At 41.1% G+C, this 136,487-nt stretch overlaps 1 non-coding gene, 2 pseudogenes and 16 gene segments (V, D, J or C); 4 read left to right on the top strand and 15 right to left on the bottom strand.

Annotated features, from left to right (window-relative positions):
* Window positions 1–30,756: 30,756 nt before the first annotated feature.
* LOC121189069 lies at window positions 30,757–30,871 on the bottom strand. Its single transcript, XR_005894785.1, has one exon. It is a non-coding gene; the product is annotated as a U5 spliceosomal RNA (small nuclear RNA).
* Window positions 30,872–31,251: 380 nt separating this feature from the next.
* Window positions 31,252–31,403, bottom strand: LOC121189050 (annotated as a pseudogene).
* Window positions 31,404–31,465: 62 nt separating this feature from the next.
* Window positions 31,466–31,584, bottom strand: LOC121189115 (annotated as a pseudogene).
* Window positions 31,585–46,185: 14,601 nt separating this feature from the next.
* On the bottom strand, window positions 46,186–46,676 carry LOC121188912. The segment is given in 2 exon segments: window positions 46,186–46,517; window positions 46,625–46,676. Coding segments are annotated over 2 exon segments (384 nt in total).
* A 212-nt stretch (window positions 46,677–46,888) lies between these two features.
* On the top strand, window positions 46,889–48,564 carry LOC121188910. The segment is given in 3 exon segments: window positions 46,889–46,921; window positions 47,156–47,231; window positions 48,077–48,564. Coding segments are annotated over 3 exon segments (432 nt in total).
* Window positions 48,565–49,313: 749 nt separating this feature from the next.
* Window positions 49,314–50,560, bottom strand: LOC121188723. The segment is given in 2 exon segments: window positions 49,314–50,148; window positions 50,313–50,560. Coding segments are annotated over 2 exon segments (360 nt in total).
* Window positions 50,561–51,186: 626 nt separating this feature from the next.
* LOC121188909 lies at window positions 51,187–51,671 on the bottom strand. The segment is given in 2 exon segments: window positions 51,187–51,512; window positions 51,620–51,671. Coding segments are annotated over 2 exon segments (378 nt in total).
* A 3,416-nt stretch (window positions 51,672–55,087) lies between these two features.
* LOC121188908 lies at window positions 55,088–55,578 on the bottom strand. The segment is given in 2 exon segments: window positions 55,088–55,419; window positions 55,527–55,578. Coding segments are annotated over 2 exon segments (384 nt in total).
* A 4,682-nt stretch (window positions 55,579–60,260) lies between these two features.
* On the bottom strand, window positions 60,261–61,074 carry LOC121188720. The segment is given in 2 exon segments: window positions 60,261–60,920; window positions 61,023–61,074. Coding segments are annotated over 2 exon segments (384 nt in total).
* A 487-nt stretch (window positions 61,075–61,561) lies between these two features.
* On the top strand, window positions 61,562–63,341 carry LOC121188730 (the record flags this gene model as incomplete). The annotated part of the segment is given in 2 exon segments: window positions 61,562–61,634; window positions 62,857–63,341. Coding segments are annotated over 2 exon segments (396 nt in total), but the record flags the coding sequence as incomplete, so codon positions are not given.
* LOC121188726 lies at window positions 61,988–73,486 on the top strand. The segment is given in 2 exon segments: window positions 61,988–62,011; window positions 73,009–73,486. A coding segment is annotated over 1 exon segment (252 nt).
* Window positions 64,054–64,821, bottom strand: LOC121188722. The segment is given in 2 exon segments: window positions 64,054–64,398; window positions 64,563–64,821. Coding segments are annotated over 2 exon segments (360 nt in total).
* Window positions 65,772–66,482, bottom strand: LOC121188719. The segment is given in 2 exon segments: window positions 65,772–66,328; window positions 66,431–66,482. Coding segments are annotated over 2 exon segments (384 nt in total).
* On the bottom strand, window positions 67,529–68,015 carry LOC121188718. The segment is given in 2 exon segments: window positions 67,529–67,861; window positions 67,964–68,015. Coding segments are annotated over 2 exon segments (384 nt in total).
* On the bottom strand, window positions 69,186–69,886 carry LOC121188724. The segment is given in 2 exon segments: window positions 69,186–69,655; window positions 69,820–69,886. Coding segments are annotated over 2 exon segments (360 nt in total).
* A 15,750-nt stretch (window positions 73,487–89,236) lies between the features above and the next one.
* Window positions 89,237–90,254, bottom strand: LOC121188725. The segment is given in 3 exon segments: window positions 89,237–89,489; window positions 89,920–90,026; window positions 90,203–90,254. Coding segments are annotated over 3 exon segments (360 nt in total).
* Window positions 90,255–96,128: 5,874 nt separating this feature from the next.
* LOC121188731 lies at window positions 96,129–97,857 on the top strand (the record flags this gene model as incomplete). The annotated part of the segment is given in 2 exon segments: window positions 96,129–96,201; window positions 97,356–97,857. Coding segments are annotated over 2 exon segments (396 nt in total), but the record flags the coding sequence as incomplete, so codon positions are not given.
* An 801-nt stretch (window positions 97,858–98,658) lies between these two features.
* LOC121188721 lies at window positions 98,659–99,342 on the bottom strand. The segment is given in 2 exon segments: window positions 98,659–98,986; window positions 99,151–99,342. Coding segments are annotated over 2 exon segments (360 nt in total).
* A 712-nt stretch (window positions 99,343–100,054) lies between these two features.
* LOC121188905 lies at window positions 100,055–102,539 on the bottom strand. The segment is given in 2 exon segments: window positions 100,055–100,386; window positions 102,483–102,539. Coding segments are annotated over 2 exon segments (384 nt in total).
* Between the last annotated feature and the right edge of the window lie 33,948 nt (window positions 102,540–136,487).

Raw genomic sequence — 136,487 nt, 5'->3', positions numbered from 1 at the left:
CTGTGTAGATCTGATTCAGAAGGGTTGGGTTTCCTGCTTTAGAGATCCCCTCAAACACACACTGGAACTTCTTCTTCAGAGCAGATTTAAGTTTACGTTGACAAACTGCAGCATCGTGTCCTGAATGAACAAACAAGAAAGAACATCAATGACTGATTCATAAAGAAAACATGACATGTTCATCCCCCTAAAGAACACACATGAACATATTTCCCTCCATGTCTTGAGACGTTAGTAAATGTCCCATTTGTCCATCATGTTGAATCTTTAGAGAAATCCTCTTACTGCTGTGCAGACAGTCAGCCAGCTCCTCCTGCTTCATTCTTCTCAGGAAGTTCACTGTGATCTTCACAAAAGCCTCTCTGCTGCTCCTCCTCTGCTCTTCATCCTCACCGTCCAACACCTCCTCATCCTCCCTCTGACTCTCTGAGCATTCTGGGTAATCTGGACTCACAGCCTTCTGGATCTTCTTCAGCTCCTTCTTCACAAAAGTGACAATGTTCTCCTCCAGCAGCTGGAACAGAAAACTATATGAATGACACAATCAAAGTAAAACCATGGAGCCAAACATCAGATCCATGTTGGACACACTGACAATCCACTGCTCTAAAAAGTGCAGCATGGAGATTATTGTCAACACAACAGATGTCAAAGTAGTAGTTGTCCATGTACAGACCATAAATATGGAGTCCAGGTGTGTTTGATGCTGCTGGGCAGACTGAGCACTGGGAACCTCTGAGCTCTCCTGGTCCACTCTGTGGAGGAATCATGAAGAATTAGCTCACATTATGTTTGCAGCATCTGTGAGTGTTTTATGCTTTGTACACAAACAACAGCTGCTTTTATGTTCTGTGGTGACTGTCCTGATTAAAGCAAACACTACTGTGCTGTGACATTCTCAATGAGAGGAAACAAGCAATCAATTCTGTACCTCATGACCTAGAGTCATCACAACAAGTCCACCTTTTAAATGATGAGTTTTAAGGACTCACACTGGGTTTGACAGAAGTCTCACCTCTGCTACAGGACACTAACACAAACACTGGAACTGGATAGGTGCTGAGTTACAGGGAGTTTTAGTTCTGATCTGAATGACACATATAAGAACATAAGAAGTGCTTTTCTTGAAAAGAGAAAAATGCCTGTGTTTCAGCCTGATCATGTTCATATACTGTGTCATTCATGAAGCCTGGAGACAAAACACAATCACTTCATCTTTTATAGAAGACCAATTATACAGGGCAGCTGTCTTATACATTTTAAACTCAGCTGCAGCTCACTTCTTTGCAGCAGAGGGAGGCTGTCCTTTGAAACCAATGAGGCGACCCATTGACCAGTCACTCTTCATGGACACACAGCTGGGCTCAGGTCCATGTTCAGGTCCAGGTCCAGCAGAGTCTGGTGTGTGCTGCTGCTCTGACCTACAACACAACAAAACACACAGAGAGCTTTGAGTGTGAATAATGATGGTGCAGTGATGTGAGTGCTGAGCTCTGACATGGAGAAGAGTCATGGACAGTTAGAGATCCTCATCTCACCTCTGAGCTTTGGTCTGGATCTCATGGTCCCCACACAGACTGGTTTTAGGGGGAGGGACTCCCTCCTCTCTGTCCTCACACTGATTCATGATGCTGAATTCACATCCACATCAGCTCACACACACTTTCTACCTTCATCTGGAGAGAAAACACAAATCATTCATCTGCACATCAACTGAAATCATCCTCTCCATCATTTGTCCTGTAGAAATATCAGCTGCTCCTCCACTGATTGGCTCTTCTTTCCTCTTTCATATCAGTGTCAGTTGAATGCAGTCAGACAGCAGTGTGAGGCAGAGGAAGCTGCCATCAGCTGCTGTACTTCCACTGTCAGTCCACTAGATGGGGTCATGAAGCTGCAATAAAGTGCAGAGCAGCACACACAGGATCCAGGGACGAGCATTTCCATTCACTGACACACAGACAGACTGAGATCCACTGGTTTTATCTGACACAATCTAAAAATCCTGCTTTCTAATTTCACTTCAGTAAAAGTACATGAGTGTAATCAGTAAAACATGCTTCAACTGTCAAAAGTCAAAGTGCTGATCATGCAGAACAGACTCATTTGGTTTTTATTTCAAATCTTAATCTGAAAAGTAACTGTAGCTGTGAAATAAATGTAGTAAAACAGTGAAATATTTCCCTCTGAAAAGTTGTGAAGTAAAAGTACAAAGAAGCAGAAAATGGAAACACTGGAGTTTCAGTGCAGCACTGCAATAAAAGTACTGAGTTACTTTTCACTACAAAAGTATTAGATTCCAAACAACTTGTACATACTTTTCAAAATAAAAGACTGACAATTTCAATAAAATTTTTACACTAATACTAGACAATTTCCCTTTGGGAAATCGCGAGAGTGGTGCATTGCGCTGCTAGTAATATTGTGTGTCTGTAAGAGTATGTGTGAGTGTGTGTCTTTGAGAGTCTGTGTGAGTGTGTGTCTGTGTCTGAGTGTGTGTTTGTGTGCCTCTGTCCTGTGTGTGTCTGTGTGCCTACCGCACCGCACAATATTGACTGTGTGTTTGTGTCTTGTGTTGATATTGTGCGGTGCGCTGCGGGTCAACCTACCTTTTGACCCCTATAGTTCTGCTATAGTTTTAATTACAAAGACAGAGAGACATAGAGTTATTACAGGGAGAGAGAGAGCCACAGCTCTTGCAGTCATGGTTGCCATGGGGATGAGCTTTCCCTCCGCTGAGGCAGCTCACAGGTGCTCTGACGAACTTATTTTCGGCCGAATCAGGCCTGCCGAACAACTGCTCTTCATGGAAAAACAAAACATGGTATTGCTAAACAAACGGCACCATCAAAGAGAGAAGACTTTAAGGAAGACCTTAATCTATTTTTTATGATCCTACTGTCTAAAATGTGGATTTTACAGTGAGTTTTAAAAAAGGGGATTTTCTGCTTTTCTCCAAAATTCCTCTGCTCGATTAACATTGGAGTCAATGGAGCAGTTGAGAGCTCCTCTTGTCGCTAAAAGGCCCGCCAAAGAAAAGCCGTAAATCCTACAGAAAAAATGAACACTTTGTGAGAAAGAGGACAAGTGTGGCTACAACTTTGGAGAATTTCACTGCTCTAGAGTAAAATTTGTGGCCGTAGTCATCGTGTATTCAATTCAATTCAATTCAATTTTATTTATATAGCTCCTTCCACAATCAAAATTGTCTCAAAGCGCTTTACAGAGACCCAGAGCCTGACCCCAGAGCAAGCACTTAAGGCGACAGTGGCAAGGAAAACTCCCTTTTAACAGGAAGAAACCTTGAGCAGAACCTGGCTCAGATGGGGGACCCTCCTGCTGATGGCCGGGCTGGGTGAAAGGAGGAAAAGGAGGAAGATAGGACAGCTAGGAATGGAGGAGAGGGGGAGAAGGACATGCAGCATAATACAGACAATGTGGGTCACTATTTGCATTACAGTTAGTGAACAGTTATTGGATAATGTGTGCTCAGCAGATTAGAATTATGAAACAGAGCACGGAGGCAAAAAGCTGTCATGACTGATAATTATTTACATTGCAGTTTGCAAAGAATATTAATCAAATATTTATCTGTAGTAGAATGGAACATTAAAACATGTTAGAAATAGATCATTGTAAACAATAAACAGCAGCAGGTGGGTGGAGCCAGGACCATAGGACATGCAGCTCCGGAGCCAGAGGTACCTGCAGAAAGGTAGAGAAAGAGAGACCAGAGAGAAACAAACACAGGACTACGGGACAGAGAGGACACAGAGTTAATGACATGTAATAAAGGCTAATAAATTTGAGAGTGGGTCTGAGGAGAGAAAGAGAAAGAAGAAGAAGTGCGCAGTACATCAAGGGATGTCCCCCAGCAGCCTAGGCCTATAGCAGCATAACTAGGGGATGATTCAGTTGCCTGAGCCAGCCCTACTAAGGGCTATATCCTTAACTGTAACATTGTCTATAGAGATAATTGTGACTAACTATAAGTTTAATAAATAACTAGGACTGTAACTACAACTAATTATAAGCTTTATCAAACAAGAAGGTTTTAAGCTTCGTTTTAAAATTAGAGAGGGTGTCTGCTTCCCGAACCCAAACTGGCAGTTGGTTCCATAGGAGAGGGGCCTGATAGCTAAAGGCTCGGCCCCCCATTCTACTTTTAGAGATTTTGGGAACCATAAGCAAACCTGCATTCTGGGAATGAAGCAGTCTATTAGGATGATATGGTACTATCAGCTCTTTGAGATATGAAGGAGCCTGGCCATTGAGGGCCTTATATGTGAGGAGAAGGATTTTAAAATCAATTCTGGATTTTACAGGAAGCCAATGAAGAGAAGTTAGTACAGGAGTAATATGATCTCTCTTGCTAATTCCAGTCAGTACTCTCGCTGCAGCATTTTGGATCAGCTGGAGGCTTTTTACAGAGTTAACTGGACATCCTGATAATAGGGAATTACAGTAGTCCAGTCTAGAAGTAACAAAAGCATGGACTAATTTTTCAGCATCACTCTGTGACAGAATGTTCCTAATCTTACTGATATTGCGCAGGTGAAAGAAGGCGGTCCTAGAGACTTGTTTTATATGTGAGTTAAAGGACAGATCCTGATCAAAAATAACTCCAAGGTTTCTCACAGTCGTACTGGAGGCTAAATTAATGCCATCCAGAGTAACTATATGATTAGATAAACTGTTTCTGAGGTGTTTGGGACCAAACAAAATAACCTCAGTTTTGTCTGAATTCAGAAGAAGAAAGTTACAGGTCATCCAGGCCTTTATGTCTTTAAGACATGCCTGAAGTATGGCTAACTGATCTGTTTCGTCTGGTTTCATAGATAAATATAGCTGGGTATCATCCGCATAGCAATGGAAATTTATTCCATGCTTCCTGATAATATTGCCTAGGGGAAGCATGTATAAGGTGAACAGTATCGGTCCAAGCACAGAACCCTGTGGAACTCCATGACTTACTCTGGTATATATGGAGGGATCATCATTAACATGAACAAACTGGTATCTATCTGATAGATATGATTTAAACCAGTCTAGTGCTCTTCCTTTAATCCCAATAACATGTTCCAATCTTTCCAATAGGATATTATGATCAATGGTGTCAATGGGGGAGAGGGAAGTCTGGGCGTCCCTGCTTAGACTGCTGCCCCTGCGACCCGGCCCCGGATAAGCGGCAGATAATGATGATGATGATGATGGTGTCAAATGTAGCACTAAGATCTAGCAGGACAAGTATAGAGACGAGTCCATTATCTGATGCTATAAGAAGGTCGTTGGTAACTTTCACCAGTGCTGTTTCTGTGCTATGATGAACTCTAAATCCTGACTGAAAAACTTCAAACAAACCGTTCCTATGTAGATGGTCACACAACTGAGATGCAACAGCCTTTTCAAGAATTTTAGAATTAAAGGGGAGATTGGATATAGGTCTATAGTTTGCCAAAATGTCAGAGTCCAGAGAAGGCTTTTTAAGTAAAGGTTTGATAACTGCAACCTTAAAAGCCTGTGGAACATATCCTGTAACCAAAGAGAGATTTATCTGATCTAATATGTGAGTGCCAATCAAAGGCAACACATCTTTAAGAAGTCTGGTCGGGATAGGATCCAAAAGACATGTTGATGATTTAGATTTAGAAACTATTGAAGTCAATTCAGCTAGATCTATGGGAGAGAAACGGTCGAACAACAAATCAGGACTGGCAGACATTTCTAAAGATGCTGTTCTAGACATACCTACATCATTAACAGTTGTAGGCAGGATAAGATGGATTCTGTCTCTAATGTCTACTATTTTGTTGCTAAAGAAGCTCATAAAGTCATTACTAGTGAGAGCTAGAGGGATGGATGGTACAACAGAGCTATGGCTCTTTGTCAGCCTGGCTACAGTGCTGAAAAGAAACCTAGGGTTGTTCTTGTTTTCCTCTATTAATGATGAGTAATAGGCAGTTCTTGCCTTACGGAGGGCTTTTTTATACATTATAAAGCTGTCTTTCCAGGCTAGGCGGAATTCCTCTAAATTAGTGGATAACCATTTCCTTTCCAGCTTTCGTGATATCTGCTTTAAAGTACGTATTTGTGAATTGTACCATGGAGCTAGCTTCCTCTGATTACTGACCTTCTTTTTCAAAGGGGCAACAGAGTCAAGGGTTGAACGTAATGAAGCAGCAGTACTATCAACTAGATAGTCTATATCTGCTGGAGTAACGTTTAGGCCATTGCCCTCTGTAAAACTGGCACATGGCAACGGAGATAATAAAGATGGAATAGCTTCCTTATATTTGATAACAGCATTATCAGACAGAAATCTACAGTAGTTAATTTTTTCCCAGATGCTGTGCAGTTCATTATTGTAAATTCAAATGTTACTAAAGAATGATCAGATAAAACAGGGTTCTGAGGGAATACTGTCAAATATTCAGCTTCTATGCCATAGGTCAGTACAAGATCAAGGGTGTGATTAAAACAGTGAGTTGGTTTGTTAACATTTTGTAAAAAGCCAATTGAGTCTAATACTGAATAGAAAGCAGTGTTAAGGCTGTCATTGTGGGTATTGACATGAATATTAAAGTCAAGAAGTAAAGTAAAGAAAAAATTTCAGAGAGTTTTTTTTTAAAGCCTCTCCACTCTAACCTCCCACTCTAGCCTGGAACATTCCGCAATACACACTCATTGAAAACCCTGATTTTTTCCGGAATCACTCATGATCAGTTAGGACTCACAGTTCAAAAACTACACAACTTAGGAAAAAGTTGAATACACTCCGAATACACAAGACTTGTGTCACATTTTACAGTTTGAATGGTGTTTCTAGGTGAAAGTATGCCAGAGCAGTAGACGTTTGAAAAAGGGGGGAAATTTGCAACTTTTTTGAAAATTTCCCAGCCATTCTCTACGTGAAAAATTTGCTCCGTTTTTCGCGAATAGCTTTGCGAAACGTGAATATTCTGTAGAACAAAATACAAGCACACCGAGTCCGATCAAGTCGCTTGTTGGTGTGCGCTCAACGGTGTGGGAGGAGTAGCGAACCGAAAGTCGACACGGAAGAAGAAGAAGAACGGGAAGAACAATAGTGTGCATGCAAAGCAATGCACCACTAATTTAAACTTTTTTATAAAGGAAATCTATAGAGAGTATAGAGCTGGTCCAGTGTTTGTGGTCTGAGTTTTTGCCTCTACAACCACCCAGGCTGCAGCACTCTTGGCCTGCCGGCCGTTCCTCCCAATCACTCCCAATCCTCTCCAGGTGTCACTGTCACTGCCCACGTGAGCGTTGAAGTGCCCCAGTAGAATGACAGAGTCCCTGGTCGGAGCACCGTCCAGTACCCCTCCCAGGGACCCCAGGAAGGCCTGGTACCCTATACTGCTGTTCGGCCCATAGGCCGAAACAACAGTGAGAGACCTCTCCCTGACCCGAAGGCGCAGGGAGGCAACCCTCTCATTCACCAGGGAAAACTCCAACACATGGCAGCTGAGCTGGGGAGCTATAAGCAAGCCCATACCAGCCGGCCGCCTCTCACTGCGGGCAACTCCAGAGTAGAAGAGAGTCCAGCCTCTATCAAGAAGTTGGGTTCCAGAGCCCAGACTGTGTGTGGAGGTGAGCCCGACTATTTCTAATCAGTACCTCTCAACCTCCCGCACAAGCTCAGGCTCCTTCCCCCCCAGCGAGGTGACATTCCATGTCCCAAGAGCCAGTTTCTGTGTCCCGAGATCAGGTTGCCGAGGCCCTCTACAATTCCTCCTGCAGGTGGTGGGTCCATGGGAGGACGGCCCCATGTCTTTCCTTCAGGCTCTGCCTGGCCGGGCCCCGTAGGGAAAGGTCCGGCCACCAGGCACTCGCATGCGTGCCCCAACCCCAGGCCTGGCTCCAGGGTTAGGCCCCGGCTGCACCATACCGGGCCACAAAACTGACCTTGTTGTAATTGTAGTCATAGGCTTCTGAACCACTCTTGATCTGACCTGTCCCCTAGGACCTGTTTGCTTTGGGAGACCCTACCAGGGCACTTAGCCCTGACAACATAGCTCCTAGGATCATTCGGGTACTCAAACCCCTCCACCACGATAAGGTGGCAGTTATTAGGTGGTTATTTCACCATGGTTCAATATCATCTGTAAAGTTCATCAGGACTTTTTCAGAACATTTTCACTGATCTGCCTTTTAGACTCGTATTAGTTTCTTTTCGTGCTCACACACATACCACACCACACACACTCACACAAACACACACACAGTGTGTGCATGAGTGTGAGCGCCATGAACAGAGAGCCATCTTTACTTATCTAAAGTTTCCAAGCTGATATTTCAGTTTGAGACGATGACTGTTTCAAACCTCCTCACACTCATAATAAAGAGCTCCACTTACTGATTTTTTTCCCATGAACTTCATCCGTCTGCAGCTCTCTCCTGTCAGTGTAGGAAAGGCTCTTAGTTCTTCAGTTCAAGCTTCTTTTTCTTCAAATCTGCTTAATTGATGGTGCTTCATGAGTGTGTGTGCGTGTTTGTGTGCACTTTAACTGAAAAACTAAACCTGCAAACAACGCCACAATAACTCAAAGGTCAGGTAACAACAGGGAGTGTTGATGAGTAAATCATTAAAAGAAGCAAAGTGGACACACACAGTCCAACTGTGAATTACTCAGTTGTGTTCAAAATTAGCTTCATTTGGAAATTTAAGGAAAAAAGAAATAAAAACCCAGTGCCTCCAATAAATTCTATTTCACAGGTTAAAGGGACTTGTGTGCTTAAAATGACTGCATGTGAATGTCTATTGAAGAGCTGAGGATTTAATGTAATCTTCATAGAACACATTTTTTTTTCTTCAGCTTAGAAATTTTATTCGATCAAATCAAAACAATGCCCTTATTAGACCTGCTTATTCATCTTTGGAAAAAAATTTGATAAAGGACAGTCTGAGAAAGGGCATCATTTCAGAGTTTTATCATTTTTTTGACACTTTCCTCACCTGAAAACTCACAGAAAGAAGACCTGGAGACTGAAATGACTGGTGGGAAATGGCTTGTGCAGGAGTTCAAACCAAATCAATAAATGTATGTCTTAAACTGATACATTATAAATGGTTAATGCAGATGTATGTTACACTAGTGGAAATAAATGGATATAATAAAAACATACCAGATATTTACACAATATGTATAGAAAGTAAAGGAACCCTATTCCATTGTTTATGGCAATGTAGAAAAATTTGAATGTTTTAGGAAGAGGTGAGAGTAACAATTGAAAAAAAAAAATCTCAAAATAAATCACATTGGACACTAAACTGTTTTTGTTGGGTCTGTATCCAGAAAAGAATAAATTCAACAGAAGTGAAAGAACACTCATAGACCTCAGTTTGTTCAATGCCAATAAATGCAATGACTATTATGGAAAAAGACCAAATGTGACACAGTGGTTGAGACAGATGTTAACAACCCTCCCTCTTGAAAAAAATAACATATATACTGAAATAGAAAAAACGTGTTTGAGAAGATACAGCGCCCTTTCATTGACTATGTAAAGAATTTAAACATAACTTCTGAAGGAGAAGGTGGATGATGGATCCAGATGAATCTCTATGCTTGTGATTTCCTTTTCTTTTATCAAGATCATTTTCTCAAATCTCAGAAATTTGATATTTTATTTTAATGTACATAATGTATCATTTGAAGATTACCTAGAACAAACAGAAGAGCATTGTTGTAGGTTTTGTTTTGTTTGTGTTTGTTATAACTGTCTGTATCTCATTTGTAAAATTTCAATAAAAATATTGTGGGGAATAAAATGACTGCATGTGCAAACATGCACACACTGATGTTTTACTTGAACACCAGCAATGAACATTAACAGTTGAAATACTGGATATACACCTCTGATAAACTGGAAACTGACACTTCCACTAATCATATAAAAATATTGTTTGACAAGGAAATGTAGCCCGTAACAATAAAAGTTACTCATTATAACAAACCAAGCTGATGCTGCTGTAGCATCTATAGTTACACACAAATACATCAATCAAGTCAAAACAGGTTACGAACATCAAGGTGATGAACTGGGCCTGTGTCAGGGTTCGCCCAGGCACTCTGGACAGTCTTATTTTGTTTATTTGGTATTTCCTGTTTTATTTTGCTAAAGCTTCAGTTTTTGGTTGTTCACTGTTTTTCCTCTCGTTCCAGGTGTCTTGACTTCCCTCTCCCCGTGTGCTCCCTCCATCTCCTGATTACCCTTCCTCCCGTAATGGGTTTCACCTGTGTGTGATTGTCTTCCCTCCCCCTGATGTATTTAGTCCCCGTCCTCCCTGCACTCGTCGCCAGATTGTCTTGTGTGTTTTTGCCAAGCTTTCCAGCGTTCCTTATCGTTTCGAGTTTGAGTGAGTTGAGTGTTTTGTGTATGACCCCTGCCTGGACTATTGGTTTTTGAGTTAGCCTTCTCCCTGTGATACTTCTGCTTTCTTGGACGCACAGTGTAACGAACTTGGACTGATTAAACCGTTTTCTGATTCCCTATACTCTGTCTCTGCGCCTGTGTCCTCCTCACTATTTCCATGTTCCCGACAGCCTGCTGGGCCTTAATCATTTCAAATTAAAACAAAGAATTCAAGAATAAAGCAAAACAAAATTCCAGTGCTTCTTGTGAATTGGCATCTCACAATTCCAAACATTTTAGTTTCACAGCAAAACACAAACTCTTACACATTTTACTGGAGCTCTAATAAGGATATACAGCTCTATACAACTCATCAACACTCCCTGTTGTTACCTGGGATTTCTGACCCTTGAGTTATTGTGGCACACACATGAATGTCATGAACAGACGGCCATCTTTACTTGTCTAAAGTTTCCAAGCTGATATTTCAGTTTGAGACAACGACTGTTTCAAACCTCCTCCTGATTTAAACAAACTCCATCCAACTGTAAAACACTGGTAATAAACCAGTTTCTCCAGCTAAAATAACCAGAAGAACTAATGACGTGACTGTCATTTTCCACAAACTACAGAAACCATGTCCCTTTAATGAAGACAAATCAAACCAATCAAGAGCTCCACTTACTCCTCACACTCATAATAAAGAGCTCCACTTACTGATTTTTTTCCCATGAACTTCATCCCTCTGCAGCTCTCTCCTGTCAGTGTAGGAAAGACTCTTAGTTCTTCAGTTCAAGCTTCTTTTTCCTCAGCTTCTTGTGTGAGTGTGTGTGTGCACTTTTACTGACAAACAAAACCTGGAAACAACGCCACAATAACTCAAAGGTCAGAAGATAAGAACAGGGAGTGTTGACGAGTAAATCATTAAACTGCTGACATTTACCTTCAGATGGAGAAAATCAAAATTTGGTCAAAGCAAAAGTAAACCCAGAGGTGTGTGTGTGTGTGTGTGTGTGTGTGTGTATGTGTATGTGTGTGTGTGTGTGTGTGTGTGTGAAGAATGTGTATTAGCATATGATGATATGGAAATAATACTATGTAGACGTAATCCTCAGTGTTTGCTGCAGGGACCCAGAAAACTCCTCCAGCTTTTACACTGACATGGAAAGTTACCAACCACATCAAGAATAATAACACAGTTAATCCAGTGGACATTGTACTGTTCATGAAAGCAATGACTGTAGGTCAACTGAGACTGAATGAGGCAGATCACTTGATAAGTGGACATGAAGCAACTCATGGATCCACAAAGCAACTTTTCCATTTTCATTCTTTCACTCACTTTTCCTTTAATACTTTTATTGATTGATAAATGAGGTGGATATGATGACAGACTTAAACTGTCTGAGGCTGGAGATAATGTTTGTCTTCACAACACTGTAGACTTATTTAAATAGAAATGATTTGTGGCTGAGACAGAATGAAATGTCCTGTAACACTTTATAAACATACATCAGAGAAGGAGGAAGGAAGGTTTGTGCTTTTACCTTCAGGCATACAAAAGTTTAGGTCGACTCTTTTCTCTCTTTCAGTTTTTCTCTGTGTTTTTCTCTCTCTTTCACTGTGCATGCCCATTGATTGTCTCTCCCTTTCTCATTAAATGTGGAAGTAAATGAAATGATTAGGACAGAGCCTGTTGCTGGTCACAGACCAATATCACCTGTAGATGGAGGAAACCATTTCCCTGCAGCAGATCAGCAATTTCTCTTGAAACAGGCAGAAAATGAGGAAAGACAGAAAACAGCATTTCCTTTCTCTTTCTGTGAGACTTGAAGTACCAGGTGATCTTTTCATTTTCAACTCAATACAAACTGCAAACATTTACCAGGAAGGGAGCAACTTTGAGGAGGATCTCAAGGAAAATCAAGAAAGAGAAAGAAACATTCCCACAAAAGAGGGATAGACACTTTAGATTACTGCACATAAGCCTCAGTGAGGTAGTTGGTGTGAACAGTCCATTATTTTCCTAAAACGTTTGCCATCAGCCTGACTGTGGCAGGAAAGAAGCTGCTGTGGAATCTACTTGTGTGAGTTTTGATACTGTCTGCTCTGCAGTGTCTCAGGTTGTATATGTGTGTTTGTGCCTTCTTTCTGCAGCATGTTGTGTAAATGGTGTCCATGGATGGAAGATCAGTTCTGATGATCTTCTCTTCTGTTTGGTGGTAGGTGGTGTTCCCGTACCCAGCCTTCCTGAGCAGTTGGATGAAATATAGTCTTTTCTGAGCCTTTTTCACTGTGGCAACAGTGTTTTCTGACCAGCTCAGGTTGGATGTGACATGGAGGCCCAGGAACTTGTGGCCGTCAGTTTTCTCTACCTCAGTCCCCCTAATGATGAGGGGTTGCAGAGGGGGAGCTTTTGGATCTGGATCAGCACCTTGGACAGAGACAGTGCAGCACCAGAGCACAGACATGGTTCGACTCTGATGGTTTCACTAAAGACACTGTTTTAATCACACGAGTGAAACCACAAGAACAAAGTGGTTGTATCTCCAAACACAGCTGATATTTTGGTTCATGTATGTGCAGCAGAAAAAGCGCAGAGTAAACAGCTAAAGACAGAGTTAGAACTGAGCAGGCTGATGTGTGTAGAGTTGTGTGTTCAACTTACTGCAACATTCACATTTCTACATTCAAGTCTCATAAAAACTATTTGCTAAAAGTACAAAGTAAAGCAATCCATTATTAGGAAACTGAAAAACACTGACACCATTCCGGGACTGAAAGTTCAGTCGCTGTTTTATCAGCCTCTGCAAACAATCTGGAAAAGGTTTGGACAGACGTACAGATCAGGGTCTGAAGTTCTATGTCTCACAGCTGTCATACAGACTGTACTGGTGTCGCTGCCTGTCAGGACCTGGAGGCAGGCATGAGTTGGTGAGTGTAAAGTCGTCTGAAGCGTGAGCTGGAAGTGGAGACTGAGTGAGAGGAGCGAGTCAGCAGGTTTGCAAAGCTGAGGACATGAATCAGAGCAAGTGACTGATTGATGGCTGTGAATCAAACACTTTAAAAGTGTCACTAAGTGTTGAGCATTGTTTTAGTGTCCTTTTGTTTTATCTGCACCAACGTTACAAAATGAATGATGAGACTAAAGCAGCCAATAGAATTTACAGCACAGAGTAACAACAGGACACAGGCCTATAAAAAGACAATAGAAGTTTAAACGAGTGAATAAATAAAACAATATATTTCTACTACTACTACTTCTACTACTACTACTAATAATAATAATAACAATCAAAACACTGTTGCTGTTATTACATCTCCAGCTCCAGGAGCTTTAAATCCACATCTGCCTGAAGGTGGTGATTTAACTCAAACATTATTCTGTAAAAACACCAAACAGTTCTTCACTTCAAGAAAACAATGGAATCAAATCAAAAGAGTGAACAACATGAATGTGAGAAAGTGAACACGTCATGTCTAATTTCTTTAGAATGAGCCATGGATGGTTTCACTTCACCTCTCTAACATCTACTCCGTAGTGTTCTCTGGACCCTTGCCCGATTTGACCAGTGATGACATGTTTAGCCGTATGTCTTCATTCCGTCGCTGGCTGTCTAGGTGGTGTCCAGCAAACGACGTGGCCTTCATTGATAACTGGAAAACTTTTTGGGGAAAACCTGGTCTGATTAGGAGAGACGGCATCCATCCCACTTTGGATGGTGCAGCTCTCATATCTAGAAATATGACAGATTTCATTAGAAAACCTAAGTCATGACAACCCAGAGTTGAGACCAGGAGGCAGAGTTGCAGTCCTACACGCTTCTCTGCAGTTTCTCTAGAGCTGTCACCCACCCATGATTCTCATGATTCTTATTATTCCTACCATTCTAACGATTCCCTTTACCCTATAGAGACTGTGTCTGCTCCCCGTCGACAAAAAGTGCATAAATTAAAAAATGCAAGAGGTGTTATTCATAAAAACCTCAAAAAAATTTGTACTACAAAAGCATCTGAACCTAAAAACACCACAATCAGATGTGGGCTATTAAACATTAGATCTCTCTTGTCTAAGTCTCTGTTAGTGAATGATTTGATAATGGATCAGCAGATTGATTTATTCTGTCTTACTGAGACCTGGCTGCAGGAGGAAGAGTATGTCAGTCTAAATGAGTCAACCCCTGCTAGTCATATTAATTATCACATTCCTCGAGGCACAGGCCGAGGAGGAGGAGTGGCAGCAATCTACCACTCAAGTTTATTAATTAATCCTAGACCTAAGCCGAAATATAGTACATTTGAAAGCCTTATCCTCAGCCTCTCACATCCAAATTGGAAGACAGAAAAACCAGTACTATTTGCTGTGGTGTATCGTCCACCTGCTGCTTACTCTGAGTTTTTGTCTGAATTCACTGAATTTTTATCTGATTTAGTGCTTAGTACGGATAGAGTAATTATAGTGGGCGACTTTAATATTCATGTCGATACCCACAATGACAGCCTTAAGACTGCTTTCTATTCAGTATTAGACTCAATTGGCTTTTTGCAAAATGTTAACAAACCAACTCACTGTTTCAATCACACCCTTGATCTTGTACTAACCTATGGCATAGAAGCTGAATATTTGACAGTATTCCCTCAGAACCCTGTTTTATCTGATCATTCTTTAGTAACATTTGAATTTACAATAATGAACTGCACAGCATCTGAGAAAAAAATTAACTACTGTAGATTTCTGTCTGATAATGCTGTTATTAAATATAAGGAAGCTATTCCATCTTTATTATCTCCACTGCCATGTGCCAGTTTTACAGAGGGCAATGACCTAAACGTTACTCCAGCAGATATAGACTATCTAGTTGATAATACTGCTGCTTCATTGCGTTCAACCCTCGACTCTGTTGCCCCTTTGAAAAAGAAGGTCAGTAATCAGAGGAAGCTAGCTCCATGGTACAATTCACAAATACGTACTTTAAAGCAGATATCACGAAAGCTGGAAAGGAAATGGTTATCCACTAACTTAGAGGAATTCCGCCTAGCCTGGAAAGATAGCTTTATAATGTATAAAAAAGCCCTCCGTAAGGCAAGAACTGCCTATTACTCATCATTAATAGAGGAAAACAAGAACAACCCCAGGTTTCTTTTCAGCACTGTAGCCAGGCTGACAAAGAGCCATAGCTCTGTTGTACCATCCATCCCTCTAGCTCTCACTAGTAATGACTTTATGAGCTTCTTTAGCAACAAAATAGTAGACATTAGAGACAGAATCCATCTCATCCTGCCTACAACTGTTAATGATGTAGGTATGTCCAGAACAGCATCTTTAGAAACATCTTCCAGTCCTGATTTGCCGTTAGACTGTTTCTCTCCCATAGATCTAGCTGAATTGACTTCAATAGTTTCTAAATCTAAATCATCAACATGTCTTTTGGATCCTATCCCGACCAGGCTTCTTAAAGAGGTGATGCCTTTGATTGGCACTCACATATTAGATCAAATAAATCTCTCGTTGGTTACAGGATATGTTCCACAGGCTTTTAAGGTTGCAGTTATCAAACCTTTACTTAAAAAGCCTTCTCTGGACTCTGACATTCTGGCAAACTACAGACCTATATCCAATCTCCCCTTTAATTCTAAAATTCTTGAAAAGGCTGTTGCATCTCAGTTGTGTGATCATCTACATAGGAACGGTTTGTTTGAAGTTTTTCAGTCAGGATTTAGAGTTCATCATAGCACAGAGACAGCACTGGTGAAAGTTACCAACGACCTTCTTATAGCATCAGATAATGGACTCGTCTCTATACTTGTCCTGCTAGATCTTAGTGCTGCATTTGACACCATTGATCATGGTATCCTATTGGAAAGATTGGAACATGTTATTGGGATTAAAGGAACAGCACTAGGCTGGTTTAAATCATATCTATCAGATAGATACCAGTTTGTTCATGTTAATGATGATCCCTCCATATATACCAGAGTAAGTCATGGAGTTCCACAGGGTTCTGTGCTTGGACCGATACTGTTCACCTTATACATGCTTCCCCTAGGCAATATTATCAGGAAGCATGGAATAAATTTCCATTGTTATGCGGATGATACCCAGCTATATTTATCTATGAAACCAGACGAAACAGATCAGTTAGCCATACTTCAGGCATGTCTTAAAGACATAAAGGCCTGGATGACCTGTAACTTTCTTCTTCTGAATTCAGACAAAACTGAGGTTATTTTGCTTGGTCCCAAACACCTCAGAAACAGTTTATCTAATCATATAGTTACTCTGGATGGCATTAATTTAGCCTCCAGTACAACTGTGAGGAACCTTGGAGTTATTTTTGATCAGGATCTATCCTTTAACTCACATATAAAACAAGCCTCCAGGACCGCCTTCTTTCACCTGCGCAATATCAGTAAGATTAGGAACATTCTGTCGCAGAGTGATGCTGAAAAACTAGTCCATGCTTTTGTTACTTCTAGGCTGGACTACTGTAATTCCCTATTATCAGGATGTCCAGTTAACTCTCTAAAGAGCATCCAGCTGATCCAAAATGCTGCAGCAAGAGTACTGACTGGAATTAGCAAGAGAGATCATATTACTCCTGTACTAACTTCTCTTCATTGGCTTCCTGTAAAATCCAGAATTGATTTTAAAATCCTTCTCCTTACATATAAGGCCCTCAATGGCCAGGCTCCTTCATATCTCAAAGAGCTGATAGTACCATATCATCCTAACAGACTGCTTCGTTCCCAGAATGCAGGTTTGCTTATGGTTCCCAAAATCTCTAAAAGTAGAATGGGAGGCCGAGCCTTTAGCTATCAGGCCCCTCTCCTATGGAACCAACTGCCAGTTTGGGTTCGGGAAGCAGACACCCTCTCTAATTTTAAAACGAAGCTTAAAACCTTCTTGTTTGATAAAGCTTATAATTAGTTGTAGTTACAGTCCTAGTTATTTATTAAACTTATAGTTAGTCACAATTATCTCTATAGACAATGTTACAGTTAAGGATATAGCCCTTAGTAGGGCTGGCTCAGGCAACTGAATTCATCCCCTAGTTATGCTGCTATAGGCCTAGGCTGCTGGGGGACATCCCATGATTTACTGCGCACTTCTTCTTCTTTCTCTTTCTCTCTTCAGATCCACTCTCAAATTTATTAGCCTTTATTACATGTCATTAACTCTGTGTCCTCTCTGTCCCGTAGTCCTGTGTTTGTTTCTCTCTGGTCTCTCTTTCTCTGTACCTTTCTGCAGGTACCTCTGGCTCCGGAGCTGCATGTCCTATGGTCCTGGCTCCACCCACCTGCTGCTGTTTATTGTTTACAATGATCTATTTCTAACATGTTTTAATGTTCCATTCTGCTACAGATAAATATTTGATTAATATTCTTTGCAAACTGCAATGTAAATAATTACCAGTCATGACAGCTTTTTGCCTCCGTGCTCTGTTTCATAATTCTAATCTGCTGAGCACACATTATCAAATAACTGTTTACTAACTGTAATGCAAATACTGACCCACATTGTCTGTATTATGCTGCATGTCTTTCTCCCCCTCTCCTCCATTCCTAGCTGTCCTGTCTTCCTCCTTTTCCTCCTTTCACCCAGCCCGGCCATCGGCAGGAGGGTCCCCCATCTGAGCCAGGTTCTGCTCAAGGTTTCTTCCTGTTAAAAGGGAGTTTTCCTTGCCACTGTCGCCTTAAGTGCTTGCTCTGGGGTCAGGCTCTGGGTCTTTGTAAAGCGCTTTGAGACAATTTTGATTGTGGAAGGCGCTATATAAATAAAATTGAATTGAATTGAATTGAATTGAATCTGATCTGGTAGAAGGAGCAGAAAGCAGCAGCCTTGTGGTCTTCAGCCTGCTCTAATGTTTGAGATGCTCATTACTACACTTTATCCATGTAAAAGCAACAACACACTGATTAACAGCTAAGAACATGTCTGTCACTTTTTACTTAGAGAAAAGGAGCAAGAAATGAAAGAGCAGGTGTTAGAAGAAGAGAAACATACGAGGGAGACGATGAACAATCACTGTTACTGACATTAACGTAAGTGCAAAGAAAAAAAACTGCTCTCACTGCTTTAACAGAAATGCAGTCTTTATAGTTACTCCACTAATTATTGTATCTCATCTGTGCACAGAAAACAATTCGTTAATGATGAATATCTTTGAAGATTTATTATTGAATTTTTAAATGACAGTTTACCATCTGTTTTCTGTTTTAGCTCAATATAAATGAGACATTTATGATTACAAATCAATTCAGGATCAGCTTTAGGAGAACATGGGGAGATATGAGAGGACAGGACCAAGGTCTGGACACTGAGGGGACACACATTGTCCCTCTGACTGACCTAGAGAACAAACACTGATCTCACAGTGTCACAAAGTTCACATCATATGAGGATGTGGTCTTCATTTAAACTGCAGGATACTGGTCTGCGTTTGATTCAGTTCATTTTTTAGGCCCATTCTGCAAAACTCAGAAGAAAACTTGTGAGTCCAAACAGCAAACACACTCCCCCAGGGACAGAGTGAGAGGTAAACATCAATCTCATTTCTATTATCAGGTGATTTAATGATCATTTTCTCCATTATGAGCAGTCATCAGCTCAACATCTGCTGCTTCAACAGCACAGTGTCAGGTGTTTTACCTGTCACGGGTGAAGCAGCTGCTGTGACATCAACAACAAATGTTTGACAAAGAGGATGTTTGTGTTTCCCAACTTTAAGGCTGCAACAACACACTCACACAACCTAACATGTCTTGAAATGCAGTTCCCAACATTTCTGAATTATTCTGTGAAGTTCCACATGAATATCTGTTCTTGAAGAACTTGTATTTGGAGGTTTTAGTGAGGGAAATGTCTCATTGTGGACTGAGGGGAACAATCATTTCTACCAGCAGCGAGCAGACAAACACTCACTCCTTCATCCCTACAGCTCTGAAGAATCCATCAGTACCATGACTCACGACCTTTACTCACCTAAAAATGACATTTTCACTGTGAGTCTCTGAGCTCAATATTCAGCTGCTGAATATTGTTGTGTCAGGTTTTGTGCAGTGTGAATCCATCTATGCTTCACCCCTCCTCACCCTTCTGTGCTTCACCCATCTGTGTGTACTTCAATGAGAGAAATTCCATTGGTGGTTGCCCTTGCAGCACTTGTTGCTGCCTTGTGTGCCTCTGCCTGCTATTGCTGCATCACAAGTGATAATCACTCATGCTTTGCATGCATGTGTCGGAGCTTTAGAGGCACTGGAAAGTTTGTTTAAAAACCCAATGGAAAGAAACCCAGATTCCATTAAAAAACAAAGTGTGGTTAGAGCGTGGTTGTTAGGAGGGTGTTGTGGTACACGTGAGAAAAAACTTTATTAGACATCAGGCCTGCAAAATACCAGGAAAAAAAAGATAGATGCACACCAATCAAATGGAGGGAATTAGAAAGGGATATGTCCAGTTACGCACAGACCTGTCCTTGAACCTGATCAACAATCTGCCACTGGTCATGTGTAAAGGTCACGTGCTGTACTTTTTTGATGTAAGATGGGAAGGGTTAAATTTTAGACATGAGTAGAATCATGCAAAAAATAACTAATGAAAGGGAAAAAGGGATGTGGTCAGACATGTCCCTTGGTCTGTAACACACCTACAATTTACAATATAAAAAGTGATGCACAGATGGTAAAACTCATCAGTCATTTTCTGCAGGGAGGCTCAAGCTTTTGAATTGTGTATTGAAGAATAAAGCTCTATGGATTCAACTTCTCTGGTCTCCAGTGCTTAAGATGTGCCTCTTTGAAAAGAAGAGTTGAACACTTGAATGAAGAGTAAAAGAGTAAGGTGTGGGGACTCGGCCAGACTTGGACTCAGCTTCAACTGGCCCTTAGCTGGGTCTACAGCCTGGCCTGAAAAATCCACATCAAAAGGAAACAGCAAAGGACGACAAAGGACTGAGCTTTATTCACCTGCTCACATCAAACATTATCATTAACAGGAGTCTTAACACTGGAAGCAATAGCAGAAAATATTTGGTTTGCACTGGCAGTAACATCACGAATTTCCCCACGGGGATTAATAAAGTATCTATCTATCTATCTATCTATCTATCTATCTATCACACACCTCTTATACAGATTGGAAATGATCAGTAAACCATGAGATCAGGCTGAGATCTCAAAGTACAAACTATAAACACAAACCATAATGTAACCTAGATGAATTTAGCAATACATTCATAGGAGCCTTAAAAAAACAGTTAAAAAAATGTTAATTCATTCATTATTTTTGTGTGAAATGCTCCTTTAGCAAGCACAAACACAAACAGCCAATCAGGTAGCTTTAGCGTCACTTGTTGGAGGAAGGGATAAGTGTTACAGAAAAGAGAAAAAAAAGATTTGACACGAGAGAGGGAAAAGTAGTCGAAAAGCGAGAAAACAAGGAAATTGAAGAAACTATATTTTAAAGGATACATTTTGGTTTGTTTTCTTTTAAGCTTTGGACATATATTTTATGCACCTCCAGTACGGTGTGTGCTTCTCCGACTGACTGACTGCGTTCAGAGGGTTTCCGCTTGTTTTCGACGAAAACATGGTGACAACTGAGCTCGACACGGCAGTCGCTGGTATTTTCGTTGAAGGAGTATTTTGCTGATTTTGTCGGCATCGCCGAACTTGTCAGCTGTCGGACTGGGTTGACCCATTTCACGCCTGTACGTTGCTGGACTCTTTTTATTTTTGGTTGTTTCGAGTTTGAAGGATTTGGCAGTTTTTTTTTTGGAGATCGATCGTGAGTACAACTGGCGTTGTCAACACAAGATGGCGAGCCACCCATAGGAGAAACACTGGAAGAATCGTCTTCGCTGTGGGATTCACCCGCGCACTGTGGATAGAGACAAATCCAGCACCTGAAGATTGCGGTAGGACAGAACTGTGTTGCAGAGACTCGCTGTGAACTTTATTTGGACAGAGAAAAGGACTTAACTAAAGAACTGATATGTCCACCTGTGGGAATTTATGTAATTTCTAACATATTTCTCTGTGAGATCTGATTTGAGTTATGAGTCATTGATATTTTGTGTTTTATTTTATTTGTTCATTGTTTAACTCATTGTGTGCCAATTTGGTATCACTCTGGTGTGTATTGAGTAGAGCTGGTTAAGCAACTACAAGGAGATAGAAAATTAGAACTAAACTGATAAATAGGCCTAACTGAGATAAATTGAGAACTTAAATTGAAATTAATTCAAACAAAATACCCGGGACTAAACCACCAATCTATGAAATATAGATATTAAATTATACCTCAACTCAAATAGGGTACGGTAAAACCTAAACAGATAAATAGGGGTCAGTAATTTTACTTTTATTTTGGTTTTCCATATCTTTGATCCATATTGGAAATTGAGGCATTGTGTTATTTGTGTTGCATGGTTTACAGTGTTATTGTTCTTTTCCTTAATCAGTTATATAAACAAGCCGGCAGTAAATACCTATTAATACTACTAATCTGTGGTCTGTTATTCCCTATTCAATCACTCACCTGAACCTAGAGTCTAAACTAAATTTCAGTAGTCATACATTTACAGTGGCTACATAATTGGCGAGCCAGCCAGGAGTGGTTGCTAGTTAAACAGAATAACAATAAAATCTTCTGATTTGACCCAGTTATCAGACCACATAGATCTAAACTATTCAAAGTCTGACGATATGGAGGTTGTGGAAAGTGAGAATATTAAAGTATCTAACTCAGTCATTGTTAGTGGACTCACTGATACTGAGTCAGATGAGGAATTAACTGATTTTTTGAACAAATATGGGCGTGTAGCCAGAATAGTAAGAGTAGATAACCCCCAGTCTCCATACCACAGAAATGTCATAGTAGAGTATGAGAGTGGGAATGCAGTGGATGCTCTTACACCTGTACTCCCATACAACTATGAAAGCCCCAGTCAAGTCATTTACCAGGTAAAAGCCCTTTCAAGTGAATATGTACCCATTGTGACTGGTAGCGCCACCCAGTGCTTTTTAAGCGAACTGCAGAAGATTGCTAAGCTTAGTGGCAGATCCTTTGAGAAGCTTTTGCAAGAGCAACTGCTTGAATGCAGTAAATCTGTGGCTGCTGAGACAGAGCCCGCAAGTAAACCTCCAAGTGAGCTTTCCATTGCAGTGCCCCAAAGCCCACCAGCACAATTGCCTACTTCCGAGCCCAAAGTAACTTCTTTGAGCAACACACCAAGCTGCGCTAAAGGAGGTGAAATTCCTGAGGGAGCTACAAGTTATGTTAACCCTCCAGAAGTTCAACGAATGGTTGTGGAACACATTGTGAGAAGTGAAGCCCCTGTCTCGCAGATGAATGTCTCATTTAGGCTCAGAAGTTTTTCTGGCAAAACTCCTTGCCCCAGTCATGAGGCTGATTTTGATACTTGGCGCAACAGTGTTGAACTCATTCTTCAAGATACTTCTCTTTCGGAATTGCAGCGTTCACGGAAAATTTTAGACAGCCTTGTATCACCAGCTGTTGATGTGGTAAAGCATCTTGGTCCACAAGCTCTGCCTTCAACTTACCTTGAACTACTTGATTCAGCTTTCGGAACTGTCGAAGATGGTGATGAGCTTTTTGCTAAATTTCTTAACACCATGCAAGATGCAGGAGAGAAGCCATCCCATTACCTATACAGGTTACAGACAGGTCTTGCCAAAGCATTGAAGAGGGGCGGTGTGTCTGCCAGTGATGCTGATAAACATCTGTTGCGACAATTTTGCAGAGGATGCTGGGATAATGTATTAATAGCTGACCTGCAGCTTGAACGTAAAAAGGATGCTCCACCCGCTTTCTCTGAGCTTCTGTTACAACTGCGTGTGGAGGAGGATAAACACTCTGCAAAAGAAAATCGAATGAGGAAGCACCTTGGTTCATCAAAACAAAAGGTTGGTGCTCATTTCTTGACTGCGAGCCCCTTCGCTACTGCCACACCAGTAGATAATGACCTCACTGATGTAAGGAAGCAAATCACTGAACTGCAAAGTCAACTTACCCGGCTTAAGACATCAAAAGCAGAGCCCCATCTGCCTACTCAAGACAGCACTGTGATTGAGTTAAAGAGACAGGTTACTGAGCTTCAGAGCCAGATTACAAGCCTAAGAGCACAGCAACCCTCAAAGACTAAGACAAGTACAACAAAATTGAATACAAAACAGTCTACAAAGACCAAAGGATCTCCTACCACTGTTGAACAAAAGCCAAGCAGCAGACCGAAGCCATGGTACTGTTTTCAGTGTGGTGAAGATGGCCACATTGCATCCTCCTGTCCTAATGATCCAAATCCAGCATTGGTGGCTGCGAAAAGGAAGCAATTAAAGGAAAGACAGGTTCAGTGGGAAAATCAGAATGGCTCGGTTGCTACTCCGCCTTTAAACTAGACCCAGCCCTCATCACGGGACAGATGGGAGCTGAAGCCAGTGATAACAGTCCCACTTCTGATGCTGGGCACAAAGCCAAGAAACCCAAGAAGTCGTTTCCTCATACAAGATTCGCCTCTGCAAAGATACCCAAGGGGTTGATTGGAGCTAAATACACTGCTAGTGTACTCATTGATGGACAACCCTCCACCTGCCTTCTTGATACAGGGTCACAGGTGACAACAGTCTCACAGCTGTTCTATGAGAGCCATCTTTCAGGATTTGACATCCATCCCTTGGATGAGCTGTTAGAGATAGAGGCTGCAAATGGCCAGCCGGTGCCATATTCAGGTTTCATAGAAGTAGACATCACCTTTCCTAAAGATTGTTTTGGTTCTGAGATCACCGTGTCTACCCTTGCATTAGTCATACCAGACATGCAGTCTAATGCACTTTTGATTGGTACCAACACATTGGATCTAGTGTATGAGGCTTATTCCATGACCAACACAGTTTCTCAAGCTCTCCCCTATGGTTATAGGGTCGTTCTGAAGATAATGCAGCAGAGAAACAAACAAAAGGAGAATAGCCGCTTGGGGCTTGTGAGACTAGCAGGGAGAGACCCCGAAGTTGTCCCAGCAGGCCAGAGCTGTGTCTTGGAAGGGTTCGTTCATGTTGACAGCCAGACATCAGAGAAGTGGGTTGTAATTGAACCCCCTTCATCTTCAACCTTGCCAGGAGGCGTGATGGTTAGAAGCTGTTTAATCAGTCTCCCAAACAGTCCCTCCAGAAGGTTGCCAGTTGTACTGCAAAACGAAAGTAAGCATGACCTCATTATTCCAGCAAAGAGTGTCATAGCTGATATCCATGCCGTGCAAGAAGTGATCTCCACTAAACAGACCCAGAAGGACGCAGCGTCAACAACTAAGGTCCCTACGTCACCTGAAAATAAAGGGTTAATCTTCAACTTTGAGGACTCTCCGCTTCCTCCTGAGTGGCGGACGCGAGTAGAGCAGAAGCTGAGCGCTATGCCAGAGGTGTTCGCTCAACATGATTCTGATTTTGGTAGAACAGATAAAGTTAAGCACCAAATCCGATTAAGTGATGAAACCCCCTTTAAACACAGGCCTCGTCCCATACACCCACAAGATCTTGACGCTGTTCGGAGGCATCTGCGAGAGCTGAGTGAGGCAGGAGTAATCCGCGAGTCTGAATCCTGTTTCTCTTCACCCATAGTGGTGGTTAAGAAGAAAAACGGAGACATAAGGCTCTGTGTTGATTATCGAAGGTTAAACCTACAGACAATCAAGGATGCCTATGCTCTGCCAAACCTGGAGGAGACCTTCTCGGCACTCTCGGGTTCAAAGTGGTTTTCGGTTTTGGACCTCAAATCTGGTTATTATCAGATTGAGGTAGATGAGGCTGACAAACACAAAACTGCCTTTGTATGCCCTCTAGGTTTCTGGGAGTTTAATAGAATGCCCCAGGGCGTAACTAATGCTCCCAGTACTTTTCAAAGGTTGATGGAGAAGTGTATGGGTGACATCAACTTGAAAGAAGTCCTTGTGTTTTTAGACGACCTGATTGTGTTCTCAGACACTCTTGAGGAGCATGAAACCCGTCTTCTCCATGTGCTCAATCGTCTTAAAGAATATGGATTGAAGCTATCCTTGGAAAAATGTAAATTTTTCCAAACATCCGTGAGGTACTTAGGACACATTGTGTCTCGAGATGGTGTCGAAACAGACCCCCAGAAAATTGAGGCCCTTAAAACCTGGCCAAGTCCGAGAAATCTCAAAGAGTTGCGTTCATTTTTGGGGTTTGCTGGTTATTACAGAAGGTTCATTCAGGATTACTCTAAAATAGTGAAGCCATTGAATAACCTTACTGTTGGGTACCCACCCCTGAGGAAGGGCAGTAGGTTAAAAGAAGACAGTAGTCAGTACTTTCAACCTAACAAACCCTTTGGTGAGAGGTGGACTGACAACTGTCAGCAAGCCTTTGAGACTATCATCAAGAGACTCACCACGGCCCCTGTGTTGGGTTTTGCCAATCCAAAACTGCCATATGTCTTGCATACAGATGCAAGTACAGTTGGGTTGGGAGCAGCACTCTATCAGGAGCAGGACGGGGTGATGCGTGTCATTGCATTTGCCAGCCGTGGGCTGTCCAAGAGTGAATCTCGGTATCCAGCCCATAAACTTGAGTTTCTGGCGCTTAAGTGGGCTGTGACTGACAAATTCTGTGATTATTTGTATGGAAGCTCATTTACAGTGGTCACAGACAGCAATCCACTTACTTACCTTCTCACCACGGCCAAGTTAGATGCAACTAGCTATCGCTGGCTATCCGCCCTCTCCACCTTCAATTTCCAGCTCCAGTATCGAGCAGGGAGACGCAATCTTGACGCTGATGGTCTCTCACGGCGCCCTCATTCCGCACTTACCAATGATCTTGTCTCTCAGAAGGAGGAGGAGCGAATTCATCAGTTTTTAAAGCATCACTTACCTGAGTCTGATGATGTAGCTCATGTGTCTTGTAACATTGTTAGTGCCGTGTGTGAGAAACATCTTGTCTCCCCATTAGTGGAACCTGATGGAAGCAGGTCCACTGTTCCTCTTGTGACCTCTCTTGCTATGTCAGCTGGGGCTGTCCCAGACAGCTTTGAGCAATGTGATGGGTTCCCGATCATTCCCAGTATATCGCTGGAGGAATTGAAACAGAAACAGAGGGCTGATCCTACAATAGGTGAAATCATTCGCCAGTTGGAAACAGGGGATACCCCCTCTCCAACCGTGAGACGGGAGCTTCCAGAACTTTCCATCCTTCTCCGAGAGATAGGAAAACTGGAGCTCCAAAATGGAATTCTCTATAGGAAGAGACAAATTAGTGAAGAAACTAATTACCAGCTAGTCCTTCCAGAAGAGCTGCGAGAAATGGTTATGAAAAGCCTTCATGATGACATGGGTCATTTCGGTATTGATAGAACCCTTGATCTTACACGAACCAGATTCTTTTGGCCCAAAATGGCTAATGACATTGAGAAGAAGATTAAAAGCTGCAGTCGCTGTGTCTGCCGCAAGGCACTGCCTGAGAAGGCAGCACCCCTTGTAAACATTCAAGCTACCAGACCGCTTGAATTAGTATGTATGGATTTTCTGTCGATAGAACCAGATCGCAACAACACAAAAGATGTCCTGGTAATCACCGATTTCTTTACAAAATATGCTGTAGCGATACCGACTCCAAACCAAAAAGCTAGAACTGTAGCTAAACATTTATGGGAGAACTTTATTGTTCATTATGGTTTCCCGGAGAAATTGCATAGTGATCAAGGGCCAGATTTTGAATCAAAAACAATCAAAGAGCTCTGTGATCTTGCAGGGATCCATAAAGTGCGAACTACACCTTACCACCCGAGGGGAAACCCTGTGGAAAGGTTTAACAGGACTCTTTTGAACATGCTTGGTACACTTGGAACTGATGAAAAACAGCACTGGCGGGATTTTGTGAAACCGTTAGTACATGCTTATAATTGTACGAAGCATGACACAACTGGGTTCACACCCTACGAGCTAATGTTTGGACGGCAACCCCGTTTGCCCATTGATCTTGTCTTTAATGTCCCATTGAACCATGACTGTCACAAATCTCATTCACAATACGTTCAGAACCTGAGGACTCATCTCCAAGAGAGTTATCAACTTGCAACCAAAAATGCAGCCAAAACTGCTGAAAGAAACAAAATCAGGTTTGATAAACATGTCATTGAATCAACCTTGGATGTTGGTGACCGTGTGTTGGTACGAAATGTGCGCTTGAAGGGAAAACATAAGCTGGCGGACAAGTGGGAGGGCACTGTGTATGTTGTTGTTAATCGCAAGGCTGACCTTCCTGTATACACAGTCAAACCAGAAAACCAAGATGGTCCCTTAAGAACCCTGCACAGAGATCTCTTATTACCTTGTGGGTTCATATCTTTTGAAGCTGATCCACCTGCAGTGACAAACAAACCTTCCACACGACCAAGAACACGTCGACATCCAGGTGTTGATCCTCATGAGCAAGAGGCTGAGTTTAACTCTGATGATGAGGTGGACCATCCAACACACTTCTTTCGAGATCCACCCTTGACGACCACCAGATTCAGTCACGAATATGAAATAGTTATGTCTCCAAAGCAGCACTTACCTTCTTCTGTTGAGCCGAACTGTTCAGACATTGAAGCTGTTCTTGACAGTACTCCAGAAGAACCAGCTGAACCCTTACCAGAAAATGACACATTACTGGACAGAAACTACTTACCTGAACTGGAACCGCCACCTGGAAGTGACAAACCTGAAAAGGAAAAACTGTCTGGACTAACTTTGGACAAAGTTGTAGATGAAACAGAACTGGTCACAGCCAATGCTAAAGATACACCAGAACTCCTTGAGGGTGATGATAACCAGAGATGTAGTGACTCTGAACATGTGGAAAATGAAGACACACATCAACCTGAAATGGATGTCAACCAAGTAGAAAATGACGAAAGTGGAAGTGAAATGATGAGTGCTTTGAGAAGATCATCAAGGCAAAGACAACAGCCGAAGAGGTTGACATACCCAGAGTTAGGAAATCCGTTAGTGACTATTGTCCAATCCCTATTTCAAAGCTTAAGCACAGTTATTACAGATTCACTCATGGAACCTGCTCTCACGCCACTACCTGAACCAGAAATAGTTTAGCTTATTTATACCATGCAAAGGGACTTGCATGAAGTCAAGGGGGGAGGGTGTAACCTAGATGAATTTAGCAATACATTCATAGGAGCCTTAAAAAAACAGTTAAAAAAATGTTAATTCATTCATTATTTTTGTGTGAAATGCTCCTTTAGCAAGCACAAACACAAACAGCCAATCAGGTAGCTTTAGCGTCACTTGTTGGAGGAAGGGATAAGTGTTACAGAAAAGAGAAAAAAAAGATTTGACACGAGAGAGGGAAAAGTAGTCGAAAAGCGAGAAAACAAGGAAATTGAAGAAACTATATTTTAAAGGATACATTTTGGTTTGTTTTCTTTTAAGCTTTGGACATATATTTTATGCACCTCCAGTACGGTGTGTGCTTCTCCGACTGACTGACTGCGTTCAGAGGGTTTCCGCTTGTTTTCGACGAAAACATGGTGACAACTGAGCTCGACACGGCAGTCGCTGGTATTTTCGTTGAAGGAGTATTTTGCTGATTTTGTCGGCATCGCCGAACTTGTCAGCTGTCGGACTGGGTTGACCCATTTCACGCCTGTACGTTGCTGGACTCTTTTTATTTTTGGTTGTTTCGAGTTTGAAGGATTTGGCAGTTTTTTTTTTGGAGATCGATCGTGAGTACAACTGGCGTTGTCAACACAAGATGGCGAGCCACCCATAGGAGAAACACTGGAAGAATCGTCTTCGCTGTGGGATTCACCCGCGCACTGTGGATAGAGACAAATCCAGCACCTGAAGATTGCGGTAGGACAGAACTGTGTTGCAGAGACTCGCTGTGAACTTTATTTGGACAGAGAAAAGGACTTAACTAAAGAACTGATATGTCCACCTGTGGGAATTTATGTAATTTCTAACATATTTCTCTGTGAGATCTGATTTGAGTTATGAGTCATTGATATTTTGTGTTTTATTTTATTTGTTCATTGTTTAACTCATTGTGTGCCAATTTGGTATCACTCTGGTGTGTATTGAGTAGAGCTGGTTAAGCAACTACAAGGAGATAGAAAATTAGAACTAAACTGATAAATAGGCCTAACTGAGATAAATTGAGAACTTAAATTGAAATTAATTCAAACAAAATACCCGGGACTAAACCACCAATCTATGAAATATAGATATTAAATTATACCTCAACTCAAATAGGGTACGGTAAAACCTAAACAGATAAATAGGGGTCAGTAATTTTACTTTTATTTTGGTTTTCCATATCTTTGATCCATATTGGAAATTGAGGCATTGTGTTATTTGTGTTGCATGGTTTACAGTGTTATTGTTCTTTTCCTTAATCAGTTATATAAACAAGCCGGCAGTAAATACCTATTAATACTACTAATCTGTGGTCTGTTATTCCCTATTCAATCACTCACCTGAACCTAGAGTCTAAACTAAATTTCAGTAGTCATACATTTACAGTGGCTACAATAATGTCTGGTAGACAAGTAGAGCAACCAAAAGAAGTGATGTGGACTTTCCTGTAGTTTCCTCTTGTCCTTGTAACAGCAGTAGCTCCTCCCTTCCTTGTCAATAATTGTGCAGAAACATCTGAGTGCTTCTTTCTTCCTAAATCATGAGCAAGTCCTGTCCAGTCCAACTGTTTCTGCTCCTGTTTGACTTCTGAACTTGTCTCTGGCTGTGTGTCCACTTACTGCAGCCTGTGACATCAGACTGTAGAATGTTGATACATCAAAGGCATCAAAGGACAAACACACACACACACTCACACATACTGGTACTTATATCTTGGTGAGGACACTCTCTGGCATAATGCATTCCCTCGCCCTAACCTCTCTCTCTCTTAGCATCTCAGACCTATGTCAGTACCTGTGCCTCTGTCAAAGAATACAAAAAAAAAAACACTAGACCTGTACACACATAAAGTCATGTATTCATCTGTGAATGTGTGTTTGATGAGTGCAAAGTGAAAATGCTGCATGAACCTTGTTTTTGTAAAAGCTTCTCTTGTTTCCTTTGCTTCTTACAACTGTATATTTTTCAAGCATCATCTGTCATATTGAAGAAATAGGTTCATTCAGTAGCGTTATTTCTTTTTTTATTGTCATCATGTACACTTTTCCTGTCTCAAAGACGCCAGCATCCCCACCAAATCCTAAAAATAAAGTATACCAACGAAATGACAACATCTAGCACGCATTTCTTCCGCAAAGGAAGAGCAAAGTCGGACAGGGGAGCTCCCACTTATAGCGCTCTGCAAAGACGTTTGACTTTTCACCAACTCAAAAGGCTCAGCCATAAGGCCAAGCCAGCCAAAAATAACTTCAACTCATTGGTGTTCCTCTCCACGGAAGTCTTTAGTAAAAGGCGAAAGACTTGTGCGTTATGAAGAGAAACAAGAGTCAGAACAGGCCTGTCTCAGAGAGCAGCTGAGGACCCTAGTCGTCCCGGCTACCACCGTCGCGGTGCGCCTCCCTTGGCTTGCCGCGTGCTAAATCCCAGCCTCCCCACCACCTCCAGCCTGAAAAATCCAGGCCTGGCTTTTACATGGAGACTACAAAGTCTGGGAAACGATCTGGCGTCTTCAGGGAGTCCGCGACCAATCATCGTAGCTGAGGTGCACTGTGTTGTTGAGCTGGGTTCCCTGGGTGATATCAGTAAATCAACTGACTGGTTGTGCACAATTCACTTGATAAAAACTTAGCCGCATGTTCCTTCAGCCACAGTAAAAGTTTGACTCCTAACTAAACATGTGTGTCAGAACTTGATTTTCTACAAAGCAAGAGAAAGGTGCACCGTTCCCGGCGGCAATGCAATGCCAGGTTGATGCGTGGAGTGAGCGGAGCAAGCTCCCTTTTCAGCTCCCTCTCCTAAAAATGGGTTTAATAAGTTGACATATAACTCTAAATCAACAAAGCCACGTCACAAGATGGAGATGAACCACACTAGTTTAGGGATGATATTTTTTTGTTTATTGTGAATCAAAACTGGAGATAAAAGGCTTATAGCACCTAGTATTCCCAGGTGGTGTCCCATCCAAGTTCTAACCAGGCCCTACTCTACTTATCTTTCGAGATCAGGCGAGATCGGGCGTGCCAAGGGTGGTATGGCCGTGAGCAACACCAACACATAAAAAGTCTCTTTATACATGCTAAAACGCCACTAACAAATCCAATGTTTAATAGAGACAATAATCATCTGGATTTCTCTACAAATCCAAGCACAAGAAGCAATCAAAAATCACCTTATCCACCTGACGAGAATTCTCTGACTATCCATCATCTGATAAAGGCTGTTACTGAGTCTGATCACTTATAGGTCCATTCCTGTCCAACATTGAGTAAGATGTAAGATGTAAGATGGAAATATTTAAAACAGCTACTTTTTGTGTGTGTGCCCAAACACTTTTTGGCTGAACATCGTGTTCTTGTGTCCTTAAATATCACATCAGGTTAACAAACAAATCACCTGAACAAAACATTTCACTAAATGAACTAAACACTAACATGAACTACTAACATGTACTGACTTACTGAAAACCTTGGAGCTGATCTGCACTTTCCTGTGGTTTCCTCTTGTCCTTGTAACAGCAGTAGCTCCTCCCTTCCTTGTCAATAATTGTGCAGAAATATCTGAGTGCTTCTTTCTTCCTAAATCATGAGCAAGTCCTGTCCAGTCCAACTGTTTCTGCTCCTGTTTGACTTCTGAACTTGTCTCTGGCTGTGTGTCCACTTACTGCAGCCTGTGACATCAGACTGTAGAATGTTGATACATCAAAGGCATCAAAGGACAAACACTCTCTCTCTCTCTCACGCACACACACACACACATTGTTGTCTTAATATAGTTATGAGGACACATCATAACTGAAAGCCTAACATTAACCAAAACATAACCCATACTAATGATATTGAACCTCCTCAAAAATACCCAATGAATTACAACAATAATCACTCAGGACCATTCAGCTGGGTTGGTGAATTCAGCACCAAGGACAGCAGCAGCTGAACTGTACACAACTACATGTACTAACACACAGCAAATTCACAAAGTACTAAAATCTGGAGTCAGGCAAAAAAGTGTGAAAGAGTTACATTTCTGGAGTTTATTTTATAACTCTGACTACAGTTTGTGTTAAGGTGTACACCCAGGCCGAGTTGAATTTTGGAGTTTATTCCCTGGTGTTCAGGATCTGGTTTTAACTCTGCCCCTGGAATTCACGACACATTTTATCGCGGCATGAGCAGCACAAGGAACGTCGTCACAAGGCTGGTAAGAGCATGATTTTTATCAAAAAGTACTTTAAATGTGTGATATTTTGTCATTGTTCTCACTTTATCTACTGTCATTTAAACATTCATATTTTGCTGCACTTATATTTTGAGAGATTTGTATGTGATTGTATTGTGAGAATTGGATGATAAGAATTCCAAAGTACAGTATTTAATCAGTTCATATTAAGCTGTATGTGTTGTCTGCATTTCAGACCTCCCATCTACTGAAGCATCTATGAACCTGGCTGATCGTTCAGACCTGACAGAATATGTGACCCTCACTACTTGTGGTAAGCAGAGTTATAGGTAATGGTAATGTTTTGTCTTGAGACAGGTAATATCCAGCCAGGTCTGTGATATAGTTTTAATGTGCTGGTCTTTAGATTTTATTTGCCTTATACTTGTGTGTGTGTGATCTTCAGATCTAAGTGTCCTGCAGCAAGGGTGTGAAGGCTCCTCCTCTCCAAGTCTGACAGATACACTGTCAGTCTCAAGCACTTTAAGCAGAGACACAAGTGATTCTGGATGCCAGCCTTTGATGGACAGTGTGCTTGCAGAAAATGTAATTGTTTTCCAGCTTGTTTACAACAAGATTTTAATCCTTATTTGACATAATTCCTAAAAAATGCAAGTAATATGTACATGTATGAGATGAATGTATTTGCTTACAACATAGATCTAAGAGTAGTTGTAAATAGTTTATAATGTTTTCTTTTTTAGAAATTGGAGAAAATTCTTACTTCAAAACCAGCAGAGATGACTGTGATTAAAGAGTATGAAGAGACTGGAAGTTTGAAAGATTCCACCACACGGTTACTCTTTCAGGAACACTGAAACATGATATTCAAAGCAACAAAGGCTCTAACCCTTTCTTGAGTGGCGCATGAAGACAAATCCAAAAGCACCGCTTCATCCCAGAGTAGAGTGGAGCTAAAAGCAGGTCCCACATCATCCAGAACATATGATGATCAGCCAATCAGAGATGAATGCATGGAAGCCATATCTCTCCTTCACCACACAGCTGATCCTGACTTAGAGTCCCAGAAGATGAGAGAAACCTTCTACTACCGTCAGCAGATTCTTCCTGACCCACAGCGGTCATTTTTTAGTAAAAATATTGGTTTATTTTAAACATTTGAAAATGTTTTTCTCTTTTTATTTAGATTTTGCAAGACTTCTCACTGATGTTTGGAGCAGAGGTTGCTTCAAGGTTCCTTGAAAAATGGAACAGCAGTTTTAAAGATAAAGTTATCAAGGAGGCAGGAACCTGAAAGAGACGTCTCTCTTAAAACAACAACTGAAAGCTGCTCTGAATGAAGGATCTGACACTGCTGATGAAGCAGGTACAGTTATCATCAGAATAGTAATGCAGTTATGTGAGTCGTCCAACAGTCGTCAGTTTATTGTGTTTTTATTGATTTATTTTACAAAAGCATCTCTGAGTCTAAATAGGCCACTTAAGTCTGCAGTTAAGATACAGTGTGAGGGCTGAACATTGCTTTGCTCTGCAGCACAGATTTATAATGACTGGGCCATTAATAGTTGTTATTTGTGTAAATGTTTAAAACTCCAAGCCCTGTACACTCTTAGCAACCCTAAACACCAACTTCAACTTTACAAAAAGTACCACAGAAAGGGGGGTCCAAACAACTCCTTAAACTCTGAAACGTGCTCCTAAACACTTTCTGGGGGATCACTTTTGGACTCTCACAGGCACATTTTCACGCTCCCAGTTCACTTATATGGAGGAATTCAAATGCTCATAACTCTGGAACCCTAAGTCCTAGAGACTCAAGGGTGGTACCGTTGGACTCGGGGTACACACAAATGGGGGGGTAGGACAAGGTCCCATGTCTCTATCTTACTCCCCTGAGAATCGGTCAAAACAGACCCTGGTTAAGATCATAGTAAAACCATTAGAACAATGCACAGAGTAATATCATAAACACACTACTTAATATATATAATGAGTGTAAAAGTACTTTTCACTCTGTCCCCAGAGTAGGACAGCAACATGGCTTCTCTTCTGGTGCTGCTTCATCTTCTCACTCCACAACCAGCTGGAAGAAAGCGTCCCACAAAGATCAGCGTCGGAGAGACAACGGATCATCTGGTAAAATTTCAGAAGGTTTGTCAAAACTTCCAAATACTGTAGATGTTGCTGAGTTTTAGAAACACATTTTTGTAAACATATTTCTCTTGTTTCAGTCATCCCAAAGCCTTGAGGATCATCTCCTGACCACTGAAGGAACCCATCAGCCATATCTTCTTACCACAGAAACTTCAAAGACCCAGGTTTTCACCTTTTATATTGTCTTGGACAAAAAGCTTCTGTTATATCAGTCATGTACATCCTTTGGTGCTTTTGATGAGCTGTTCAAGTCACATTTTGTTTTCGGTGTGAAGTATGATGACGCTCTCTCCAGCCTGTTCACATTTTTGCAGACAGAGTAAAAGAGCTCAGAGCAAAGCTGTTAAACAAACCATAAGTAGCTTATTTAGCCAAAATGTTGAGATGTTTCCTCTGTAATTCATCCTTTGGCTCAGTGTTGCTTTTGTTCAGGAACCTCAAATGAATTCATGCCATGTATCCAGGTAAAAGTCTCTCTAGTTATTGTGGATTCAGGAGACATCTCATTAAGATACACAGCTCCATTGATAACACAAGTGTGTCTAACCAGATCCCTTTCAACAACGACACAGAGACAGTAAACAATTCTCAGTCTGTAACTGATGAAATACTTCATCTCATTTCCAAAATACTGAAGCAGCTCCTTCAGGTTCTACTCACAACAAAGACGTGTGTGCTTCAGTTATAGCCAAGCTTTTGGGGAGTGGTGAACCAAATACTGTAGTTCTTTATACAACTGAATCTCTTTACCTTGATTCTGAAGCCATCGTCTGTCACACAGTGGGTGAAATGCTGTGGAGCTGAGTATCGTGTTGGACTCTTTGTGTGCACTGGTACTGATGAAAACATGAACCATTGTTCAGCAAAATAACATCAAAGTGTTTTTTGTTTTGATTGAGCATGAAACTTGTTTCCATGATCACTTCCATGCTTTCCAAGTGAGTGACACTACACAGAGTGAACTGATTCTAGAAAGGGAGAGATTAAGATATTTCAAATGGTTTGATGCTCAGATGTCATATGGTTGTGATTCATAATGTTATGTTGTATCAGAGAGTTGTATAATCTGATTTCTAATCTGAATTGAATGAGTTCTCTTACTGTTTTATACTTGAACTGTAAAGTGAGTAGTCGTCTACCTCAAGTTACACAATGCACCACAGAGAAATGTGTCAGTTTTTTATACATTTGCAGACATTTTATTATGCAGTAATGTGTTGTTTACAGTGTTTTATACAACTTCACAAATGTTTTTCATTGGCATTATTTGCTGCCTGTGTGCTGTTAAATTTTACAGTTTTAAGACAGGAATTAATTCAAAGTGTCATGTGTTGAATTTTTAAATGTATTTGCACAAATAAAAGCAAAAAAATCAACAGGATGGTGTTTGGTGGCCATTTTCCCATAAAACTAAATAATATGATAATGAATAAATTTGAACTCTAAAAAGTGTAAATAAAACTCATTTTGAGTGTTTGGTGTCAACACTGGAGAAGAGTTTATATTGAAGTTAAGTAAATTTTAGAGTTGCACTCTGTGAGGGATGAGTATTTTAACACCAGGAGGAGTTCAAGTTAACTCTGTTTCAGAGTTAAACATTCAGCTCCAGGAACAGAGTTATTTTAACTCTGCCACAGAGTCTATTCAATGGTCACACATCACTCAGACTGAGTTGATTTTAACTCACACAGAGTTTATTCCAGAGGCTAAAATTAGCTGTGTGTGCAGTATTTCCAGCTTTACACATAAACTTGTACAAAAATAAACACTTCTGTAGTGATGAAGAAAAGTGTCCATGTAACATTTAGGGCTTGACCATGGTTCCTGGCCCCTAAACAGAGGAGGAGCAGAGAAAATGTGGGCCAATAGGAGCTGTTTTAGGGTACTGAGTAAAGTTGATCATTTTGAATGTGATTTCCAGAAATGTCATCTCTATATTGTTTCCAAACCTCTTTGCACTCACCCCACCAGGGATGGCAGCTGAGATGTTCAGATAAACAGAAGTGAACCATGAAGCACGTGCTGGGTTAAACATCATCACTGGCTGACAGATGAAGTCCAGGGTAAGAAAGCTGAGAGCAGAAGAGGAACACATTCACAAAGTGTGATATTAAAGAGAGTCAACAATGAAATCTGCTCTTCACCTGAGCTTCTTTCCACTAACTGCCTCTAGAAGGTGCCAAAGCTCCTGAAGTGTTGATTTGGAAATGTTTCATATTATCTCAGGAATAATATGATGGAAACTTGAAATGATTGTGATGATTGTTTACTGTATAAGTCCATGTAAGAGCTCCTTATTTGTTATTATTTACTAGAGGAAGTCAGGCTGCTTCCTGAACGGAGACAACTATTCACAAATGTACTCAGTGGTTTCACTGTGTTAGGTAATAACTAAGATTTCATGTTACTCTTGTTTTGGTCTCTTGAGTTTTGGTTTTGCTTTTCCCGTTTTATTTTGAAGCCCTAGCCCTTCTGTATCTGTCCTCTGACTACTTCTTGTCTTTTTCCTGTTTCCTTCCTTTGCTGATTGTCTGTCCTGCCCTAATGTGTGTCACCTGTTGTTAATTAGCCCTAGTGTATTTAAGTCGCATTCTTCACTTGTCTCTGAGACTGTGTTCATCAGTGTTTTGTCCAAGTCTGTTCCTGCTGTGTTCCTGCTGTGTTCCTGCTGTGTTCCTGCTGTGTTCTTGCTGTGTTCTTGCTGTGTTCTTGCTGTGTTCTTGCTGTGTTCTTGCTGTGTTCTTGCTGTGTTCTTGCTGTGGTTGTACCTGCGGTTGTACCTGTGGTTGTACCTGCTTTTCTCATCCTGCAATCTGTGTTCACCTGGTGTCCTGTCGTTAGTGTTACCTGTTTCTCTGTCTTTGTCACCTCCAGGATTTGTCCTCTGTTCCCTTTGGATTCACTTTCATTTGTTCACCTCAAGTAAGGACTTCAGAGTTTTAAGCTTTGAACTTGAGCTTCTTAAGTTTTTCTCCTTCTTGGATGATTTAGTTGTATAAGTTTTGTTTCCTGGTCTTGGACTTTGATCCAGTGATTTTGAGTTTAATAAAGAGAACTTTAACTGACTCATCCATCTGTCTTGGGGTTTCTACACCTGTGCCCTCCCCCTTAGTGTTCTTGGCCACAGCAGTGACTGTAACAGGTCCCTCTGACCTCTCATTTCATATTTTTACAGTGTTTAAATATACGACACCATGTGGACACAATATCATCTGAAAGGATTTTAAACCTCAGGATGAGTCCACTTGAAAGTTTACTGATCCCTGGAACAACATCTGATGCTGTAGCTGATTTTCTCACCTGATCATCTGCATCTCCAGAGCACATGTCCATCTGACCACTGCTCTCAGTATCTCTCTCCTCTTCCTGTCTCTCAGTTCTTCCTGCATTGTGACCAGGCCCTTTGAAACCCTAGCCCTTGTGTATCTGTCCTCTGTCTACTTCTTGTCTTTTTCCTTGTTCCCTGTGAGACGAAGACCACGTCACTGCTCACTGGTAGCACATGGTAGGACAGACACTCAGCCCTGTACCCATTCATGGTTCAACACAAATGATTCCCACTGTTTTCCTGGTGAGTGCACGCACCACATTGGACACATGTTCATACACCATATATCCAACCCTCACAGTAAAACATAAGAAACACACTACACACCAGTTCTGTTATTTCAAGATGGTTTATTCACTCATATGCTTTTACCAGTGCTGCTGCCATCTTGGTCCTCTCCTTCTCTGTGCCTGGGGGCTGAACCAGAGCAGCTGAAGAAGGCTGCCTTATATAGTGGTAGGAGGTACCTGTACAGCTGCTTCATTGCAGGAGGGGGAATTTTGGTTTGGCATTAATATAATGGATGATATGATGAAGCAGGTTCATGTATGTGTGAATTATTGAAATGATGATTTGTGTTTTGTTGTGGGTTTAATGTGGGACCTGATTATGAAGATGTGGTGACCAGAGATCTCATTTAATGCACTGATTGTAAATTGGTTGGTCTTGGGAGGAGCTTAGGGTTTATAATGCTCCGGCCAACAAAGCACTCGAGGAGAGAGTGAGGGATGTAATACCCAGTAAATTATGGATTTAATTTTTGTTAATTTTGCCTTGTTTTTTGACAGCACTTCTTTTTTTGGCTGTAAATAAACGCACCGTTCAAATGCTATTTGTGACTCCGGCCATCATTTTTTAAAATTTCCTAAATTAAGAAGTAGTGGTGGGCAAGTGAAGCCTCATGAGACACTGAAGCTTTCCTAACAATTGTGCCAAAAAAGATTCAAAGCTTCAAGACTTCAGTCACGGTGACATCTGGTGGACAACTGAAGCCATAGCACCTTCTAAAGAGAACGACTGAAGCACTGGCACTGTTTCAATCCCATGACAGCAATAAAAGTTCAGAAAAGTCTGTGTGTTTTGTTCATTCATACCAAATAATGATTATATCATCATTACAATAAAATATGCAGATGTTCTCCCCCATACTCTAAAACACATTCCAGATTGACCCAAAGAATAAATGCAAATTATATTAAGGGTTAAATGTTGGTTAAGGGTTTATTTAAAGCTTTGAGCTTTATTTCTTTATGTCAAAAAAAGTCCCTAACAGGATTAGAGATCCTTCTTACTTTGAAAATGATCATTGTGTTTGTCTTTGTCTTCACGGGTTTTTATTGAGAAATATATTTTAATAATAAATAAATAGAAATAATAATTTTTTCTACTGTTGCAGGCTTCAGTCAGCTCCTCTTCTGGCTGACCAGCTCCCCAGCTTTGGAAAATATCCTTTCACAGAGAACAGATGATGCTGGGATGCACAGATACTTCCATGCAAGTTTCCACAGCGTAGGATATAAAGTCTTTCGTGCCACTCAGTACTTCAGGGGATCCTCTGCTCTGTTCAGAATCTGCTCTTTGAAATATCTATGACACAGACAGTAAGACAATGAATGAGTGAATAAAACAACTAATGTTTCAACAGTAATCAACATGCATACCTCTGGATCTCCACTGCAGCGCTGACAGATGCACTGCTGGTGCTGAGACTCTACATAGTTGTCCAGTAAAGCCCACAAGTTGTAATTTTCTTCACCAGCACTGGCAGATGTTGTTGCAGTCTCCAGTGGCACATCTTCTGCCGACCCATCAATAAGACTGGCACACTCTCTGTCAGCCTTTCTACAGCAGCCTGAGCATTGCTTTGATTAGTAAAGCCAGCCTGTTTAAACCGTGGATCCAAGATGGTGGCCACAGACAGGGAGTTCACCTTTTCCAAGCCACTGAATTTTTCATTCAAATTAGTTTTCAAATGGTTGGCAAGCGTGGCACCAATACAAGGAGCCATTTGGGCACATTCGGCAGAAATGACATGACTCAGCATTTTGGCGTATAGGAATTGCCTTTGACCCCAACACTCTCCTTTCCTCAGAAAGCTCAACAGTTGCCTGACAGAATGGCCTTAAAACTGTCAGGCACTGGTTGATTGCTGCATAGTTATCAGCAGTGAAAGGCACTATATCAGTGCTAAGTGATGCCAGGGCTGCCCCTAAAGGTTCTCTCTGCTCATAAAGCCTATGGAGCCTATGGAGCATGGCATAAGTGCTGTTACATCTGGTTTCAACCTCTTGAACAAGCTTTTTTGGGGGCATGCCCATGTTAGCTTGAATAGAGCACAACTTTTCCTTTGCTTTTGAACTGGACTTGAAGTGTGCCACTATTTTGCAGGCCCTACTGCGCATGTTTTCCAGCTCAGAAGTCTGACAGTGATTACTCAGTTAAACGTCTAACGTTTAACTGAGTAACAGTTGCCACAATATTGTGAGCTCCATCAGTAACCATCCCACAGACCTTTTCAGTGATTCCCCACTCAAATCAAATTTGCAACTGCATCTGAAATATTAGCTGCTGTGTGGGTCAAAGGAACATACTGCACACCTAAAAGCACAGTAGCCAGATCTAGGCTGTCTGACACATAATGGCAAGTGACACCAAGGTACGCATCCATGTTGACTGATGTCCACATGTCAGCAGTCTAACAGCTGAAGTCTGGAGGAGAAGTTCTGCCAAGGCCTTGCTTCCACCATTGCCTTTACAGTTTTGCGGCTTGGAATGGAGCATGATGGGTCCAGGATTTTTAATGAAATTTTGGAACCCTTCATCCTCAATGACAGAAAAAGGCTGACCATCTTTAACTATCATGTCCTCCAAGGCCTCATCCAGCTGCTGTTTTCTGGACACTGTGTGGGAGAAAGGTTGCTATATGAATATGATACACATCATCTACAATAAATAGATGCACATACATATATGCACTATATATATGTATGTATTTAGCTTACTGTCAGGATTTCCAGTGTTGACAGGGTCACTGGTTTGCTGGGTATGATTGTCATCATGCCTGGTACGTAAGTGTCTCAGCATAGATGATGTGTTGTTGCTGTAAGACAACTCTTGTGTGCAGAGCAAACACCGCACCTACAAGCAATTGTAATTTTGAGACTCATTTAAAGATTAAAAATACAATTCAATTATGGAAACATAAAATCTATGCCATAAACTGCATTATACCTTATTTGGTGGTATGAGATCAAAATGATCCCAAACTTTAGAACGTCGCTTTTTGGTGGTACTCACCATGAAACTTGCCAAAATACTCTCTCTCTCACTCTCCAAATCTCTGTCTCCTCACAACCCCATTTTGAAGCATAATGATGCATCTTATATAGCTGGTGTGGCACCAAACCACTCAAATCTGTCAAACCTGTCAAACTGTCATTGGCTCAGAATGCATTGAAACGCCATGAGCCAATGACATACATGGAAAGACTATGAGCCAATGAAAAGCTTCGTTTTGATCATTTTGAAGCAATGAAGCGCGAAGTGAAACATCGGTCATGTGACACTGGTGTTTTGATACAAGCTCCGACACAGCGTTTCGAATCACTCCGCTTCAGGAAGAGTGACACAAGCTCTAAAGCCTCGGTATCATTTGCCCATCACTAGGTACTGTGCAAAACCTGTCGCGTTAAAGTTGCAACATCCAGCGGAAACACAACCAGTTTATACCGACACCTGAAAAATCCCCACAGGTATTTGTATGAGGAAAAAGTTCCGGTGAAAAGTCTGAGAATGATGCTCAGGCCCAAAGAAGCAAACAGACAATTACATCATGTTTCGCCAGCATAACTTGATAAGAGCAGCTGAAGACACCGGGAGATGACGTGGTGACTGTTCACACGGTCACCAAAGATTTAAAAACCTCCTTCACACGCTGGACAGAAGATATGTGATTCCCTCCTGCACCTACTTCAGCCAGGTTGCCATCCCACAGCTGTACACAGAGTGTAAAGAAAACGTGCTAACAGATCTGAAAAATGTGGATATATCTGCCAGAAAAATCGCAATTAGACCTTTTCCTAAAATCGTCCAGCCCTACTTCACACCCTTGCTGCAGGACACTTAGATCTGAAGATCACACACACACAAGTATAAGGCAAATGAAATCTAAAGTTCAACACATTAAAACTATATCACATACCTGGCTGGATATTACCTGTCTCAAGACAAAACATTACCATTACCTATAACTCTGCTTACCACAAGTAGTGAGGGTCACATATTCTGTCAGGTCTGAACGATCAGCCAGGTTCATAGATGCTTCAGTAGATGGGAGGTCTGAAATGCAGACAACACATACAGCTTAATATGAACTGATTAAATACTGTACTTTGGAATTCTTATCATCCACTTCTCACAATCACATATTTTTGTTTGTGTCAAGATACAAATCTCTCAAAATATAAGTGCAGCAAAATAGGAATTTTTAAATGTCCTACCATCATCACTGTAGATGAAAAAACACAGATCTTTGAAACATCCTCATCCACCTCTACAAGTTAAAGTTTATCCCAACTACACACTGTTAAAATACACGTTTCTCACCGCTGTTCAAAACAGCAAGGTTACAGTTTATAAGCTCAACTGTTAGCATGCTAGCCAAAACTGACTTTTCAGCTGCGTCTGCGCCGTTGAGCCGGAAATTATCCTCTTAAAACACCGACATGCGGTTGCATTGTTGGATGGTTATTTCCAAAACAGTATTAATTACCTTCATTAATTTGTGAAGCTTATCAAACAGTTTGTCATTACCGTCATACAGACACATCACACGCCACAGACAGTATGGCCGACATTAACGTTTGAGTGAAAGCTAACAGCTCCACAATGGCAGCTAAGGACAGTTAGCTAACTAATGCTGCGGGAGCTACTTGCTCTAAATAATGGAGTAAAAGCAATTGGGTTACGTTCAACATCAAGTTCACAGTCATTAGCGGTACTATGTAAGTAGATAAAGTGAGAACAATGACAAAATATCACACGTTTAAAGTACTTTCTGATAAAAATCATGCTCTTACCAGCCTTGTGACGACGTTCCTTGTGCTGCTCATGCCGCGATAAAATGTGTCGTGAACTCCAGGGACAGAGTTAAAACCAGATCCTGAACACCAGGGAATAAACTCCAAAATTCAACTGGGCCTGGGTGTACACCTTAACACAAACTGTAGTCAGAGTTATAAAATAAACTCCAGAAATGTAACTCTTTCACACTTTTTTGCCTGACTCCAGATTTTAGTACTTTGTGAATTTGCTGTGTGTTAGTACATGTAGTTGTGTACAGTTCAGCTGCTGCTGTCCTTGGTGCTGAATTCACCAACCCAGCTGAATGGTCCTGAGTGATTATTGTTGTAATTCATTTGGTATTTTTGAGAAGATTGAATATCATTAGTATGGGTTATGTTTTGGTTAGAGTTAGGCTTTCAGTTATGATGGTTAAGGTTAGGTTAGGTTAAGGGGCAAGGGAATGACTTATGGCAACATGTATCCTCACAACTATACTAAGACGAGAATGTGTGTGTGTGTGTGCGCGCGCGTGCACACACACACAAGGACAAGACAAGGACAAGAGGAAACTACAGGAAAGTCCAGATCACCTCCAAGGTTTTCAGTAAGTGAGTACATGTTAGATTTTATTTTAATGCTGATCATGATTGTGAGATATTCTCATGGTTGCTCAGCTTCTTAACTTTGTTTTGGTGTGATGCTCTGTAGTTTGTGTTAAAGGAAAGGATTTGTAGGAAGTCTGTACTGTCTGCAACAAGATCCTTTCTAAAGAAATTCTAATGGAAATGATGGAGCATAAAATCCACAGTCCCTGTCCTGTGGAAAAGTTGACTTCCAGAGTTGAAAAGAAGCAAACATGAGGCTTCAACAGTCTGAGTAGATCAAGTTTCTGTCTTCCAGGTATTTTTAGTCCAAAATTCTCCTCTTTGTGTTTCTACACCTAATGTTTCCTTGCAAAGCTGTGGTGGAGAGATGGAAACACAGAGAGGAAATTCTGCACTAAAAGACAAACATTTGAAGATTCCCACTTGATTTTGTTTAACAATGCTGATGAATTGTGGAATTACTATTTGCACAGAAATAGGACTGTGGATTTTGTGGCCTATCATTTCCACAGAAATTGTTTAAAGAAGGGATCTCCTGGCAGCCAGTATGGACAGCAGGAAGAATTAGATCAAACACCAGTGCTTTGAATGTGGAAATGGGAATGTGAGTGTATCTTGTGTGATTTGGGTTTTTTATGCCTTTATTATGGACAGTAGAGAGATGACAGGAAATCAGGTGGAGGCAGAGGCATCAATGTTTCCAGTGGAAAGTGAATTAGGGATGTTGTGGTAGATGTTCAGAAGCTTAAGGTTGTTACAGAGGTGCCCTGAAAAGTAGCATATTATGGGCTTTTTCCATTAGCACATAAGCTGTGATGGCATGCATTTCCATTACAGCCTCACAGAAGTTAGCAGGGTAGCTGTGCCAAATTGCACTGTGTTGGTCCTGCTTGGTAGCAGAGCTGACCATTGCCAACCTATGACATTCTCCTCCCTTTAGCTGTGTCTGCAGTCGCTACACTCCTGTGTGTCTATGCTGTAGACTAGAGAGAAAGCTCTGTTCTTAATTCTCTCTGTTTTCAGCTCTCAAGACTTTTGCAGCTTCTACCTGAACCTCTGTGATCTGGGGTTTACTTTCACTCCTCTGTTCCAGTTTGGACTTTCAGATATCAGCCTTATTTCACTGTGTACTGATCATTGTCAGCCACATCACAGCTGTTATGTTACTACTAATGCAAAGCAAACTTTTTGCTGTTTCTTTTAAACTAGGAAAAGGTTGTAAGAAAATGAAATGTGTTTCTCAGTGAGTTAGCATCACTTTATTAGTGGTTCAGATGAACAAATCAGTTTGCTGTGCAGTAAAGTGGAAGAAACACTTGTAGCGTTCCAGCTCAGCTTTAGTGATAGTGGCTGTTCACAGCATGGCTTAATGTGAGTACACCTCCACAATGGAAGACGCTATCCTTTAGAAAGAGGAGTATATTGATTTTAGATGTCACATTTCCAGCCCACTCACCTTCCCAGTTTAGTATAAGGAAGCTGGTGTATTTGTTTGGAAAGCTTGCTCTGTGGTTTTGAAGCCACGCCTCCTTGTCTCTTGTGGCCCCAGTCAAATTCACTACATCCCAAACAATATGTTCCCTTTTGAAAGCAAAACGAAAGTTTTGCGTTCATGGTGATATATACATTGATAACTGGAAGTTATTACCAATCATCGTAACTTATTTTCATAGGGTCATTGGTAAATCTTTGGTCTAAGGTAGAAGGAGTCAGTTTTAGAAAACCTCGGACATTTACTTTCAACAGAGTCCCTTCCTACAACTGCTCGCTTAGTCCGGTGGTTGTGGAGTATAAAGATCATTTCTTTGTAGAAGACGGCGTCTTGGACCTCCTGAAAGTCCATAGCAGTACTGACATCATCATCACTATTAATGGCGACCACTGACCTTCTTCATACTGAGCAAGAGGTAGAAGTCTGAGGCCAAATCAGGTCAAATCAGGCCAAGGACCAACTTGGCAGCTTGTGTGATACATTATGTTTCTGTTTCTTTTCTATGAAACTGTGAATATTATTAGCTGACTGGATGAATAGAACACAAGAGAGATTTGTTTGTGCAGATAGATGAGACCTTAATGTGTCGACTAACCCTTATTTTAAGATGCACACACACTTTGTTCTGCAAGTAGTTATAGTTTGTTATGTCTATTTGTATTGACTGATCAATAAGTAAGTACTATATTCTCCATGATGGTGTGTGTGTGTGTGTGTGTGTGTGTGTGTCCTCAGTGAAGTGTATCAGTCTCTGCAGTAGCTTCCAGCTGCAGCAGTCACTTCAGTTTCTGTTCAGTCTGAGGGAGGTTTTTGTACGACGCCTTTTCACTGTGTGAACAACCACTGACTGTTGATAGAGAATTCACCCATACAGTAGTAAACTGCTGCATCTTCAGCCTGGACTCCACTGATGGTCAGAGTGAAGTCAGAGTTTGATCCACTGCCTGTAAAACGATCTGGAATCCCTGATACTCGATTGGAAGCACCAAAAAAAAGCTGTTTGGGTTTGTCTCCATCTCTCTGTTGGTACCAGGCTAAAAGGTGGTTTGGGTTGCTATAATAAACGTTCTGACTGGTTCTGCAGCTGATGGTGACGGAGCCACCCAGAGCAGAGCTCACTGCTCCAGGCTGAGTCACTGTGACCTGTCCTCTGGACTCTGAGGACACAGAGACACAAACATAAAGCAGCGTCAGCGTTTAGTCGGCTTCATGTCAGAGGGACGGATGTTGATAGAGGAGAGGAGTTTGATTCTCTGGACTTTACCTGTGAAGCAGCAGCAGAGGACAGTCCAGATGAGGACGGAGATCAAAGTCATGTTTTGGATCAGGAGGATTTCTGTGGCTTGTGTTGTCATGAAGGACAGCTGTCAGTCATCCAGTCTTCAAGTCTCAGGACTATAAACTCTCCCAGAGCACTGGAGCATGGTGCTGCTGATGCAAAGTGGCTCTATGGAAATGCTCTGACTTCATCATATTGACAGATATCAATATGATGAAGCTTCTGATTAATTGAAAAATATATAAAAATATGTTTTATGAACATTTCAGTGTCTCTTTTGATGTGAACTTATGCATCTGGAAATTTTCTTTTAATATTTAATTTATTGAATTATTATTTAGATTATTTTATCTCATCAAATCTTTATTTTTTCAGTGTAAAATTGAAAAAAGTTGTAATAGAAAATATTAATTCTAAGATTTTTGGTTCATTTCTTATATCAGATGCCAAAATCTAAAATTGATTTAGTTGATGTTTGTTTCACAGTCACAGAGCCGTGTCTCTCTACACTGAGAGGTTTCTGTACGACGGCTCAATGACTTTGTATCACTGTGGTGGACTTTTGGTGGAGGAACCAGACTGGATGTTGGAAGTAAGTTTCTGCAAAAATACTAAATATAATATTGTAAAGTCATGTATTAAATTCAGATGTTGAATGTTACAGCAGATGAAATGATCTGGTTTGATTTCAAACACTTTTAGTATTGATGATTTTATTTGTCCTCCTTCATCACGGAGCTGAACTCAGAGCAGCTTTACTAAACTTTGCTTTACACATTCCTGTCATATTGAAATTTATGTTGAACTGTAGAAAAGATCAAACTTCAGTCTGTTTGAAATATGTTTTCTAAGATTCATTTTTCATTTTAAATAATTCATCTTTTAAAAGCTAAACTTTTGAAAATATGAAATAAGATTCACTTTGTTTAAATCTAATTGAACAGAGTGAAAACAAAGATGTGGAATTGAAGATGTTAGAAAATCTGTAATCTCTTCATTTTGATATATATTGTTTCCAATGCTGTTTGAAATCATTTAAAAAGTTCATCAGACGATGATTGACGATGATCCACATGAAGAACATTTGATTGTTGTCAGATTATTTGATGTATTTGTTTATGTTTCTGCTGAAATGTACAGTTTAGATTTTGGATCGTTTTCAGAAAAGGTTTGAAATTTTGGACCAAATGTGCTTCTTCTATTTCCAGTGTAGTTTGATATATTTCAGCTCAAACTGTGTGATGATTCTCTCTGTGCTGATTTGCATGAGAGGCTTCTTAAAGGGAAGTGAAACCATGTGTGAGTGAGTGACTGGTGGAGCAGAAAAACCATCTGGCAAAAACTCCTTAAAGGACAAGATCTACTCTCACACAGTAAAGGTGTTTGATTGACAGCTGTGCTCGGTCCCTGTCCTCTAATCTGATTGCTGTCTCCTAGGTGATGTCCGTCCCACTCTGACGGTGCTGCCCCCCTCCCATGAGGAGCTGCAGCAGGGGAAGGCCACACTCATGTGCCTGGCCAACAAGGGCTTCCCCTCAGGCTGGAGTCTGGCCTGGAAGGTGGACGGCAGCAGCAGCAGCTTGGATCAGATCAGGAGCCCCGGGGTGCTGGGGAAGGACGGCACCTACAGCTGGAGCAGCACCCTGAGGCTCACTGCAGACCAGTGGACGAAGGTGGGCTCTGTGACCTGTGAGGCCACCCAGGGCTCCCAGACTCCGGTCTCAGAGACACTGAGGACAGAGCAGTGTTCCCAGTCCTGACCTGACTCTCTGAGACTCTGCTGCTGGTTTTACTCTGCTCCTGCTCTCACTCTGCTCTCTGTAACTGTCTCTCTCTCTCTTTATGAGTCTCTCAGATGTGTTTGCTCGTTCTTTGTCATTTGTCATTTCAATATTTCCAGATAATAAAGATCAGTTCATCCAATACTTTTTGCTTCCTTTTTTAGATTTTTAACATTAAGACATGATCATGATACTTTCTTTATTTTTCTATAAATATATTTGAGCCAGTTCACAACTTTTTCAGCCACATTCAAAAGCAGAGCTCTTGAACTGATTGTTATTTGCTGTTAGTGGGTCAGACATCTTCTGAATCTTGAAGATAAATATAATATCAATTCATATATCATCAGCATAAAGAGAGATCCAGTAACTCTGAGCTCTTTCTCTCTCTCTCTCTTCTTATTGTAGCTATAATACATTTCAATAGTCCTGTTTGTTTCTATTGATTCTGACATGTTCAGTGTTTAGTGACAATAAAGAAACTTTGACCAAATCAGTTGATTCTGACTGTATTTTAATATTGACGTCCTAATACTAACAGCTGATCCATCACATCCACATTGACTCATCACATTTCTGAATAAGGTCACAGGGACATTGTCATTGATTGGTGATGATTTTACAAAGAAATGACTGGTTGAAGTGATTCCTTCAGATTTTCTCAGTTCAAGCAGAAAGTGTCTCTGTGCAGCAGACACATCTTAAAGCTAATCAAAGCCTCGCTGAAGGTTGTCTTTGTTGTTGTTACCTTTTCCTGTAGACAGTAGAAAAATCAAACTCCTTAGTGAAAACTGGGATGATGTGTTACACGACACAGCAGAACAAGTGAAGTGTGTGTTTGAGTTTGGATTGAAACAAACTCCACAGTTCAGAAACATAAACAACAGCATTTATTCATACTTGATCAAAAATGTTGAATCACTGACGTATTATTCACATTGTGGTCAGAAAACTGTTTCACTAAATACAAACTGTATGTTTGACCAGAAAATACAGAGTTTCTTTCAGTTAAATATCCCACTAATTAAACTTATAAAATAATTAAATTTGATTTAATTAAACTGATTGATTTTCTTTTTAGAACATTTGATGGAACGTTAGTATCTTGGACATTCTCAGGATTTGAATTTTGACTATAACACTGGCTTTATTATCAAATTCAGTTGAAGTATCTTTGATTTTGAGCGTTGAGTTTGTAATAACACTTAAGTTTCTGTTTCTGTCAAAAAGTACATTTTGGTTAAATGTCCATCCTGACTCTGTGTAGTTTGAACCAGTAAAATATTTGTTTTCTCAATTAAAAAAAAAAAAGTAAAGTTGCTGCACAGGGAAGTTTGACTTCTAGTGTTTTAGTTTGAGAGCAGCTGTTGATTCAGATCAGTTCCTCTGCAGCTGAGGGAGGTTTTTGTACGACGTTGTATCACTGTGTGAACGGGAGGCTGTTACTCTGCTGACAGTAATAAACTCCTGAATCTTCAGTCTGGACTCTACTGATGGTCAGAGTGAAGTCAGTTCCAGAATAACTGCCACTGAAACGATCTGAAACTCCAGACTCACGAGTTGTTGCCCAGTAAATCAGGCGTTTAGGAGCTTCTCCAGGTTTCAGAAGGTACCAGTGAATGTGATTGCTAACACCTGAACTGGCTTTACATCTGATAGAGACAGTCTGACCTGGAACGACAGACTGAGATTCAGGAGACTGAGACACAGTGATATCTGCTGATGAACCTGGAAAACATGAAAAAGAGGAGAAGGGTTATTGAGACAAATCCAGTTTGGAGAAAGACGATCAACATCCAAACACAAGAGGATCATTTCTTTAAGATGGACAATAGATGTAAGAAGGTCAGTGCTGCTCGTTTCATGATTGTGTTTTCAGCAGAGAGTCTCACCCTGAACAAGGAGCCCCAGGGTGGCCAGCAGTAGAGTCAGAGACATCATCATTGTGCTGCTGGCGTGTCAGTGGCTCTGAAAGGCCTGGACACACACTGATCAACACTGGCCTCTTAACGGCTGGGAGCAGAGAGGCAGGACACATATGCAAACACACAGAGTCAGTCAGCTGTAGCTGTCCTCAACATTTCATGCTGTTTCCCCCTCAGCACTGAGACAGTTGACTCTTTAAATTCTCTGTGTCATAAAGGCCTATGAATGGTAAAGATGTACGACAGAAAACTTCATCTGTTTTCCACCAAGCAGCTGGAGAGGCTGATGTGAATTCTGTGAAGGAAGAAATTAGAGGCTTTTTACACAGAATCATTTTCATTGTTTTACCGAGGTTGTTTCTTCAGTCAGTGCAGAATGTGAAGTGACTGATGTGAAAAACCCAAATCCACCAAATGTTGATCAACAAATTCAGATGTTTTTCATTAGAATCTAATGAGCTCACAGTGAAAAGATCTACTCTGATGGTGAAATGAGGCTGTAATAACAAATAATGAAGAAGAAACTGATTCTATCTATGATCCAGTGTGAAGCTGAGGTCAAAGGTCATGAAGTCTTTTCTCAGTAACTGTCCCAGGTTGAACTTGATTTTTCTTCTTTTTTGATCTTGTTTGATTTGTTGGAGAAAATCATTTGATTTCAGCCATGATCAGTTTGTAGGTAATGGTCTAGTTTTAATACATGAGTGTGTACTGTGTGTGTGTGTGTGTGTGTGTGTGTGTCCTCAGTGAAGTGTATCAGTCTCTGCAGTAGCTTCCAGCTGCAGCAGTCACTTCAGTTTCTGTTCAGTCTGACTGAGGGAGGTTTTTGTATGACGCTTTTTCACTGTGTGAACACACGCTGACTGTTGATAGAGTGAAAACTCTGACAGTAGTAAACTGCTGCATCTTCAGCCTGGACTCCACTGATGGTCAGAGTGAAGTCAGAGTTTGATCCACTGCCTGTAAAACGATCTGGAATCCCTGATACTCGAGTGGAAGCAACGTAAATGAGCAGTTTGTCTCCATCTCTCTGTTGGTACCAGGCTAAAAAGTGATAGTTGCTCCAAACATAAACGTTCTGACTGGTTCTACAGCTGATGGTGACGGAGCCTCCCAGAGCAGAGCTCACTGCTCCAGGCTGAGTCACTGTGACCTGTCCTCTGGACTCTGAGGACACAGAGACACAAACATAAAGCAGCATCAGCGTTTAGTCGGCTTCATTTCAGAGGGACAGATGTTGATAGAGGTGAGGAGTTTGATTCTCTGGATTTTACCTGTGAAGCAGCAGCAGAGGACAGTCCAGATGAGGACGGAGATCAAAGTCATGTTTTGGATCAGGAGGATTTCTGTGGCTTGTGTTGTCATGAAGGACAGCTGTCAGTCATCCAGTCTTCAAGTCTCAGGACTATAAACTCTCCCAGAGCACTGGAGCATGGTGCTGCTGATGCAAAGTGGCTCTATGGAAATAAGGTGAAAAACTGAAAACTGGAGTTTAGTTTACCTCAAATAAACTGTGTTAATCTCTGTCTCCTCCTCCAGTGGGTGGAGTTGCCCCCACCCTGACGGTGCTGTCACTTCTCCACTGACTCTTTGAGTCTAACCTGACAGTGTCTGTGTTTAGCAGTGGTTTCCTAAAGCAGGTAGAAACTGTGTGAGTGGAAGATTGACAAGACGCCATTTTTATTCAATCATCTCAAAGTTTTATTTACATTAAACACTGAATAATGTTTCATGGATTAGAAAGAAATTGTTGAGCATCAGCAGCACATGATGATATCACATGTTTATTGTCAATATTTCTTATTTGTTTAAAAACAAAAACAACAGGATTAATGAGTTATTATTATTTAAGTCTGTTTCTCAGATATGAAAATGGTCTGATATGTTATTGTATCTTAAAGTGTGTTACGTTCAGAAAAGACTATATTTTATTTGTCACCTCTGTTTTTAACAGATGTAAAGTTTTGTTTGCTTATATTTTAAATGTTCTAACACGTGGTCTGAACATTTCATGGAAAATCACCTAGATATTCTCGACCTGAGGTAAATAAGTAATCCTATTTCATGGAGCTTTTATTTGCATTAAGCTAATGTGCATAATCCTGTCAACGTAACTACACTCCCTCCGCAGGATGAAGAGATCACACCTCCCCCCTCCCATCCTCACCACCTTCTACAGAAGCACCATAGAGAGTGTACTCACAAACTGTATCTCTGTGTGGTGCGGCAGCTGCACAGCTGCAGACTGGAAAAACCTCCAGAGGGTGGTGAGGACAGCGGAGAAAATCATCGAGACCTCTCTGCCTGCGGTCCAGGACACTGGACACAAACGCTGCCTGTCTCGGGCTCACAACATCATCAGAGACAACTCACACCCACATCACAGACTGTTTTCTCTTCTGGCCTCTGGAAAGAGGTACTGCAGCATCAGAAGCAGAACTACTAGATTCCACAACTCCTTCATACCACAGGCTATCAGACTCCTGAATGCTCTGTAGCCTTCCAACAGGACACTGACCCACACTTTTTCACTTTTTCGTATTGAAATTCCTTTTTTTTTCTGGTACAGCAGCCACATTACATGTGCAATTACTATAATAATCACTATAATATGTATATGTGTGTGTATATATATATATATTTAATAGCTGTATGTATATATAAATATAATAAATATATATATATATATATTTTTTTTTTTAAAAGTATATATTTGGAAAGATATAGATATATCTGTGTATATATAAATGTGTATACTCTTACCATCCTCAACCTCCACTATGCACAATCTCGCTGAAAATACTTACTTTGTTATTTGTAAATACTTTGTGTCTCTTTTTATGTTATTCTTATCCTTATTTTTATGGTAACTTATTTTTCTGTAACTTTTTTCTCTACTGCGATCTCCTGAGCTGGTGCAACGAAATCTCGTTCCTAATATGTACCTGACGTAGAAGGAATGACAATAAAGTTCTCTGAATCTGAATCTGAATCTGAAGTGTGGTTTTAAAAAATAAAATCACATTTAAATATATGTACATTTGATTGCATTGACTTTCCATCACATTCTGATCCTCACATTAAATAAAACTCATGGCAGCACTAATGTGTTACTGTATTACATTCTTTTAATGTATTATTGTTATGAGTGTTAGTTTGTTGGAAATCTTTGTGTCTGAAACATGACTTTAAAACTTTTAACTGGGGTTTATTTCTAATTAGCATAGTCATGTTTTAACTTGTAATTTCTTCACTTGATTCAACACTTAGTGTGACTGCTGAATTACTATGAAAATCATTTTCTACATCCTGAGAAATTTCTCTGATTATTCTAGCAAATCTATAAATTATTTTACTTTAGTTTACTCTATAATCCAGCAGCTGTATCAGCCTGTCTTGTTCTTGGCAAATTGATGTCATAACATAAAACAGTCATTAAAACTGACTTTAAATGCAAAGTTTCAAAACCTGTCTGAATCAAACTATTGATAAAAATACTTTCCAAAATGTTTTCCTCTGTGACTGTGTTATGTTTTTAATGTACTTTGTTGTAAAATGTACTTTTGTGCAAACGTCTGTGGGTTTAGTTTTGTGCAGCTGTTGATTCAGATCAGTTCCTCTGCAGCTGAGGGAGGTTTTTATATGACGTTGTATCACTGTGTGAACGGGAGGCTGTTATCCTGCTGACAGTAATAAACTCCTGCATCTTCAGTCTGGACTCTGCTGATGGTCAGAGAGAAGTCAGTTGACGGGACCAGCAGTGCTGCTTGTTTCATGACTGTGTTTTCAGCAGAGAGTCTCACCCTGAACAAGGAGCCCCAGGGTGGCCAGCAGTAGAGTCAGAGACATCATCATTGTGCTGTCGGCGTGTCAGTGGCTCTGAAAGGCCTGGACACACACTGATCAACACTGGCCTCTTAACGGCTGGGAGCAGAGAGGCAGGACACATATGCAAACACACAGAGTCAGTCAGCTGTAGCTGTCCTCAACATTTCATGCTGTTTCCCCCTCAGCACTGAGACAGTTGACTCTTTAAATTCTCTGTGTCATAAAGGCCTATGAATGGTAAAGATGTACAACAGAAAACTTCATCTGTTTTCCACCAAGCAGCTGGAGAGGCTGATGTGAATTCTGTGAAGGAAGAAATTTGAGGCTTTTTACACAGAATCATTTTCATTATTTTTTTTAGTAAGGTTGTTTCTTCAGTCAGTGCAGAATGTGAAGTGACTGATGTGAAAAACCCAAATCCACCAAATGTTGATCAATACATTCAGATGTTTTTTCATTAGAATCTAATGAGCTCACAGTGAAAAGATCTACTCTGATGGTGAAATGAGGCTGTAATAACAAATAATGAAGAAGAAACTGATTCTATCTACGATCCAGTGTGAAGCTGAGGTCAAAGGTCATGACCAAGTCTTTTCTCAGTAACTGTCCCTGGTTGAACTTGATTTTTCTTCTTTTTTGATCTTGTTTGATTTGTTGGTGAATCAGATCAGAACATGAGATTATAATTGGATATGAATGATGGAGAGAAACTGTGATGGAGAAAATCATTTGATTTCAACCATGATCAGTTTGTAGGCAATGGTCTAGTTTTAATACATGAGTGTGTACTGTGTGTGTGTGTGTGTGTGTGTGTCCTCAGTGAAGTGTATCAGTCTCTGCAGTAGCTTCCAGCTGCAGCAGTCACTTCAGTTTCTGTTCAGTCTGACTGAGGGAGGTTTTTGTACGACTCCGTTTCACTGTGTGAACACAGCTTTATTATTCAACCAGTGATAACTCTGACAGTAGTAAACTGCTGCATCTTCAGCCTGGACTCCACTGATGGTCAGAGTGAAGTCAGAGTTTGATCCACTGCCTGTAAAACGAGCTGGAATCCCTGATACCCGAGTGGAAGAAGTGTAAATAAGCTGTTTAGGTTTGTCTCCATCTCTCTGTTGGTACCAGGCTAAATAGTGGTTTGGGCTGCTGTAATGAACATTCTGACTGGTTCTACAGCTGATGGTGACGGTGCCTCCCAGAGCAGAGCTCACTGCTCCAGGCTGAGTCACTGTGACCTGTCCTCTGGACTCTGAGGACACAGAGACACAAACATAAAGCAGCGTCAGCATTTAATCTGCTTCATTTCAGAGGGACGGATGTTGATAGAGGAGAGGAGTTTGATTCTCTGGACTTTACCTGTGAAGCAGCAGCAGAGGACAGTCCAGATGAGGACGGAGATCAAAGTCATGTTTTGGATCAGGAGGATTTCTGTGGCTTGTGTTGTCATGAAGGACAGCTGTCAGTTATCCAGTCTTCAAGTCTCAGGACTATAAACTCTCCCAGAGCACTGGAGCATGGTGCTGCTGATGCAAAGTGGCTCTCTATGGAAATGAGGTGAAAAACTGAAAACTGGAGTTTAGTTTACCTCAAATAAACTGTGTTAATCTCTGTCTCCTCCTCCAGTGGGTGGAGTTGCCCCCACCCTGACGGTGCTGTCACTTCTCCACTGACTCTTTGAGTCTAACCTGACAGTGTCTGTGTTTAGCAGTGGTTTCCTAAAGCAGGTAGAAACTCGGTGTGAGTGGAAGATTGACAAGACGCCATTTTTATTCAATCATCTCAAAGTTTTATTTACATTAAACACTGAATAATGTTTCATGGATTAGAAAGAAATTGTTGAGCATCATCAGCATAAGATGATATCACATGTTTACTGTCAATATTTCTTATTTGTTTAAAAACAAAACCAACAGGATAAATGAGTTATTATTATTTAAGTCTGTTTCTCAGATATGAAAATGGTCTGATATGTTATTGTATCTTAAAGTGTGTTACGTTCAGAAAAGACTATATTTTATTTGTCACCTCTGTTTTTAACAGATGTAAAGTTTTGTTTGCTTATATTTTAAATGTTCTAACACGTGGTCTGAACATTTCATGGAAAATCACCTAGATATTCTCGACCTGAGGTAAATAAGTAATCCTATTTCATGAAGCTTTTATTTGCATTAAGCTAATGTGCATAATCCTGTCAACTGAACTACAGAAGTACATTTAAATATATGTACATTTGATTGCATTGACTTTCCATCACATTCTGATCCTCACATTAAATAAATCTCATGGCAGCACTAATGTGTTACTGTATTACATTCTTTTAATGTATTATTGTTATGAGTGTTAGTTTGTTGGAAATCTCTGTCTGAAACATGACTTTAAAACTTTTAACTGGGGTTTATTTCTAATTAGCATAGTCATGTTTTAACTTGTAATTTCTTCACTTGATTCAACACTTAGTGTGACTGCTGAATTACTATGAAAATCATTTTCTACATCCTGAGAAATTTCTCTGATTATTCTAGCAAATCTATAAATTATTTTACTTTGTTTTACTCTATAATTCAGCAGCTGTATCAGCCTGTCTTGTTCTTGGCAAATTGATGTCATAACATAAAACAATCATTAAAACTGACTTTAAATGCAAAGTTTCAAAACCTGTCTGAATCAAACTATTGATAAAAATACTTACTGACTTTTCAAAATGTTTTCCTCTGTGACTGTGTTATGTTTTAATGTACTTTGTTGTAAAATGTACTTTTGTGCAAACGTCTGTGGGTTTAGTTTTGTGCAGCTGTTGATTCAGATCAGTTCCTCTGCAGCTGAGGGAGGTTTTTGTACGATGTTGTATCACTGTGTGAACGGGCGGCTGTTATCCTGCTGACAGTAATAAACTCCTGCATCTTCAGTCTGGACTCTGCTGATGGTCAGAGAGAAGTCAGTTCCAGATCCACTTCCACTGAAATGATCTGAAACTCCAGACTGACGATTTGTAGCATGATAAATCAGGAGTTTAGGAGCTTCTCCAGGTTTCTGAAGGTACCAGTCCACCTCTCTGCCAGCATATGAACTGCCTCTCTGCTCCCAGCTGTTAGGAGGCAAGTGTTGAACTGATGAAACTGATAAGAATTCTATGAAAGACAGTTGACTCTTTAAATTTTCTGTGTCATAAAGGCCTATGAATGGTAAAGATGTACGACAGAAAACTTCATCTGTTTTCCACCAAGCAGCTGGAGAGGCTGATGTGAATTCTGTGAAGGAAGAAATTTGAGGCTTTTTACACAGAATCATTTTCATTGTTTTACCAAGGTTGTTTCTTCAGTCAGTGCAGAATGTGAAGTGACTGATGTGAAAAACCCAAATCCACCAAATGTTGATCAATAAATTCACGTTTTTCATTAAAGTCTAATGAGCTCACAGTGAAAAGATCTACTCTGATGGTGAAATGATGCTGTAAGAACAAATAATGAAGAAGAAACTGATTCTATCTACGATCCAGTGTGAAGCTGAGGTCAAAGGTCATGACCAAGTCTTTTCTCAGTAACTGTCCCAGGTTGAACTTGATTTTTCTTCTTTTTTGATCTTGTTTGATTTGTTGGTGAATCAGATCAGAACATGAGATTATAATTGGATATGAATGATGGAGAGAAGCTGTGATGGAGAAAATCGTTTGATTTCAGCCATGATCAGATTTTTGTTATTGATCTTGTTTTGATACGCGCGTGTGTGTGTGTCCTCAGTGAAGTGTATCAGTCTCTGCAGTAGCTTCCAGCTGCAGCAGTCACTTCAGTTTCTGTTCAGTCTGACTGAGGGAGGTTTTTGTACGACGCTTTTTCACTGTGTGAACACACGCTGACTGTTGATAGAGTGAAAACTCTGACAGTAGTAAACTGCTGCATCTTCAGCCTGGACTCCACTGATGGTCAGAGTGAAGTCAGAGTTTGATCCACTGCCTGTAAAACGAGCTGGAATCCCTGATTGTCGAGAGGAAGCAGCGTAAATGAGCAGTTTAGATTTGTCTCCATCTCTCTGTTGGTACCATTGTAAATTGCTCCCAGCGCTCTGACTGGTTCTACAGCTGATGGTGACGGAGCCTCCCAGAGCAGAGCTCACTGCTCCAGGCTGAGTCACTGTGACCTGTCCTCATGACTCTGAGGACACAGAGACACAAACATAAAGCAGCGTCAGTGTTTAGTCAGCTTCATTTCAGAGGGACAGATGTTGATAGAGGAGAGGAGTTTGATTCTCTGGACTTTACCTGTGAAGCAGCAGAGGACAGTCCACATGAGATCAAAGTCATGTTTTGGATCAGGAGGATTTCTGTCAGGAGACAAAGTTTGTTTGAGCAGCAGAAATGATAAAAACTCATTGTCATGAATATTCTGTCCTGACCTGACTCTCTGAGACTCTGCTACTGGTTTTACTCTGCTCCTGCTCTCAGTCTCCACTCTCACTGTGTCTTTCTGTCTCTTTCTCTCACTCAGTCTCTGATTCTACATTTCATCAATGAGGTTTTGTTGCTTGTTGTAATCTTTCATTTTTTCAGTACTTTATTCAGTAATAAAGTCATCAACTGTTCATCACATCAGCTGTTTTCCTGTATGTTCTTGTAAAACAATCAATCTTTCTGTCTTAATATTTCCATTAGATCCAGAGAGACTGAACTCAGCTGAGTGTCAGATTGTGAAATAGCTTAGAAATGACTTAAGAAAGAAAGTCTGACTTTTAGAAGAGTCCAGAAAGTTTCATGAATCTGAGTAAATGTGTAAAGTCTGAGACCAATGTGCTGCATCAGAATCATGAAGCAGGATTATCATCATAGCTTCTGTATCAGCAGTGTGGAGTCAACATTTAACTCAAGCTTTGTATTTTGTTGTGAACACAAACTTGTTAAAACATATAAAGTGTTGAGGTCCATTGAAAAGTAAAGTGTAACTGAATTAAATAAAAACCAAATGAATTTCAAGTTAAAGTTGAATAACTTGAAAAATCAGCTGTGAAGAAAACATGGAAGTGAATCTTCCTTTTCAAAGCCAAACAAAAAAGTGTTCATGTGTTGTAACCTGCTTCATTTAACTATGTTTCAGTTCATCTACAAGTGATGTAGTTTGCTCACACTTTAAATATATTGTTTAATACCCTGTTAAACACAGTGATCATTATACTGTAGCTTACTATACTATTAATTTTTTTCAATTCAATTCAATTTTTTTATTTAGAGTCAGTCAGCTGTAGCTGTCCTCATGCTGTTTCCCCCTCAGCACTGAGACAGGTGTCCTAAAACTGATAAGAATTCTATGAGAGAATTAATTCGAGGCCAATTACACCAAATCATTTTCATTTTCTGACCCAGCTTGTTTTTTCAGTGCAGTGATGTGAAATGTTTATCAATAAACACAGATCCTTTATCCATGAATATCATATGATTATGAAATGACAGATAAGAAAATGATTCTGCTAAAGACAGAAAGAATTTAGTTTATCAATTCATATATGAGAAAAATGATTCCACCCTCCCAATGATTTCTAATTTTGTTAACATAGAGGAAGAACTTGAGTTTCAACTAGATTTTCCTCCCTGAAAAACTCACCTCATAGTTCGTCCATGCAAGCAGCTTATTATGACCATGGTTACATTTTATTGATCGGTGACCTGTTGCTGTAAATGTAATCATCAAAGGAGCAACAGAGAAAGTCGGGTGATGCTGTGTAAAGAGGAACAAAATCTGCATATGGAGGAGGTCATGACGGATGGATGGTCAACAACACACAGGACCTTCATGTGGGAGACTGCTGCTCGTTTTATGTATTAAAACCAACAGTCATCATTGTTTCTTTGGTTCATGTGTCTTTATTATTGTAACCATGGTGACGGAGGTTCAAGTTTTTGTGCCTAAACTAAACCAAACAGAGACCACTACATAAGCAAGTTTATATTTTAACTGTGACTGTGAAGGCTCTGTACACCTGCTGCTGTAGGGAAACTATTTCATGAGACATTCCTGGGTCGCCTCAGAGGGGGTTTGTTATTATTGGTTTTAACAAATTTATCTCTGTTTGGTAAAATGTGGATTCCAAACACTGTAAAACATTTAATGGACATCAGAAATTAGAGAATGCAGCCATAAAGCCTGCTTTAAAGTCTGGTCTGATTAGTAAATGAAAGAAGGAAAAATGAGAATTTTTGGGATGTATAACAAGAAGTCATCAGCATAGAGACTGATTTATTGATGGCGTGAACGAAAATATAACACATTATTTGTATGTTAAAGTCTTTGTATATGGATATATATTCACATTTGTGTGTGTGTGTGTGTGTGTCCTCAGTGAAGTGTATCAGTCTCTGCAGTAGTTTCCAGCTGCAGCAGTCACTTCAGTTTCTGTTCAGTCTGACTGAGGGAGGTTTTTGTATGATGCTTTTTCACTGTGTGAGCACCCACTGACTGTTGATATAGTGTTGACTCTGACAGTAGTAAACTGCTGCATCTTCAGCCTGGACTCCACTGATGGTCAGAGTGAAGTCAGAGTTTGATCCACTGCCTGTAAAACGAGCTGGAATCCCTGATACTCGAGTGGAAGAATCATAAATAATCAATTTAGGTTTGTCTCCATGTCTCTGTTGGTACCAGGCTAAATAGTGGTTGTTGTTCCAAACAAAGACATCCTGACTGGTTCTACAGCTGATGGTGACGGAGCCTCCCAGAGCAGAGCTCACTGCTTCAGGCTGAGTCACTGTGACCTGGCCTCTGGACTCTGAAGACACAGAGACACAAACATAAAGCAGCGTCAGCGTTTAGTCGGCTTCATGTCAGAGGGACAGATGTTGATAGAGGAGTTTGATTCTCTGGACTTTACCTGTGAAGCAGCAGCAGAGGACAGTCCAGATGAGGATGGAGATCAAAGTCATGTTTTGGATCAGGAGGATTTCTGTGGCTTGTGTTGTCATGAAGGACAGCTGTCAGTCATCCAGTCTTCAAGTCTCAGGACTATAAACTCTCCCAGAGCACTGGAGCATGGTGCTGCTGATGCAAAGTGGCTCTATGGAAATGCTCTGACTGACTCCAACAGAATTCAATATGATGAAGCTTCTGATTAATTGAAAAATATATAAAAATATGTTTTATGAACATTTCAGTGTAACTTTTGATGTGAACTTATGCATCTGGAAATTTTCTTTTTATATTTCATTTATTGAATTATTATTTAGATTATTTTATCTCATCAAATCTTTATTTTTTCATTGTGAAATTGAAAAAAGTTGTAATAGAAAAATATTAATTCTGGGATTTTTGGCTCTTGGGCTCATTTCTTATATCTGATGCCAAAATCTAAAATTGATTTAGTTGATGTTTGTTTCACAGTCACAGAGCCGTGTCTCTCTACACTGAAAGGTTTTTGTACGACGGCTCAATGACTTTGTATCACTGTGGTACACGTTCGGTGGAGGAACCAGACTGGATATTGGAAGTAAGTCAAATGTTTGTAAATTGTTTTATCTCAGAGGCTTTTTCTCTTTTTATTTCCTTTATAATCAACGTGTCAGGAAAATTCCTCACTTTTACATGTTGATGATTAATTGTTGAACAAAAAATTTGCACCAGTTTGTTTTAGTAGCAGAAATGATAAAAACTCATTGTGATGAATATTAAACATGAAGCCAGAGGATGAATCGTTTGTCTCCAATTTAATGGTGAAGCTGCATCTGGAGGGTTTGTAGGTTTAGTTCAGTCTGACAAAGTCACAGAGCCGTGTCTCTCTACACTGAGAGGTTTCTGTACGACGGCTCAATGACTTTGTATCACTGTGGTGGACTTTTGGTGGAGGAACCAGACTGGATGTTGGAAGTAAGTTTCTGCAAAAATACTAAATACAATATTGTAAAGTCATGTATTAAATTCAGATGTTGAATGTTACAGCAGATGAAATGATCTGGTTTGATTTCAAACACTTTTAGTATTGATGTTTTTATTTGTCCTCCTTCATCACGGAGCTGAACTCAGAGCAGCTTTACTAAACTTTGCTTTACACATGCCTGTCATATTGAAATTTATGTTGAACTGTAGAAAAGATCAAACTTCAGTCTGTTTGAAATATGTTTTCTAAGATTCATTTTTCATTTTAAATAATTCATCTTTTAAAAGCTAAACTTTTGAAAATATGAATTAAGATTCACTTTGTTTAAATCTAATTGAACAGAATGGAAACAAAGATGTGGAATTGAAGATGTTAGAAAATCTGTAATCTCTTCATTGTGATATATATTGTTTCCAATGCTGTTTGAAATCATTTATAAAGTTCATCAGACGATGATTGACGATGATCCACATGAAGAACATTTGATTGTTGTCAGATTATTTGATGTATTTGTTTATGTTTCTGCTGAAATGTACAGTTTAGATTTTGGATCGTTTTCAGAAAAGGTTTGAAATTTTGGACCAAATGTGCTTCTTCTATTTCCAGTGTAGTTTGATATATTTCAGCTCAAACTGTGTGATGATTCTCTCTGTGCTGATTTGCATGAGAGGCTTCTTAAAGGGAAGTGAAACCATGTGTGAGTGAGTGACTGGTGGAGCAGAAAAACCATCTGGCAGAAACTCCTTAAAGGACAAAATCTACTCTCACACAGTAAAGGTGTTTGATTGACAGCTGTGCTCGGTCCCTGTCCTCTAATCTGATTGCTGTCTCCTAGGTGATGTCCGTCCCACCCTGACGGTGCTTCCCCCCTCCAGCGAGGAGCTGCAGCAGGGGAAGTCCACGCTCATGTGCCTGGCCAACAAGGGCTTCCCCTCAGGCTGGAGTCTGGCCTGGAAGGTGGACGGCAGCAGCAGCAGCTTGGATCAGAGCAGGAGCCCCGGGGTGCTGGGGAAGGACGGCACCTACAGCTGGAGCAGCACCCTGAGGCTCACTGCAGACCAGTGGATGAAGGCGGGCTCTGTGACCTGTGAGGCCACCCAGGGCTCCCAGACTCCGGTCTCAGAGACACTGACGACAGACCAGTGTTCCCAGTCCTGACCTGACTCTCTGAGACTCTGCTACTGCTCTCAGTCTCCACTCTCACTGTGTCTTTCTGTCTCTTTCTCTCACTCAGTTTCTGATTCTATGTTTCATCAATGAGGTTTTGTTGCTTGTTGTAATCTTTCATTTTTTCAGTACAATAAAGTCCTGTTCATCACATCAGTTGTTTTCCTGTATGTTCTTGTAAAACAATCAATCTTTCTGTCTTAATATTTCCATTAGATCCAGAGAGATTGAACTCAGCTGAGTGTCAGATTGTGAAATAGCTTAGAAATGACTTAAGAAAGAAAGTCTGACTTTTAGAAGAGTCCAGAAAGTGTCATGAATCTGAGTAAATGTGTAAAGTCTGAGACCAATGTGCTGCATCAGAATCATGAAGCAGGATTTCATCAGCTTTTTATATCATCATAGCTTCTGTATCAGCAGTGTGGAGTCAACATTTAACTCAAGCTTTGTGTTTTGTTGTGAACACAAACTTGTTAAAACACGTAAAGAGTTGAGGTCCATTGAAAAGTAAAGTGTAACTGAATTAAATAAAAACCAAATGAATTTCAAGTTAAAGTTGAATAACTTGAAAAATCAGCTGTGAAGAAAACATGGAAGTGAATCTTTCTTTTCAAAGCCAAACAAAAAAGTGTTCATGTGTTGTTACCTGCTTCATTTAACTATGTTTCAGTTCATCTACAAATGATGTAGTTTGCTCACACTTTAAATATATTGTTTAATACCCTGTTAAACACAGTGATCATTATACTGTAGCTCACTATACTATAAACAGTATTTACTGACAGTGATCTGTTGTGTGGACTTCACTGTCAGTCAGTCGTCTAAACTGTGTCTGTGTCTGTGCAGCTGTTGATTCAGATCAGTTCCTCTGCAGCTGAGGGAGGTTTTTGTACGACGTTGTATCACTGTGTGAACGGGAGGCTGTTATCCTGCTGACAGTAATAAACTCCTGAATCTTCAGTCTGGACTCTACTGATGGTCAGAGTGAAGTCAGTTCCAGACTGACTGCCACTGAAACGATCTGAAACTCCAGACTGACGGGATTCAGCATTATAAATCAGGAGTTTAGGAGCTTCTCCAGGTTTCTGAAGGTACCACTGCAAATCATAACTAACACCTGAACTGGCTTTACATCTGATAGAGACAGTCTGACCTGGAACAACAGACTGAGATTCAGGAGACTGAGTCAGGATGATATCTCCTGATGAACCTGGAAAACATGAAAAAGAGGAGAAGGGTTATTGAGACAAATCCAGTTTGGAGAAAGACGATCAACATCCAAACACAAGAGGATCATTTCTTTAAGATGGACAATAGATGAAAGAAGGTCAGTGCTGCTTGTTTCATGATTGTGTTTTCAGCAGAGAGTCTCACCCTGAACAAGGAGCCCCAGGGTGGCCAGCAGTAGAGTCAGAGACATCATCATTGTGCTGTCGGCGTGTCAGTGGCTCTGAAAGGCCTGGACACACACTGATCAACACTGGCCTCTTAACGGCTGGGAGCAGAGAGGCAGGACACATATGCAAACACACAGAGTCAGTCAGCTGTAGCTGTCCTCAACATTCCATGCTGTTTCTGTCAATAATGAAAAATAATGTTCATTTCTAAAGAAGACCCAGGAGTAATTGGAATATATTCTGGTGTTTGACATGTTCCATGTTGTGCTATATCTCATGTTTATAATGTTAGCATCAGTTACAGTCCGTTGAACCACAGTATTTTTACGTGCTCTTGTGTCTTGTGCTTAATATGATCCTCACGTCAGTGGTGCTCATAGCAGAAGCAGTAGCCGGAGGCCTCCAGCAGGGGGAGCGTTGAGCTGTCGAGCTCTGTAAAGGGGCACATCGCTTCCTCGTCTCAGTCTCCGTTCTACTTTCATATAAATATTCCCTTTTCGGGTATGAGTGTCCTCATACCAACAATGTATATCGATGAATGTGTTAGATCAAAGTGTGTTCCTGCCCGGGAAAGCGTTTGTGACCGACTGTGTTTGTATATTGTCGAGTAATGAGGTAAAGTGTGTAAGGACGATGAAGCTATTCACCGTAAGTTCATGTCATGTCATCATCTGCCACTTATCTTGGTCGAGGCCCAGGTCGCCCAGTCCACAATGCACCGAAGTCGGCACCTCCCACATGGGAGGTGGTGCCGTCCGGAGTGGGGAAGTGGAGGTGGAGCTCACCCTTGGAAATGTTAACGCTGTGTAGTAACCATGTGGAAACGTGCTGTGTGTTGAATCATTTAGCCTGTTTTATTTATTTTACAATGATATACTGGAGTATCTGTACCACTGAGTGAGTATGTTTGAGTTGATTGGAGATGAAAGCTGTGCAATGATTAGCACTGTCACCTCACAGCAAGAAGGTTCCAAGTTCGAACCCCGGTCTCGGCTCTTCCATGTGGAGTTTGCGTGTTCTCTCTGTGTCTACGTGGCACTCTCCGGGTACTCTAGTTTCCTCCCCCTCTCTCTAAATCTCCTGTGTGGTTGTCTGTCTTTGTGTGTCAGCCCTACGATTGGCTGGCGACCAGTCCAGAGTGTACCCCGCCCCTCACCCATAGTCGGCTGGGATAGGCTCCAGCTCCCCGCGACCCTCACGAGTTAAGCGGTACAGAAGCTGTGATGGACAAAATCATTTGATCAGTATTTTGTTAATGATCTTGTTTTGATACATGACTCTGTCTGTGTGTGTGTGTGTGTGTGTGTGTGTCCTCAGTGAAGTGTATCAGTCTCTGCAGTAGCTTCCAGCTGCAGCAGTCACTTCAGTTTCTGTTCAGTCTGACTGAGGGAGGTTTTTGTACGATGCTTTTTCACTGTGTGAGCACAAGTTTGCCACTAAGCCAGTGTTCACTCTGACAGTAGTAAACTGCTGCATCTTCAGCCTGGACTCCACTGATGGTCAGAGTGAAGTCAGAGTTTGATCCACTGCCTCTAAAACGAGCTGGAATCCCTGATGCTCTATTGGAAGCAGCGTAAATGAGCAGTTTAGGTTTGTCTCCATCTCTCTGTTGGTACCAGGCTAAATACTGGTAGTTGCTCCAAACATAAACGTTCTGACTGGTTCTACAGCTGATGGTGACGGAGCCTCCCAGAGCAGAGCTCACTGCTCCAGGCTGAGTCACTGTGACCTGTCCTCTGGACTCTGAGGACATAGAGACACAAACATAAAGCAGCATCAGCGTTTAGTCGGCTTCATGTCAGAGGGACGGATGTTGATAGAGGAGTTTGATTCTCTGGACTTTACCTGTGAAGCAGCAGCAGAGGACAGTCCAGATGAGGACGGAGATCAAAGTCATGTTTTGGATCAGGAGGATTTCTGTGGCTTGTGTTGTCATGAAGGACAGCTGTCAGTCATCCAGTCTTCAAGTCTCAGGACTATAAACTCTCCCAGAGCACTGGAGCATGGTGCTGCTGATGCAAAGTGGCTCTATGGAAATGCTCTGACTGACTCCAGCAGAGACGTGTTCATTGTTACTGGCACAGTTTTGCATGAACAATAATTAATGTGAAGGGAAAAGAGGAAAAGTTCATGATATAAAGTTAAAAAGAAATTCAGGATTTAAAGGTTTTAGAGTTACATGCACTTTTTATGTCTCCACCTCGGTGATAGCATATTAAGGCCGATGGTATTATTTTTTCAGGTTGTCCGTCCTTCTGTCCGTATTGGATTCTTCCATGCGCAATATCTCACAAACTCTTTGAGGTCTGTCTGCCAAACTTCGCAGAAATTTTGACTGTGACTGAAGGCAGATCCCAAAGGAGTTTGGAGGTCAGAGGTCAAAGGACAAGGTCATTATGACCATATTTATGTTTTCCTTGGAAAAGCGATATCTTAAGAACCCTTTTAGAAATTGTCTTCAAACTTTGCACAAATGTTTGACTGTTACTCAAGGATGCACTGATTTGACTTTGGAGGTCAGAGGTCAAAGCTCGACTGTGACCTTAATGCAAATGTGCCTGAGAATGTGTTATGGCAACATGGCGCCCACGTGAGCCGGCTCCACGGCTCCGGGTGGATGTGGCAAGGTTTCTGAGTGATGTTCTTCAGAATTTGCACATATTATCACTGCTTGTCATCACTTTCTGACACACCTTAAAATGACTGTTTGATGGTTAGGACTTGCTTTTAGGGTGAGTGTCAGAAATGGGTTCAGGATAGAGTTAGGGTAAGGGGCTAGGGAATGCATGTTGTCAACGAGTGTCCACAAAGTAATGTAAGACAAGAGTGTGTGTGTGTGTGTGTCCTCAGTGAAGTGTATCAGTCTCTGCAGTAGCTTCCAGCTGCAGCAGTCACTTCAGTTTCTGTTCAGTCTGACTGAGGGAGGTTTTTGTACGACACTTTTTCACTGTGTGAACAACCACTGACTGTTGATAACATGAAAACTCTGACAGTAGTAAACTGCTGCATCTTCAGCCTGGACTCCACTGATGGTCAGAGTGAAGTCAGAGTTTGATCCACTGCCTCTAAAACGAGCTGGAATCCCTGATGCTCTATTGGAAGCAGCGTAAATGAGCCGTTTAGGTTTGTCTCCATCTCTCTGTTGGTACCAGGCTAAAAGGTGGTTTGGGCTGCTATAATAAACGTCCTGACTGGTTCTACAGTTGATGGTGACGGTGCCTCCCAGAGCAGAGCTCACTGCTCCAGACTGAGTCACTGTGACCTGTCCTCTGGACTCTGAGGACACAGAGACACAAACATAAAGCAGCATCAGCGTTTAGTCGGCTTCATGTCAGAGGGACGGATGTTGATAGAGGAGTTTGATTCTCTGGACTTTACCTGTGAAGCAGCAGCAGAGGACAGTCCAGATGAGGACGGAGATCAAAGTCATGTTTTGGATCAGGAGGATTTCTGTGGCTTGTGTTGTCATGAAGGACAGCTGTCAGTCATCCAGTCTTCAAGTCTCAGGACTATAAACTCTCCCAGAGCACTGGAGCATGGTGCTGCTGATGCAAAGTGGCTCTATGGAAATGCTCTGACTGACTCCAGCAGAGATGTTTTTTTTTTTTACTGGCACAGTTTTGCATGAACAATAATTAATGTGAAGGGAAAAGTGAAAAAGTTTGTGGTATGAGGTTAAAAAAAAAATCAGGATTTAAAGGTTGTACAGTTTCATGCACTTTTTATGTCTCCACCTCGGTGACAGCCAAGTCTGATGGCATTATCCTTTCAGGCTGTCTGTCTGCTGGAGTAAAGTTTAGGTCATTGCCCTCTGTAAAACTGGCACATGTCAACGGACATAATAAAGATGGAATAACTTCTTTATATTTGGTAACAGCATTATTAGACAAATATCTACTGTAGTTCATTTTTTCCCAGATGCTGTGCAGTTCATTATTGTAAATTCAAATGTTATTAAAGAATGATGGGATAAAACAGGGTTCTGAGGGAATACTGTCAAATATTCAGCTTCGATGCCATAAATTGAGTCTGATTCTGAATTGAATAATAAAGTCACCCTCTATAATTGTTTTATCCGTACAAACCCTTCCAACCCCTCCCCTCAGGCAGGCGGCTGAGGAGCATCCGGAGCAGGACCACCAGGCTCAGGAACAGCTTCTTCCCTGAAGCTGTAAGACTGCTGAACTCTAGCCCTGCCCCGTAGACCCCCCCCCCACCACCACCACCACCACACACTGACAGCCTTGCACTACAACACTGTCCCTTTAATACAATACCTGGCCATTATAGGGCAACATGTTCCTATAGTGTAATACACGGACTCCTCCTTGCACTACCACTACCTCCTACCCTACTTACCTTACCTTACCTTATCTATTTTTATCTTATTTGTTAGTTGTTAAATTTCCCTGTGTTTATATATCTGCTCTGTTTATTGTATTTATCTAATGTTTATATTTATTTCTTCTATTCTAATGCCCTTATGTTCATATTTCGCTCTTGTTGATGGCTTAAAACTGGGACCTGAGTACCAATTTCGTTCCATAACATGCAAATGTCCTGGTATGACAATAAAGTTCCTTGATCCTTGATCCAAAGCACTAAATCAGATAAAACTTAAACTATAAACAGTGTTTCCTGACAGTGATCTGTTGTGTGGACTTCACTGTCAGTCATTCGTCTAAAATGTGTCTGTGTTTGTGCAGCTGTTGATTCAGATCAGTTCCTCTGCAGCTGAGGGAGGTTTTTGTACGACATTGTATCACTGTGTGAACGGGCGGCTGTTATCCTGCTGACAATAATAAACTCCTGCATCTTTAGCCTGGACTCTGCTGATGGTCAGAGTGAAGTCAGTCTGATGTGCTGTTGCACTAAATCGATTGGAAACTCCAGACTGACGATTTGTAGTATCATAAATCAAGAGTATTGGAGCTTCCCCAGGTTTCTGAAGGTACCAGTTGATGTCATCACCTATAGATCTACTGGCTTTACATTTGATAGAGACAGTCTGGCCTGGAACAACAGACTGAGATTCAGGAGACTGAGACACAGTGATATCTCCTGATGAACCTGGAAAACATGAAAAAGAGGAGAAGGGTTATTGAGACAAATCCAGCTTGGAGAAAGACGATCAACATCCAACCACAAGAGGATCATTTCTTTAAGATGGACAATAGATGGAAGAAGGTCAGTGCTGCTTGTTTCATGACTGTGTTTTCAGCAGAGAGTCTCACCCTGAACAAGGAGCCCCAGGGTGGCCAGCAGTAGAGTCAGAGACATCATCATTGTGCTGCTGGCGTGTCAGTGGCTCTGAAAGGCCTGGACACACACTGATCAACACTGGCCTCTTAACGGCTGGGAGCAGAGAGGCAGGACACATATGCAAACACACAGAGTCAGTCAGCTGTAGCTGTCCTCAACATTTCATGCTGTTTCCCCCTCAGCACTGAGATAGTTGACACTTTAAATTCTCTGTGTCATAAAGGCCTATGAATGGTAAAGATGTACGACAGAAAACTTCATCTGTTTTCCACCAAGCAGCTGGAGAGGCTGATGTGAATTCTGTGAAGGAAGAAATTTGAGGCTTTTTACACACAATCATTTTCATTGTTTTACCGAGGTTGTTTCTTCAGTCAGTGCAGAATGTGAAGTGACTGATGTGAAAAACCCAAATCCACCAAATGTTGATCAATAAATTCAGATGTTTTTTCATTAGAATCTAATGAGCTCACAGTGAAAAGATCTACTCTGATGGTGAAATGAGGCTGTAATAACAAATAATGAAGAAGAAACTGATTCTATCTATGATCCAGTGTGAAGCTGAGGTCAAAGGTCATGACCAAGTCTTTTCTCAGTAACTGTCCCAGGTTGAACTTGATTTTTCTTCTTTTTTGATCTTGTTTGATTTGTTGGTGAATCAGATCAGAACATGAGATTATAATTGGATATGAATGATGGAGAGAAACTGTGACGGAGAAAATCATTTGATTTCAACCATGATCAGTTTCTTGTTAATGATCTTGTTTTGATACGTGTGTGTGTGTGTGTGTGTGTCCTCAGTGAAGTGTATCAGTCTCTGCAGTAGCTTCCAGCTGCAGCAGTCACTTCAGTTTCTGTTCAGTCTGACTGAGGGAGGTTTTTGTACGACGCTTTTTCACTGTGTGAACACATTCTGACTGTTGATATAGTGATAACTCTGACAGTAGTAAACTGCTGCATCTTCAGCCTGGACTCCACTGATGGTCAGAGTGAAGTCAGAGTTTGATCCACTGCCTGTAAAACGAGCTGGAATCCCTGATACTCGAGTGGAAGCAGAGTAAATAAGCCGTTTAGGTTTGTCTCCATCTCTCTGTTGGTACCAGGCTAAAAGGTGGTTTGGGCTGCTATAATAAACGTTCTGACTGGTTCTGCAGCTGATGGTGACGGAGCCACCCAGAGCAGAGCTCACTGCTCCAGGCTGAGTCACTGTCACCTGTCCTCTGGACTCTGAGGACACAGAGACACAAACATAAAGCAGCGTCAGCGTTTAGTCGGCTTCATGTCAGAGGGACGAATGTTGATAGAGGAGTTTGATTCTCTGGACTTTACCTGTGAAGCAGCAGCAGAGGACAGTCCAGATGAGGACGGAGATCAAAGTCATGTTTTGGATCAGGAGGATTTCTGTGGCTTGTGTTGTCATGAAGGACAGCTGTCAGTCATCCAGTCTTCAAGTCTCAGGACTATAAACTCTCCCAGAGCACTGGAGCATGGTGCTGCTGATGCAAAGTGGCTCTATGGAAATGCTCTGACTGACTCCAACAGATATCAATATGATGAAGCTTCTGATTAATGGAAAAATATCTAAAAAATATGTTTTATGAACATTTCAGTGTAACTTTTGATGTGAACTTATGCATCTGGAAATTTTCTTTTTATATTTCATTTACTGAATTATTATTTAGATTATTTTATCTCATCAAACCTTTATTTTTTCAGTGTAAAACTGAAAAAAGTTGTAATAGAAAAATATTAATTCTGGGATTTTTGGCTCTTGGGCTCATTTCTTATATCTGATACCAAAATCTAAAATTGATTTAGTTGATGTTTGTTTCACAGTCACAGAGCCGTGTCTCTCTACACTGAGAGGTTTTTGTACGACGGCTCAATGACTTTGTATCACTGTGGTACACGTTCGGTGGAGGAACCAGGCTGGATGTTGGAAGTAAGTCAAATGTTTGTAAATTGTTTTATCTCAGAGGCTTTTTCTCTTTTTATTTCCTTTATAATCAACGTGTCAGGAAAATTCCTCACTTTTACATGTTGATGAATAATTGTTGAACAAAAAATTTGCACCAGGAGACAAAGTTTGTTTTAGCAGCAGAAATGATAAAAACTCATTGTGATGAATATTAAACATGAAGCCAGAGGATGAATCATTATTCACCAATTTAATGGTGAAGCTGCATCTGGAGGGTTTGTAGGTTTAGTTCAGTCTGACAAAGTCACAGAGCCGTGTCTCTCTACACTGAGAGGTTTCTGTACGACGGCTCAATGACTTTGTATCACTGTGGAACACGTTCGGTGGAGGAACCAGACTGGATGTTGGAAGTAAGTTTCTGCAAAAATACTAAGTACAATATTGTAATGTCATGTATTAAATTCAGATGTTGAATGTTACAGCAGATGAAATGATCTGGTTTGATTTCAAACACTTTTAGTATTGATTTTATTTGTCCTACTTCATCACGGAGCTGAACTCAGAGCAGCTTTACTAAACTTTGCTTTACACATTCCTGTCATATTGAAATTTATGTTGAACTGTAGAAAAGATCAAACTTCAGTCTGTTTGAAATATGTTTTCTAAGATTCATTTTTCATTTTAAATAATTCATCTTTTTAAAGCTAAACTTTTGAAAATATGAATTAAGATTCACTTTGTTTAAATCTAATTGAACAGAGTGAAAACAAAGATGTGGAATTGAAGATGTTAGAAAATCTGTAATCTCTTCATTGTGATATATATTATTTCCAATGCTGTTTGAAATCATTTAAAAAGTTCATCAGACGATGATTGACGATGATCCACATGAAGAACATTTGATTGTTGTCAGATTATTTGATGTATTTGTTTCTTCTGAAATGTACAGTTTAGATTTTGGATCGTTTTCAGAAAAGATTTGAAATTTTGGACCAAATGTGCTTCTTCTATTTCCAGTGTAGTTTGATATATTTCAGCTCAAACTGTGTGATGATTCTCTCTGTGCTGATTTGCATGAGAGGCTTCTTAAAGGGAAGTGAAACCATGTGTGAGTGAGTGACTGGTGGAGCAGAAAAACCATCTGGCAGAAACTCCTTAAAGGACAAAATCTACTCTCACACATTAAAGGTGTTGGATTGACAGCTGTGCTCGGTCCCTGTCCTCTAATCTGATTGCTGTCTCCTAGGTGATGTCCGTCCCACCCTGACGGTGCTGCCCCCCTCCCATGAGGAGCTGCAGCAGGGGAAGGCCACGCTCATGTGCCTGGCCAACAAGGGCTTCCCCTCAGGCTGGAGTCTGGCCTGGAAGGTGGACGGCAGCAGCAGCAGCTTGGATCAGAGCAGGAGCCCCGGGGTGCTGGGGAAGGACGGCACCTACAGCTGGAGCAGCACCCTGAGGCTCACTGCAGACCAGTGGACGAAGGCGGGCTCTGTGACCTGTGAGGCCACCCAGGGCTCCCAGACTCCGGTCTCAGAGACACTGAGGACAGACCAGTGTTCCCAGTCCTGACCTGACTCTCTGAGACTCTGCTACTGGTTTTACTCTGCTCCTGCTCTCACTCTGCTCTCTGTAACTCTCTCTCTCTCTCTCTCTCTCTCTCTCTGACTGTCTCTCAGATGTGTTTGCTAGTTTCTTGTAATGTTTGTAATTTCAGTATTTCCAGACAATAAATATCAATTCATCAAACACATTCTGCTTCATTCTGTTGTGTTTATAACACTAACCCATGATCAGGATTCTTTCTTAATCAGATGAAATACATTGTGATTGATCTCTCCCACCCATATGCTGACTGTTTGTGGGTTTTAAATGGATTTGTTCACATTTTAACAATTTTTAAAATCAATATTTAAAAGTGATTCTAAATTGATTGTACGTTAGTTGACTGATAAAAATCTTATGAATCTTTGTGGGATTTTCAGGATCAGAAATATAAAGTCAGATATCATCAGCATAAAGAGAGATCCAGTGACTCTGCACTCACTCTGCAGCTCCCTCTCTCTCTCTCCCTGTCTCTGTGTAACGTGGCTATCATATGTTTCAGCAGTGCTGTTTGCTTCTCGTAACACTGACATGTTCAGTGTTTCATGACAATAAAGACACTTTGACCACGTGAAAAAGACAAAGGGTTTGGTCTCTGGTCAAAGACTTGATGATGTGGGTTTGAGAGGGTGGAGGAGGAACAGCTGATTGGTTTGGAAGTTGACTTTCAGCAGATTGAAGGTCAAACATTAAAGGAAAGACAGACAACAACACACATCTCTGTTCAGCAGTAATGTTGACTAAACACTCATCATCATCACTGTAGTGGAATTGATGGGTTTGGTTCTTTTGTGTGTGTTTTGGTGCCGCCTGGTGGTGGCTGTTGGAATGCAGTTCAGCAGGGATGTGTCAAGGTCGGGAAGTGTTTTTCTTTTCGGAAGCGGTTCGGTGTGCATCGTCTGCAGGGTCCTGTCGCTAAGGTTCTCCGAGGCGGCTTCATCTGTAAGTTGGATGTGTATTGCAATTGTGTTGACACGGTTGTGTGTCCATTTCTGTGATTTAAGTACATTGTTTGGTTTGTTTGCCGCTTCATATATGTATATTACAGTGGCTAGTTGTGTTATTTATGGCAGATATATTTTCTTTATTTGCCAACGTATTAATCTATTTGTATTTTTTGTGCTCTTATTTGTAGTTTTACAAAGAAATTACATATTTTCGTCATTAAAATTCCTGCCAAGTTCAACACACGGCCTGTTCCTTGGAGGATGTTAGTGATGAAGATATTATGTTAAGATTGCTGTATTGCTGTAAAAACGTTGCCTGCAACAACCTTCAGTGAGGACAGCATAATCACACTGGACAGAATTAGAATAAATCAGTGACACAGAACATTGTGACTAAGTACACTCATGACTTCAGCTAAGATTCATTTGGATTGATGGTCATTTTGAAGTTTCCTTTTGAATTCTTCTCCAACATTTTCAGTGTTTGTGCTGTAATAAGATTCATATTGTATCAGTGATGATGATGATGATTTGTGTGTTTAGTAAAAGTTGAAATTTGTTGTTTACAAAAATTAATTTGATTTCAAAGAATAAAATAATAAAATGCTGATTTACTAATTGTTGCAGCCAAAAATATGTTAGAAGACTTTAGATGTAACTTCACAGTAATTTCAGTAAAATAAGAGTTAAACTGATCCACTGTTCATGCTTGATGTGTTTGGCTCTGACTCAGTAAACTGAACTCTGACAGTAATCCTGATTCAAACTGCACAACAATTCAATATTTCTGAAATGTAATTAATTATTACTCAAAATGAATTCAGTGATTTAATCACACAAATGTCAACATGACTATTTATCCATTAACTTTATCAATCAAACCTCTAGTGTTTAAGTTTGAGAGCAGTTGTTGATTCAGATCAGTTCCTCTGCAGCTGAGGGAGGTTTTTGTATGACGTATCACTGTGTGAACGGGGTGGTGTAACCCTGCTGACAGTAATAATCTCCTTCATCTTCAGCATGAACTCTGCTCATGGTCAGAGTGAAGTCAGTTCCAGATCACTGCCACTGAAATGATCTGAAACTCCAGACTCACGAGTTGTAGCATAATAAATCAGGAGTTTAGGAGCTTCTCCAGGTTTCAGAAGGTACCAGCTGAGGTAAGATGGACAATAATTCAATTCAATTCAATTCAATTTTATTTATATAGCGCCTTCCACAATCAAAATTGTCTCAAAGCGCTTTACAGAGACCCAGAGCCTGACCCCAGAGCAAGCACTTAAGGCGACAGTGGCAAGGAAAACTCCCCTTTAACAGGAAGAAACCTTGAGCAGGACCTGGCTCAGATGGGGGACCCTCCTGCTGATGGCCGGGCTGGGTGAAAGGAGGAAAAGGAGGAAGATAGGACAGCTAGGAATGGAGGAGAGGGGGGAGAAAGACATGCAGCATAATACAGACAATGGACAATGTTAGAGGGTCAGCATTTACATTACAGTTAGTGAACAGTTATTGGATAATGTGTGCTCAGCAGATTGCAATTATGAAACAGAGCACAGAGGCAAAAAGCTAATTATTTACATTAAAGTTTGCAAAGAATATTAATCCAATATTTATCTGTAGCAGAGTGGAACATTAAACATGTTAGAAATAGATCATTGTAAACAATAAACAGCAGCAGGTGGGTGGAGCCAGGACCACAGAACATGCAGCTCCGGAGCCAGAGGTACCTGCAGAAAGGTACAGAGAAAGAGAGACCAGAGAGAAACAAACACAGGACTATGGGACAGAGAGGACACAGAGTTAATGACATGTAATAAAGGCTAATAAATTTGAGAGTGGGTCTGAGGAGAGAAAGAGAGAGAAGAAGAAGTGTGCAGTAGATCATGGGATGTCCCCCAGCAGCCTAGGCCTATAGCAGCATAACTAGGGGATGATTCAGTTGCCTGAGCCAGCCCTACTAAGGGCTATATCCTTAACTGTAACAGTGTCTATAGAGATAATTGTGACTAACTATAAGTTTAATAAATAACTAGGACTGTAACTACAACTAATTATAAGCTTTATCAAACAAGAAGGTTTTAAGCTTAGTTTTAAAATTAGAGAGGGTGTCTGCTTCCTGAACCCAAACTGGCAGTTGGTTCCATAGGAGAGGGGCCTGATAGCTAAAGGCTCGGCCTCCCATTCTAGTTTTAGAGATTTTGGGAACCATAAGCAAACCTGCATTCTGGGAACGAAGCAATCTGTTGGGATGATATGGTACTATCAGCTCTTTGAGATATGAAGGAGCCTGGCCATTGAGGGCCTTATATGTATGGAGAATGATTTTAAAATCAATTCTGGATTTTACAGGAAGCCAATGAAGAGAAGTTAGTACAGGAGTAATATGATCTCTCTTGCTAATTCCAGTCAGTACTCTCGCTGCAGCATTTTGGATCAGCTGGAGGCTTTTTAGAGAGTTAACTGGACATCCTGATAATAGGGAATTACAGTAGTCCAGCCTAGAAATAACAAAAGCATGGACTAATTTTTCAGCATCACTCTGCGACAGAATGTTCCTAATCTTACTGATATTGCGCAGGTGAAAGAAGGCGGTCCTAGAGACTTGTTTTATATGTGAGTTAAAGGACAAATCCTGATCAAAAATAATTCCAAGGTTTCTCACAGTCGTACTGGAGGCTAAATTAATGCCATCCAGAGTAACTATATGATTAGATAAACTGTTTCTGAGGTGTTTGGGACCAAACAAAATAACCTCAGTTTTGTCTGAATTCAGAAGAAGAAAGTTACAGGTCATCCAGGCCTTTATGTCTTTAAGACATGCCTGAAGTATGGCTAACTGATCTGTTTCGTCTGGCTTCATAGATAAATATAGCTGGGTATCATCCGCATAGCAATGGAAATTTATTCCATGCTTCCTGATAATATTGCCTAGGGGAAGCATGTATAAGGTGAACAATATCGGTCCAAGCACATAACCCTGTGGAACTCCATGACTTACTCTGGTATATATGGAGGGATCATCATTAACATGAACAAACTCGTATCTATCTGACAGATATGATTTAAACCAGTCTAGTGCTCTTCCTTTAATCCCAATAACATGTTCCAGTCTTTCCAATAGGATATTATGATCAATGGTGTCAAATGCAGCACTAAGATCTAGCAGGACAAGTATAGAGACGAGTCCATTATCTGATGCTATAAGAAGGTCGTTGGTAACTTTCACCAGTGCTGTCTCTGTGCTATGATGAACTCTAAATCCTGACTGAAAAACTTAAAACAAACCGTTCCTATGTAGATGGTCACACAACTGAGATGCAACAGCCTTTTCAAGAATTTTAGAAGTAAAGGGGAGATTGGATATAAGTCTATAGTTTGCCAAAATGTCAGAGTCCAGAGAAGGCTTTTTAAGTAAAGGTTTGATAACTGCAACCTTAAAAGCCTGTGGAACATATCCTGTAACCAAAGAGAGATTTATCTGATCTAATATGTGAGTGCCAATCAAAGGCAATACATCTTTAAGAAGTCTGGTCGGGATAGGATCCAAAAGACATGTTGATGATTTAGATTTAGAAACTATTGAAGTCAATTCAGCTAGATCTATGGGAGAGAAACAGTCTAACGACAAATCAGGACTGGCAGACAATTCTAAAGATGCTGTTCTAGACATACCTACATCATTAACGGTTGTAGGCAGGATAAGATGGATTCTGTCTCTAATGTCTACTATTTTGTTGCTAAAGAATCTCATAAAGTCATTACTAGTGAGAGCTAGAGGGATGGATGGTACAACAGAGCTATGGCTCTTTGTCAGCCTGGCTACAGTGCTGAAAAGAAACCTAGGGTTGTTCTTGTTTTCCTCTATTAATGATGAGTAATAGGCAGTTCTTGCCTTACGGAGGGCTTTTTTATACATTATAAAGCTATCTTTCCAGGCTAGGCGGAATTCCTCTAAGTTAGTGGATAACCATTTCCTTTCCAGCTTTCGTGATATCTGCTTTAAAGTACGTATTTGTGAATTGTACCATGGAGCTAGCTTCCTCTGATTACTGACCTTCCAACAGAGTCAAGGGTTGAACGCAATGAAGCAGCAGTATTATCAACTAGATAGTCTATATCTGCTGGAGTAAAGTTTAGGCCATTGCCCTCTGTAAAACTGGCACATGGCAGCGGAGATAATAAAGATGGAATAGCTTCCTTATATTTAATAACAGCATTATCAGACAGAAATCTACAGTAGTTAATTTTTTTCTCAGATGCTGTGCAGTTCATTATTGTAAATTCAAATGTTACTAAAGAATGATCAGATAAAACAGGGTTCTGAGGGAATACTGTCAAATATTCAGCTTCTATGCCATAGATCAGTACAAGATCAAGGGTGTGATTAAAACAGTGAGTTGGTTTGTTAACATTTTGTAAAAAGCCAATTGGGTCTAATACTGAATAGAAAGCAGTCTTAAGACTGTCATTGTGGGTATCGACATGAATATTAAAGTCGCCCACTATAATTACTCTATCCGTACTAAGCACTAAATCAGATAAAAATTCAGTGAATTCAGACAAAAACTCTGAGTAAGCAGCAGGTGGACGATACACCACAGCAAATAGTACTGGTTTTTCTGTCTTCCAATTTGGATGTGAGAGGCTGAGGATAAGGCTTTCAAATGTACTATATTTCGGCTTAGGTCTAGGATTAATTAATAAACTTGAGTGGTAGATTGCTGCCTGTGCCTCGAGGAATGTGATAATTAATATGACTAGCAGGGGTTGACTCATTTAGACTGACATACTCTTCCTCCTGCAGCCAGGTCTCAGTCAGACAGAATAAGTCGATCTGCTGATCCATTATCAAATCATTCACTAACAGAGATTTAGACAAGAGAGATCTAATGTTTAATAGCCCACATCTGATTGTGGTGTTTTTAGGTTCAGATGCTTTTGTAGTATTAATTATTTTGAGGTTTTTATGAATAACACCTCTTGCATTTTTTAATTTATACACTTTTTGTTGACAGGGAGCAGACACAGTCTCTATAGGATAAAAGGAATCGTTAGAATGGTAGGAATAGTAAGAATCATGGGTGGGTGACAGCTCTAGAGCAACTGCAGAGAAGCGTGTAGGACTGCAACTCTGCATCCTGGTCTCAACTCTGGGTTGTCATGAATTTGGTTTTCTAATAAAATCTGTCATATTTCTAGATATGAGAGCTGCACCATCCAAAGTGGGATGGATGCCGTCTCTCCTAATCAGACCAGGTTTTCCCCAAAAGCTTTTCCAGTTATTAATGAAGGCCACGTCGTTTGCTGGACACCACCTAGACAGCCAGCGACGGAATGATGACATGCGGCTAAACATGTCATCACTGGTCAAATCGGGCAGGGGTCCAGAGAACACTACGGAGTCCGACATTGTTTTGGCAAAGTTACACACCGACTCCACATTAATTTTAGTGACTGCTCCGATTGGCGTAATCGGGTGTCATTACCGCCGACGTGAATAACGATCTTACCAAATCTACGTTTATCCTTAGCCAGCAGTTTTAAATACGATTCAACGTCGCCCGCTCTGGCCCCAGGAATGCATTTAACTATGGTCGCTGGAGTCTCTAACTTCACATTTCGCAAAATGGAACTGCCAATAACCAGAGTTTTTTCCTCAGCAGGTGTGTCGCTGATTGGGATAGATGGAAGAAGGTCAGTGTTTTGGATCAGGAGGATTTCTGTGGCTTGTGTTGTCATGAAGGACAGATGTCAGTCATCCAGTCTTCAAGTCTCAGGACTATAAACTCTCCCAGCAGTGGTTTAGCAGTGGTTTCCTAAAGCAGGTAGAAACTCGGTGTGAGTGGAAGATTGAAAAGACGCCATTTTTATTCAACCATTTCAAAGTTTTATTTACATTAAACACTGAATAATGTTTCATGGATTAGAAAGAAATTGTTGAGCATCATCAGCACAAGATGATATCACATGTTTATTGTCAATATTTCTTATTTGTTTAAAAACAAAAACAACAGGATTAATGAGTTATTATTATTTAAGTCTGTTTCTCTGATATGAAAATGGTCTGATATGTTATTGTATCTTAAAGTGTTACGTTCAGAAAAGACTATATTTTATTTGTCACCTCTGTTTTTAACAGATGTAAAGTTTTGTTTGCTTATATTTTAAATGTTCTAACACGTGGTCTTAATATTTCATGGAAAATCACCTAGATATTCTCGACCTGAGGTAAATAAGTAATCCTATTTCATGGAGCTTTTATTTGCATTAAGCTAATGTGCATAATCCTGTCAACTGAACTACAGAAGTGTGATTTAAAAAAATAATATCACATTTAAATATATGTACATATGATTGCATTGAGCGACACAGGAAATCATTCCTGCCTGTCGCAATCAAACTTTATAACTCTGGACTGTAAGAATCACGGACTAATGTATACTGTGTATACCTCATTTTTAAATCATCGACCACAAACCTCATGTACATATCTGCAAATATTAAAATATTAAGATATTTAATTTTTTAATTTTTTCTATTTTTATATTATTTGTATATATTGTTCTGTTTGTTTTGGAGTTATTGCAATCTTTTTACTTGATTTTCATTATACTATACTTTTATTCTTATTTTATTTGTTTTTCACTTCACTTATTTATTCTAGAATTTTTTTTTTCTCTTGCCTCACACTATGTGCAATTTTCCTCTTCATTTTCAACTGGGAGTTAAGTAACAGTAAGAATTTCCCTACGGGGATCAATAAAGTTATTCTGATTCTGATTGACTTTCCATCACTTCCTGATTCTCACATTAAATAAAACTCATGGCAGCACTAATGTGTTACTGTATTACATTCTTTTAATGTATTATTGTGTGTTAGTTGTAATTGTAATTACAACTAACACGTTGTATCACTGTGTGAACGGGAGGCTGTTATCCTGCTGACAGTAATAAACTCCTGCATCTTCAGTCTGGACTCTACTGATGATCAGAGTGAAGTCAGTTGACGGGACCAGCATTATAAATCAGGAGTTTAGGAGCTTCTCCAGGTTTCTGAAGGTACCACTGCAAATCATTACTAACATGTGAACTGGCTCTATCATCTGATAGAGACAGTCTGACCTGGAACAACAGACTGAGATTCAGGAGACTGAGTCAGGATGATATCTCCTGATGAACCTGGAAAACATGAAAAAGAGGAGAAGGGTTATTGAGACAAATCCAGCTTGGAGAAAGAGGATCAACATCCAAACACAAGAGGATCATTTCTTTAAGATGGACAATAGATGGAAGAAGGTCAGTGCTGCTTGTTTCATGACTGTGTTTTCAGCAGAGAGTCTCACCCTGAACAAGGAGCCCCAGGGTGGCCAGCAGTAGAGTCAGAGACATCATCATTGTGCTGCTGGCGTGTCAGTGGCTCTGAAAGGCCTGGACACACACTGATCAACACTGGCCTCTTAACGGCTGGGAGCAGAGAGGCAGGTCACATATGCAAACACACAGAGTCAGTCAGCTGTAGCTGTCCTCAACATTTCATGCTGTTTCCCCCTCAGCACTGAGACAGTTGACTCTTTAAATTCTCTGTGTCATAAAGGCCTATGAATGGTAAAGATGTACGACAGAAAACTTCATCTGTTTTCCACCAAGCAGCTGGAGAGGCTGATGTGAATTCTGTGAAGGAAGAAATTTGAGGCTTTTTACACAGAATCATTTTCATTGTTTTACCGAGGTTGTTTCTTCAGTCAGTGCAGAATGTGAAGTGACTGATGTGAAAAACCCAAATCCACCAAATGTTGATCAATAAATTCAGATGTTTTTTCATTAGAATATAATGAGCTCACAGTGAAAAGATCTACTCTGATGGTGAAATGAGGCTGTAATAACAAATAATGAAGAAGAAACTGATTCTATCTACGATCCAGTCTGAAGCTGAGGTCAAAGGTCATGACCAAGTCTTTTCTCAGTAACTGTCCCAGGTTGAACTTGATTTTCCTCCTGTTGATTTTTTTTATCTTGTTTGATTTGTTGGTGAATCAGATCAGAACATGAGATTATAATTGGATATGAATGATGGAGAGAAGCTGTGATGGAGAAAATCATTTGATTTAAATCATGTTAATTCTTATTAATCTTCCTTTGACACATGACTCTCTCTCTCTCTCTCTCTCTCTCTCTCTCTGTGTGTGTGTGTGTGTGTGTGTGTGTGTGTGTGTCCTCAGTGAAGTGTATCAGTCTCTGCAGTAGCTTCCAGCTGCAGCAGTCACTTCAGTTTCTGTTCAGTCTGACTGAGGGACTGAACGCTTTTTCACTGACTGTTGATAAGATGTTGATAAGACTGTTGATAAGATGAAAACTCTGACAGTAGTAAACTGCTGCATCTTCAGCCTGGACTCCACTGATGGTCAGAGTGAAGTCAGAGTTTGATCCACTGCCTGTAAAACGAGCTGGAATCCCTGATGCTCGAGTGGAAGCAGAGTAAATAAGCCGTTTAGGTTTGTCTCCATCTCTCTGTTGGTACCAGGCTAAATAGTGGTTTGGGCTGTAATAATAAACGTCCTGACTGGTTCTACAGCTGATGGTGACTGTGCCTCCCAGAGCAGAGCTCATTGCTCCAGGCTGAGTCACTGTGACCTGTCCTCTGGACTCTGAGGACACAGAGACACAAACATAAAGCAGCGTCAGCGTTTAGTCGGCTTCATGTCAGAGGGACGGATGTTGATAGAGGAGAGGAGTTTGATTCTCTGGACTTTACCTGTGAAGCAGCAGCAGAGGACAGTCCAGATGAGGACGGAGATCAAAGTCATGTTTTGGATCCGGAGGATTTCTGTGGCTTGTGTTGTCATGAAGGACAGCTGTCAGTCATCCAGTCTTCAAGTCTCAGGACTATAAACTCTCCCAGAGCACTGGAGCATGGTGCTGCTGATGCAAAGTGGCTCTATGGAAATGCTCTGACTGACTCCAACAGATATCAATATGATGAAGCTTCTGATTAATGGAAAAAGGTATTAAAATATGTTTTATGAACATTTCAATGTGTCTTTTGATGTAAACTGGGTTTTATGCATCTGGAAATTCTCTTTTTCTCTTAATTCATTGAATTATTATTTATATTATTTTATCTCATCAAATCTTTATTATTTCATTTTAAAATTTAAAAAAAATGTAATAGAAAAATATTAATTCTTGAATTTTTTGGCTCTTTGACTCATTTCTTATATCAGATGCCAAAATCTAAAAAACATACTTTTTTTTCTTAGTTTGTTTCACAGCCACAGAGCCGTGTCTCTCTACACTGAGAGGTTTTTGTACGACGGCTCAATGACTTTGTATCACTGTGGTGGACTTTTGGTGGAGGAACCAGACTGAATGTTGGAAGTAAGTTTCTGCAAAAATACTAAATACAATATTGTAACGTCATGTATTAAATTCAGATGTTGAATGTTACAGCAGATGAAATGATCTGGTTTGATTTCAAACACTTTTAGTATTGATTTTATTTGTCCTCCATCACGGAGCTGAACTCAGAGCAGCTTTACTAAACTTTGCTTTACACATTCCTGTCATATTGAAATTTATGTTGAACTGTAGAAAAGATCAAACTTCAGTCTGTTTGAAATATGTTTTCTAAGATTCATTTTTCAATTCATTCATTTTTGTACAAAAGGCCCCAAACTTAGATATTATATGTTCATTGTGTGACATTTGTAAGTGTAGTGTTGGACGGCCCCCTCTGCTGGCTGTTTTGGGTAACTGGCGGCATTCAGAGCGAGTAAAGCTACGGGTCAAACAGTTAATTAACGTCATGGCAAGTGGTCTGTGCGTGGGTGAAATGTAAGAACGTGTGTATCGTTGACTGATTTGTGTTACGTTCTGCAGCTTGAAATCACCCTGTTGTTCGGCGGTGTAGCTTTAGCACTAGCTATGTTAGCGCTGTCAAGCTAGTTGTAGCATTTAGCTCACCCTTCGGACTGAGTGTGCATCACGTCACGTCATGTTTGTTATTGATTTAAGTCGTCAGTGTGACGTTATGAGCGTTATGTGAATGTCACTGTATGGTGTTAATATGTGTGTTAATATACTAGTTGTCAGGTGAACTGTGTTTAAGAGCTGGGATAGTGGGAATTAGCGGAAAATGGAGATAGTGATATCAGTACTGTTTATGTTTATTGACTATGAAGAGCCTTAATTTTTTTCTTCATTATACTTTGTTATTGTATTTGATAGAGAACCACATGACCTCCTTGCCTGCTAAGAGAGCAATAAAACCCCTGAATGCTCCATCACCTGCCTCTTCATTGGGGTATAGATATACAGGGAAGTTTTGGTCTTAAGTTGGTGTTCTGGCCGACACACCCAGTGTGAACTTGGTGACAAACCCTGAACCAACGCCAGTAATCCCAGTGTCTCTACTACAATTTCATTTTATGAAGCTAAACTTTTTTTTTTTTAGATGAATTAAGATTCAGTTTGTTCAAATCAGATTGAAAAAAATGAAAACAAAGATTTGGATTTGAAGATGTTAGAAAATCTCTAATTCATTTATATATATATTTTCCAATGCTGTTTGAAATCATTTAAAGACCAGTGCTTCAGCCCATTATTCACCAGTTCATCTTTCATCCCTCACAGTAGAAATGTTGGCCGACCTTGCTGTAGAAAAGGAATTGCCTTGTCTGAAGAATCTCCTCGCATCCACCCGTTCGTTCATTGCTTCTGGTTTCCTGAAGAAGACCTGACCCACGCTCTGTCCATCTCCTCAGTCTCAGACCCGTCTCCCTTCGACCTGCATTCACATCTCCACCAATGTGGAAATCTACTATGATCATCCTGTCTGTCCACCTGCCCGGTTCAAACACAGACTTTTGCTTCTTTTCCCCTGTTGGAAAATAAACAGTTGAACTCACTTCTGTCTCTGTGTGTCTGCATCTGGGTCCCAGTTCAATAGAGTACCAGACTTTAACATGATCTTGTTTTGATACGTTTGTTGGTCATTAAAGGGAAAATGGTGAAACATTCAATTTGTGTGTGTCTACTTTTGCCCGGTCATCACTTTCTAACAAACCTTAAAATGGCTGAATTTTAGGGTGAGTGTCAGAAATGGGTTCAGGATTAAGTTAGGGTAAGGGGCTAGGGAATGCATGTTGTCAAGAGGTGTCCTCAAAGTAATGTAAGACAAAACTCTGTGTGTGTGTGTGTGTGTGTGTGAGAGAGAGAGAGAGAGAGAGAGAGTGTTTGTCCTTTGATGCCTTTGATGTATCAACATTCTACAGTCTGATGTCACAGGCTGCAGTAAGTGGACACACAGCCAGAGACAAGTTCAGAAGTCAAACAGGAGCAGAGACAGTTGGACTGGACAGGACTTGCTCATGATTTAGGAAGAAAGAAGCACTCAGATATTTCTGCACAATTATTGACAAGGAAGGGAGGAGCTACTGCTGTTACAAGGACAAGAGGAAACTACAGGAAAGTCCAGATCAGCTCCAAGGTTTTCAGTAAGTCAGTACATGTTAGTAGTTCATGTCAGTGTTTAGTTTAGAGGTTAGTTTTTTGAAATGTTTTTTCCAAATGATATGTTTGTGAAAGTAGGACGACAAGTAATCATACCCATAAGCCCAGTGGTTTGATTGTGTGCTTATCATTCATGGACAATATTGAGATTTTTTTATGCTGATCATGACTGTGAGATATTCTCATGGTTGCTCAACTTCTTAACTTTGTTTTGGTGTGATGCTCTGTAGTTTGTGTTAAAGGAAAGGATTTCTAGGAAGTCTGTACTGTCTGCAACAAGATCCTTTCTAAAGAAATTCTAATGGAAATGATGGAGCATAAAATCCACAGTCCCTGTCCTGTGGAAAAGTTGACTTCCAGAGTTGAAAAGAAGCAAACATGAGGCTTCAACAGTCTGAGTAGATCAAGTTTCTATCTTCCAGGTATTTTTAGTCCAAAATTCTCCTCTTTGTGTTTCTACACCTAATGTTTCCTTGCAAAGCTGTGGTGGAGAGATGGAAACACAGAGAGGACATTCTGCACTAAAAGACACTAAAAGGTGTTCAGAAGGTTAAGGTTGTTACAGAGGTGCCCTGAAAAGTAGCATATTATGGGCTTTTTCCATTAGCACATAAGCTGTGATGGCATGCATTTCCATTACAGCCTCACAGGAGTTAGCAGGGTAGCTGTGCCACATTGCACTGTGTTGGTCCTGCTTGGTAGCAGGGCTGACCATTGCCAACCTATGGCATTCTCCTCCCTTTAGCTGTGTCTGCAGTCGCTACACTCCTGTGTGTCTATGCTGTAGACTAGAGAGAAAGCTCTATTCTTAATTCTCTCTGTTTTCAGCTCTCAAGACTTTTGCAGCTTCTACCTGAACCTCTGTGATCTGGGGTTTACTTTCACTCCTCTTTTCCAGTTTGGACTTTCAGATATCAGCCTTATTTCACTGTTTACTGATCATTTTCAGCCACATCACAGCTGTTATGTTACTACTAATGCAAAGCAAACTTTTTGCTGTTTCTTTTAAACTAGGAAAAGGTTGTAAGAAAATGAAATGTGTTTCTCAGTGAGTTAGCATCACTTTATTAGTGGTTCAGATGAACAAATCAGTTTGCTGTGCAGTAAAGTGGAAGAAACACTTGCAGTGTTCCAGCACAGCTTTAGTGATAGTGGCTGTTCACAGCATGGCTTAATGTGAGTACACCTCCACAATGGAAAACACTATTTGTTAGAAAGAAGAGTATATTGATTTTAGATGTCACATTTCCAGACCACTCACTTTCCCAGTTTAGTATAAGGAAGCTGGTGTATTTGTTTGGAAAGCTTGCACTGTGGTTTTGAAGCCACGCCTCCTTGTCTCTTGTGGCCCCAGTCAAATTCACTACATCCCAAACAATATGTTCTTTTTTGAAACCAAAATGAAAGTTTTGCGTTCATGGTGATATATACATTGATAACTGGAAGTTATTACCAATCATCGTAACTTATTTTCATAGGGTCATTGGTAAATCTTTGATCTAAGGTAGAAGGAGTCAGTTTTAGAAAACCTCGGACATTTACTTTCAACAGAGTCCCTTCCTACAACTGCTCACTTAGTCCGGTGGTTGTGGAGTATAAAGATCACTTCTTTGTAGAAGACGGCGTCTTGGACCTCCTGAAAGTCCATAGCAGTAATGACACCATCATCACTATTAATGACAACCACTGACCTTCTTCATACTGAGGAAGAGGTAGAAGTCTGAGGCCAAATCAGGTCAAATCAGGCCAAGGACCAACTTGGCAGCTTGAGTGATACATTATGTTTCTGTTTGTTTTCTATGAAACTGTGAATATTATTAGCTGACTGGATGAATAGAACACAAGGGAGATTTGTTTGTGCAGATAGATGAGACCTTAATGTGTCGACTAACCCTTATTTTAAGATGCACACACACACTTTGTTCTGCAAGTAGTTATAGTTTGTTATGTCAGAGCAGCATCAGGTAAAACAATGAAGAATGATCAATACAGATCCTGATTTGCTGTAAGTTCTATATTCTCCATGAAGGTGTGTGTGTGTGTGTGTGTGTGTGTGTCCTCAGTGAAGTGTATCAGTCTCTGCAGTAGCTTCCAGCTGCAGCAGTCACTTCAGTTTCTGTTCAGTCTGACTGAGGGAGGTTTTTGTACGACGCTTTTTCACTGTGTGAACACATACTGACTGTTGATAGAGTGATAACTCTGACAGTAGTAAACTGCTGCATCTTCAGCCTGGACTCCACTGATGGTCAGAGTGAAGTCAGAGTTTGATCCACTGCCTGTAAAACGAGCTGGAATCCCTGATACTCGAGTGGAAGCACCAAAAAAAAGCTGTTTAGGTTTGTCTCCATCTCTCTGTTGGTACCAGACTAAATAGTGGTTTGGGTTGCTATAATAAACGTCCTGACTGGTTCTACAGCTGATGGTGACGGAGCCTCCCAGAGCAGAGCTCATTGCTCCAGGCTGAGTCACTGTGACCTGTCCTCTGGACTCTGAGGACACAGAGACACAAACATAAAGCAGCGTCAGCGTTTAGTCGGCTTCATTTCAGAGGGACAGATGTTGATAGAGGAGAGGAGTTTGATTCTCTGGACTTTACCTGTGAAGCAGCAGCAGAGGACAGTCCAGATGAGGACGGAAATCAAAGTCATGTTTTGGATCAGGAGGATTTCTGTGGCTTGTGTTGTCATGAAGGACAGCTGTCAGTCATCCAGTCTTCAAGTCTCAGGACTATAAACTCTCCCAGAGCACTGGAGCATGGTGCTGCTGATGCAAAATGGCTTTTTTTTTTTTTTACTGGCACAGTTTTGCATGAACAATAATTAATGTGAAGGGAAAAGTGAAAAAGTTTGTGGTATGAGGTTAAAAAAAATCTGGATTTAAAGGTTGTACAGTTTCATGCAGTTTTTATGTCTCCACCTCGGTGACAGCCAAGTCTGATGGCATTATCCTTTCAGGCTGTCCGTCTGCTGGAGTAAAGTTTAGGTCATTGCCCTCACATGTGAGGGACATGTCAACGGACATAATAAAGATGGAATAACTTCTTTATATTTGGTAACAGCATTATTAGACAAATATCTACTGTAGTTCATTTTTTCATTATTGTAAATTCAAATGTTATTAAAGAATGATCAGATAAAACAGGGTTCTGAGGGAATACTGTCAAATATTCAGCTTCTATGCCATAAGTCAGTACAAGATCAAGGGTGTGATTAAAACAGTGAGTCGGTTTGTTAACATTTTGAAAGAAGCCAATTGAGTCTGATTCTGAATTGAATATTAAAGTCACCCACTATAATTGTTTTATCCGTACAAAGCACTAAATCAGATAAAACTATAAACTATTTCTTGACAGTGATCTGTTGTGTGGACTTCACTGTCAGTCAGTTGTCTAAAATGTGTCTGTGTCTGTGCAGCTGTTGATTCAGATCAGTTCCTCTGCAGCTGAGGGAGGTTTTTGTACGACGTTGTATCACTGTGTGAACGGGAGGCTGTTACTCTGCTGACAGTAATAAACTCCTGCATCTTCAGTCTGGACTCTGCTGATGGTCAGAGTGAAGTCAGTTCCAGATCCACTTCCACTGAAATGATCTGAAACTCCAGACTGACGATTTGCAGCATGATAAATCAGGAGTTTAGGAGCTTCTCCAGGTTTCTGAAGGTACCAGTCCACCTCTCTGCCAGCATATGAACTTCCTCTCTGCTCCCAGCCGTTAAGAGGCAAGTGTTGAACTGATAAAACTGATAAGAATTCTATAAAAGACAGATGACTCTTTAAATTCTAGTAGCATAATAAATCAGGAGTTTTGGAGCTTCTCCAGGTTTTAGAAGGTACCAGTCTACCTCACTGCCAGCATTTGAACTGGTTTTACTTCTGATAGAGACAGTCTGACCTGGAACAACAGACTGAGACTGAGTCACAGTGATATCTGCTGACAGTGATAAACTCCTGCATCTTCAGCCTGGACTCTGCTGATGGTCAGAGTGAAGTCAGTCTGATGTGCTGTTGCACTAAATTGATCTGAAACTCCAGACTGACGATATGTAGTATCATAAATCAAGAGTATTGGAGCTTCCCCAGGTTTCTGAAGGTACCAGTTTACGTCATCACCTATAGATCTACTGGCTTTACATCTGATAGAGACAGTCTGACCTGGAACAACAGACAGAGATTCAGGAGACTGAGACACGGTGATATCACCTGATGAACCTGGAAAACATGAAAAAGAGGAGAAGGGTTATTGAGACAAATCCAGCTTGGAGAAAGACGATCAACATCCAAACACAAGAGGATCATTTCTTTAAGATGAACAATAGATGGAAGAAGGTCAGTGCTGCTTGTCCATTACAGCAGAACATGATTGTGTTTTCAGCAGAGAGTCTCACCCTGAACAAGCAGCCCCAGGGTGGCCAGCAGTAGAGTCAGACACATCATCATTGTGCTGCTGGCGTGTCAGTGGCTCTGAAAGGCCTGGACACACACTGATCAACACTGGCCTCTTAACAGCTGGGAGCAGAGAGTCAGTCACACAGAGTCAGTCAGCTGTAGCTGTCCTCAACATTTCATGCTGTTTCTGTCGATGAAAAATAATGTTCATTTCTGAAGAAGACCCAGGAGTAATTGGAATATATTCTGGTATATGACATGTTTTTGTGCTATATCTCATGTTTATAATGTTAGCATCAGTTACAGTCTGTTGAAGCACAGTATTTTTACGTGCTCTATTGTCTTGTGTTTAATATGATCCTCACATCAGTGGTGCTCAGAGTAGAAGTAGTAGCCGGAGGCCTCCAGCAGGGGGAGCGTTGAGCTGTCGAGCTCTGTAAAGGGGCGCATCGCTTCCTCGTCTCAGTCTCCGCTCGACTTTCATTCAAAGGATTCAAAGGATTCAAAGGCTTTTATTGTCAATTCACCATATGTCAGACATACAGGGGAATCGAAATGTTGTTTCTTCTCTCAACAATGTGTGTTTTACAATATAAATAAACAATTTAAATAAAACCAGCTAAATAAACAAACTTTCACTACAATATAAATATATAGTAAAGAAATATATGGAAAACATATATATATATATATATATATATATGTATACATATAAATATGAATATGAAAATTGCAGATTGCTGAATAGTGCAAATGGTTATGTGCAAGTTGGCCAAAAGATTGTCTTAGTTACAGAGTCCAGGTGGCAGTGGGGGTGGGGGGTGGGGGTCAGCAGAGTTGGAGTCCAGGGGCGGGGGGCAGGGGGGGGGGGGTAGTGTACAGAGTTCAGTGTCCTGACAGCCTGGTGGATGAAGCTGTTGGACAGTCTTGTGGAGCGGGCCCGGAGGCATCGGAACCGTCTCCCTGAAGGCAGGAGGCTGAAGTGGGGGTGTGAGGGGTGTGAGTTGTCTTTCACAATGTTGATGGCTCTGCGGGTGATGCGTGTGTTATAAATGTCTGTGAGGGACAACAGAGGGACACCGATGATCTTGCTGGCTGCATTCACTATGCGTTGCAGTGTCTTTCGGCAGGAGGCAGTGCAGCCTCTGTACCACACAGTGATGCAGCCAGTGATGATGCTCTCAATGGTGCCCCGGTAGAAAGAGCACATGATGGGAGGTGGGACATGGGCTCTTCTCAGTTTGCGGAGGAAGTAGAGGCGTTTTTGAGCTTTCTTGGCCAGCTGTGTTGTGTTTATTGACCAGGAGAAGTCCTCAGAAATGTGCACCCCCAGGAACTTGGTGCTGTTCACCCTCTCCACTGCAGCGCCGTCGATGGTCAGTGGGGGATGCTGTGAAGGCCTTCTCCTGAAGTCGATAACCATCTCTTTGGTCTTTCCCACGTTGAGGAAGAGATTGTTATCCTTGCACCACTGGACCAGTTGGCTCACCTCAGTCCTGTAGTTTGCCTCATCCTGGTTGGTGATGAGGCCCACCACGGTCGTGTCATCCGCAAACTTGATGATGTGGTTGGTGTTGTGGCTGGGTACGCAGTCGTGAGTCAGCAGGGTGAAGAGTAGCAGGCTGAGTACACAACCTTGTGGAGCCCCTGTGCTCAGCATGATGGTCCTGGAGGTTTTGCTGCCAGCCCTTACCCTTTGTGGTCTCTCTGATAAAAAGTCCAGCACCCAGTTACACAGAGAGGTCTTGACTCCCAGGCATCCCAATTTGTGTGTTAGCTGCTGGGGGATGATTGTATTAAATGCTGAGCTAAAATCTAGAAACAGCATTCGCACATAAGAGTCTTTGGAGTCAAGGTGGGTGAGGGCTGGGTGGAGTGCGGCTACGATGGCATCCTCAGTAGACCTGTTGGTCCTGTATGCAAACTGAAACGGGTCATGGGTTGGGGGGAGGACGGATTTGATGGTCTGCATAACCAGCCGCTCGAAGCACTTCATTATGATGGGTGTCAGTGCTACGGGCCGGTAGTCATTGTGGCTGGACGGGTGTGGTTTCTTTGGTACCGGTATTATTGTGGTGGCCTTGAAACACTTGGGGACGACCGCTTGGCTCAGGGAGATGTTGAAAATGTCAGTTAAGACATCCTTGAGCTCCTCAGCACAGTCCTTTAGGACCAGACCAGGTATGTTGTCCGGTCCAGCTGCCTTGCGTGGGTTGATCCTAGAAAGGACCTTCCTCACACTGGCTGAAGATAAGGACACAGCCTGCTCGTCCGGAGGAGGTGATGATTTCTGTGCTGGTGTGGTGTTCTGTGTCTCAAAGCGCCCAAAGAAGTCGTTGAGGCTGTTCAGCAGTGAGATGTCACTGTCACAGGTTTGTGGGGGGGGGTTGTAGTCAGTGAGGGTTCTAATGCCTCTCCACAGGCTTTGTGTGTCCCTGGTGTTACTGAAGTGGCTGGTTATTTTCTTGCTGTATTGTTGTTTTGCTACTTTGATTCCACGGGACAGGTTGGCTCTGGCTGTTGCTAGCCCTGCAGCGTCCCCAGCCCTGAAGGCTGAGTCCCAAGCCCTCAGGAGCCTGTGGACCTCGCCTGTCAACCATGGTTTCTGGTTAGCTCGGATGGTAATGGTTTTTCTGTGGGTGACATCGTCAATGCACTTTGTGATGTATGCAGTGACAGCATCGGTGTATTCTTCAATGTCCGTGTGGTTATTGTTTGTAGCAGCCTGTTTGAAAATATCCCAGTCCGTTGTGTGGAAACAGTCTTTCAGTGCTGAGCAGGCCTCCTCTGGCCACACACGTACCTCTCTTTGGGTTGGTCTGATGACTCTCACCTTTGGTCTGTACGCAGGTCTCAGCAGGATGGTGATGTGGTCTGAGAGACCCAGGTGGGGGAGGGGGGAGGCCTTGTATGCTCCTTTGTGGTTTGTGTAGACAAAGTCCAGTGTGTTGTTTTCCCTGGTAGGGAAGTCAACATGCTGATGTAACTGAGGCAGAAAAACCTTTAAGTCTGCGTGGTTGAAGTCCCCAGCTGTTATGATAAACCCGTCTGGGTGTGCAGTCTGTTGCTCGCTGATGGCCTGGTAGAGTGGGCCGAGTGCTTCGCTCTTCTCTCTGGTGTTAGTGGTGGGGGGTATGTAAACAGTGACCAGCAGAACCGCTGTAAATTCCCTCGGTAGATAGAAGATGACGAACTCCACCCGTGGCGAACAATGTTTATGCACAACAACAACATTCCGACACCATGCGTCGCTGATGTAAACACAGACTCCCCCGCCGCGAGTCTTACCTCCCTCCACAGGGACACGGTCGGCGCGGTAGCATGTTAGTCCAGCTAGCTTGATAGCAGAGTCCGGGATGTTGTCATTCAGCCATGTTTCCGTAAAAATGGAAACACAGCAGTCCCTCACATCACGCTGTGCAGATCTAAGGAGTTTTATGTGGTCCATCTTATTATCCAGTGATCTTACATTGGCTAGGATCAGTGATGGTATCGCTGGTCTGTGTGGGCTAGCTGCTAGCCTAGCCTGGATGCCTCCTCGCTTGCCCCGCTTCTGCTTTCTTTCACACCGCTTCCGACGTCTCCTCTCACGGTGGGAAGCAGCAGGCGAGGCCGTTGGTCGATCGGGCCGGCGGAGTAATCCGAGGCTCTTGAGTTCCTCAGACAGTGCTTGATCGAGACAGTAGTTTGTTTGTGTTTTCCTGAGTTCCAAAAGTCGATGGCGGCTGTAACGTTTTCTAGACGAAAGCGACGTACACGAACGTAAACAAAGTGCGCAGAGTGCGCTTGTACATACACAATTACACACACAATTACACAAAGTTAGAGAGAGAGGGGCCGCTGCGTCCGTTCGCGCCGCCATCTTGGTAATAATCTTTCATATAAATATTCCCTTTTCAGGTATGAGTGTCCTCATAACAACAGTGTATATCGATGAATGTGTTAGATCAAAGTTTGTTTCGCTTCTCTGGGTCCAGTCGCGGTTGCGACTCCCGCCCAGTCCACAGTACACCGAATTCCTGCGGCACTTTCCACAGGTGGTGAGCCCATGGGAGGTGGCGCCGTCCGGAGTGGGGCTCAAACCCGCGACCCCGAAAATTGTCGTGCTTCACCAACTGAGCTAACTGGATGGCCCCACCGTGAGCTAACCCCTGGAAATGTTAACCGCGCTGTGTAGTAACTATGTAAACGTGCCGTGCGTTGAAGCGTGTAGCCTGTTTTTACAATGATATACTGGAGTATCTGTACCACTGAGTCAGTATATTGTTTGTGTTGTACATTGAAATATGGTTGAAGGAAAATGTAATAAGCTCTTTCACAGAGAGTTTAGCTTTAGCTTATATTGGTTTGTGAATATTGTCTGAATTACTGTGTGTTTCTCGTTAACATGAATGACTGCTTCTTTGCTTTGAATGTTGAGCGAGGTAACTGTGCTGCAACTGTAAGGGTTGTGTTTACTGAGTGAGTTCATTGTGTATCAGTCATTACACTCATGAGCTGAGGAAAGTTTGTGTCCGGCCTTCGGGTGTTGGGCGGCACGCTGGTGCAATGGTTAGCGCTGTCGCCTCACAGCAAGAGGGTTCCAGGTTCGTTTAGTCAGGGCTCCTCCATGTGGAGTTTGCATGTTGCATGTCTCCCTGTGCCTGCATGGATTCTTTCCAGGTACCCCCACAATCCCAAATTATACATTACATTACTTGTCTACTCTAAATTTTCTTTGTGTGTCAGACTGGCGACCAGTCCAGAGTGTACTCTGCCGCTGGGGGTGGTTTAAATGATTTTTGTTAATGATCTTGTTTTGATACATGACTCTGTGTCTGTGTGTGTGTGTGTGTGTGTCCTCAGTGAAGTGTGTCAGTCTCTGCAGTAGCTTCCAGCTGCAGCAGTCACTTCAGTTTCTGTTCAGTCTGACTGAGGGAGGTTTTTGTACGACGCTTTTTCACTGTGTCAACACATTCTGACTGTTGATAACATGAAAACTCTGACAGTAGTAAACTGCTGCATCTTCAGCCTGGACTCCACTGATGGTCAGAGTGAAGTCAGAGTTTGATCCACTGCCTGTAAAACGATCTGGAATCCCTGATTCTCGAGTGGAAGCATAGTAAATAAGCAGTTTAGGTTTGTCTCCATCTCTCTGTTGGTACCAGGCTAAAATGTGGTAGTTGCTCGCAACATAAACATTCTGACTGGTTCTACAGCTGATGGTGACGGTGCCTCCAAGAGCAGAGCTCACTGCTCCAGGCTGAGTCACTGTGACCTGTCCTCTGGACTCTGAGGACACAGAGACACAAACATAAAGCAGCGTCAGCGTTTAGTCGGCTTCATTTCAGAGGGACAGATGTTGATAGAGGAGAGGAGTTTGATTCTCTGGACTTTACCTGTGAAGCAGCAGCAGAGGACAGTCCAGATGAGGACGGAGATCAAAGTCATGTTTTGGATCAGGAGGATTTCTGTGGCTTGTGTTGTCATGAAGGACAGCTGTCAGTCATCCAGTCTTCCAGTCTCAGGACTATAAACTCTCCCAGAGCACTGGAGCATGGTGCTGCTGATGCAAAGTGGCTCTATGGAAATGCTCTGACTGACTCCAACAGATATCAATATGATGAAGCTTCTGATTAATGGAAAAAATATATAGGAATATGTTTTATGAATGTTTCAGTGTCTCTTTTGATGTGACCTTGGTTTTATGCATCTGGATGTTTTTTTGCATTTTTCATTCACTTAATTATTATTTAGATTATTTTATCTCATCAAATCTTTATTTTTTTCATTGTGAAATTGAAAAATAAAGTTGTGATAGAAAAATATTAATTCTAAGATTTTTGGCTCATTTCTTTTATCAGATCTCAAAATCTAAAAAACAGACTGATTTAGTTGATGTTTGTTTCACAGTCACAGAGCCGTGTCTCTCTACACTGAAAGGTTTTTGTACGACGGCTCAATGACTTTGTATCACTGTGGAACACGTTCGGTGGAGGAACCAGACTGGATGTTGGAAGTAAGTCAAATGTTTGTAAATTGTTTTATCTCAGAGGCTTTTTCTCTTTTTATTTCCTTTATAATCAACGTGTCAGGAAAATTCCTCACTTTTACATGTTGATGAATAATTGTTGAACAAAAAATTTGCACCAGGAGACAAAGTTTGTTTTAGCAGCAGAAATGATAAAAACTCATTGTGATGAATATTAAACATGAAGCCAGAGGATGAATCATTATTCTCCAATTTAATGGTGAAGCTGCATCTGGAGGGTTTGTAGGTTTAGTTCAGTCTGACAAAGTCACAGATCCATGTCTCTCTACACTGAGAGGTTTCTGTACGACGGCTCAATGACTTTGTATCACTGTGGTGGACTTTTGGTGGAGGAACCAGACTGAATGTTGGAAGTAAGTTTCTGCAAAAATACTAAATACAATATTGTAAAGTCATGTATTAAATTCAGATGTTGAATGTTACAGCAGATTAAATGATCTGGTTTAATTTCAAACACTTTTAGTATTGATGATTTTATTTGTCCTCCTTCATCACGGAGCTGAACTCAGAGCAGCTTTACTAAACTTTGCTTTACACATTTCTGTCATATTGAAATTTATGTTGAACTGTAGAAAAGATCAAACTTCAGTCTGTTTGAAATATGTTTTCTAAGATTCATTTTTCATTTTAAATAATTCATCTTTTAAAAGCTAAACTTTTGAAAATATGAATTAAGATTGACTTTGTTTAAATCTAATTGAACAGAATGAAAACAAAGATGTGGATTTGAAGATGTTAGAAAATCTGTAATCTCTTCATTGTGATATATATTATTTCCAATGCTGTTTGAAATCATTTAAAAAGTTAATCAGACGATGATTGACGATGATCCACATGAAGAACATTTGATTGTTGTCAGATTATTTGATGTATTTGTTTATGTTTCTGCTGAAATGTACAGTTTAGATTTTGGATCGTTTTCAGAAAAGGTTTGAAATTTTGGACCAAATGTGCTTCTTCTATTTCCAGTGTAGTTTGATATATTTCAGCTCAAACTGTGTGATGAGAAAAACCATCTGGCAGAAACTCCTTAAAGGACAAAATCTACTCTCACACAGTAAAGGTGTTTGATTGACAGCTGTGCTCGGTCCCTGTCCTCTAATCTGATTGCTGTCTCCTAGGTGATGTCCGTCCCACCCTGACGGTGCTGCCCCCCTCCGACGAGGAGCTGCAGCAGGGGAAGGCCACGCTCATGTGCCTGGCCAACAAGGGCTTCCCCTCAGGCTGGAGTCTGGCCTGGAAGGTGGACGGCAGCAGCAGCAGCTTGGATCAGAGCAGGAGCCCCGGGGTGCTGGGGAAGGACGGCACCTACAGCTGGAGCAGCACCCTGAGGCTCACTGCAGACCAGTGGACGAAGGCGGGCTCTGTGACCTGTGAGGCCACCCAGGGCTCCCAGACTCCGGTCTCAGAGACACTGAGGACAGACCAGTGTTCCCAGTCCTGACCTGACTCTCTGAGACTCTGCTACTGGTTTTACTCTGCTCCTGCTCTCAGTCTCCACTCTCACTGTGTCTTTCTGTCTCTTTCTCTCACTCAGTCTCTGATTCTACGTTTCATCAATGAGGTTTTGTTGCTTGTTGTAATCTTTCATTTTTTCAGTACAATAAAGTCCTGTTCATCACATCAGTTGTTTCCCTGTATGTTCTTGTAAAACAATCAATCTTTCTATCTTAATATTTCCATTAGATCCAGAGAGATTGAACTCAGCTGAGTGTCAGATTGTGAAATAGCTTAGAAATGACTTAAGAAAGAAAGTCTGACTTTTAGAAGAGTCCAGAAAGTGTCATGAATCTGAGTAAATGTGTAAAGTCTGAGACCAATGTGCTGCATCAGAATCATGAAGCAGGATTTCATCAGCACTTTATATCATCATAGCTTCTGTATCAGCAGTGTGGAGTCAACATTTAACTCAAGCTTTGTGTTTTGTTGTGAACACAAACTTGTTAAAACATATAAAGTGTTGAGGTCCATTGAAAAGTAAAGTGTAACTGAATTAAATAGAAATCAAATGAATTTCAAGTTATAGTTGAATAACTTGAAAAATCAGCTGTGAAGAAAACATGGAAGTGAATCTTCTTTTTCAAAGCCAAACAAAAAAGTGTTCATGTGTTGTTACCTGCTTCATTTAACTATGTTTCAGTTCATCTACAAGTGATGTAGTTTGCTCACACTTTAAATATATTGTTTAATACCCTGTTAAACACAGTGATCATTATACTGTAGCTCACTATACTATTAATTTTTTCAATTCAATTCACTTTTTTTATTTAGCTCCTTCCACAATCAAAATTATCTCAAAGCGTATTACAGAGACCCAGAGCCTGACCCCAGATCAGCACTTAAGGCGACAGTGGCAAGAAAAAACTCCTCATGTCTGTGTCTGTGCAGCTGTTGATTCAGATCAGTTCCTCTGCAGCTGAGGGAGGTTTTTGTACGACGTTGTATCACTGTGTGAACGGGCGGCTGTTATGCTGCTGACAGTAATAAACTCCTGCATCTTCAGTCTGGACTCTGCTGATGGTCAGAGTGAAGTCAGTCTGATGTGCTGTTGCACTAAATCGATCTGAAACTCCAGACTGACGAATTGTAGTATCTGCAATTAGAAGTTTAGGAGCTTCTCCAGGTTTCTGAAGGTACCAGTTGATGTCATCACCGATAGATCTACTGGCTTTACATCTGATAGACACAGTTTGACCTGGAACAACAGACTGAGATTCAGGAGACTGAGACACACTGATATCTGCTGATGAACCTGGAAAAAATAAAAAAGAGGAGAAGGGTTATTGAGACAAATCCAACTTGGAGAAAGACGATCAACATCCAAACACAAGAGGATCATTTCTTTAAGATGGACAATAGATGGAAGAAGGTCAGTGCTGCTTGTTTCATGATTGTGTTTTCAGCAGAGAGTCTCACCCTGAACAAGGAGCCCCAGGGTGGCCAGCAGTAGAGTCAGAGACATCATCATTGTGCTGCCGGCGTGTCAGTGGCTCTGAAAGGCCTGGACACACACTGATCAACACTGGCCTCTTAACGGCTGGGAGCAGAGAGGCAGGACACATATGCAAACACACAGAGTCAGTCAGCTGTAGCTGTCCTCAACATTTCATGCTGTTTCCCCCTCAGCACTGAGACAGTTGACACTTTAAATTCTGTGTAATAAAGGCCTATGAATGGTAAAGATGTACGACAGAAAACTTCATCTGTTTTCCACCAAGCAGCTGGAGAGGCTGATGTGAATTCTGTGAAGGAAGAAATTTGAGGCTTCTAACACAGAATCATTTTCATTTCATTTCTGTTTTACCGAGGTTGTTTCTTCAGTCAGTGCAGAATGTGAAGTGACTGATGTGAAAAACCCAAATCCACCAAATGTTGATCAATAAATTCAGATGTTTTTTCATTAGAATCTAATGAGCTCACAGTGAAAAGATCTACTCTGATGGTGAAATGAGGCTGTAATAACAAATAATGAAGAAGAAACTGATTCTATCTACGATCCAGTGTGAAGCTGAGGTCAAAGGTCATGACCAAGTTTTTTCTCAGTAACTGTCCCAGGTTGAACTTGATTTTTCTTCTTTTTTGATCTTGTTTGATTTGTTGGTGAATCAGATCAGAACATGAGATTATAATTGGATATGAATGATGGAGAAAATCATTTGATTTCAACCATGATCAGTTTTTTGTTAATGATCTTGTTTTGATACGTGTGTGTGTGTGTGTCCTCAGTGAAGTGTATCAGTCTCTGCAGTAGCTTCCAGCTGCAGCAGTCACTTCAGTTTCTGTTCAGTCTGACTGAGGGAGGTTTTTGTACGACGCAATTTCACTGTGTGAACACATTCTGACTGTTGATATAGTGATAACTCTGACAGTAGTAAACTGCTGCATCTTCAGCCTGGACTCCACTGATGGTCAGAGTGAAGTCAGAGTTTGATCCACTGCCTGTAAAACGAGCTGGAATCCCTGATACTCGAGTGGAAGAAGTGTAAATAAGCCGTTTAGGTTTGTCTCCATCTCTCTGTTGGTACCAGGCTACATAGTGGTTTGGGCTGCTATAATAAACGTTCTGACTGGTTCTGCAGCTGATGGTGACGGAGCCTCCCAGAGCAGAGCTCACTGCTCCAGGCTGAGTCACTGTGACCTGTCCTCTGGACTCTGAGGACACAGAGACACAAACATAAAGCAGCGTCAGCGTTTAGTCGGCTTCATGTCAGAGGGACGGATGTTGATAAAGGAGAGGAGTTTGATTCTCTGGACTTTACCTGTGAAGCAGCAGCAGAGGACAGTCCAGATGAGGACGGAGATCAAAGTCATGTTTTGGATCAGGAGGATTTCTGTGGCTTGTGTTGTCATGAAGGACAGCTGTCAGTCATCCAGTCTTCAAGTCTCAGGACTATAAACTCTCCCAGAGCACTGGAGCATGGTGCTGCTGATGCAAAGTGGCTCTATGGAAATGCTCTGACTGACTCCAACAGAGACGTGTTCATTGTTACTGGCACAGTTTAGCATGAACAATAATTAATGTGAAGGGAAAAGTCCAAAAATGTAATGATATAAACAAAAATCAGGATTTAAAGGTTCTATAGTTACATCCACTTTTTTCCTTTTTCTTCCAACAACATTAAAATTCAGAGAAACAATTCACCAACAGACTTGTCAACATTTAAAAATAAGAGACACATTCATCAAATAAGTCAAGTCCATGTAAACTATTCAAACAATAACTGTTGTCATATGTTGCATGTGTGATATAATGACAGTAGATCTGTTAAATCCATGAGGACAGAGTGTCTCACTGAGAGATACCAAGGATTTTATCATTGTAGCTTATGACATTAATAAATGATGCTGATGTGTAATTCATGTCACATGTGATAGCTCTGTCAGTCACACCTGACTGTCTCTGTTTTCCTGTGGTATCCTAAAACAGATGCTGCTCTTCTTTCTAATACAAGTGTCACTGCAGTGTCCTCTTCACGTGTTTTTCCTTCTCCATGTGCTTTGGAAGTAGGTGAAGTTGGGCCAGAAATCCCTGCTCTCTTTCATATTCTCTATTAACAGTGGATAAAGCTGTGATCCAGGATGAGACTGAGGCCAAAGGTCATGAACAAGCCATTTACCATTAAAGTGTCTGGGGTTGTCTCCTCTGGAGTCTTTGGAAATTGAGATTAGAACATGGGATTATAACTGGATATGAATGGATGATGATTGGATTTTGATCTTTATTAAAATCAGTATTTATGTTCTTTGTCTTATTTTGATACATGTTCCTTGCTCCTTGGTGTTTGTACATGTACTTGTATGGCTACACAATGTTAGGACGGGTTTGAATTTTAAACCAATGAAGTGAGGATATTTTGCCCTGTCCTCACTGTCTGATACCTTAAAATGACATTTTGAGGGTTCAGTAGAGAGTTAGAGTAAAGGACTAGGGAATGAGTTTTGTCAACAAGTGTCCTCAAAATAATGTAAGACAAGAATGTTTAATTAGAGAATGCAGCCATAAAGCCTGCTTTAAAGTCTGGTCTGATTAGTAAATGAAAGAAGGAAAAATGAGAATTTTTGGGATGTATAACAAGAAGTCATCAGCATAGAGGCTGATTTATTGATGGCGTGAACGAAAATATAACACATTATTTGTATGTTAAACTCTTTGTATATGGATATATATTCACATTTGTGTGTGTGTGTGTGTGTGTCTGTGTCCTCAGTGAAGTGTATCAGTCTCTGCAGTAGCTTCCAGCTGCAGCAGTCACTTCAGTTTCTGTTCAGTCTGACTGAGGGAGGTTTTTGTACGACGCTTTTTCACTGTGTGAACACAAGTTTGCCACTAGGCCAGTGTTCACTCTGACAGTAGTAAACTGCTGCATCTTCAGCCTGGATTCCACTGATGGTCAGAGTGAAGTCAGAGTTTGATCCACTGCCTGTAAAACGAGCTGGAATCCCTGATTGTCGAGTGGAAGCACCAAATATAAGCGGTTTGGGTTTGTCTCCATCTCTCTGTTGGTACCAGGCTAAAAGGTGATCGTTGCTCAAAACATGAACGTCCTGACTGGTTCTACAGCTGATGGTGACGGAGCCTCCCAGAGCAGAGCTCACTGCTCCAGGCTGAGTCACTGTGACCTGTCCTCTGGACTCTGGACTCTGAGGACACAGAGACACAAACATAAAGCAGCGTCAGTGTTTAGTCGGCTTCATTTCAGAGGGACGGATGTTGATAGAGGAGAGGAGTTTGATTCTCTGGACTTTACCTGTGAAGCAGCAGCAGAGGACAGTCCAGATGAGGACGGAGATCAAAGTCATGTTTTGGATCAGGAGGATTTCTGTGGCTTGTGTTGTCATGAAGGACAGCTGTCAGTCATCCAGTCTTCAAGTCTCAGGACTATAAACTCTCCCAGAGCACTGGAGCATGGTGCTGCTGATGCAAAGTGACTCTATGGAAATGCTCTGACTGACTCCAACAGATATCAATATGATGAAGCTTCTGATTAATGGAAAAATGTATTAAAATATGTTTTATGAACATTTCAATGTGTCTTTTGATGTAAGCTTGGTTTTATGCATCTGGAAATTCTCTTTTTCTCTTAATTTATTTAATTATTATTTATATTATTTTATCTCATCAAATCTTTATTATTTCATTTTAAAATTAAAAAATAAAAGGTAATAGAAAAATATTAATTCGAGAATTTTTTGGCTCTTTGACTCATTTCTTATATCAGATGCCAAAATCTAAAAAACATACTTTTCTTAGTTTGTTTCACAGTCACAGAGCCGTGTCTCTCTACACTGAGTGGTTTCTGTACGACGGCTCAATGACTTTGTATCACTGTGGTGGACTTTTGGTGGAGGAACCAGACTGGATGTTGGAAGTAAGTTTCTGCAAAAATACTAAATACAATATTGTAAAGTCATGTATTAAATTCAGATGTTGAATGTTACAGCAGATGAAATGATCTGGTTTAATTTCAAACACTTTTAGTATTGATTTTATTTGTCCTCCATCACGGAGCTGAACTCAGAGCAGCTTTACTAAACTTTGCTTTACAAATTCCTGTCATATTGAAATTTATGTTGAACTGTAGAAAAGATAAAACTTAAGTCTGTTTGAAATATGTTTTCTAAGATTCATTTTTTAATTCATTCTTTTTTTGTACAAAAGGCCCCAAACTTAGATATTATATGTTCATTGTGTGACATTTGTAAGTGTAGTGTTGGTCGGCTCACTTTGGGACGGCCCCCTCTACTGGCTGTTTTGGGTAACTGGCGGCATTCAGAGCGAGTTAATGTTCCGGCAGAGTGAGTAAAGCTACGGGTTAAACAGTTAACGTCACGGCAAGTGGTCTGTGCGTGGGTGAAATGTAAGTACCTGTGTATCGTTGACTGATTTGTTACGTTCTGCAGCTTGAAATCACCCTGTTGTTCGGCGGTGTAGCTTTAGCACTAGCCATGTTAGCGCTGTCAAGCTAGTTGTAGCATTTAGCTCGCCCTTCAGACTGCGTGTGCATCACGTCACGTCATGTTTGTTATTGATTTGAGTCGTTAGTGTGGCGTTATGAGCGTTATGTGAATGTCACTGTATGGTGTTAATATATGTGTGTTAATATACTAGTTGTCAGGTGAACTGTGTTTAAGAGCTGGGATAGTGGGAATTAGCGGAAAATGGAGATAGTGATATCAGTACTGTTGATGTTTATTGACTATGAAGAGCCTTAATTTTTTTTATTCATTATACTTTATTGTATTTGATAGAGAACCACATGACCTCCTTGCCTGCTAAGAGAGCAATAAAACCCCTGAATGCTCCATCACCTGCCTCTTCATTGGGATACAGATATACAGGGAAGTTTTGGCCTTAAGTTGGTGTTCTGGCCGACACACCCAGTGTGAACTTGGTGACAAACCCTGAACCAACGCCAGTAATCCCAGTGTCTCTACTACAATATCATTACTGAAGCTAAACTTTCTTTTAGATGAATTAAGATTCAGTTTGTTCAAATCAGATTGAAAAAAATGAAAACAAAGATTTGGATTTGAAGATGTTAGAAAATCTCTAATTCATTTATATATATATTTTCCAATGCTGTTTGAAATCATTTAAAGACCAGTGCTTCAGCCCATTATTCACCAGTTCATCTTTCATCCCTCACAGTAGAAATGTTGGCCGACCTTGCTGTAGAAAAGGAATTGCCTTGTCTGAAGAATCTCCTCGCATCCACCCGTTCGTTCATTGCTCCTGGTATCCTGAAGAAGACCTGACCCACGCTCTGTCCATCTCCTCAGTCTCAGACCCGTCTCCCTTCGACCTGCATTCACATCTCCACCAATGTGGAAATCCACTATGATCATCCTGTCTGTCCACCTGCCCGGTTCGTTGGTCACCAGTCACGTTTGTTGGTCATTAAAGGGAAAATAGTGAAACATTCAATTTGTGTGTGTCTACTTATCTGTTTATACAGTGTGAGAACCAGTTTGAATTTTAAACCAGTGAAGTGAGGACATTTTGCCCGGTCATCACTTTCTAACAAACCTTAAAATGGCTGGATTTTAGGGTGAGTGTCAGAAATGGGTTCAGGATAGAGTTAGGGTAAGGGGCTAGGGAATGCATGTTGTCAAGAAGTGTCCTCAAAGTAATGTAAGACAAAACTGTGTGTGTGTGTGTGTGTGTGTGTGAGTGAGAGAGAGAGAGAGAGAGAGTGTTTGTCCTTTGATGCCTTTGATGTATCAACATTCTACAGTCTGATGTCACAGGCTGCAGTAAGTGGACACACAGCCAGAGACAAGTTCAGAAGTCAAACAGGAGCAGAAACAGTTGGACTGGACAGGACTTGCTCATGATTTAGGAAGAAAGAAGCACTCAGATATTTCTGCACAATTATTGACAAGGAAGGGAGGAGCTACTGCTGTTACAAGGACAAGAGGAAACTACAGGAAAGTCCAGATCACCTCCAAGGTTTTCAGTAAGTCAGTACATGTTAGTAGTTCATGTCAGTGTTTAGTTTAGAAGTTAATGTTTTGAAATGTTTTGTCCAAATGATATGTTTGTGAAATTGGGACGACAAGTAATCATACCCATAAGCCCAGTGGTTTGATTGTGTGCTTATCATTCATGGACAATATTGAGGTTTTTTTTTTTAATGCTGATCATGATTGTGAGATATTCTCATGGTTGCTCAACTTCTTAACTTTGTTTTGGTGTGATGCACTGTAGTTTGTGTTAAAGGAAAGGATTTCTAGGAAGTCTGTACTGTCTGCAACAAGATCCTTTCTAAAGAAATTCTAATGGAAATGATGGAGCATAAAATCCACAGTCCCTGTCCTGTGGAAAAGTTGACTTCCAGAGTTGAAAAGAAGCAAACATGAGGCTTCAACAGTCTGAGTAGATCAAGTTTCTATCTTCCAGGTATTTTTAGTCCAAAATTCTCCTCTTTGTGTTTCTACACCTAATGTTTCCTTGTAAAGCTGTGGTGGAGAGATGGAAACACGGAGAGGAAATTCTGCACTAAAAGACAAACATTTGAAGATACTCACTTGATTTTGTTTAACAATACTGATGAATTTTGGAATTGGGCTTTTTCCATTAGCACATAAGCTGTGATGGCATGCATTTCCATTACAGCCTCACAGGAGTTAGCAGGGTAGCTGTGCCAAATTACACTGTGTTGGTCCTGCTTGGTAGCAGAGCTGACCATTGCCAACCTATGACATTCTCCTCCCTTTAGTTGTGTCTGCAGTCGCTACACTCCTGTGTGTCTATGCTGTAGACTAGAGAGAAAGCTCTGTTCTTAATTCTCTCTGTTTTCAGCTCTCAAGACTTTTGCAGCTTCTACCTGAACCTCTGTGATCTGGGGTTTACTTTCACTCCTCTGTTCCAGTTTGGACTTTCAGATATCAGCCTTATTTCACTGTTTACTGATCATTTTCAGCCACATCACAGCTGTTATGTTACTACTAATGCAAAGCAAACTTTTTGCTGTTTCTTTTAAACTAGGAAAAGGTTGTAAGAAAATGAAATGTGTTTCTCAGTGAGTTAGCATCACTTTATTAGTGGTTCAGATGAACAAATCAGTTTGCTGTGCAGTAAAGTGGAAGAAACACTTGCAGCGTTCCAGCTCAGCTTTAGTGATAGTGGCTGTTCACAGCATGGCTTAATGTGAGTACACCTCCACAATGGAAAACACTATTTGTTAGAACGAGGAGTATATTGATTTTAGATGTCACATTTCCAGGCCACTCACCTTCCCAGTTTAGTATAAGGAAGCTGGTGTATTTGTTTGGAAAGCTTGCTCTGTGGTTTTGAAGCCACGCCTCCTTGTCTCTTGTGGCCCCAGTCAAATTCACTACATCCCAAACAATATGTTCCCTTTTCAAACCAGAATGAAAGTGTTTGTGTTCATGGTGATATTTACCTCTGATTCTTGGGAATTTAGATAAAACTGGTTTTAATTCTGAAAACAAAAAGTTACTTGAATATTCACTTTATACAAATTTTTAAACTGTTGTACATATAGTCTTCTAAAAGATCTAACATCATACATCATCTACTTTAAGCAAATTAGGAAAAGTAATGTTTTTTTTTATTTAACAAACATATTTTTGTATTAAAAGAGACGAGTACTTTAATAACTCAACAGCAATGAAGAAACATTGTAAGCATATTCATTTAAAACAAATTAAAACTGCCTCTGACGGTGGTGACACTAATCTGACGGTGGTGACAATGACCTCATTACAACATACAATTCCAAAATTTATACCACTCAAGTCAATGCCTTCTTGTTTAAGAACTTTATTTACTCCAAAAAAACAAAAAAAAAAAGGTGTAAGGTACATTTAGGCAATATCATTCTTTAACCCCACTCCCATAACATCAAATATCAAATCATCATAATAAAAAGTATTCTCTGACTGTATTACATCACTCATTTAACTTTGTCAAGAAGTATAGTGTATATGTTTCTCCTCTATGAAGTCCATGACTTCAGCAGACAGACTGCGTGTCTCCCTTGTCCTGCTTGCACGACCTGGTGATGACAGTCCCACAAGTTTGACCAGAATATGGTCAAATGGTATGAAGCACATACTGTATTCTTTGCACCTCCTTTTGGATGGAATTGTGTTTTGGGCCCATGAGGGTGAAAAAATTCCACTTCCACATCTTGATGATGAGCGTCCACAGTGAGAGCCTTTGCTAACCACCAGTGCAGGTCATAAATGACCACAAGCCAATCTCCACACTGAACTACATCAGCAGATAGATCTGTCACAGTCCTGTCAGGACCGCTCTTGGTCAGTGGCTTTTGCACCATTGGCTCTTGCTCACTTTCCTCCCGTTCCATTTTCTCTTTGCTCACTTTTCTCCCATTCCATTTTCTCTTTGCTCTCTTCCCTCCTGTTCCATTTCCTCCATCAAAATTGCCAAAGGACCTTTCCTCTTTTGCATTGGTATAGGACCATCATCCTCAACCTGTTCTCTGGGTGTGTTGGCAGTCAACTGGAATATGGTTGGGCTGAAACACTCACACGTCTGTGGCTCACTGCAGAAACAGGACAGTGACCTGCAATGGATCTCAGAGACGTTTTGGTGTGTCGGTATGACCTGATGGAGTTTCCTTGTTGCAGATACAGATTTTAGTGGTAGAGAAAGGAGCGCATCATATGGCTGCATGTCAGCTTCAGTAATGATATAGAGCAGGGGTGGGCAAACTGTTCCACAAAGGGCCGGTGTGGCTGCAGGTTTTTGTTCCAACCAAGCAGCAGCACACCAGACTTGACTCATTTAATCAACTGATCTCAGTCTTCAGACAGTTGATTGGTCAAACTGTGTGCTCTTCATTGGTTGGAACAAAAACCTGCAGCCACACCGGCCCTTGGTGGAACAGTTTGCCCACCTCTGATATAGAGCTTAGTGCTGGAGAGGCTTCTGCCAACAATCTTATGGAAAATATTGCCATTCACAATGTCATTCCCCCACAGTATAAGGCTGTCTGCAGTCCTTTTCACAGTACCTCCTATGCCATCTGGTGCTCCCTTCCCATGTGAGGTGGGGAAGACGTTTCAGGTTGTTCTCTTGAAACCTAGAGTTGGAGGGACACTGCAGAGGAGAGAAACGTTATTCTTGTTTTTGTATTGCTTGCTGGGACCATCTGACCAAAAGTGAAACGTATCAACTTTTGGAAACTTTCAACAAATATGTTTCAGGACTGGTTCCATGTGAGTCCAAATGGCAGATGCATCTTGTCGCTTGGATTCTGATTCTGTGCAAAAGCCTGTCTTCTGTTCTTTTGTATAGTACATGCCAGTGTGCAGGTTGAGCTGTGGGAGGTTCTGACCAAAGTGGAATGACTGCACCTCAGAACTATACTTACATCTCCACCCCTCAGAAAAGTCCACATGCACAGTTACTGTGCTATCATTGCACTCCTCGATCATGCTCCTATACTCTCTGGTCTGGTTCTGAACTTAGCACATGTGTGTTGTTGTTTCTGTCTTTAGTCTTCATATTGTTTTAGAAGCTCTCCCAGCATGCCACTGTGTTTCACATGTCTTGTGTTGAAGTGCATGGTTCACCTCTGTGATAGAACATGGATCAGGAGGAAACCTCAGACCACACAAGGACTGAACGACAGTGAGCTTCTCATTCAGTGGAGTCAAGTTCATTCATTATTTCTAAACAGCAGAAATGCACCTGCCCTTTGATTTATAACAGGTTAAATAGATTTGTATCAGGGAAACTAATGGATGGCATCATTATCTCTGAGAGGACACAATGTGGTGGGATAGAACAGGACTAAGTAAACTGATCAAATATTTGTTTCCATCATTTGTTTACAACATTACATCAAATTGTGTATTTGAAAGTTGCTACTGAAGGTAAAGGAAAAAGCAAAGGAAGACAGGATGAGAGAATCCAGTTCATATGTCCTCCTGACAGAAATGGAGGTTTACAGTGATCAGCAGTGGGACACACACTGTTTATTGTCTTCACTAGTAGAATTTATGTGAAGTGTCAGACTCTGTGTCACAGACACAGGTGGAGGGAGAATTCAGCTTCTCCATTTAATCAACACTGAGCTTTATCCACCTGCTCACATCAAACATGATCATTAACAGGAGTATTAACACTACTGTGAACTGACAACATGGTGTGGAGAGAAGAAGTGGTGTTAATACACTGCAGGCTGAGGGTGTGGCTGATGAGGTGATTGCAGACAGGTGAGCAGGAGCTCTGGAGGGAAACCCAAAGTAAGTCAACCACACCCAGGCCTACACACACACACAGACAAGAACACAGACAAACAGGGGACAAACAAGAAACACTAGGGAGGTTCTCCCAGAAACACGAGGAAGGAGGGAGAGACTGTCGGCTCCTAACATGACTTTGTACCACGTTCTCCTCTAAAACATGGTGAAGAGAGAAGTTTCTGTGCTGTATTTTTTCATCCTATTGTTAAGAGACAGAAGCAAATAAATTTCAAATAGATAATTAACCAAATGTGAATCAGGCCCATTTTCAATCTATACTGACTGATTAACAAAATGCTGATTTTATCTATTTAAAATTAAATCTACAACAGTGAAGTCTGCAAAAACTGAAGGGGTCTGAATACTTCCTGTAGCCACTGTATGTCACTCGCCTTAAGAGCAGTGTTTCATCTGCTGCTTCCTCTTCACATTCAGTGTTGTACAACAACATAACATTGAATCAAAGGGAATTTAATTTAATTTCTTTTGACACTCACAAACAGAAAAAAGTCCCTTTAATGACAAAGTTAAACAAATCTCAATAATGTGATCTGAATTCATTATTAATGTAAAACGCAAACACTCAGGACACATCTAAATAATCAGTTGGTCATAATCAGTCCCATAATTAGATAAATGGAGATCACCTGTGTGCAGCCAAGGGCTTTCAGGTGATTGTAGTATAAATACACCTGCATCTGGAGGATCCAGCTTTTGGTGAGTGAGCAGAGAAACTCTCCACCATGAAGACAGAACAACACTGAGTGTCTCTGAGAAAATGGGATTGAAAAGCAGAAATCAGTGGCTGGATACAAGAGAATTTCCAAGTCACTGAACTTCCCTTGAAGAACAGTTAAACCAATCACTATGAAATGGAAGGAGTGTGACATGGTGAATGATGTCTGTCTGTCTGGAGCAGGCTGTTCTTAAAAAACTGACATGTCAGAGAAGAAAACATGAGCAGCTCCAAACAGTTTCACACCATGTTTGTACTTTCACACTCTGATATTAGCTTTGGTTTTTCTCTCTCTGTCTCGTTCTTTTAACAACCTCCTAATAATAATAATAGAAGAATTTTCACATGGTACTGGTGCAAATACAGATTATATCATGGTATATTTTGGGCTTCGTTGGTAGAGAGGTTTACTGTATGTGTACGTGGGTAAAGAGGGTGTGCTTGAAGAACAGGGCAGTGGGTGTGCTTGTGTAACTGTATGAGTTTTTATTAAGAAATTACAGTTTTTCTACAGTTTTTAGACTCAATCAGTTTCTTCTTTTACAAACCATTTCCCCAGCCTTGGAAAAAGGCTGGGGAAATGGTCTCACGGCACAGATGAGGCTGGGGTGCACAGAAAATGCTTAGCTACTTGATAAAGATTTGGGTACACGGTTTTGTGGGTGGCCCAGAATGTGAGGGGATCCTCAGTTTTTTCCAGGAGAGGATCAGCTAGGTACCGGTTCACTTACACCATTGTGTTAACTGTGGCACTTTGCATTTGCCTGGCTCTGTTAGCATCCTGATCCAACAGTCTCCACAGGTCAACTCCTAAAAAATATGGAAGATCATCATCACCAGAAATGTCATTAGTCATTCCTTATTCATAATCAAATAAAGAAGAAATACCTGCTGCTGCATGCTGTGTATGTTGATAACTTTTGTGCATTGTGATATCAGAAGCTCTTTGACACCGGCAGCCACTCTTGGACTGGTGAATCCAAATGTTTTGAAGCGTGGATCCAACAGTGTCGCGACTGCCAGTGAACTCTCTTTTTCCTTATCATGCAATCTCTCTCCCAAGCATCTGATAAGGTTATGTGCCAGGTGTTGTGCCAGGTGTTGTGCCATAGGGGTGGTGAGTTGTGGACGGAGTTCTTCTGTTGTATGTCGCAACACACAGTAGAGGCGGATGTCCCTTGATGTGGATACTCTCTTCTCTTCAGTTGCCACCTGGAATGCAGCCAGCAGCTGAAACAACAGGAATATAGATATTGTCTAAATGCACAAACTGTGTGGGGACCTTGATCTCAATGTTCAGTTTCAGTTGCAATGATTGTGCAATAAACTACATAGACAGTCTGCATTCAGTGACCAGTTTTTTCTCCGGTTTTCGAATACATACCCTGATGCATTCTCCTGTGTTTTCAAATTGCTGGTTGCTCAGAGGAGTCAGGTCTGTGTTGAGTGATGCTAAAGCTGCTGCCACTGCATCTCTTTCCTCATAGAGGCGTTGTAACATGTCCAGGGTGCTGTTCCAGCGTGTGTCCACCTCCAATTTAAGTGCCTTTGCTTTGCGGCCGCAGTTGCTGCTGCATTTGGCTCAGTCTCTCTTTTGCAGTTCTACTTGTCCTAAAATAAGTCACTTCATCAAGGCCAGGAGCTGCTTCAATGGAGTTCTTGACCACTAGATTTAGGCAGTGCACGATGCATTTACGTTGTCTCAAGTGTTGGCTGCAGCATTCATATTGCTTGCAGAATCAGTCACAATGCATCGAACCCTGTTTGCTAGGCCCCGCTCTGCCATCAGTGATGTAATTTCGGCAGCAATGTGGGCTGCTGTGTGAGTTTTCAGAAATGGCTTGGCCCCCAGAAGAAGAGTGGACAGCTGGTCATTTTTATTGACAAAATGGCAGGTGACAGCTAGATATGTGTCCATGTTGATGGAGGTCCACATATCTGATGTGAGGCTCACAGTCTCAACACTCTGGATCTCAGCTTTGGCCTCCTCCTTTTCCTCCTCATACTTAGCAATCACCATGTCCTTCAGAGCCTTCCTTGTTGGTAGTGTCTGTGGGGTCCAGCTTTGCCACAAACTCTTTGAAACCAACATCTTCCAAAACAGAGAATGGTAACACTTTAAAATAACTATCATTTATAAGACATTTATAAGCTATTAGTAGATATTGAACTAATCATGAATAAACCATTTATATATGGTGCGCCCCTGTAAAAGGGGGAATAAGAGGAACGACACAGAAGCGATGTTTCTATCGTATTGTAATGAATTTTCCACAAACATCTTTTTAACATGTTTACAGAAGTGTGAAAAATAACACCATATTGTCTTTTTTCCCCTTAACAACCACACTTGATTTCAAACAGAAAAACACCGACATATAATGCGGACATCAGGTTGCTGCCGCGATTGTGTCACGGTCCGCGCTAACACTGCTAGCAAACAGGCTAACACAACAACAGTTTACATTTAGCCGACAAAATATACATAAAACGTTACACAGTCGTACACATTACTGCCTACCTATTCCTCACAACGTATGTACATCCGTATACATGCTAAAAGCTACACTCTTACCTGTAAAAGGGGAGAATAATAGGAATGACACAAAAGCGATGTAGCTTCTATCGAGTTCCGTATTATAATAAGCGCGAGCTGCGCGCCCCCCTCTACTGGCCGAGCGAGACTCTAACAATCGAACACAGAGCAATGGATTACAATAATCCCGATCTGCAAATCAAAGTATATTTTTAACTCTTTCCAAGCCTATTTTTAATAAAACAATGAATTAACAAAATTTTAAAAGGAAATTAAAATGAAATAGGTTTGTTATCATCATGAATTAACATATTTTCTATCACAGATGGAGATCAATTAAAGCGTTTTTATCATCATTGCATTCATAACAGATTTCTAGCCATTGCTTTCATACCATTCTTATGACCATTACAGATGCAGCTCCTAAACCTTCAGCAGAAGAACCAGATCCCAGCTCAGGTCATTTTGGAGGAGAGCAAATGTTGGCTGAGAGAGCGCTGAGTTACTAAGACTCAGACAGACAGTCCACCACTACACCTTTAACTCTGCTCATGTCACACCGATCTGTCTGTAGTGAAATAAAGTGCAAGAGTAAAGATAAAGCTTCTGTCGTGTTTCTGTTTGACCACTTTGGGAGTTTGAACTGGAGTATTTTGATGATCCAAACCTCTTCTGATGCTGGTGAGACTAGAATCCCAACAACACTTCAAATAGTTTGGAGTGAATTGTTACATTAGGTTGATTTTAATGTCTAAACATGTAACAACTGCTCTTCTAATGTGTTGTTTCAGGTGTGGACAGTGAACGTCATCAATAAAATGAGGGATGCTGAGGTTGAAGCCTGAATGCTCCTCACGTCCCCAGAAGCCTTAGCTCCTAATTTTCAGTGAGTCACATTTGACACACGTTCTTTATTAACAGTCGATCTACAGTGGTTTTAATATCTCTGATATATTCTGAAGGGTTGTTGTAAATTTTATTGACTGTAACCCACAGACAGGCAGCAGGAGGCACCCAGCACCAAAATGGTCTGTCCACAAGAGGTGGTGATGGAGGTGGATCCCAGGGTCCTGCAGGGATTCTGGGTGCTTCCACCTCATCCCCTTTCAAAAAGACCTTCCCAGGCTCTCAGCAAACTTTCTTTATCTTTTAAATAAACTTAATTGAGTAACCACCTACCTGTTTGTGTGGTCTTGTTTTGTTGTGAATTTGGAGCCAGTTCATGACAATCTCATAATGTTTTCTCTGAGGGGTTTGGTTTCCTCAGTTAAACCCAGCACAGAGGCTCTGATGGTGGACTTTGGTTGAGAGAAACTGGTCTTACTCTGACTGAGGGACCATATTGTTAAAATAAAAACCGTCACAGAGGACTGAGAGCCTGTGTTGAAACTTTCAAACAGCACAGTGTCAGGTGTTTTACCTGTCACAGGTGAAGCAGCTGCTGTGACATCAACAACAAATGCTTGTCAAAGAGGATATTTGTGTTTCCCAACTTTAAGGCTGCAACAACACACTCACACAACCTAACATGTCTTGAAATGCAGTTCCCAACATTTCTGAATTTTCAGTAACAGTGTCATTATTCTGTGAAGTTCCACATTAATATCTGTTCTTGAAGAACTTGTATTTGGAGGTTTTAGTGAGGGAAATGTCTCATTGTGGACTGAGGGGAACAATCATTTCTACCATCAGCGAGCAGACAAACACTCATCAAGTCCTTCATCCCTACAGCTCTGAAGAATCCATCAGTACCATGACTCACGACTGTTACTCACCTAAAAATGACATTTTCACTGTGAGTCTCTGAGCTCAGTATTCAGCTGCTGAATATTGTTGTGTCAGGTTTTGTGCAGTGTGAATCCATCTATGCTTCACCCCTCCTCACCCTTCTGTGCTTCACCCATCTGTGTGTACTTCAATGAGGTAAATTCCATTGGTGGTTGCCCTTGCAGCAGTTGTTGCTGCCTTGTGTGCCTCTGCCTGCTATTGCTGCATCACAAGGGATAATCACTCATGCTTTGCATGCATGTGTCGGAGCTTTAGAGGCACTGGAAAGTTTGTTTAAAAACCCAATGGAAAGAAACCCAGATTCCATTAAAAAACAAAGTGTGGTTAGAGTGTGGTTGTTAGGAGGGTGTTGTGGTGCACGTGAGAAAAAACTCCATTAGACATCAGGCCTGCAAAATACCAGGAAAAAAAAGATAGATGCACACCAATCAAATGGAGGGAATTAGAAAGGGATATGTCCAGTTACGCACAGACCTGTCCTTGAACCTGATCAACAGTCTGCCACTGGTCATGTGTAAAGGTCACGTGCTGTACTTTTTTGATGTAAGATGGGAAGGGCTAAATTTTAGACATGAGTAGAATCATGCAAAAAAGAACTAATGAAAGGGAAAAAGGGATGTGGTCAGACATGTCCCTTGGTCTGTAACACACCTACAATTTACAATATAAAAAGTGATGCACAGATGGTAAAAGTCATCAGTCATTTTCTGCAGGACGGCTCAAGCTTTTGAATTCTGTATTGAAGAATAAAGCTCTATGGATTCAACTTCTCTGGTCTCCAGAGCTTAAGATGTGCCTCTTTGAAAAGAAGAGTTGAACACGTGAATGAAGAGTAAAAGAGTAAGGTGTGGGGACTCGGCCAGACTTGGACTCAGTTTCAACTGGCCCTTAGCTGGGTCTACAGCCTGGCCTGAAAAATCCACATCAAAAGGAAACAGCAAAGGACGACAAAGGACTGAGCTTTATTCACCTGCTCACATCAAACATTATCATTATCATGATTCTTAACACTGGAAGCAATAGCAGAAAATGTTTGGTTTGCACTGGCAGTAACATCACACACCTCTTATACAGATTGGAAATGATCAGTAAACCATGAGATCAGGCTGAGATCTCAAAGTACAAACTATAAACACAAACCATAATGTCTGGTAGACAAGTAGAGCAACCAAAAGAAGTGATCTGGACTTTCCTGTAGTTTCCTCTTGTCCTTGTAACAGCAGTAGCTCCTCCCTTCCTTGTCAATAATTGTGCAGAAATATCTGAGTGCTTCTTTCTTCCTAAATCATGAGCAAGTCCTGTCCAGTCCAACTGTTTCTGCTCCTGTTTGACTTCTGAACTTGTCTCTGGCTGTGTGTCCACTTACTGCAGCCTGTGACATCAGACTGTAGAATGTTGATATATCAAAGGCATCAAAGGACAAACACACACACACACACACACATACTGGTACTTATGTTGACCTTCTCTCAAACGCTAATGGTCCAAGATCTCAGGAGATTGCTGAAAAGCTATGAATTGCCGACATACTACCATACAAAGGCATTTATACGCCATCGTAAAGCCCCGCCCACAGGTGAGAGCACAAACTGCATCAGCCAATCATCATTCCACTCACTTTCTTCTGCCCCTTCTCTGAAATTCCCAGTGGGTGAACTTTGAATTTCCTGAATTATTTTACTGATTGTGAGAATGATTTCAGCATCCAACAATACAAAGTCACATTAGTTCATCAGAGTTCTCAGTTCTTTGTACTAAATTCTGTCCCTTTTTTACATTACCAATTCATTAAATGTACAAAATTACATTGCCAAATCTCATGTAACAACCCAGAATCATACACAAAAGAAAATAGTGGACCAAAACTGTCCAGTAACCTTCTCAGGAACAATAGCTCAACAGGTTGCAAGAGTGAGTGGAACATCAAAGACTGTGAGTTCAATCCCAGGGGATGTGTTTTCTTTATGTACTTTGTGAACACTTGATTTATTTTTTCTCTGTCTACAACCAAGCATATGACTTCTAATGCATGCATAGGTTGCATACTCATCCTCTTAAGATTTAATGGAAAACTATATATTTATAGTAAAATTGGTAAGAATGACACATTTCTAACTTGCTAAGAAAAGCTTGTTTTGTTTCCACACATATCACTCTCACAATATAATAAAATACAAACTTTTTATACTAACATGAATGAACTCTCTTTACCTAAATTTCCTGCCTTACAACAACATTGCTGACATCTTGGATCACATCCCTGAGTTAAACAGAATCAGATGCATATCACCTCTTTTACAGCTCTCAGTCCATCCACACAAAGCAACCATCTGGATTACTTTCATTTCAGCTCAGCTACACACTGAAAAGACCTGACTGATCACACCTGGCTGAACTGTCCCTATCAAAGGTGCCTGGCTAAAACAAAACTCCAGACATACTTGCTGACATCACTGAGCTGCCTCAGTTCACATTTATATCACCTCTTGATCAAATGACAATACACCCACATACAAGACACTGTCTGCACAGCTACTAATTTATTTTTTTCATACATTCACAACCACAGAAAATGAGCTCTTACACACACAAAAACCAACTATGTTTCAGTAATTGAGAATATGAGCACAAACTGCCCTGTGAAGCAGAAAGGGCTCAACAGGTTGCACGCATGAGTAGAACGTCAAAGACTGTGAGTTCAAAGCCAGATGATGCCATATGTTCTTTATGACCATGGACTCCATGTTATCATACATTATTATTATTTATTCTAGTTATCACTAGTTATTCCAAACATACTAATTTTATGCTTTATGTAGGTTGTCATACTCATCCACTTAACATTAATGGGAAACAACATGTTTCTTTCATAAACCACATATGGTGAAACTCACTCATACTCTCACATACCAAAGACTGCCTGACTTAACTTTAACCTACCTTAACAATGCAGCCCTGAGAAAAAAAAATGTCACATTGTACATTGATGCTTAGTGCATAAAAATATGTGATTAAAAGAGTGTCTGCTCTGTCTACAAACATGTGGACGCACTCCTAACACAACTCAGCCAGCCTATTGTCTATGCAGTTTGAATACTTGCCAGACAAAATACACACCTCTACATGTAAATTCACTCACACAAACACTTCATCTTTACACAAGATAACCACTTACCTGTAACTTTCACTTATTCAAATACATTCTCAACAGACCCTGACCTGACCCATTTCCTCTCACATTCTCTACTCTGACCAAACTCTGCATTTTCACACACTAAAAACAAACACCATGAAGGGGAGGAGCCAATCCATGTTTAAAATCAAATCATTCCATTATTTGATTATCTCTACCTGTTAAACCTCAAAAGCAGCTCTGCAGTGTTCATCTGTGTTCATGTTGCTGTTTGAGGGTTAAGACGTTTCAGGGTTAGAATTGGGTTTTGGTTAGAGTTAGGGTAAGGGCTAGGGAATGCATTATGTCAGCAAGTGTCCTCACAAAGACATAAGTACCAGTATATGTGTGTGTGTGTGTGTGTGTGTTTGTCCTTTGATGCCTTTGATGTATCAACATTCTACAGTCTGATGTCAGAGGCTGCAGTAAGTGGACACACAGCCAGAGACAAGTTCAGAAGTCAAACAGGAGCAGAAATAGTTGGACTGGACAGGACTTGCTCATGATTTAGGAAGAAAGAAGCACTCAGATGTTTCTGCACAATTATTGACAAGGAAGGGAGGAGCTACTGCTGTTACAAGGACAAGAGGAAACTACAGGAAAGTCCAGATCACCTCCAAGGTTTTCAGTAAGTCAGTACATGTTAGTAGTTCATGTCAGTGTTTAGTTTCGAAGTAAATTTTTTAAAATGTTTTGTCCAAATGATATGTTTGTGAAATTGGGACGATAAGTAATCATACCCATAAGCCCAGTGGTTTGATTGTGTGCTTATCATTCATGGACAATATTGAGTTTTTTTTTATGCTGATCATGACTGTGAGATATTCTCATGGTTCCTCAGCTTCTTAACTTTGTTTTGGTGTGATGCTCTGTAGTTTGTGTTAAAGGAAAGGATTTCTAGGAAGTCTGTACTGTCTGCAACAAGATCCTTTCTAAAGAAATTCTAATGGAAATGATGGAGCATAAAATCCACAGTCCCTGTCCTGTGGAAAAGTTGACTTCCAGAGTTGAAAAGAAGCAAACATGAGGCTTCAACAGTCTGAGTAGATCAAGTTTCTATCTTCCAGGTATTTTTAGTCCAAAATTCTCCTCTTTGTGTTTCTACACCCAATGTTTCCTTTCAAAGCTGTGGTGGAGAGATGGAAACACAGAGAGGAAATTTTGCACTAAAAGACAAACATTTGAAGATACTCTGCCACTTTAGACTCTCAGCTCTGATTCTTGTTTTCTGCTCCATGCAGCTCATCTACAGGACTGTATTAAGTCCTAGTTGTTGAAGGATCTATATTATTAAGCAGTGAAACTATTTCATATGAGGAAATGGTGCATTCATTCTTTGAAATGTTTCCTTTCTTCTGTTTCCTTGTCTTTTGATGATGGTCACTAAGCTCCAAATCTTGTATCTGTTCAGAATTCAGCCTCAGTCAGTGTGAGAGAGCTGATATGTTTAAAGCTTCATAGACTGAAAAGGTTCTGAGAAGTTCACTTGAAAAATGGATCCTAAATTTAACTTTGAGGAATTTAATTGTGTGCCTGTTCCAAATGCTATGCTAGGTCTATGTGGAGCAGCTTGTGTGAGACATGTTTTGTTTGTTTTCTATGAAAGTGTGAATATTATTAGCTGACTGGATGAATAGAACACAAGAGAGATTTGTTTGTGCAGATAGATGAGACCTTAATGTGTCTAGTAACCCTTATTTTAAGATGCACACACACACTTTGTTCTGCAAGTAGTTATAGTTTGTTATGTCAGAGCAGCATCAGGTAAAACAATGAAGAATGATCAATACAGATCCTGATTTGCTGTAAGTCCTATATTCTCCATGATGGTGTGTGTGTGTGTGATGGGAAAAGAAGGATGAAGTAAAGGTTCTCACTGCAGCAGCTGTAGAATTTTATTATTATGAGCACAATTACACCATAAGAGCCAGTTTGACTCTGTCATTTACAGGCTCTGTGTTTCCAGTTCACCATTCACCTCACAATGATGTACTTTATTTCTTCATGATGACTCTTGAAAGTGTTTGAAGAGAGAGGAGAAAATTTCTTCTGTCATTTTTCCCTTTTTTTTCTCACAAAACAAGTTTTAAAGATTTTCATGAGTCGAAGAAAAACACATTTTCTTTGTGGTCGGAGAAAATGAGGAACTGTTCCATCATTTATCCAGAAGTTTCTATAGTAATGTGATCATTATTCTGTGACTGTGACAGGAGGAGTTCAGTGAATTGATGTGACTCGTCTGTGCTCTTTCACTGCTCATTTTAATGAAGTATATATTCCCTCTCTGTATTATGATATTGGATTGTAACTCAGCTTTACCACAACACTGTCATTGTACACCTGTATGTTTTGTTCACCGTGTTGATCCATCTGTCTTCCTGTATTCATTCTCTCACTCCCTCGCTCACTACAACCACATACACTAAATACACTAAACTGTAGTAAATCCATTATGTGTGAAACATAATGTGGCTGGATGATGTTCAGAGGAAACAGAAGTTTATTAACAGCAGTGGAGGTGGGAGACTGGGGTTTGTATCCAGAGTCCACTCTGTGGTTAGGTTTGCTATTTACAGCTATTTAACAATACACACAAGCTAACTTGCATACGGCCTAATACAAATGTCACACACACACACATTTCATCAGAGAGAGCAGCTCTCAGAAATAAGTCCAGCAGTGGAGACAGTCCAACAGGCTCCACATGTTTCTGTGCTGAGAGGAGACTGTACTGAAGCTGTCAGCTGTACCATCAGCCTCTGTGTCACACACTGCTACTGTACATGAAGACTGCTGTCAGCTCGGCTCAGCTCCACTCATCACTAACTTCATTTAGAGCAAACAGAAGCAGCAGAAAGTCAGAGGCTTCGCCGTGAGGAGCGCAGACCTCTCTGTCATGTCAGGTGTTTTCAGGAAGGGACGTCACTTCACAGACCTTCACAACTCGAGTCAGCATCAGACGGACACACGCACAATAAACATCCACGGTAGCTGGAATTTCCCTCTCAGCTCCGGTGTTTCCTAGTGGAAAACGCCAGGACATGAAATCCAAAGAGGAAAGCGACGGCGGGGATCCACACGGTGTGTATCCAGAAGTAAAGCATGGTGTCCTTTAATCAGCTGCAAAAGCTCCGCGCTCTTCCCGACGAAGCTCCGTGTCCAGCGGTTCATTTCCAGAAGAGAAAGCGCTGCAGATGAAGCCGAGCGGAGGAAGAAATCCCAGTGTGAACGCTGCTGATGAACACAAGAGCTGGAGACTCTGTCTCTGCTTCTTCTGCTGCTTTCACACGGACATTAGCGACCCCTACCGGAACTGTTATCCAGAGAGGAAGAGACTGTGTCTGTGTGTGAGTCCTCTGTCTCTGTCTGTGTGTGTGCTCAGTATGTTGCTACTAAAGCAGCGTTTCATGGTTCAGGACTGACAGCAGGACTAATGTGGACAAGTCCAACTCATTTCATTCAGCTCCACAACCATGATTTGTCACATGGAGTGAAGTGAAGCCAGTGAAGAGGAGGGGAATGGGAGGAGGAAGCAACACAAAGTGTTTGCTGGTCTCTGATGGGATCTTAGCCAGCAGTTTGTCTCTGTGTTATTCTGTCTCTGCACCGTTAAACATTCATACTCAGGTGGACAGTCACAGTGGACACTGTCTAATGTCCAGAGGGAAAAAAAGTTCTTTTATCACATATTAAAGCTGTGTGATGTTCACTGACACTGACCATGTGTAGTTTAAATACATGCGTGCAAGTTTATTTTCCTTAAGACAGAAGATGAGCTGATTAATGCAGGAAACAACATGAGTCAGACTCAAGTATCTGCCTTTATAATTCTAAATGAGCTGAGGACAAAAGGTGAAGACGACAGCTCATATGGAAAATTGGCACATTAAGAAAACATATATTATTTGTGTGAATAACATTAGTGCATATTTTCCACTTTTGATATATGATGGTATTATAAAAATATATATGTCTTTTCAGTCTAAAATCCTTCTAGTGTATCTACAGGAGCTGATTAGTCCCATATATACAGTGGTGTTCCAGTATATGTCAGAGGTCAAAGTGAAGACAGTCTAGTTGGTCTCATTGGATAAAGCCAGTTATCTGTGTGCAAACAAGTGTGACAGCAGATTTATTCCACTTAGTTATGTCAGAGCCACTGAAGCTGTTTCTTTACTTTTTATTCTTCATCTACAGAAGAAACATTATTATTATTATTTACTGTCCAACACAGTAAAGTGTAAATGATGGACATTTACTCAACACATCTTTTTATTTCCTCTGTCACAGGATAGAAAGAACAAAGAATTTCACAGATAAAAAAAAGTGCACGTTTGTCCACCTGTTGTTTCCATAATGTCTCTACATGTTTTGGGCTTCACTTGCTTTTTGGATCTTTGCCCTCACACAGAAGAGACACTGCTGCTCCCAGTTACATTTTATTACATATTATTATATCTGTAATTTATTGTATTTTTGTTCTCACTTTTGTTTCCATGTGTGAAGCTTCCACCCTCGAGACCTTGTGGCACAGGTGGACTGTGTTTGTAGAGTTTATTTACATTCTCAACCTGTTTCCATCCCACTGCTCATTTGTATTTTAGGCTCAGAAGAAGAAGGAAGAAAACTGTTTTCATTATAACATGCCAGCAGCAAGAGAAGCAAAACAAAGGTTAGATGGAATCCCATCACAGCAATATGATGGTGTGTGTGTGTGTGTGTGTGTTGTGACACAGTTATTTTTATATTTTTAGGTTTCTTCAAAGTCTAGAAACAGACTTTAACCTGAGAAACCTCCTCTGTCAGAACATGTCCTCCACATTACATTTTCTCATGAGAGAGAAAAATTCAGATTCATTTTACAGAGTTCAGTCCACTCATGTCTACTGCTCAGTTCAAAGCTCCTGACCTCTAAGAGCCTTGTTTCATAATTCATTTCCAGCCCACAGTGTTTCTGTCCTCCAGCAAACCTTGGTGAATCTGAGGCTGTGTTGACTGAGAGAAGAAGCTGTGAGATCTTTTAGACCCTGAGGACTCACTCTGGACTGATTTGATAGATGCTCCACAAATAAAAGACAGCAGACACATAATGATGCCTCAACTTACTGCATAACTCTGAACCTCCAACATCTGCAAGACGGAAAAAATAATGTGGAAATTAGCTGCAATTCTCCATCACACCACATGATGGAGCTGATTAATCTGACTCAGGACTCTGGGTTCAGCATCTGTCAATGAATAAAATAAAACCAAATAAAGTCCAGGTGGAGGGTGGAGGAGGTGGAGGAGTCTCAGTGTGTCTGCAGAGACTGTGTAGAAGGACAGAGCAGCAGCAGAGCAGTCCAGATACACTGATGATTCTCTTTCAGATCCAGAGGAACACACAGGGATGATGGTGGACTTGACAGTGGAGCTGTTCTCAGAGCAGTTCAGACTGCAGCACTGAGAGTCTTCTCCACTTCTTCTGGTTCCTCTGTCAGTCACTGCTGGATGAAGCTCTCCTCTCCACTCTACCTCCCAGTAACATGGACCAATCAGAGCCTCTCTACACACAAGCTGCTGCTGCTTCAACCTCTCTGGATCATCAAGACACTGCTCGTCCTCTCTCAACACACACACTGTCCTCTTCACTCTCTCCTTTAGAAAGATCACGGCCTCCATCTGTTGAGAGAAGAAGACAGACAACAGAGGTGATAAATCAGTGTTTACAGAGACTCACTTCATCAGCTGTCAGTCACTGATGCAGCACATCCAGTATAAAGAGCAGCAGGGACTTCAGTCCTGTTCAGAGCAGAAGTGGAGCAGCTGTGTAGTGTAGCAGCTTCCTCTCAGCTCTCATGTTAACGTATTGGAGTGAAGACACTGAGCTGGAAGCTCACACACCTGCAGAGACTTTTAGCATCAAGTCTGTTTACTCTGAACATTTCACTCAAGTCCACAGTGGAAATAAACTGCTGAGTCATGAAGCTTCATTACTGCACAAACAGTTTAGTGATGGATTCACTGCTGTTACATGTCAACTCATGTTCCATTTAAAGAAAGAGTCTCTGTGTGTTGATGAACATCTGATCTGCTTCTGAAATATCAGCTGATAAACATGGAGGCTGTCACTGAAAGTATCTGACAGATGGACACATATACAGATGTGATCACTGGACTTCAGCAGAGGTTCTGCTCTGTATCAGACCACATGCTGACAAAATGTCATGATGCTTCTCTGAAATCAGAGCCAGTGATTTGCAGGCTGCAGTCAGACTGATCTCAGAGCTGTGACAAAGATCAAACTCATCAATTCTTTACTGTTGAAATGAGACAACAAACAGTCTCAGATTAGATGTGATTGTAGGACAGTTGGACCTATGAGGACAACTGTCTCTACACATCCTGTCGGCTGTCAGCTGTGATCCAGCTTTATTTCCTGTTGACATGAACACAACAACAACAACAGATCACAATTAGCTTGTGGTTGCTGTGACTGGCTGACTGTCCTCTGCGTCTCTGTCTTTCTGTCCCATCCTGAGGCCTGTCCCTGTTCTCCTCTCACAGCTTCAATGAGGAAAGCAGCCACTGAGAAGGCTGGACGTTTACAGGAGAGACTGGATCTTTGCTTTGATACAAACTGTGTTTAGTACAATACTGGTGAAAGCAGCATGGACTGACTCCAACCCTCTACTGACCTCAGAGTCTGCAGTCTACAGTGTGGACTCTTCACAAGATCAGACAGATCCTTCAGGTCTGAATCCGGCAGGTTCCAGTTTTCACTCAGGTCCAGGTCTCTCAGATGGGAGGGGTTGGACTTCAGAGCTGAGACCAGAGAAGCACAGCTGATCTTTGACAAACTGCAGCGCCTCAACCTGAATAAAGAATAAAAGATGTGAGTTTAGGAGACAAAGTTCCTGCTTGAAAGCGTTGAGTGTTTCATCATCTGTTCAGAGCTGAAGAAGGTTGAGAATGTACAAGTTTGGAAAATGGAAACTCCAAACACCTGAACCAACAGGATGCAGCTTAAAAACAGTCAGATACTAAAAGTCAAACACAGCTCTCATTAATATTAATGACAACATGCTGCTGCTTCAATAAAGACATAGTGACTTCAGCTCTTAAACTCTTCCAGCTCCACCAGTGGCTCCATCTATACAAACTCATGTTGTTGACATTTGTTTCAGATTCTACTAAAGATCCTAAAGTTTTGACAGAGAACAAACATGTCAGGCTGAAGTTTGGAGGAAAGTCAACAAATGATTGAGACAAAATGGAAAAGATTTTCACTTCATGTAACGGTGACGACATTTAACAAACATGCTGAGTTTGTTCTGAATACAGCTCTGGAAAAAATGAAGAGACCACTGCAAAATGATCAGTTTCTCCGTTGTTACTATTTATAGGTATGTGTTTGAGTAAAAAGAACATTTTTGTTTTATTCTATAAACTACTGACAACATTTCTCCCAAATTCCAAATAAAAATATTATCATTTAGAACATTTATTTGCAGAAAATGACAAATGGTCAAAATAACAAAAAAGCTGATGCAAAAATTCAAGCAGCTCAGGTATATTTGATGGCTTTTGATCATCCATTGATGTGGCTTTTTCTGCAGGCTGGGTGGCTAAACCCCGTCAATGGCCAGTTGAAGCAGAGCTCAGGCCCAGCTGAGGCCCCACACCTTCTTCTTGTACTCTTTCGTCTTCTGTAGAATTCTAAGTTTTTCAGATCTCTAGTCAGAATAAATGCACAGAGTCAATCAGAGGCTGGAGATCAGAGAAGTTGAGTCCAGGATGCTTTATTCCTCAATACAGAGTTCAAAAGCATGAGCAGTCCTGCAGGAACAACTGAAACTTAAAAAATGTACATCATATTTTATATGGTGGGTTGCACCTTTTCTCAGGGACATGTCCGGACGTGTATTGACACATTTGGGCATGTCCCCATGTCCGGGCGTGTATTGACATATTTGGGCATGCCCCCCCCCCCATTTCCGTAACTAATATTAGCCAGTTTTTATCAGTGTCAACCACTTCCTCACTAAATCTTATTTTTCAGGTACTTGAGTTACAATGGTGTCTTTTTCTCCTTGGGCTCCTCCCGTCGGATGTACCTTGGGCATATGTTGTTAGCTGATGGTGTCAGGAAGTTTCATTATTTATTTTTTAAAACTGTCCAAGCCAATCTTATCTCAGTTTTACCCCTACAAGCTTTAATAATAGTTGACTCAAGGTTCAGCAGTGCTAGACAGAGAGTGATACACAAAACAGCTGGTGTCTATCAGGTAAACACCCTGCGGAAATCCCCGTAAATGCCCATATTTGGAGTGCACACAGTGAAACAAAGTATAGATAGGTACAGCATAAGCACTTATTTACAAAACATACAAGACCCCGTCACCACACCATCCTCCTCTTGATCACATTCCAGAGGTTTTCAATTGGGTTCAGGTCTGGAGACTGGGCTGGCCATGACAGGCTCTTGATTTGGCGGTCCTTCATCCACACCTTGATTGACCAAACTGTGTGGCATGGAGCATTGTCCAGCTGGAACAATCAATCCTCAGAGTTGGGGAACATTGTCAGAGCAGAAGGAAGCAAGTTTTCTTCCAAGATAACCTTGTACGTAGCTTGATTCATGCGTCCTTCGCAAAGACGAATCTGCCCGATTACAGCCTTGCTGAAGCACATCACCCATCCTCCACCAAATTTCACAGTGGGTGCGAGACACTGTGGCTTGTAGGCCTCTCCAGGTCTCTGTCTAACCATTAGATGACCAGGTATTGGGCAAAGCTGAAAATTGGACTCATCAGAGAAGATGACCTTACTCCAGTCCTCTATGGTCCAATCCTTATGGTCTTTTGCAAACTTCAGCCTGGCTCTTCTTTGCTTCTCATTGATGAAGGACTTATTTCTAGCTTTACACGACTTGAGGCCTGCCCCTAGAAGCTTGTTTTGAGCTGTTCTCACCGTGCACTTCACCCCAGCTGCCATTTGCCATTCTTTTTGTAGGTTACTTGATGTCATCCTACGGTTGCTGAGTGACATTCGCATGACTTGACGGTCATCCTGGTCAGTGGAGAGTCGTTTCGCCCTCTGCCAGCCTGTAGCTTTGTTGTCCCCAGTGTCTGCTGCTTGACCTTGTCCTTATGAACAGCCATCTTAGAAATTTAAAGGATGGAAGCAACCTGACGCTCACTGTATCCCTCTGCCAGTAAAGCCAGAATATTCCTCTTTTTTCTCTCTTTTCCTCAAACAAAACTTTTCTTTTCAACTGTTTTGGCATGGTCAATAGTTATTTTATTGATTGCTATTACTTTTGAGGTACTACCAGCACTGTTTGTGCCATCCATCCAGTCCTATTGCAAGAGCATAGTGATGACCACAGCAGTGGTTTTTATACTTTTCCTCATTAAATAGGATTTGGTTCAGGTGATCACCTAATCAGTACCTCATTAAGTAGACTGAGGTGTGCTTGTGTTGGAATTCAACATACACAGGAATGGAATGGCTGTCATACCTGTAGAGATATTGATTTCAGAAGAATTTGCAGTGGTCTCTCAAATTTTTCCAGAGCTGTATCTGAGTCACTTTGACTTTAGTCTCATCACTTTCTAGTCGTGTTGGAAGAAGAAAATACTGAATATATATTTGTTGATGTGAGTGTGGAAAAAACTTGGATGTGATTTAAAGAGTGAAACTTTTTTCTTGTTAAATGAAGCTTTGAAATCTGAAGCTCAACATTGCTCTGCCACAGTCAGTGGACTAAACCACAGAAGAAGAAAACAGACTTTACCATGAAGATCCTCAGTGTGGATCAGTATAATATCAGTGTGATGTCTGCACTTTACTGTCAGCACAACTTTCACATCATATTCATCTCAGCACACAAGTAAACAATGGAGTCTCACCTCAGAGTCTCCAGTCCACAGTCTGGACTCTGCAGAAAACCACACAGATCCTTCACTCCTGAATCCTGCAGGTTGTTTTCACTCAGGTCCAGGTGTCTCAGATGGGAGGGGTTGGACTTCAGAGCTGAGGCCAGAGAAGCACAGCTGATCTTTGACAAACTGCAGTCCTCCAACCTGAATAAAGAATAAAAGATGTGAGTTTAGGAGACAAAGTTCCTGCTTGAAAGCGTTGAGTGTTTCATCATCTGTTCAGAGCTGAAGAAGGTTGAGAATGTACAAGTTTGGAAAATGGAAACTCCAAAAACCTGAACCAACAGGATGCAGCTTAAAAACAGTCAGATACTAAAAGTCAAACACAGCTCTCATTAATATTAATGACAACATGCTGCTGCTTCAATAAAGACATAGTGACTTCAGCTCTTAAACTCTTCCAGCTCCACCAGTGGCTCCATCTCTACAAACTCATGTTGCTGACATTTGTTTCAGATTCTACTAAAGATCCTAAAGTTTTGACAGAGAACAAACATGTCAGGCTGAAGTTTGGAGGAAAGGCAACAAATGATTGAGACAAAATGGAAAAGATTTTCACTTCATGTAACGGTGACGACATTTAACAAACATGCTGAGTTTGCTCTGAATACAGCTCTGGAAAAAATTAAGAGACCACTGCAAAATGATCAGTTTCTCCGTTGTTACTATTTATAGGTATGTGTTTGAGTAAAAAGAAGATTTTTGTTTTATTCTATAAACTACTGACAACATTTCCCCCAAATTCCAAATAAAAATATAATTTACAGCATTTATATGCAGAAAATGACAAATGGTCAAAATAACAAAAAAGATGCAGTGTTCTCAAACCTCACATAATGCAAAGAAAACAAGTTCATATTCATTTTTAAACAACACAATACTAATGTTTTAAGTTAGGAAGAGTTCAGAAATCAATATTTGGTGGAATAATCCCGATTTTCAATCACATCTTTCAAGCATCTTGCCATGCTCTCCACCAGTCTTTCACGTTGCTGTTGTGTGACTTTATGCCACTCCTGATGCAAAAATTCAAGCAGCTCAGGTATATTTGATGGCTTGTGACCATCCATCCCCCTCTTGATCACATTCCAGAGGTTTTCAGTTGGGTTCAGGTCTGGAGATTGGGCTGGCCATGACAGGGTCTTGATTTGGCGGTCCTTCATCCACACCTTGATTGACCAAGCTGTGTGGCATGGAGCATTGTCCAGCTGGAAAAAACAATCCTCAGAGTTGGGGAACATTGTCAGAGCAGAAGGAAGCAAGTTTTCTTCCAAGATAACCTTGTACGTGGCTTGATTCATGCGTCCTTCGCAAAGACAAATCTGCCCGATTACAGCCTTGCTGAAGCACATCACCCATCCTCCACCAAATTTCACAGTGGGTGCGAGACACTGTGGCTTGTAGGCCTCTCCAGGTCTCTGTCTAACCATTAGATGACCAGGTATTGGGCAAAGCTGAAGACTGGACTCATCAGAGAAGATGACCTTACTCCAGTCCTCTATGGTCCAATAGCTTCTCATTGATGAAGGGCTTATTTCTAGCTTTACACGACTTGAGCCTTCTTTTTGTAGGTTACTTGATGTCATCCTACGGTTGCTGAGTGACATTGGAATGAGTTGACGGTCATCCTGGTCAGTAGAGAGTCATTTCGCCCTCTGCCAGTCTGTAGCTTTGTTGTCCCCAGTATCTGCTGCTTGACCTTGTTCTTATGAACAGCCATCTTAGAAATTTAAAGGATGGAAGCAACCTGACGCTCACTGTATCCCTCTGCCAGTAAAGCCAGAATTTTCCTCTTTTTTCTCTCTTTTCCTCAAACAAAACTTTTCTTTTCAACTGTTTTGACATGGTCAGTAGTTATTTTATTGATTGCTATTACTTTTGAGGTACTACCAGCACTGTTTGTGCCATCCATCCAGTCCTATTGCAAGAGCATAGTGATGACCACAGCAGTGGTTTTTATACTTTTCCTCATTAAATAGGATTTGGTTCAGGTGATCACCTAATCAGTACCTCATTAAGTAGACTGAGGTGTGCTTGTGTTGGAATTCAACATACACAGGAATGGAATGGCTGTCATACCTGTAGAGATATTGATTTCAGAAGAATTTGCAGTGGTCTCAATTTTTTCCAGAGCTGTATCTGAGTCACTTTGACTTTAGTCTCATCACTTTCTAGTCGTGTTGGAAGAAGAAAATACTGAATATATATTTGTTGATGTGAGTGTGGAAAAAACTTGGATGTGATTTAAAGAGTGAAGCTTTTTTCTTGTTAAATGAAGCTTTGAAATCTGTAGCTCAACATTGCTCTGCCACAGTCAGTGGACTAAACCACAGAAGAAGAAAACAGACTTTACCATGAAGATCCTCAGTGTGGATCAGTATAATATCAGTGTGATGTCTGCACTTTACTGTCAGCACAACTTTCACATCATATTCATCTCAGCACACAAGTAAACAATGGAGTCTGACCTCAGAGTCTCCAGTCCACAGTCTGGACTCTGCAGAAAACCACACAGATCCTTCACTCCTGAATCCTGCAGGTTGTTTCCTGTCAAGTTCCAGGTGTCTCAGGTGTCTCAGATGGGAGGGGTTGGACTTCAGAGCTGAGGCCAGAGAAGCACAGCTGATCTTTGACAACCTGCAGTCACTCAACCTGAATAAAGAATAAAAGATATGAGTTTAGGAGACAAAGTTCCTGCTTGAAAGCGTTGAGTGTTTCATCATCTGTTCAGAGCTGAAGAAGGTTGAGAATGTACAAGTTTGGAAAATGGAAACTCCAAACACCTGAACCAACAGGATGCAGCTTAAAAACAGTCAGATACTAAAAGTCAAACACAGCTCTCATTAACTTCAGTCACTATAAACATCACAGATCATAAAGCAAAGAGTGAAGAAACATTTCTTTCTGTCTTAATGTGGAATATTTGCTTTGTATGTGAAGAAATATAAAAGTCAACTGAAGGTGAAGATGAAATTGTTCCAAAGTAAAGAGTCAATTAGCAAGTGTTGGATTTTGAATCTTCATTCAATGACTTTGAAATATGAAGCTGAACAAGATGCTCAGTGTGGATCAGCATCAAATCTCTGAGCTCAAATCTCCTTCAAAAAGTCCCACATTCACACTCAGGTTTAACAGTTTGGAAGAAAGTTTTCAAAGTGTTCACTAAGGTTTCAAATGAAATCTTTCATATTGTGTGAAATCATAGTTTGAGCCTTTGATGTTTTGAGTGTGACTTAAGTTTGTGTTGAGAGTTTGAGAAGCTGCAGACATTCAGCACATGTGCAGTGTGTTGAATGAGACATTTCATCACATTCCAGTCATGTGTCTTTGGTCCAAAGCAAGTTCAGCTTCATCTAACACTCTCTGCTCACACATTTGAATCTGCTGTTCCAGCAATGCACACATTCACACATTGGGACACTGCTGACGTGCTGACGTGGTGGTAACGTACTGTGTCACTTCCTGTTTGCTGCTTCTGCACTGTGGTGTTACGAGTGTTAGCCTAGCTTACTAATCAACTCTTACTTTGTCGTGTTCTGTGGTCAATCTCTGAATTCCTGTACACGTATATTGCTTCAGTTAAACATCTGTGGTGCACGTGTCCCTCGGGATTTAACACTACACTCTAATCACTCTATCTCTGGTCCGCTAGCTTAGCTGTTAGCAATGGCTTCTCTTTCTCCTGCTGTCTCTCCTCTCTCTTGCACGGTGTGTGAGATGTTCAGTTACTCCTCTGCCTCCTTTAGCGATAATGGTATGTGTAATAAATGTAGCATTTTTGTAGCATTGGAGGCGAGACTGAGGGAAGTAGAGGCTCGGCTCCGCACCATAGATAATCGCCCCGCAGCAGCGCTAGCTAGTCAGTCCCCTGTAGCTGATGCGGACCAGCCTAAATTAGCTACAGCTAGCCGTCCTACGTTAGCTCCTGTCAGCCGTTCCCCGGCAGCTCCCGAGCAGCCGGGAAGCCAGGGCGGCTGGGTGGCAGTCTGAAGGAAACATAGCCTGAAACAACGGCCCGTGGTTCACCATCAACCGCTTCATGTTTCAAACTGATTTTCCCAAATCAGCGACACACCCGCTGAGGAAAAAACTCTGGTTATTGGCAGCTCCATTTTGCGAAATGTGAAGTTAGAGACTCCAGCGACCGTAGTTAAATGCATTCCTGGGGCCAGAGCGGGCGACGTTGAATCGTATTTAAAACTGCTGGCTAAGGATAAACGTAGATTTGGTAAGATCGTTATTCACGTCGGCGGTAATGACACCCGATTACGCCAATCGGAGGTCACTAAAATTAATGTGGAGTCGGTGTGTAACTTTGCCAAAACAATGTCGGACTCCGTAGTGTTCTCTGGACCCCTGCCCGATTTGACCAGTGATGACATGTTTAGCCGTATGTCTTCATTCCGTCGCTGGCTGTCTAGGTGGTGTCCAGCAAACGACGTGGCCTTCATAGACAACTAGAAAAGTTTTTGGGGAAAACCTGGTCTGATTAGGAGAGACGGCATCCATCCCACTTTGGATGGTGCAGCTCTCATATCTAGAAATATGACAGATTTCATTAGAAAACCAAAGTCATGACAACCCAGAGTTGAGACCAGGAGGCAGAGTTGCAGTCCTACACGCTTCTCTGCAGTTTCTCTAGAGCTGTCACCCACCCATGATTCTCATGATTCTTATTATTCCTACCATTCTAACGATTCCCTTTACCCTATAGAGACTGTCTGCTCCCCGTCAACAAAAAGTGCATAAATTAAAAAGTGCAAAAGGTGTTATTCATAAAAACCTCAAAAAAATTTATACTACAAAAGCATCTGAACCTAAAAACACCACAATCAGATGTGGGCTATTAAACATTAGATCTCTCTTGTCTAAATCTCTGTTAGTGAATGATTTGATAATGGATCGGCAGATTGATTTATTCTGTCTGACTGAGACCTGGCTGCAGGAGGAAGAGTATGTCAGTCTAAATGAGTCAACCCCTGCTAGTCATATTAATTATCACATTCCTCGAGGCACAGGCCGAGGAGGAGGAGTGGCAGCAATCTACCACTCAAGTTTATTAATTAATCCTAGACCTAAGCCGAAATATAGTACATTTGAAAGCCTTATCCTCAGCCTCTCACATCCAAATTGGAAGACAGATAAACCAGTACTATTTGCTGTGGTGTATCGTCCACCTGCTGCTTACTCAGAGTTTTTGTCTGAATTCACTGAATTTTTATCTGATTAAGTGCTTTGTACAGACAAAGCAATTATAGTGGGCCACTTTAATATTCATGTTGATACCCACAATGACAGCCTTAAGACTGCTTTCTATTCAGTATTAGACTCAATTGGCTTTTTGCAAAATGTTAACAAACCAACTCACTGTTTCAATCACACCCTTGATCTTGTACTAACCTATGGCATAGAAGCTGAATATTTGACAGTATTCCCTCAGAACCCTGTTTTATCTGATCATTCTTTAGTAACATTTGAATTTACAATAATGAACTGCACAGCATCTGAGAAAAAAATTAACTACTGTAGATTTCTGTCTGATAATGCTGTTATCAAATATAAGGAAGCTATTCCATCTTTATTATCTCCGCTGCCATGTGCCAGTTTTACAGAGGGCAATGGCCTAAACGTTACTCCAGCAGATATAGACTATCTAGTTGATAATACTGCTGCTTCATTGCGTTCAACCCTTGACTCTGTTGCCCCTTTGAAAAAGAAGGTCAGTAATCAGAGGAAGCTAGCTCCATGGTACAATTCACAAATACGTACTTTAAAGCAGATATCACGAAAGCTGGAAAGGAAATGGTTATCCACTAATTTAGAGGAATTCCGCCTAGCCTGGAAAGATAGCTTTATAATGTATAAAAAAGCCCTCCGTAAGGCAAGAACTGCCTATTACTCATCATTAATAGAGGAAAACAAGAACAACCCTAGGTTTCTTTTCAGCACTGTAGCCAGGCTGACAAAGAGCCATAGCTCTATTGTACCATCCATCCCTCTAGCTCTCACTAGTAATGACTTTATGAGCTTCTTTAGCAACAAAATAGTAGACATTAGAGACAGAATCCATCTCATCCTGCCTACAACTGTTAATGATGTAGGTATGTCTAGAACAGCATCTTTAGAAACATCTTCCAGTCCTGATTTGTCGTTAGACCGTTTCTCTCCCATAGATCTAGCTGAATTGACTTCAATAGTTTCTAAATCTAAATCATCAACATGTCTTTTGGATCCTATCCCGACCAGACTTCTTAAAGATGTGTTGCCTTTGATTGGCACTCACATATTAGATCAGATAAATCTCTCGTTGGTTACAGGATATGTTCCACAGGCTTTTAAGGTTGCAGTTATCAAACCTTTACTTAAAAAGCCTTCTCTGGACTCTGACATTTTGGCAAACTATAGACCTATATCCAATCTCCCCTTTACTTCTAAAATTCTTGAAAAGGCTGTTGCATCTCAGTTGTGTGATCATCTACATAGGAACGGTTTGTTTGAAGTTTTTCAGTCAGGATTTAGAGTTCATCATAGCACAGAGACAGCACTGGTGAAAGTTACCAACGACCTTCTTATAGCATCAGATAATGGACTCGTCTCTATACTTGTCCTGCTAGATCTTAGTGCTGCATTTGACACCATTGATCATAATATCCTATTGGAAAGATTGGAACATGTTATTGGGATTAAAGGAACAGCACTAGGCTGGTTTAAATCATATCTATCAGATAGATACCAGTTTGTTCATGTTAATGATGATCCCTACATATATACCAGAGTAAGTCATGGAGTTCCACAGGGTTCTGTGCTTGGACCGATACTGTTCACCTTATACATGCTTCCCCTAGGCAATATTATCAGGAAGCATGGAATAAATTTCCATTGCTATGCGGATGATACCCAGCTATATTTATCTAAGAAACCAGACGAAACAGATCAGTTAGCCATACTTCAGGCATGTCTTAAAGACATAAAGGCCTGGATGACCTGTAACTTTCTTCTTCTGAATTCAGACAAAACTGAGGTTATTTTGTTTGGTCCCAAACACCTCAGAAACAGTTTATCTAATCATATAGTTACTCTGGATGGCATTAATTTAGCCTCCAGTACGACTGTGAGGAACCTTGGAGTTATTTTTGATCAGGATCTGTCCTTTAACTCACATATAAAACAAGTCTCTAGGACCGCCTTCTTTCACCTGCGCAATATCAGTAAGATTAGGAACATTCTGTCGCAGAGTGATGCTGAAAAATTAGTCCATGCTTTTGTTACTTCTAGGCTGGACTACTGTAATTCCCTATTATCAGGATGTCCAGTTAACTCTCTAAAAAGCATCCAGCTGATCCAAAATGCTGCAGCGAAAGTACTGACTGGAATTAGCAAGAGAGATCATATTACTCCTGTACTAACTTCTCTTCATTGGCTTCCTGTAAAATCCAGAATTGATTTTAAAATCCTTCTCCTTACATATAAGGCCCTCAATGGCCAGGCTCCTTCATATCTCAAAGAGCTGATAGTACCATATCATCCTAACAGACTGCTTCGTTCCCAGAATGCAGGTTTGCTTATGGTTCCCAAAATCTCTAAAAGTAGAATGGGAGGCCGAGCCTTTAGCTATCAGGCCCCTCTCCTATGGAACCAACTGCCAGTTTGGGTTGGGGAAGCAGACACCCTCTCTAATTTTAAAACGAAGCTTAAAACCTTCTTGTTTGATAAAGCTTATAATTAGTTGTAGTTACAGTCCTAGTTATTTATTAAACTTATAGTTAGTCACAATTATCTCTATAGACACTGTTACAGTTAAGGATATAGCCCTTAGTAGAGCTGGCTCAGGCAACTGAATCATCCCCTAGTTATGCTGCTATAGGCCTAGGCTGCTGGGGGACATCCCATGATGTACTGCGCACTTCTTCTTCTTCTTCTCTTTCTCTCCTCAGACCCACTCTCAAATTTATTAGCCTTTATTACATGTCATTAACTCTGTGTCCTCTCTGTCCCGTAGTCCTGTGTTTGTTTCTCTCTGGTCTCTCTTTTTCTGTACCTTTCTGCAGGTACCTCTGGCTCCGGAGCTGCATGTCCTATGGTCCTGGCTCCACCCACCTGCTGCTGTTTATTGTTTACAATGATCTATTTCTAACATGTTTAATGTTCCATTCTGCTACAGATAAATATTTGATTAATATTCTTTGCAAACTGCAATGTAAATAATTACCAGTCATGACAGCTTTTTGCCTCCGTGCTCTGTTTCATAATTCTAATCTGCTGAGCACACATTATCAAATAACTGTTCACTAACTGTAATGTAAATACTGACCCACATTGTCTGTATTATGCTGCATGTCTTTCTCCCCCTCTCCTCCATTCCTAGCTGTCCTATCTTCCTCCTTTTCCTCCTTTCACCCAGCCCGGCCATCAGCAGGAGGGTCCCCCATCTGAGCCAGATTCTGCTCAAGGTTTCTTCCTGTTAAAAGGGAGTTTTCCTTGCCACTGTCGCCTTAAGTGCTTGCTCTGGGGTCAGGCTCTGGGTCTCTGTAAAGCGCTTTGAGACAATTTTGATTGTGGAAGGAGCTATATAAATAAAATTGAATTGAAAATTGAATTGAAATTGCATTCTGGGATTCCTGGCCCCACCTTCCTGGTGGCTGTCAGCTTAGGGGGGTCTGTGTCCCTGTGACAAAGACACAGTGGGACGTTGACACCCAGTGGGCTCAGTGATTGGTCGGCTGTGTGGAGCTGAGAAAGGAGCCAGGGTTTGAACTTCTCTCTCTGCTCTGTTTTCATTGGTTCCACAAATATTTGTGTCCCTGTTCAGCTCAGCAGCTGAGTGTAGCTCTATGAATGTCTTCAGGAGACACTGTG

The sequence above is a fragment of the Toxotes jaculatrix genome, chromosome 10 (assembly GCF_017976425.1).
Source record: "Toxotes jaculatrix isolate fToxJac2 chromosome 10, fToxJac2.pri, whole genome shotgun sequence".
NCBI lineage: Eukaryota > Metazoa > Chordata > Actinopteri > Toxotidae > Toxotes > Toxotes jaculatrix.
The sequence above is the reverse complement of the archived record's forward strand: the minus strand, read 5'-3'. Positions and strand labels throughout refer to the sequence as shown.